Source organism: Eleutherodactylus coqui, chromosome 2 (assembly GCF_035609145.1).
Source record: "Eleutherodactylus coqui strain aEleCoq1 chromosome 2, aEleCoq1.hap1, whole genome shotgun sequence".
Lineage (NCBI taxonomy): Eukaryota > Metazoa > Chordata > Amphibia > Anura > Eleutherodactylidae > Eleutherodactylus > Eleutherodactylus coqui.
In genome coordinates, this window is record NC_089838.1 from 51,402,910 (window position 1) to 51,547,088 (window position 144,179).

The 144,179-nt window shown below is 46.5% G+C and overlaps 2 protein-coding genes across 3 annotated transcripts in view; both read right to left on the reverse strand.

Annotated features, from left to right (window-relative positions):
• Positions 1–1,785: 1,785 nt before the first annotated feature.
• On the reverse strand, positions 1,786–79,080 carry LOC136611370 (sodium- and chloride-dependent GABA transporter 2-like). The gene is made up of 15 exons (XM_066590914.1): positions 78,639–79,080; positions 71,264–71,482; positions 55,872–56,006; positions 55,595–55,735; positions 26,484–26,565; positions 26,062–26,194; positions 25,542–25,676; positions 12,040–12,143; positions 10,403–10,527; positions 7,675–7,787; positions 6,377–6,514; positions 5,920–6,022; positions 5,546–5,646; positions 5,286–5,456; positions 1,786–3,156 (listed from the first exon to the last, which is right to left on the reverse strand). Exons 2-15 carry the CDS (start codon positions 71,475–71,477, stop codon positions 3,049–3,051), a joined length of 1,803 nt encoding a protein of 600 aa, XP_066447011.1. The 5' UTR covers positions 71,478–71,482; positions 78,639–79,080; the 3' UTR covers positions 1,786–3,048.
• Positions 79,081–97,200: 18,120 nt separating this feature from the next.
• KDM5A (lysine demethylase 5A) overlaps positions 97,201–144,179 on the reverse strand; it is a 66,332-nt gene continuing 19,353 nt past the window's right edge. Inside the window, exons 7-28 of one of the 2 annotated variants that reach the window (XM_066590915.1) lie at positions 134,467–134,555; positions 134,188–134,346; positions 133,955–134,074; positions 133,714–133,872; positions 133,233–133,414; positions 130,844–131,006; positions 129,993–130,112; positions 129,360–129,554; positions 128,239–128,420; positions 127,924–128,048; positions 126,542–126,692; positions 122,954–123,071; positions 120,912–121,267; positions 120,651–120,789; positions 120,388–120,567; positions 119,516–119,668; positions 118,725–119,276; positions 118,447–118,605; positions 109,787–109,946; positions 102,599–102,819; positions 102,115–102,525; positions 97,201–97,959 (exon numbers count right to left, since the gene is read on the reverse strand). In XM_066590915.1, the coding sequence (XP_066447012.1) occupies positions 97,738–97,959; positions 102,115–102,525; positions 102,599–102,819; positions 109,787–109,946; positions 118,447–118,605; positions 118,725–119,276; positions 119,516–119,668; positions 120,388–120,567; positions 120,651–120,789; positions 120,912–121,267; positions 122,954–123,071; positions 126,542–126,692; positions 127,924–128,048; positions 128,239–128,420; positions 129,360–129,554; positions 129,993–130,112; positions 130,844–131,006; positions 133,233–133,414; positions 133,714–133,872; positions 133,955–134,074; positions 134,188–134,346; positions 134,467–134,555 (4,316 nt within the window). In that variant the 3' untranslated portion in view covers positions 97,201–97,737. The remainder of the gene's footprint in view (positions 97,960–102,114; positions 102,526–102,598; positions 102,820–109,786; positions 109,947–118,446; positions 118,606–118,724; positions 119,277–119,515; positions 119,669–120,387; positions 120,568–120,650; positions 120,790–120,911; positions 121,268–122,953; positions 123,072–126,541; positions 126,693–127,923; positions 128,049–128,238; positions 128,421–129,359; positions 129,555–129,992; positions 130,113–130,843; positions 131,007–133,232; positions 133,415–133,713; positions 133,873–133,954; positions 134,075–134,187; positions 134,347–134,466; positions 134,556–144,179) is intronic. The other variant, XM_066590916.1, reaches the window with a different exon arrangement.

Here is a 144,179-nt window from a genome sequence, read left to right on the forward strand (position 1 = left end):
GTTTTTCTGGATCTGCGTTATGGGGGCATTGAACCCCGTAGCAACCAATGAGAATGCAGCTTTTTTTTTTGCCAGAGTCTAGCTGCAAGAGGGCTCAAACTACTTGCTAAATGACATATTTTGTAATCTAATAACTATATGGCTTTGCCACTGCTGTGCATTCATCTCTCAACTTCCTCGGTCTGTATGTTCAATGACTTTTTCCCCCCAGCTTTCTGACTTTCTTTGTCAGTGTCTATACATGAAATGCACACCAATGGCATAAACAAAAAGCAGAGGAACCCTATGAATGTGTGTGGGCCCTGATAATTTGATGGGAGGTTCAGTAGTTCTAGAACACAGCTATGATTACAGCAAATCCATCACTGGTCTGCTGACCCACCAGTATTGTGAGCCTGGCATGGGAATAATTAGAATAATCCATTATATTCAGTCTAATGTTAGGTGCACAGTACCGTATTTGGGACTGTGTGCTGGCCATGTTAAAGGGGTTGTCTCGCGAAAGCAAGTGGGGTTAAGCACTTCTGTATGGCCATATTAATGCACTTTGTAATATACATCGTGCATTAAATATGAGCCATACAGAAGTTATTCACTTACCCCCTCTGTTGCTGGCGTCCCCGTCTCCATGGCTCCGTCTAATTTCAGCGTCTAATCGCCCGATTAGACGCGCTTGTGCAGAAGGGTCTTCTCCCTTCTGGTCGGTCCGGGCACGAGCGGCGTTCTGGCTACGCCCCCTTCTACGCGTCATCTCTTAGCTCCGCCCCGTCATGTGTGCCGATTCCAGCCAATCAGGAGGCTGGAATCGGCAATGGACCGCACAGAGCCCACGGTGCACCATGGGAGAAGACCCGCGGTGCATCGTGGGTGAAGATCCCGGCGGCCATCTTGGAGGAAAAGAAGGAAGAAGTTGCAGAGAGGGGATTCAGGTAAGTAAAAAATTTTTTTTAAATTTCAACACATCCTTTGGGTTTGTCCTGCGCTGAACGGGGGGCCTATGCACAAAAACCCTGTTTTGGCGCGGAACAACCCCTTTAATCCACCGACAGCACACAGCCCTATTATAGGCCTATGAGGGTATGCACATTGACATTTTTAACACTAATCATGAAAAAACTCATGGATGTCCTGTTCCTGACCATTTCAAAGACAAGAAAAAGGACGTGCCAATGCATGTCAATGTGCATCGTGTGTAGATCAAACTCTGATTTGATGCATTTTTATACTGGTTCTGGCATGGCGTCTAATTGCACTTACTCGTAACACATGTTAAATAAATTTCTATGTTGTATGTCTGTCTTTTCACAGTTGCACAACTTTTTTAACATTCTTTATTAAAGGTTATATTTTATTAGAGACCTTCTTAGTGATTTTTTTTGCTAATTTTGAGGTTTCTACTGCCTTCAGTGATTTCTTATCAATGTGCATCATCTATGTAAATCGGGCAGCACAAGGATTGTTGCACATGTGCTGTCCAATGCGAGTCACTAACGAGCCTGTCGGGTGCAACTTGCACTCATGGTTAGTGTGTCGGAGACCTAATAGACAGTAGAGAAAGAGGGATTGGACAGATTGGATTTCAACCTGTCTAATTCTATTGATTTGCACAGCATTAGTGGCACCAGCAGTGTCTGCCAGCCTTTTCATACAAATAAGATGCCTTTTCGACCAAAGAATCTACATCTATCTTGTATCTATGGTCACTAAAACCTGTTAGCACAACTTGTACCTTCAGGATTACTTTCCAGTTTTTGTATTTTACAAATTAACCACAAGTGTCACAGGTATTGCAACTACTTTATTACATTTGGCACTCTTGAGTGTTATACATTTTGTATCATTGAACATGTTTTAAGAATTGCACTTTTTCCTTAATGTACAAAAAAAAAGGTGGAGAGAAAAAAGCCTTTGTGGCATCACGTATTGGAAGGTAGCTTCACAATAAATCCATGTCCGATCTCCTAACAGGCCTTGTAACATGAATAGGATGGGAGCCAAACCAGATAAAGATAACCATGTACAGACAGCTATTTCAGGGTTCTTGCCCCTTGTCAGTTCACAGTAGGGTTCTGGTTGGTTGGATGTTGGGCATTGACTTCCAATAAGTGGAACCAGTGAGGCATTTTTCCTTCTGCCACTAGCATACCTTCTTTCCCAGAGGAGCATAGCATAGCCTATAAATTTCCTCAAGCCAACTTGGTGATCTCCACAAGAAACAGTACTTCCTTAATGTGCAAATTCATTTGTTGTGAGAGCCATGGGACGGGCAAGACAACACCCAAGAATTGGCATCTCCAAGATGATGGAAAATTCAAGCGGTTTGTGAACAATAACTGGACCATAGAGAAACCAAGAAAAATGTCTCAAGATGGGTCCACAAAAACAGATCTTGATATAGCAAGTTTACATTTAAGTAAAAGTTCGCGCCTCTCTCTTTCAGAGAAGTGGTCTTCCTAAAGAACAGGGAGAAGATAACTAAGGATATAAGGAAATTGAAAATCAATCACAGAACAACCTGGTCTAGGTCAGGGGTGGTCTTCTCAAAGAGGTGATCTTAGGTTTCATTGACATGTCAACTGGTCAATGGAGAATAATACTATTTGGGATCCATGTAATCAGATGTCCACCAATGTCTGAAGCCAGGAGATCCTGTCAACAGATACAAAAGCGGATCCTCTGTACCCAGGGCTGATAACCTTTACATATAATTTCAGTAGGGATCACAGCACATGGACACCTCATCAGTGTAGTTTTGGTGCCATATCTTCTGCCCTCATCACATCTTCTACTACTTCCACTGGTTTATAACCAGAGAAAAATTGTGGTAAGTCACAAAAAAAGAGAAAAACAGGAGATAAATGAATGGAATGACAATGTTTCACAGGTCAGATCCACACGCCACAAATATCCTTCATGTGTGAGCGTTAATACAGTCATATATGTATATGATCCCATCATGGCTTCTCAATGTATGTAGAATGGTTTTACTCCAGTTGCAGATCACCCATCAATGTAAATGACATACATCCACACACGCATAGGTCTGTCCTAACACTGCGATTCATCTACTTGAGATACAGGCGTCGGTAGCATTTGGTGGTCCCGTAAAGGTTTCTGAGGCAAATCTGGGTCTGGGCAAGTCAGTTGCCGGAACCTCTGGGATATAAAAAGGTGAAAGACAACAGCTAATGAAATGGAAGTAAGAATCAACATAAAAAAGTCAATACAGTGGAAGCTGCTGGTTTAAAAGTGCCCAGAGGGACTACAGGTAGAGTTGCCACCCAGCCAATAACAGACAAGGATGCTTATATCAACATTTTTCCTGTGCTACATCACCAGAAATAACCAACAACCCCCTGCCTGCCCTACACCATCATGAATGCTTATGTCAACCCCTTCACTGCCCTACACCACCAGGGATGCTTATATCAAGTCTCCCCATTCAATACCACCTGGGATGTTTACATCAATCCATTCCCTGCTCTACACCACCAGGGATGCTTACATAAATCCCTTCCCTGCCCCACACCTTCAGAGATGCTTACATCAACCCTTTCACTGCCCTACACCACCAGGGATACTAACAAACACCTTTATTGACCTACACCACTGGGATGTTTACATCAACTCCCTTGATTCAACACCACATGGGATTCTTACATCAACTCCTTCCCTGCTCTACACCACCAAAGATGCTTATGTCAATGCCTTCCCTGCCCTATACCACCAGGAATGTTTACATCAACACCTTTTCGGCCCTACATCACCATAGATGCTGCATATACTCCCCCCCCCCCCCCCCTCCCCTTCAACACCGCCGGGATTGCTTACATCAATCCCTTCCTTGCTATACACCACCAGGGATGCTTACATCAATTCTTTACCTTTCCTAAACCACCAGGGATGCTTACATCAATCACCCCTATTCAACATCACCAGGGATGCTACATTAACCCCGTTCCTACTCTACACCACCAGGGTGCTTACATCAACTCCCTTTCTATTCAAACCTACCAAGGGTGCTTACATCAACCCCTTTCCTACCCTAAACTAGCAGATGTAGTAGTGAAGGTCAAGAAAAAACTAGGGATAAGCTTTTTTACTACTTCTTCACCAGGATACCTAATTAGGATAAGTATCTTTCCAGCACCACTGTACTTTATTGCCACCGGAGTAGCTCCACTGCTTCTTCTATACCAGATTCACTAAACTAGCAGATATACTTACATCAAACCCTTCCCTGCTCTACACCACCAGGGATGCTTATGTAAATGCACTCCCTGCCTTAAACCACCAGGGATGCTTAAACAAACCCCTACCCTGTCCTACACCACCAGGAATACTTACATCAAGTCTTTCCATTCAACACCATGTGTGATGCTTATGTGAACCCCTTTCCTACCTTACACCACTAGGGATGCTTATGTCAACCCATTCACTGCTATACACCACCAGATATGCTTACATCAACCTCATCCCAGCTCTACATCACCATGAATGCTTACATCAACTCCCCCTATTCAACACCACCTGGGATGCTTACATCAGCTCCTCCCATTCAACACCACCTGGTCTGCCTAAATCAACCCCTTCCCTGCCCTACACCACCAAGGATACTTATGTCAACCCCTTTCCTGCCCTACACTACTATGGATATTTAAATTAACCCCCTTACTGTTCTATATCACCATGGGGTGCTTACATCAACCTCTTCCCTGCTCTAAACTACCATGGATGCTTACATCAACCTCTCCCTGCCCTACACCAATAGGGATGCTTACATCTATCCCTTTCCTGCCATATACCACCAGGGATGCTTATGTCAACCCCTTTCCTGACATACACCACCAAGGATGCTTACATCAACCCCTTTGGGTGTCCTACACCACCAGGATTAATGACATCGACCCCTTTCCCTAGAACACCAGAGATGATTACATTAACCCTTTACTGCAATAGATCATCAGGATTACTGACAATAACCCGTTCATCACCCCTGTTACCCCTTCTGTACCGTAGATTTGTGCTGCATTTTATGACTTTGGCAAGACTATGCCCTAACTAATGTGGTTTGTTGGAAGCCTGAATCTACAGATGGGATGTCTTCATTTTCTATAGCACTTCCTAATGCACTTGAAGCAATGCACAGGATAACAGCTCCCACTAAATGCCCACACAGCATACCTATAATGCAAAATAAAACACCATTTAGCTTTGGCTTAAGTAAAATATACTACCAGACACAGATTAACAATCACGGATAACGTCAGTCCCCCACAACCTACCTCTGCCATAGGTCCTTTGATTGTTGACAGCTTGTAAAATACCCAGAGTGGGGTACAAATCATAGACGAGAGGGCTAGCAGCCAGCCTACAGCGTCGCCCCACCAGGGGTAGGTGTAACGCTTGTTATACTGAAGAGGAGTGTATTTCACCAGTGAGAAGATGAAGGTGGCCTGGTAGAAGAGAGGATAACAGATGAGATTGTTATAAGCATACTGCAGCTGCTGCACTCAACCCCGAATCAATAATACCACCATCTCACCAGGCACACAGCAGGGGTAATGAACAGCCAGCAATATTTGATGATGGGCAGGGGCCTGTAGCCAATCATATGTTCTATGTTGTCGTAGAAGTTATTAGCACCTATAGAAACAAGAGCAATCGATCACTGTACAGAAATGTTTTCATTGATATCAATTGAGAATCTATCAGAGAAAACGAAAAATGAATCATTGGGCCAATCCAGGGGCTAGCTGGACATTTGTACCATATCTGTATAGCATTGAATACCCATAGAGTAGACAATTCAAAGGTCACATGTGGTGTCCTAGGTATAATACTCACCTGAACTAACAAAGCAGGGAGCAGGCACTTGTGGGCATAGTTGGGTTCCTGCACTGTTATAATACCACTTACCATATACCCAACCAATGCAGAGGGTCTCAAAGATGGCGACAAATAGCAGGCACATTCCACTGGCAGCATAATAATCAAACAGCTGGAACACGTACATACCACCCTGGTTGGAGACAACAATATAAGTGTGAGGATGGTGTGGAAGCTACCAATCCAAGAAAATGTCCTTCTTCAACTATAATGTCTTCATGACCCAAATAATGATAAAGTCATCCTACTCTATGATGTCATTCATCACTTCCATAGAAACTGCTCCACTGAATACTCTTGAGCAAAATCGAGAAGGGGGTGTTAGCTTAGGTTTACCCAAATCCCCAATCCTAAAGATGGATTATTGCTTACTTGGGCACCTCAATGGTTCCAAGCCTGTGGGTCACTTTCGCCTCTTATCTCCTATAATAAATGGAAAGTTTGGTGTGGGAAAGTGTACACTGACACCAGAATCTTTGTTCTATACCTCAGTCAACATGACAAGCCCAATGAGGAAGGAGAAGATACAGACAACCAGGATAAGTAGCTCGCGGCGGTTCTCCTTACGAAAGGTACTGGGATACATATCCACCAAAGAGGTGACCAGACTCTCCACACATACAAACTGAGGAAAAAATAGGACATGTCAGTGAAGTCCATATCAAAGCAGGTCATGGCATAAATTTGCATGCTACTTTATATACACTATCCAACAAAAACTCATTGGACACCTGAGCAAGCGTCAAAAGTAGTATTTATTTCCAGATGTTAACACTTAGTAAAGTTTCTTTAGCCATAATGACATTAGATACTCTCCAGGGCATATTCTACTAACGTCTGAAACACCTCAGCTAGTATTTCCCACCATTCATCCTGCAAATTCCTGGAAAGGCTTTTCAAAGTAGATGCATCAGACCATCTACAATGGTGCAAGGAGTGTCATCATTTGGACAATTGAGCAATGGAAGAACGTTCTACAGAGTGACTAATGACGCTACTGTATTTTAAGAACAGATGGATGTGCCTGGGTGTGGAGGAGGCCTGGGGAACACCTTTTGTCTAAGTGTGTTGTGCCAACAGTTAGTACAGCAGAGGTTCCTTTATGGTCAGGGGATGTTTTATGTGGCATGGTCTTGATTGTAATGGCAAGAACCATGAACACAGAGGTGTACTTTGACATTGTAGACAATAATGTGCTGCCGGCAATGTGGCAATACTATGGGAATGGTTGGCGTCTTGTCACACATCCAACACTGTTGGTTTGAGGATATGGATGTTTCACAATTAGACTGACTGCAGAGTCCTGACCTGATCCCTACTGAACATCTTTCGGAAGAACTGCTATGTTGGGTCAGGAAATATGAGCAGCGCCCATCGTCTCTGATAGAACTCGCCAGATGTTTTCAGGATGAATGGAGGAAAATACCACCTTAAGTGTAGCAGACATTAGTAGAAAGTATGCTACAGAGAGTATAGCATGTCATTATGGCCTAAGGAGCCCCACTAAGTGCTAACATATGGATATAAATATCACTTTTGATTCTTGCTCAGGTGTCCAATTACTTTTGGTAGTATAGTGTAGATATGATGTATGTGTTCTTATTCTGTAGTCTGATCCTGCCATCATATGCTCTTCCATCTGTCCCCTACTTTATGCTTATCTATCTGTAGGTTAACGTAATGTAAGGAACAGATGAACGAACATATGGACCGGACTACGGAGGGTGTATTTGTTGTTTGGAATTGTGTAGATACATAAAAATAATACCAATTATCCATGGGTACCTGACTGTCCAGACCAAGAAGAATGACCATGATGAAGAAGAAACAAGCCCAAAGCGGAGAGAACGGCATCATAGACACAGCTCGCGGGTATGCAATGAATGCTAAGCCTGGACCTGGGAAACAAGATGATGAAAAATAATCTTATTTAGGTTTCATAGGCAGATTGTACTGATATGGGTTGCCCTACACATTACATCCAGATTGGTCAAACCCACCTGTCCTTGAGGACAGCTTTATTGGAGTCATACCTTTCCTTCTGTAATGTCTGTATAGATAGTGCAGCAGGGTGTGTGCTATATGGCAGCTACAATGATGGTTAAATAAGTATACAGTCTTCAGGAAGTGATTGCGTATAGCCCCTTCCTCAAAGACCAAGTCCAGTGTTTCCCTGAAAATAAGACATACCCCGATAATAAGACCTACACGGATTTTCAGGGGTTTGGGGGCCTGATTTATAAGCCCTCCGCTGAAAATAAGCTCTAGCTACACTACATGAAAAACATAATTGAATGGCTGCGATTGGTTCATTGAGCGCCAGCTCTGATTGGGTGAGCCACAGTGCTCGTGATCCAATCACAGCAATCTCTTGCTGAAGGCAGGGTATTGAAGCCCTGTTACCAGGAAGAGAATGTTTGCTCAGTGCTGAGGACTACACGGAAGACTGCCGAAGCACCACAACCCAGCATGAGGGACCCGAACGCCGCCTGCTAGGTAAGTAGTAAGACGTCCCCCGGAAATTAAGACACTGTGCCTCTTTGGGGGCAAAAATTAATTTAAAACAGGGTCTTATTTTCGGGGAAACATGGTATTACTATCCTGCCTCATCTAAGCCTCCAGCAATACAACACAGCTGTCATTAAATGCACTGCCCCCTGCTGATCCTATCCCAGTCTATACAGTCAAGCTCTGAAGAGAACTGCAGGAAGTGATAAGTTATTATGTATGCTTTAATGGCATTTTTAAAAAAATCTGAATAGCTACGTAAAAAATCTGTACAAATCACCCAAAGGGAGCAAAATAAATAGCTTCAAGACACATCTACTATTGCTTAAGGCTAGCCATAAACCTAAACATGTGACAATCATGCAATGAACACTGCTTTTCTTAACAGAAAGGTTCATCTGAGAATAGGCACAAATTAAAATATATTTCTCATGATATGATTGTTGATATTGTAGGAAATAGTCATCGAGTCTAATGTCCCTATGTTTTCTCTTAGGTAATAATGAACTAAACATAATAATCCAAAAATGGGTGCCAAATGCTAGACCCTACTGTTATAGGTGCCTGATGTACTAGTGTAGGAGAAGACCCGAGAGTATCAAAAGGACGTGTGTTTCATCAACTACAGCAAGGCATTTGATTGTGTCGAACATGACAAGCTTTGGAAGTGTCTGAAGCAAATGGGCGTCCCAGAACATATTGAACAGCTTATAAGGTTGCTTTACAACAACCAAGAAGCAACAGTCAGGATAGCTTATGGAAACACGGATGGGTTTGGAATCGAGAAAGGCGTACGGCAAGGCTGCATTCTATCACTAGTCCTTTTCAATCTGTACACAGAAGCGATCATGAGGTGATACAATCTGGGCGAATTAGAAATCAGAGTCAAAATGGGTGGCAGAAATGTCAACAACCTATGCAGATGACACCATTCTGCTTGCAGAAAGTGAAAGGGACCTGGAATACCTTATCCAACAAGTGCAAAAGGAAAGCAAACGCATAGGACGCAACAGCAAGAAAACGAAAGACTGCGGTAGGCAACAGTACAGTGAACATAAAGATTAACAATGAAGAAGCTGAGACGGTCCAAAATCTCATCTTCCTTGGATCCAAAATCGATTGAAACAGGTAATCTAGACTGGAGATCAAGAGACGGTTTACACTTGGTAGGATTGCAATGCAAGGACTGGAAAAGATCTGTAAAAGCAAGGATATTAGCATTGCAACAAACACCAGACTGGTCAATGCAAATCGTCTTTCCCATAACTATGTATGGTTACGAAAGTTGGATGCTCAGGAAAACAGAGAGAAGGAAAATTGATATATTTGAACTCTGGTGGTAGAGGAGAATGCTACAGATACCTTGGACTGCCATGACAACGAACAAGGTAGTGTTAGATCGCGTCAAACTGAAAATATCATTAGAGGGCAAAATCATCAAACAGCGGCTCTCTTTTTTGGACACGTGATGCGCGCTAACTCACTGGAAACAGTACTGATGCTTGGCAGGGTCAGTGGGAAGAGAAGATCAGGACGACAAAGAACAAGATGGCTAGATACAATCAAGGCCACCACAAACATGTCAATGGCGGAACTGAAAGTAGAGGTGAAAGACAAAAACGCGTGGAGGACATTGATCCATAGAGTGACCGAGGGTCAGATGCGACTGAACGGATAATCATCATCAATGTACTAGTGTACTGTACTTATGTATCAAGTGTGGATAATGTACCTATGGAATTTTTCCCTAATTTGAAGAATTTATGGTGCAAGTTTTTATTCATTTATATACTGTATGGTATATTTATTTTTCAATAAAACGAGTTTTAAAAAAAACATAATAATCCAGCTCGACCATGTGATAATCTTGGTTTATTACAATGTCTAAAAGTTTGGGTACCTTCAGTCAAACTCCATGTTTCATTGATTTCTCATTAAAAGTAGCAGAATTCATACTAGAACCTTACAAATTATATATGCAAAAATAAAATGTTAATTAACTCACCAGATTCTGCTACTTCTGATATTGGTACTCCTTGTTCTTCTGCCATAAAACCCAAGATAGAAAAGATGGCAAATCCAGCCACAAAACTTGTGCCGCTATTCAGAAAGCACAAAGCAATACAGTCCCTGCAAGAGCGTAAGAACAAGGCAGGTCTTCACCACCTAATATACACGTTTCCCAATGAATGTAGTAGTCTCAACGGGAAGCTTTCTGCCGGGACCGCTAAGATTTATTTATCTATAATTTGATGTCTTATTTTGAAGCCTTCTCCAAGCAGTCCCACTTTCCTAAAGACCACTGGATATGAGATTATATAGTACATTTTAGAGTATTTTTAGTTAAAGGAGATGTCTCGAGGAAGCAGTTAAATTTTTTTTTTGCCCAGTCCCCCCCATTAAACATACATTACTAATTACCCCTGTAAATGACATTTCTAGCTGGTTCGTACTTACCGTTCCAGCGTTTCAGCAACTTATAAAAGTTTCCTCAAGATGGCCGCCGGCTCTTTCCCCGTCGCTCGCTGCAGCCCGACGTGCGCGCTCCCGAGACGCCGCCAGCTGTGTCTCCATGGCAACCGGACGCATCGCAGCCGCCGACCAGACGCCCCGCAGCCGCCGACCAGACGCCCACCGCCAGGCAGCAGGTAACCGGCGCTAGCCCCCGGCTCCCCAGCGCTAGACCCTCAGCCCAGGTGAAGGCCCCGGAGCCCAGCGCTAGGTTCCGGAGCCCAGCGCTAGTTCCCCCGGCCTAGCGGCAGCCCCCCCCGGCCTAGCGACAGCCCCCCCCGGCCTAGCGACAGCCCCCCCGGCCTAGCGACAGCCCCCCCATCGCAGCGGCAGCCCCCCCCGGCCTAGCGACAGCCCCCCCATCGCAGCGACAGCCCCCCCGGCCTAGCGCTAGTTCCCCCATCACAGCGGCAGCCCCCCCGGCCTAGCGACAGCCCCCCCATCGCAGCGGCAGCCCCCCCCGGCCTAGCGACAGCCCCCCCATCGCAGCGACAGCCCCCCCGGCCTAGCGCTAGTTCCCCCATCACAGCGGCAGCCCCCCCCGGCGCAGCGACAGCCCCCCCCCGGCGCAGCCCGGCGCAGCGGCAGCCCCCCCCCCGACCCATCACTTACCTGGGAGGCTTCTCGGGGCTGCTGGGCTGGGCTGGGCTTCTCCGCTGGGCAGCTCCAGTTTCTGCACCTTCCTCTAACAGAGGAAGGTACAGAATGGCCGCTGCAGCGCGCTCCCGAGCAGTGACAGCTCGTCTGCGCATGCGCAGAAGAGCTGTAGCGGGGAGCACACTGAAGCGGCTCGTGCTGAATGGAGAAGACCGGACTGCGCAAGCGCGTCTAAAAAAGCAAGCTGCCAGCGAATTTAGACGGAACCATGGAGACGAGGACGCTAGCAACGGAGCAGGTAAGTGGAATAACTTCTGTATGGCTCATATTTAATGCACAATGTACATTACAAAGTGCATTAATATGGCCATACGGAAGTGTATAACCCCACTTGGTTTCGCGAGACCACCCCTTTAATGTAAAATTTTTCTTTTTTTTTTTTTTCTTCCATTAAATAAAACTAGTTGAGAAAAAGTACATCATGTTCTCACATTTTGCAACATGAAATTAATCAGTTCCTGAGAGAAGGTTTACCTGTAGCAGTTGTTGTGATATTGATTGTAGCTTCCCAGTGCGGTCAAACATCCTAAACAAATGGCGTATGAGAAAAAGATCTGCGTCCCAGCGTCCATCCAGACCTGCCGAGGACAGTCTGGTGAATGGCAAATATAAGATCAGTTGATAAAGGGCACATCTGTTCCCCATGTCCTTAACTGACTTTATGTAGTACTACATTGCAGACTGCCATTTTTACACGTTATGACGTATAAATGCTAATTAGGTTTTTTTCCCCATGCAATCACATCAAAATCAGCAGTGAGTGGAGGTCATGTAGTACTGGAGAAGGAGGGTCCAATACTGAAACACCTGTCCTACAAAGAGTAATTTGGAATTAATACTAGTCCAGTGTCAGTCTACAAGACATCTTGTACCGAATAGCAGCGACATGGTCTGCCTCCATGACCGGAATGCCAATGGGTACCTGGTTTGCTTACAAGATGTCCAGGTTTGCACCCCTGCTAATTTTGACTTCTCCAAAAATATTAAATTCAGAGGCTCTGCACTTTTATGTCACGTGATCTTATGTACTTGTATATTATGCAATTTTTTGGCTTTAGCCTATGTTTCCATTGTTTTTTTTTTTAGGAAAATCGGATTAGCTATCCGGCCTGAAATGGGAAATTATATAGCAGTGATGCTGCTAAATTGCATTTGCCTTGTCTGGTGCCAGAACAGTGCAAATATACACTGAATGGCCCCTTTATTAGCAGCTCCTATCTATTAGTTAGTTGGGCCTCCTTGTCCTTCAAATCCGCAGCAATTCATCATGGCGTAGAATTCCTACTAGATGATGAAATCATTCGGCAGGAATATCGGCCCCTGTGGACAAGAAGCTTCTTGTATTTGCTGCCGATTAGATGATGGTGCTGACATGTTCTGACCAGCTGACAAAAAGGGGTCATCAATTCATACTACTTGCACCAAATTCTGACCTCCGATTAGCATGACGCAACAAAAATCTGGATCCATCTGACCAGGAGATGTTTTTCTGCTATTTAGTGAAACAACTTTTGTGCTCTTTTGCCCACTGGAGTCTCTTAGACACAATGGCACCATAACTGGTCGTTGAGATAGTCGGATTTTCCTATCTAATGTGGCTTAACACTATAACTTTTCTATGGAAAATTTGTCACATCAATATTTGCTGCACTCTGGGGTCAAAGGTATAATTTCCATAAAGGGACGCGCCAACTGTGAGAGGGCCAGGGGCCATTCCATCCAGTGTAGTTTTGAGCTGAACCGAGTCCTGTCTGACAGTCTGCTTGCTAGGAATACACTGCCTATACAACCAAAGTTGTCAGGTAGTAAGTCCCAAGCCACCTGACTGTCTGTAGATAGCTCCAGTGTGCAACTCATGCCACACTTGGCACTGAAGTAACTCCATAGAAAACACAAGAAGGACTGGTTGCACTTTTCTCTAGGCCTTATTAAGCAGATTTTTGCAAAAATAAAACTGGATATGAAACAAAGTACAGAGTCAAAAATTCTTAATGAAAAGAAAATCCAGGTAATATTTCGGTGCTGTTGGCCCTGGTCAGTTTTGCTTTATGATTTTACTTGGCAGGGAAAATGTTTTCAACATGTGACAGCCCCTACCGGGCTCAGATGTGTGTGAATACAAGCATTGTGATGGCACACGGTGATCAGTCTAAGCTGCCCTGTTGGGAGAGTTCAGGGGCTGCTCAACTAATTCAGTGCAGGAAAAACACCCGTTGTTTTCTCGTCTCCTTAATTATTATTATGCTGCTATTGCACCATCGCATGACTGAAATCAACTTTGAAAAATTTAATGAAACATAACAACAGCCCTGAAAATGTAGTCATCACTGGTCAGTTATTCGACTGGTCTATAGCTGGCATTGTGGTATTTGGACACTGTCCACCAGACCTCTGATGATCATGAGTGGAGCAGTTGTGTCAGAGAATCTGGCACAATGGTGTGCCATGTGTGGAGTCACTCAACAATTGATTCTCACCTCCAGTAATTGGGACCAGATGCCAAGATGAAGAGTTACGGTCATGAATAAGGGGTTTATAGGGCCCACAGTCACCAACCTGTGATGTACGGCACCCAGGGGCAGATCAAAGAGTCAACTTATTTTCAGCTCCCCAAATTTGGGCTCCACTTATGCAAGATGGGGCCCAAATTTCATCCTGCACACCCCAAACATTTTACTGCCACCAGTGACCGTTTCTGACAGCGAAACACAATTAGCACATTTTCGCATTATGGATCGCTTAAAGCGTTCAAGGATGACTAATAAAGTATAAAGCTTGAGGGGGGCGTGGCTAGCCAGCAACAGGAGCGCACGCACAGGCTGGAGCTCCTGGCTGCAGGATCATACCGGCAGGTTTCTACCGCGTTTGGAGGCTCCCACGGGGCCGAAACTGCTACCGCGGGCACCTCCGGGCCGAGACCCACAGAAAGAGACCTTCCGCGGGTCTCTAGCTAATACTACGATTTTGCGGCCTATGGAACCGCGCGCATCTTCGGCCTAGATTTACAGGCGCGGCCGACCAGAAGTGAGGGCCGGCCGCGGAAGGCCACAGCAAACACCTGCCGAGGAGCAGCAGAGGTGAAGTAGCAGCTGCTGGGACCTGTAGAAAGCCGGGGAGCGGGCAGAAGAAGCAGGAGAGAGAGCAGCAGATCCACAGGACTGTAAACTGGGTGAGTGACGCAGCGGCTGCGGCCGCTGGACCCTGCGCCCCCCCCCCCCCTACACTCCCCCACCCCTATGGGACTGTGATACCACCCCTGGGGCACTGGAAATCCCCTGCTGCGTAGCAAACACCCTAGGCCGGCAGACACATTAGGAGGCCCCCTCCACCCCTCCCCCCAGTCGGACACCACCTAGGCGGGGGGAGACAAGGGGTGCAGAGGAAAAGAATTGGAGGCAGTGTGGGAGAAGAAGTAGTGGGGGACGCTGCGAAGAACTAAGCACATAGCGAGGAGCACCGGTCACGGAGCCCCCCCCCCCCTTAGGGGAGCACTCTACTCCCGAACAGAGAGGTGCAGAGGCAACTGACTGCCCCCCCCCCCCATTCCTGTGTGTCTCGCCCCTCGATAACGTGGCACCCCAGGACTGTAACCCACTGCTCTATGCGCACCCAGAAGCTAAGCCCTGAGCTTCCGCCTAAAAGAGACGCGCTAGAGGTGCACGGATACTATTACACTATGATTGCACCCCAACAGCCATGTATTAAAGCTTAAACTGCGCATGAATCCCCCCCTGTGACATCTTATAAGTTCGAGACTACGGACATTCCCTACTACTATCCTCTAACAACATGGCTCCCAGCAAGCAAGCCAAAATAACTAGTAAACTGCAGCAATATTCTCGGCCCAGCACCTCAATGGACCCCTGATCTAACGCGCCCTCCAGCCCGCAGAGTGCGCCCCCTGAGGCAACAACACCAGTTTTGCCCTCCACATCTGGCCCGACTATCGCCGATGTACTGAAAGCGATTACAGAGTCACGCTCTGCCCTCACAGAAAAAATTGACGCATTACAGTCGGACTTTGGTCTGCTGCGAGCGGACGTCCAAACGCTGAGAGAGCGCACAACAGAAGTCGAGACGCGAGTCTCTAACTTAGAGGACACTGTCACACCACTCTCAGATCAAGTACGCACCGTCAACTCTAACCTCACGGCGCAGCGGAAAAAACTGGACGATATGGAGAACCGCCTCCGCAGATGCAACCTCAGATTCATAGGATTGCCAGAGGAAGCTGAGGGCAGAGATCCCTGCGACTTTCTGGAATCGCTCCTCAAACAGGAGTATGGCCCCGACTCTCTGTCACCCCTATTCTGCATTGAGAGAGCACACTGCATCTCATCAAGAGCCCCGCCGCCCGGAAGCCCTCCAGGCACCTTCATTGCAAAATTACTTAACTAGAAGGACAGAGACAAAATTCTGGCGCTCTACTGGGAAAAAGACCCGATAAGGGTTGACGGACAAACAATCCGTATCTTCCCGGACCTCTCCTTAGAGGTGCAGCAGAGGTGACAAAAATTTTTAGAGGCAAAGAAAATGCTGCGTTCAAAACAACTTGTCTAAGCCATGCTATATCCGGCCAGACTAAAGGTGATCAAGGATAATCGCTCCCATTTCTTCGAAAACCTGCAGGATGTCCTAAACTGGCTCAAACAAAATTGACCTATGCCGTGAGACCTTCACAAATGCGTGCTTGCCCCCCCCCCCCCCCCTCCCATCCCCTATCCCCTCTCCCTCCATTTTAGATAAGAAGGCCGGCAGCTGAAGATAATGAAACTGCAAAGGGATGTGGACTGCGACAAAATTATTCTTTTCTGTTTGGACTGTGGGAGCCCGGCTGGTTTAGAGGCCTATATACCGCTCGCAACCCGCGCTGGGTACCCATAGTCCACACTGGCACAGCCCGCACCCACATAACCCTGTCTCTGTTTCTTCACAGGGGGACTTCATTCTTATGTTCGTAACTGCTGTTACTGTTCTATATTTTTCTGCTATAGTTTGTTGGTGACTCTCTCCTGGGGGTAGGCCGCACACCCCCCTACAAAGTTGTGAGTTATGGGATCAAAACCTGTCCAAAGTTCGGGGGGATGGGTAGGGTGGGAAGGGAGGGACTGGTTTGAGGTTGGCAAATGTGAACAGATTTTGGTTTGCTTTGTAATTTTCATTTGTTGTTATTTTTGGCGCGACCCTTTTTCGGATGCTTAACAAGGAATTTGTGGGAACGATGTCCAGGCCCTTGAAAATGGCTAGTGCGTACTTAAAACTGGTCTCCTGGAACGTCAGGGGCCTAAATCCTAAAATTAAAAGAGCGTTGGTTTTTGACTTCCTTAAAACTCCCTCCCCTCACATGATACTACTCCAAGAAACACACCTTAGGGGCTCGAGGACGCTGGCGCTTAAAGGGGTTGTCCCGCGCCGAAACGGTTTTTTTTTTTTTTTTTTAACCCCCCCCCCGTTCGGCGCGAGACAACCCCGATGCAGGGGTTAAAAAAACAAACCGGAGAGTGCTTACCTGAATCCCGGCGGTCCGGCGTCTTCATACTCACCTGCTGAAGATGGCCGCCGGGGTCTGCTCCCTCCGTGAACCGCAGCTCTTCTGTGCGGTCCATTGCCGATTCCAGCCTCCTGATTGGCTGGAATCGGCACGTGACGGGGCGGAGCTACACTGAGCCGGCATTCTGCACGAGCGGCCCCATTGAAGACAGCAGAAGACCCGGACTGCGCAAGCGCGGCTAATTTGGCCATCGGAGGCCGAAAATTAGTCGGCACCATGGAGACGAGGACGCCAGCAACGGAGCAGGTAAGTATAAAACTTTTGATAACTTCTGTATGGCTCATAATTAATGCACAATGTACATTACAAAGTGCATTAATATGGCCATACAGAAGTGTATAGACCCACTTGCTGCCGCGGGACAACCCCTTTAAGCGAGCAACAATAGGCTCGGCGTACCACGCGACTTACTCAAATTATGCTCGAGGAGTCAGCATATTGGTGGCCAAATCGGCCCAGTTTGCTTTCCGTCAAATACACATAGACCCTGGGGGGCGCTATCTTATCCTACAGGGAACTTTCCACGGACGCCTCCTCACGATAGTAACTGTTTACCTACCACCACCCGCTAACATGGAAATACATCACGAGGTGATGGCGCGAGTGGTCCCCCTGGAGGCGGCCCCGATAGTCATTATGGGAGACTTCAACCTGATCTTGGACCCGGTGCGGGACCGTCTCCAGCTGCTTCCACACAGGTTCGGCTGCCTTTGTGGGCCGACTCCTACTTATTGCAGGAAATATGGCGTGCACGACATCCACATGACAGAGCCTACTCATGTCACACCCCGACCTACAATGCCTTCTCACGCATAGACCTCTGTTTTGGCTCCCCGGACTGCCTCCCCATGGTACGCGACATATCCTACTTGCCCAGAGGCATTTCAGATCACTCTCCGCTCCAATTGGTTCTTGACCTCGGAGTTGAGGGCGGTCATCCTATGTGGAGGCTGAGCCCGTTGTGGTTGGAACAGAGAGAAGTGCACGAATACGTACAACAAAAGGCTGAAATATACAGGGAGGTTAATGAGGGGACGGCTTCGCAGCTGGTGGTATGGGATGCATTTAAAGCCTTCACCAGGGGATCCTTTACCTCGGCTATTGCCGAGCATAGAAGATCCCTGGGAGCCAGCCGCTTGGACTTGGAACGTCGCCTTGACTTAGCAGAGACTAGACATATAGCAGATTCCTCCCTGGAAACTACTACAATTCTGGGTGCCCTGCGACGGGAATATAAATTACTGCTTATTGAATACACCAAGAAGAAACTTCTGTACTCCCGCCACCGGACCTTTGATCAGAGAGACAAGAATGGCCACCTACTGGCCTACTTGGCTAGAGAAGATCAGACACTGCCGCCAATTACAGCAGTGCGAGATAGCGCGGGTACTTTATTAAGCGATCCCAAATTAATTAATCAAACGTTCGCCCAATTCTACAAGGACCTGTACACCTCCAAACAAAACTACACTGAAGCGCAGCTTTTGGCATATTTAGATGACATTCCCTTCCCCACACTGAGTGGAGACAGCGCGGCCCACCTGGACAGAGACCTAAGTATAGAAGAAATAATGGAGGCCATTAAGTCACTTCCCAATAGGAAGTCACCAGGCGTAGATGGGCTCCCCGGGTAATGGTATAAAAAAATGTGTAAACCCTGGCCCCACGACTTCTCACACTATATAATTCTATTCTGCGGGATGGGGCATTACCGGACACAATGCGTAAAGCCCTTATAATAATGATCCCTAAAACTGGAAAAGATCCCACAGACTGCGGCTCTTACCGTCCCATTTCCCTCCTCAACAACGATGTAAAAATAAATGCCAAAAATACTGGCGACGCGTATAAACTCGGTACTGAGCAAGATCATACACGCTGACTAGTCTGGCTTCATGCCTGGCAAAAGCACAGAAATGAACCTGAGGAGGCTTTTTAATCATCAGTCATATAAGCATACTAACTGCGGGAAGCGTACTCTGGTATTTATAGATCAGGCAAAGGCCTTCGACTCAGTAGAGTGGAAGTACTTATGGGCGGTGATGCGGCTGTTTGGATTCGGACCAACCTTTATTAAATGGATCGAGATACTATATGACTCCCTGGTAGCCAACATTAAGACTAACATACACGTGTCTGCCCAGTTCTCCCTGAGTAGAGGCACAAGACAGGGCTGCCCTTTGTCCCCCGCCTTGTTTGCCCTCGCCATAGAGCCTCTTGCGATCCAAATCCGAACGTCACCAACAGTGAGGGGATTTACACTGAACAATTAAGAAGAGCGCATAGCACTCTATGCAGATGACACCCTTCTCTTTCTTCAAGACCCGGAGACGTCTCTAGATGCAGCGCTGACTATTTTCGGCGCATTTGGCATGCACTCTGGCATTAGGGTCAACTGGGACAAGACCCATTTACTGGCGGTGGACCCTGCGGCCGCCGAGCTCCCTCTGCCCGCCCCGCTGAGCTGGACAACCCAGACCACCTATTTGCGCGTAAAGGTCTCAGTGGAATTATCCGCCTTTTACAATTCCAATCTGGTCCCTCTCCTGGGCTGGGCTGGGGAGGTGGCGACACGCTGGGCCTCTCTCCCACTTACGCTAGTGGGCAGAATAAACCTACTAAAAATGAAACTGCTGCCAAAATGCCTATATATATTACATAATTCCCCTACGTTAGTCCCCAAAAAATTCTTTACTATGCTCCGCGGGATCGTGCTGCGCATACTGTGGAGGGGCACTACACCCAGGATCAAATTAGAGACTCTGTGCCTCCCGTTGAGTGGGGGAGGGCTGGCCCTACCACACTTCTATTATTACTACCTGGCCAGCCAGCTTGTGTACGCGGGATGGTGGCTATCCTCGTCAGATTACAACCCGGCAGTGGGCCTTGAACGTAGAATGGTGGACCCTGCCCAGAACCTACGGGGCTGCTGCTGAGTGGCCCCTCATCCTCGGTCGTTCCTCTGCCCACTCCTATGCTGGTGACACTGGAGACCTGGCAACGGGTCACGAGATTGTCCACTGCAGAGGAGACTGCGCGATCCCCACATACTCCCCTCTGGAATAACCCCAGACTGCCACATTTCCAGCGCTTCCCGGAGTCTGCCTTCTGGAGATGTTGGGGCGTCAATGCCCTCTCTGACATAGTCAGCGAGGGCACGCTTTGCACCTTTCTGCAGCTGCGGATAGCCCACGGCCTGCCCGAAAACTCCTACTTTAGATACTACCAATTGCGAGATGAAGCCAGGGCTCAGTTTGGAGGTCTATCTATCCCACTATCCATGACACGGCTGGAGAGCCTAGCGCAGATGTGCAATCTTGTCAAACCATTGTCGAGTTTCTATGCCCATATAGCGCAGCACCTGGCCCCGCTGGGCGAGAGGCCCATGCAGAGATGGGAGGGGGACATCCCTGATCTGACCTTAGGGGAGGATGAGGATATAATGGGTGGATCTGCCCCCCGGTTAGCGCTAGAGACAAGCTCATCCAAGTTAAGTTCCTGCACCGTATATACTATACCCCTTCCAGGTTGTGCACTATGGGCCTGCTCTCTACTGCAACGTGCCCGCGATGTTTGGCGGTGGATGGAACGGTCATGCACGTGTTCTGGGAGTGCTCGGTCCTACAGGACTACTGGAGAGATGTACTTGTCTTCATGGAAACGCATGTAGGGGCACCGAGGATCATGCATCCTGGGACGTGCCTCTTTGGGCTTGTGGGAGACCTGCCGGTGGCCGCAGCAACACGTATATTGTACAAGCTGTTACTTTTCTATGCAAAAAAAGTGATCCTACTCAACTGGAAACACCCTGGGAGGCCGACCAGGAGCGCATGGGTCAGGATCGTCAACGCCGAAATCCCAATGTACAAACGGACGTACATGGCCAGGGGATGCCCTGAAAAATTTGATAAGATCTGGGGTGGCTGGGTGAGTTGCCCTGCAACGGCGTTGGGAGAGCCAAGCTAGGTGGTAGTGGGGGGGGGGGGGGGGGAGGGAAGGACAAAAAGAGGGACACCTGTTCAACTTGCTCTCTACGTCAAAAACCCTTTGCTCAGAAAACCAACTTTTCTCCTCTGATTATACAATGCTGCAATGTCTGGGTTGTGTTCTTAGTACACAGGATGGGGGGAATAAATGGTTGGGGAATATAACATTTGACATCTTGTAACTTGGTACCTTCGTTAACATCACAACAAAGGGTTTCCTTGCTGGTCCCAAAAAAAGCAAGGGACATCAAATCCCCTCTGGTACAGGTGTGAATGAATATTCATGAGCTTCACTTGGCAGAAAATACACTAAGGCCTCATGTCCATGGGGAAAATCAGGCCACGGGGAAAATCATGTCCCGCCCCGCGGACATGAGCGCTGAAAAGAAGAATAAATAAGAATAAACTTACCCGCAGCAGACCGGGCAGGTCTTCTCTTCTTCACGGCCTGATCATCTTTCTTCGTCGGCAGCTGTACTCAGCACGCCGGCGGCGTACCGCGCGCATGCGCCGGGCACATCCGCCGGGCCGAAGCAAGAAGATCCGGCCGTGAAGAAGAGAAGACTTGCCCGGTCCGCTGCGGCTTCCATAGGCTTCAATAGAAGCCTGCGGGAGCCGTCCCCGCGGGAGACCCGCACGTAAATGGAGCATGTCACGTTTTTTTTCACGCTCCATTTTTTTAAATTCACTTTTATTGACCATCCGCGGGTATTTATCTACCCGTGGGTGGTCAATATCCGCATGCGGGTGATCCGCTGCGGATTTAAAATCATATTTTGTCCGTGGACATGAGGCCTTAATCATCTGTCTAGCTCAAATCAACTTTCCCCAGACCAGAAATGTAGCAGAATGGTATGGAAAGATGGGTGATGATATACCATTATTGTTACATCACAATATTGCCTCCTAAATATAAGACGCACATATAGATTGGTCTAAATGTAGAATAACCATATCTAAGCATTTACGAGACACATCAGTATTTATCAAATTTTTTTTCTTATTAACAAGACCAATTTACATCGTCATAGACATCAATAAGTGGTTGTCAAAGCCTATAACTGGTAATACCCAATAGTCAGGGTGAAGTCACACGAACGTATATCGGCTCGGTTTTCACGCCGAGCCGATATACGTTGTCCTCGTGTGCAGGGGGGGGGGGGATGGAAGAGCCAGGAGCAGGAACTGAGCTCCCGCCCCCCTCTCCGCCCCTCTGCACTATTTGCAATGGGAAGAGGCGGGGCGGGGGCAGGGCTAAGTTCCGAGAATTAGCCCCGCCCCTGTCCCACCTCTCTCCATTGCAAATAGTGCAGAGGGGCGGAGAGGAGGCAGAGAGGGGGCGGGAGCTCAGTTCCTGCTCCTGGCTCTTCCCTCCTGCACACGAGGACAACGTATATTGGCTCGGCGTGAAAACCGAGCCGATATACGTTCGTGTGACTTCACCCTCAAGCTGGCTTTAGGCATGAGGTTTTAATTAGTAGATCACACCAATATCATTAGGATCTGTTAAAATCACATGATGGAAAGATAATTAACCCCTTGAGTGGAGGGTTTCTTACCACCCTGTCGTACCCACCAGGGCAGGTTTTTTAAATGGTCTAATCATTTAATTTCAACAAATTTTGCAGTCGCGTTCCAAGAGTCATAACTTTTTCATTTTTCCATTGACACAGCCATATGAGGGCTTGTTTTTTGCGGGACAAGTTGTACTTTTTGATGGCCTCATTTTTTGGTATATATAATGTATTTCATAACTTCTGTAAATAAAATTGTAGGTAGATTGGGGGGAAAAAAAGGAAATTCTGCCATTTGTTTTTTGGATTTCATTTTTACGGCGTTCAGCGAGCAGAATAAATAATGTGATAACATTATTCTCTGAGTCAACACGATTCCGGTGATACCAAGTTTATACAGTATTTTTATGTTTTGCCATTTTTGTACATTTAAGGGCGCATTCAGACGACCGTATATCGGCTGGGTATTCACGCCGGCCGATATACAGCGTCTCTCTCTGCAGGGGGAGGAGGCTGGAAGAGCCGGGAGCAGTGCTCTGAGCTCCCCGCTCCCTCTCTGCCTTCTCCCCACCCCCCTGCACTATTTTCAACTAGAAGAGGAGGGGCAGGGCGAAGCTAATTCCTGGAACTTAGCCCCGCCCCTGTCCCGCCTCCTTTCATTGCAAATAATGCAGAGGGACAGAGATGGGGTGGAGAGGAGCCAGAGAGGGGACGGGAGCTCAGAGCACTGCTCCCGACTCTTCCAGCCTCCTCCCCCTCCCCGGCCGATATATAAAGGTTTGCTTTTGTGTCGCCATATTCCAAGAGCCATATAAATATTTTTTCTATTGCCAGAGCCCCAGAAGGCCTTGTTTTTTTGCAGGATAAACTCTAGTCTTCATTTATCTAATTTTTTGGAACATGTAAAATTTTGATCGCTTTTTATTCCATTTTTCTAGTAGCAAGATTAACAAAATCTGTAATTCTGGCATGTTTTTTATTTTTCACTGCATTCTCTGAGCAGTATAAATAATATATTAAAGTAATTCTAAAGGCTAGTACGATTATGTCCCTACCAAATTGTAATAGTTTTTTTTTCTTTCATGACTTTTTCACACTTTAAAAAAATAAAAGTGATGAAAGTTTAAATCACCCTCCTTTTACCATATCTAAAATAAAAAAAAATCTAAATCATAAAAAGAAAAATAAATATTTCATATCGCCGCGTCGGAAAAAGTCTGATCTATCAAAGTAGTGCATTATTTACTCCGCACAGTGAAAGTAGTCCGAAAAAAAAATAAAGAACGCCACAAATGCACTTTTTCAGTCTCCCTGTCTACCAGAAAAAATGCAATAAAAAGCAATCAAAAAGTCGTATGTATTTCGAATTGGTACTAACGTAAACTACTGTACATCTCACAAAAAATGAGCCCTTGCTCAAGTACGTCGACGGAAAAATAAAAAAGTTATTGTGCGCAGAAGATGCAGCAGAAAATAATTTAAAAAAATTAAATGTCTGAAAAAAAAAGTACTACAGCAAAAAAAAAACGATATAAGTTTGGTATTGTAGTAATCGTACTGACCCGTAGAATAAAGTTATCATGTCATTTTTGTTGCAGTTTGTGTGCCGTAGAAACAAAACACACTAAAAGATGGCGGAATGTCATTTTTTTTTATCTACTCCACTTAGAATTTTGTAAAAGTTTTTCAGTGCATTATATGGTACTTTAAATAGCACCAATAAAAAAATACAACTCGTCCCGCAAAAAACAAGCCCTCATGCAGCGACGACGATAACTAAAAAATGATTTATGACATATGAGTTATGATTTTTTAAACGGGGGGAGGAAAAAAAGAAATGGGGGAAAAAAGAAAAAAAGGGTCTGTCATTAAGGGGTTAAATAATGTACTAACTTCTTCTCTAGGTCATTACAACGCAGGGATACCACATGTGTAATTTTATTTTTAAATTTTTACAAAGTAAAGGGAGACAATTTTTATTTTATTTTTAATTTTTATTTTTTTAATAATTTTTTAACTTTTTTACATTTTTGTCCCTTTACATGCTGCAGTCACACTGCAGGATTTAAAGGGTTAACACATCGGAGGTTTTCTCTGATCACTGCTGTAAGAGCTGGTGCCTGGCTGTCCTCTGACAGCCAAGCACCAGCTTTTCCTGCCACAGAGACCATCGGCTGGCTTCTGACAAGCCGATGGTCTCTATGGCAACCTGTAAACAAAGCAGTGCAGGACTTTGAATTTAGAAGCGGGAGATTGCCGTCAGATCGGCAATATCTTCCTGCTTCTGTTTTTCAAAGTCCTGCACTGTTCTGTGTGGGTCTGTGGAGGCAGAGCACAATGCCACAGCTTGTGGCATTGTGCTCTGCAGCTCCTATAGTGAAACATAGCCCAGAAATCTTCTGGGCTATATTGCTATGGGCAATGGAGCTTGTCCCAGAAAATTTCCGGGTGTGCCACTCAAGGGATTAAAGGAGAACTCCACCCAAATGTTTCTTATAATTTCACTACCAGTTGTCGTTTTGCTGCAGAACCTGGCAAAACTTGTATCACTGAGCAGCGGAAAAACATCTCTTGGTCAGATGGATCCAGATTTTTGTTGCACCGTGCTGATAGGAAGGCAGATTTTGGTGCAAACAGCATGAATTGATGACCCCTTCCTGTCAGCTGGTCAGAACATGTCAGCACCTCTATCTAATCTGCGGCAACTACAAGAAGCTTCCTGTCCACAGGGGCTGATATTCCTGTAGAACAATTTCATTACTTGGCGGAATCTACACCACGATAAATTGCTGCAGTTCTGAAGGTCAAAGGAAGAAGGTGCAACACCCTACTGAATGGGGGTCTCTAAATAAAGCGGTCCTTAGGTGCATGACCAGGTTTAGTAGCTGATGCCATCCTAATCCTGAGACATCCATCTTTAATCACCTGTGGGTCCTGGAGACGGCTGAGGTCTGGGTACAGGTAGAACTGAATGCCTTGAAGAGCCCCAGGTAACGAGACCCCTCGGATGAGCAAAACAATCAGCATCAAGTAGGGAAAAGTTGCCGTAAAATATACAACCTGCCGAAACAAAAATTCTAAATCAAATCTGATACTCGCATATCTATAGCTTTTATATTTTTTGGAGGTGAGTCACATGGGATCATGTGACTCACAAGGGACAATCCATCTAAATACACCCTTATTTAACACAAATATAAATGTCGAATACACAGAAGGGCAAAAAGTCCAGTTCCTGAGCTCATGGGCTACGTCTAGTCATCTCATATCTTTCAATTTTTGACTTGGAAGCCCACGGCTGGATCTTGCTGGTACAGAAAGAGAGCCTATGATCCCCTCTGCTTCTGGGCCTTCGGACACAGCAGTTTGCCCAACTCGGCTGTTTACCCCTGGTCACTTACATATAAAGGCGTGGTAAGGGTAAATTAAAAGAAAATTCGCCCACCTTCCCTGTGGATTTGACTCCCTTCCAGATACAGAAGTAACAGATGATCCAGGCCAGCAGAAGACACAAAGCGAGCTCCCAACGTAAGCTCCCAATATGATCAATACCATCGGATATATTTAGTACTCGCTTCCTGCAAAGAAAACAGGGTATTATTCTGTTTGTGTGGAATCTATCAATATACCTCTGGGACATCTAGTGGTGTTACATTTACACCCAAAAAGCTGGATGATATCCAATAAAGAGGTAGAAATCTATACTAGGCATAAATTATGGTCCTAAATAAAGCAATGTCCAAATACTCAGAGCAAGGATATTGCTGTATGTGAATCTAATCAGGGAGAAGATGGAAGAAGATGCTTAAAAGGGCATTAACCAATAAATTAGTACTTTAGGATGGTCAGAAAGAGCCTATAGCTTACTCCCAAAACTCTATGACGCTCGACGTTCCATTTATTGTCATGTTGTGAGTGCTGTTACTCTTGTGAAAATCTATGCAGTTTTCTGAGGAAACAAAAGGGACGACATGAAAAAAGGAGATGATGTATGTACAAGAATGTAACTGCTATAATACTGCCCCCTATGTACAATAACAAAATTACTATAATACTGCCCCCTATGTACAAGAAAATAACGACTATAATACTGCGCCTATGTACAAGAATATAACTACTATAATACTGCCCCCTATGTACAAGAATATAACTACTATAATACTGCCCCCTATGTACAAGAATATAACTACTATAATACTGCCTCCTATGTACAAGAATATAACTACTATAATACTGCCCCCTATGTACAAGAATATAACTACTATAATACTGCCTCCTATGTACAAGAATATAACTACTATAATACTGCCACCCATGTACCAGAATATAACTGCTATAATACTGCCCCCTATGTACAAGAATATAACTGCTATAATACTGCCCCTATGTACAAGAATATAACTACTATAATACTGCCTCCTATGTACAAGAATATAACTACTATAATACTTCCCCCTATGTACAAGAATATAACTACTATAATACTGCCCCCTATGTACAAGAATATAACTACTATAATACTGCCACCCATGTACCAGAATATAACTGCTATAATACTGCCCCCTATGTACAAGAATATAACTACTATAATACTGCCTCCTATGTACAAGAATATAACTACTATAATACTGCCTCCTATGTACAAGAATATAACTGCTATAATACTGCCACATATGTACAAGAATACAACTACAATAACACTGCTCCCCTATGTTCAAGAATATAACTACTACCGTATAATACTGCCCCCTATGTACCAGAATATAACTACTACAATATTGCTCCTTTGTACAAAAATACAAAGACATTCAATGAAAGAGCCACAAAATGCAATACCTGATAGGCACAATCGCCGTAAGGCAGGCACAATCGCCATAATCATAGTCTGCACTGAACAAGTAGCTCCTCCTTATCATAGTTTGGCAGGCTGCATTCTACCGTATGAGGGTTTACGGCGATTGTGCCTACCTTACAGCGATTGTGCCTACCTTATGGGAATTGTGCCTGCTTAACAGCGATTGTGCCTATCGGGTATTGCATTTTTTGGCTCTTTCAGTGAATGTCTTTGGTTTTTTTTTCTCTCACCTCTGTGATTTTAATGTACTGTAGTTAATAGTGAGATAGCATAGGTACTGATGGACGCGTGGTGGCCTCAACGTGGCCAGTCAGCCTATGCATTTTGGCCAAAATGCAGAACTAACACCTGCATTTTCTGTATGCAGTGAATGTTTTTTTTTCTCTCACCTCTGTGATTTTTATGTACAAGAATATAGCGACTATAATACTGCCCCCTATGTACAAAAATATCACTACTATAATACTGCCCCCTACGTACAAGAATATAACTACTATATTACTGTCCCTTATTTACAAGAATATAGGGTCATTCCGTGTCAGTTCAACCAACGCTCCCGGTCGACCATCTCAGATGGTAGTGGGGGAGCTGGCTTGTTGCGCTTCCTTTCTGCTCATTTTTCACTTCATCTTTGCTGGTGCACAATCAGTCACTTGTAAACTATAGTTATTTATTACACAAATGCTAGCCTTAGATAATCTTAGTATCCAATATGGATAGAGTGCTAAATAAGCCCAGTGATCACTGTAATACACCACAATCATTATGCAACACTCAAGGATATTCTGACCATCTTAGGCCAAAGCTTGTGGCTCACCTGAACTTGCTATGCAATTTTTGATCACACAAGTTTCTTGAGCACAAAAAGTTGTCTCATTCCAAAAATAATTTACCTTCTCATGATTTCTAAACTAATTATACATCCATGCAAAACTTACACTTATTTTATTATTTGACCTCCGCGAGTGCATAGGACCTTCACAGACATTGATATTTTCCCGTCTAGAAGGTCTGGGAACAAAATGAAAAACATCGAATCTTGTAGAGCAAAAAATTCTCTTCCAAATGAAACAAAAATGAAAAAAAAAAAATAATGGAGTACATTCCGATTTTCGCCTTTGAAAAAGGGAAAAATTTGCATGAAACTGTTTTTTGCCATTTTTGACTCATTGTATCTTAAGAGCTATGCATCCTTTTGGGTCCATAATGTGAATAATGAGAAACATTTCTATGGAGTACACATTGATAAATTCATAGCTGAGTTGGATTGCATAGATTATGAGTTATTACTGCTTAAAATATGAGTTTTATTTTGCGCGATAGAATTTTTCAGCTACTTTGACATGCAATGGTGGCTGAATGATGATAAGAGTGGCAGTCTGAGTAGCTTTGCTGGATTCAGCACCAAAAGTTCTCCTAGTGTGTGAAGTTTCATTGCTCTAGAGTCATTGGAACTGGCTTGGCAATGGATTGAAATCACCACTTTTTTCAGGTTGCGCGCTGTAATCACATGACAACCCCCTAGATAAAGACCTGTAGCTCGTGAACCAAAGCACTTTGAAGCCTAATATTCTGGCTATCTTAGTTTAGGGTCAGGGTCTATCTTTGTGCAAAGTGTCATTGAAATCTGAGATGGTCGACCGGGAGCGTTGGGTGAACTGACACGGAATGACCCTATAACTACTATAATACTACCCCCTATGTACAAGAATATAACTACTATAATACTGCCCCCTATGTACAAGTACATAATTACAATAATACTGCCTCCTATGTACCAGAATATAACAATGCAACTACTATAATACTGCCCCCTATATACAAGAATATAACTACTATAATACTGCCCTATATACAAGAATATAGCTATTATAATACTGCCCCCTATGTACAAGAATATAACTACTATAATACTTCTCCTATGTAAGAAGATATAAATACTATAATACTGCTCCCCATGTACAAGAATATAACTACTAGAATATTGTCTCCTGTGTACAAGAATATAACTACTATAATACTGCCCTTTGTGTACAAGAATATAACTACTATAATACTGCAGTTACAATGCGGCGGTTGCGGTTCCTCCCGAGACAGCGGTGTGCTGGGTCCTGTGGTTGGGGCATGCGCACCCCCGACTTGTGGTCTGGCTGCCGAGGGCGCGGGTGCCGGACCGTCGTGCTGCTGGTGGCTTGCGGCGCGCTTGGTAGTCCTGGAGGCGACGTGCGTGCGCGCGCGAACCTGGGAGTGCGCTTGCCGTGCACGAGCTCCCTTTTGATGTGCTATGGAGAGTTGGCCGTTTCCCTCTCTCCGGCTCTGGGCGGAGGCTTCTGTTTTAAAGTCTGGCAGTGACTGCAATCACTGCCAGTTCTTGGTTTCCCTCAGGTTGCTAGCTAGTCTGCATCTGTACGTCTCCTGCATCTGTCAGCTTTTCTGCTATTTTGTTACCATCTGCCAGGTTGTTCCATCTGCCTCGGTACTATCAGTATTGTTCCGTGTAGTTTTTTTTTTTACCTGTCTGTCCTGTCGGTAGTCTACCCATTTCTTCTAGCTGTGCCAGCGCTCCTTCTCGGCCCCTAGATAGCGCAGGGACCGCCGCCCAGTTGCCCCCCTGGGGTTAGCCAGGAGTGTAGGCAAGTAGGCAGGGACAGGGGTTGCGGGTATGATCCAGAGCAACCCGGGCTGGCGTATCCAGGGTAGCCCCCTATGTACAAGAATATAACTACTATAATACTGCTCTCTATGTAAGAGAATATAGCTACTATAATACTGCCCCCTATATACAAGAAGATTACTATAATACTGCCCCCCCATGTACAAGACTATAACTACTCTAATACTGCTCCCTATGTACAAGAATATAACTACTCTAATACTGCTCCCTATGTACAAGAATATAACTACTCTAATACTGCTCCCTATGTACAAGAATATAACAACTATAATAATGTCTCCTATGTACAAGAATATAACTACTATAATACTGCTCCCATGTACAAGAATATAAATACTATAATAATACCCTATCTACAAGAATATAACTACTATAATACTGCCCCCTATGTACAAGAATATAACTACTATAATACTGCTCTCTATGTAAGAGAATATAGCTACTATAATACTGCCTCTTATGTACAAGAATATAACTACTATATTACTGCCCTCTATGTACAAGAATATAACTACTATAATAATACCCTATCTACAAGAATATAACTACTATAATACTGCTCTCTATGTAAGAGAATATAACTACTATAATACTGCCTCTTATGTACAAGAATATAACTATTATAATACTGCCCCTATATACAAGAATATAGCTACTAGAATACTGCTCCTATGTACTAAAATATAGCTACTATAATATTACCCCATCTACAAGAATATAACTACTATAATACTGTACCCTATGTACAAGAATATAACTACTATAATACTGCCCTCTACGTACAAGAATATAACTACTATAATACTGCCCTCTACGTACAAGAATATAACTACTATAATACTGCCTCCTCCTATGTATAAAAATATAACTATTATAATTGTCCCCTATATACAAGAATATAGCTACTATAATACTGCCCCTTATGTACAAGAATATAACTACTATAATACTGCCCCTTATGTACAAGAATATAACTACTATAATACTGCCCTCTATGTACAAGAATATAACTACCTTACTACTACTCTAACAACTATAATACTGCCCTCTATGTACAAGAATATAACTACCTTACTACTACCCTATCTACAAGAATATAACTACTATAATACTGCCCTCTATGTACAAGACTATAACTACCTTACTACTACCCTATCTACAAAAAGTTTAACTACTATAATACTGCTCCCATGTATAAGAATATCACTACTATAATACTGCCTCCTATGTATAACATAATAATAATAATAATAATCTTTATTTGTATAGCGCCAACTTATTCCGCAGCGCTTTCAGGCATGGATAAATGCAAAACAATACAACAATTGCAACAATTACAATGTGAGATACATTGGGTTAGACACAAATGGGTTGGGGGTGGTACAGGAGGTGCAGGGGGTGGGGAAACAGGCAGTAGGAAATTTTATGTACAGATCATTTATCAGAAGGCAGACAGGGTGGAGCACCATAGGGAGGGGCGAGGGACTAGGTCAGGAGATTTGGTATGCTTCCCTGAAGAGGTGCGTTTTTAAGGCACGTCTGAAATTTCGTGCATCGGGAATTGTCCAGATGCCTTGGGGTAGAGCGTTCCAGAGGATGGGTGCTGCTCTAGTGAAGTCCTGTAGGCGAGCATGAGAGGTTCCTATTACAGGGGTGTTTAGTCTGAGGGTGTTATCTGATCGGAGTGAGCGCGCTGGGTGGTATACTGACAGTAGGGAGGCGATGTATGGTGGCGCAGCGCCATGCAGAGCTTTGTGAGTGAGGTATAGCAGTTTAAATTTAGTTCTGCAGTGGATGGGCAGCCAATGCAGCGACTGGCATAGTGTAGAGGCGTCTGAATAACGACTGGATAGAAAAATGAGTCTAGCTGCTGCATTTAGTATGGATTGGAGTGGAGCGAGTCTAGTGCGGGGGAGGCCAATGAGTAGCGAGTTGCAGTAGTCAAGCCGGGAGTGGATGAGCGCAACCACGAGTGTCTTTAGCGTGTCCGTGGTTAGGAACGGACGTATTTTAGCAATATTTCTGAGGTGCATGTGGCATGTTTGGGCCAGAGATTGGATATGGGGGGAAAAGGAGAGGTCAGAGTCCAGTGTGACCCCAAGGCATCGGGCATGCTGTCTGGGGGTTATAATGGTAATGGTATAATAGTAACATAGTTCGTAAGGCTGAATGAAGACAATGTCCATCTAGTTCAGCCTGTCTAGCCTCCTGTTTTGTTGATCCAGAGGAAGGCAAAAAACCCCAAGAGCAGAAGCCAATAGCCCTTTTGGGGAAAAAATTCCTTCCCGACTCCCTAATGGCAATCAGACTGTTCCCTGGATCAACCCCTAATAGTTCCTACCTGCCTGCATACCCGGATTAACAAATAATCTTAGATTTATAGCTTATAATATCCTTCCTCTCTAGAAAGACATCAAGTCCCCTTTTAAACTCCTCTAAGGATTTTGCCATCACTACGTACTCAGGTAGAGAGTTCCACAGTCTAACTGCTCTAACAGTAAAGAACCCCTTTCTATGTTGGTGATGAAACCTGGTTTGCTCCAAACGTAGCGGATGCCCTCTTGTTACCGTTGCAGTCCTGGGTATAAACAGATCCTGGGAGAGATCCTTGTATTGTCCCCTCATGTACTTATACATGGTTATTTGGTCACCTCTTAACCTTCTTTTTTCTAGAGTAAATAGTCCCAATTTGGATAGCCTCTCTGGGTATGCCAGTCCCGTCATTCCATGTATTAGTTTAGTTGCCCTTCTTTGAACCCCCTCCAATACCGTAACATCTTTCCTGAGCACCGGTGACCAGAACTGTACGCAGTATTCCATGTGAGGCCTGACAAGTGCCTTATATAATGGAAGAATAATGTTCTCGTCCTTCGCCCCTATACCTCTTTTAATGCATCCCAAAACTTTATTTGCCTTTGCAGCAGCTGACTGGCATTGGTTACTCCAGTTTAGTCTACAATCCACTAGTACCCCCAGGTCTTTTTCCATATCACTTTTCCCTAGCGGTACCCCATTAAGTGAATATTGGTGACATCCATTCTTGCTGCCCATGTGCATAACCTTACATTTATCAACATTGAACTTCATTTGCCATTTTTCTGCCCAAGCCCCCAGCTTATTTAGGTCCGTTTGTAGCCGCACATTGTCCTCCATTGCATTAATTATTTTGTATAATTTTGTGTCATCTGCAAATACTGATATTTTACTGTGCAGCCCCTCTATCAGGCTGTTGATAAATATATTGAACAGAATGGGGCCCAATACTGAACCTTGTGGCACCCCACTAGCAACCGTGGCCCAATCCGAGTATGAGCCATTTATTACCACCCTCTGCTTTCTATCATTGAGCCAATTTTGAACCCAATTACACACGTTTTCACCAAATCCAAGCTGTCTCATTTTGTATATTAGCCTATTATGTGGCACAGTGTCAAATGCTTTAGAGAAGTCCAGATATACAAGATCAATAGACTCTCCCAGGTCCAGCTTAGAGCTTACTTCATCGTAGAAACTGATCAGATTTGTCTGACATGAGCGACCCTTCATGAATCCATGCTGGTGAGGAGTTATTCCCTTGTTCTCCTTGAGGTGCTCATCGATGGCGTCTCTCAGAATCCCCTCAAAAAATTTTCCCGTTACTGAAGTGAGACTTACCGGCCTGTAGTTGCCAGGCTCACTTTGGGTCCCCTTTTTATAAATTGGAACCACGTTGGCAATGCGCCAATCCAATGGTACAACACCGGTCTTGATAGTGTCTAGAAATATTAGGTATAGCGGCCTAGCTAACTCATCACTTAGTTCCCTTAGTATCCTTGGGTGTATTCCATCTGGGCCTGGCGATTTATCGATTTTAATCTTCTTTAACCTTTTCCGCACTTCCTCCTGTGTTAGGTATGACATATTTTGCGAGGGGTTTATTTTATTCCCCTGTATCTTGTGTGGCATTTCCTTTTCGTTTGTGAATACACTTGAAAAGAAACTATTTAATAGATTTGCCTTCCCTCCATCATCTTCAATGATTTCCCCTGCATTATTTGTTAAAGGGCCAGTGCTCTCCCTGCAAATCCTTTTGCTGTTAATATAGTTGAAAAATAGTTTTGGGTTGTTTTTGCTCTCTTTGGCGATCAGTCTTTCCGCCTCCTCCCTGGCAATTTTGATCGTATCTTTGCATATTTTGTTTTTTTCCCTGTACGATTTTAGCGCTTCTTCACTGCCTTGTTGCTTTAGTAGTTTGAACGCTTTCTTTTTTTCGTTTATTGCCCTTCTTACCGTCTTGTCGAGCCACATTGGTTTCCTTTTGGTTGAGATTCTTTTATTTTTAAAGGGAATGAACTGCTCACATGAGGTGATTAGGATCCTTTTGAACTTTTCCCATTTGTCCTCTGTACTGGTATTTTTGAGGATGTTCTCCCATTTAATATTACCGATAGTAGTTCTGAGCTGATCAAATTTTGCTTTACTAAAGTTTAGTTTGTTTGTCGCTCCCTGATAAGGATTCTTATTTAGAGATGAGCGAGCACCAAAATGCTCGGGTGCTCGTTACTCAGGACGAAAATTTGGCGATGCTCGAGGGTTCGTTTCGAATAACGAACCCCATTGAAGTCAATGGGCGACCCGAGCATTTTTGTATATCGCCGATGCTCGCTAAGGTTTCCATTTGTGAAAATCTGGGCAATTCAAGAAAGTGATGGGAACTACACAGCAATGGATAGGGCAGGCGAGGGGCTACATGTTGGTCTGCATCTCAAGTTCCCAGGTCCCACTATTAAGCCACAAGAGTGGGCCCCCCCCTCCCAACAATTTTTACTTCTGAAAAGCCCTCATTAGCAATGCATACCTTAGCTAAGCACCACACTACCTCCAACAAAGCACAATCACTGCCTGCATGACACTCCGCTGCCACTTCTCCTGGGTTACATGCTGCCCAACCCCCCCCCCCCCCACGCACGACCCAGTGTCCACAGCACACACCAAAGTGTCCCTGCGCAGCCTTCAGCTGCCCTCATGCCACGCCACACTCATGTCTATTTATAAGTGCGTCTGCCATGACGAGGAACCGCAGGCACACACTGCAGAGGGTTGGCACGGCTAGGCAGCGACCCTCTTTAAAAGGGGCAGGACGATAGCCCACAATGCTGTACAGAAGCAGTGAGAAATTTAATCCTGTGCCACCGCCATCAGGAGCTGCACACATGGGCATAGCAATGGGGAACCTATGTGCCACACACTATTCATTCTGTCAAGGTGTTTGCATGCCCCAGTCAGACCGCGGTTTTTTATAAATAGTCACAGGCAGGTACAACTCCGCAATGGGAATTCCGTGTGCACCCACAGCATGGGTGGCTCCCTGGAACCCACCGGCTGTACATAAATGTATCCCATTGCAGTGCCCTGGACAGCAGAGCTAACGGCAGATTAAATGCAGGTGGGCTTCGGCCCACACTGCATGCCCCAACCTGACCGGGGTTTTTAATTCATAGACACAGACAGGTACAACTCCCTATTGTGAAGTCCCTGTGGACCGACAGCATGGGTGGGTGCCAGGAAGCCACCGGTGGCACATAAATATATCCCATTGCATTGCCCATCACAGCTGAGGTAATGTCATGTTTAATGCAGGTGGGCTTCGGCCCACACTGCATGCCCCAGTCAGACTGGGGTTCTTTAGAAGTGGACACATGCAGTTACAACTCCGTGTGGACCGACAGCATGGGTGGCTCCCTGGAACCCACCGGCGGTACATAAATATATCCCATTGCAGTGCCCAGCACAGCTGAGGTAACGTCAGCTTTAATGCAGGTGGGCAAAAAATTAATTGGATTACACTGTAGGCGAGGGCCCCAAAAAATTGGTGTACCAACAGTACTAATGTACCTCAGAAAAATTGCCCATGCCCAACCAAGAGGGCAGGTGAAACCCATTAATCGCTTTGGTTAATGTGGCTTAATTTGTAACTAGGCCTGGAGGCAGCCCAGTTAAAATAAAAATTGGTTCAGGTGCAAGTTTCAACGCTTTAATGAGCATTGAAACGTATAAAAATTGTTTACAAAAATTATATGACAGGCTTGTGGGCCTAAGAAAAATTGCCCGTTCGGCGTGATTACGTGAGGTTTCAGGAGGAGGAGCAGGAGGAGGAGGATGAATATTATACACAGATTGAGGAAGCAAAAATGTCCCCGTTTTTGATGGTGATAGAGAACGATGCTTCCATCCGCGGGTGCAGCCTACATATTGTTTAGGTATCGCTGCTGTCCACTGGTGGAGAAGAGAAGTCTGGGGAAATCCAGGCTTTGTTCATCTTGATGAGTGTAAGCCTGTGGGCACTGTCGGTTGACAGGCAGGTACGCTTATCTGTGATGATTCCCCCAGCCGCACTAAACACCCTCTCTGACAAGACGCTAGCCGCAGGACAAGCAAGCACCTCCAGGGCATACAGCGCGAGTTCAGGCCACATGTCCAGCTTCGACACCCAGTAGTTGTAGGGGGCAGAGGCGTCACAGAGGACGGTCGTGCGATCGGCTACGTATTCCCTCACCATCCTTTTACAGTGCTCCCGCCGACTCAGCCTTGACTGGGGAGCGGTGACACAGTCTTGCTGGGGAGCCAGAATGCTGTCAAAGGCCTTAGAGAGTGTTCCCCTGCCTGTGCTGTACATGCTGCCTGATCTCCGCGCCTCCCCTGCTACCTGGCCCTCGGAACTGCGCCTTCTGCCACTAGCGCTGTTGGATGGGAATTTTACCATCAGCTTGTCCACCAGGGTCCTGTGGTATAGCATCACTCTCGAACCCCTTTCCTCTTCGGGTATCAGAGTGGAAAGGTTCTCCTTATACCGTGGGTCGAGCAGTGTGTACACCCAGTAATCCGTAGTGGCCAGAATGTGTGTAACGCGAGGGTCACGAGAAAGGCATCCTAACATGAAGTCCGCCATGTGTGCCAGGGTACCTGTACGCAACACATGGCTGTCCTCACTAGGAAGATCACTTTCAGGATCCTCCTCCTCCTCCTCCTCCTCAGGCCATACACGCTGAAAGGATGACAGGCAAGCAGCATGGGTACCCTCAGCAGTGGGCCAAGCTGTCTCTTCCCCCTCCTCCTCATCCTCCTCATGCTCCTCCTCCTCCTCCTCAACGTGCTGAGATATAGACAGGAGGGTGCTCTGACTATCCAGCGACATACTGTCTTCCCCTGGCTCTGTTTCCGAGCGCAAAGCGTCTGCCTTTATGCTTTGCAGGGAAGTTCTCAAGAGGCATAGCAGAGGAATGGTGACGCTAATGATTGCAGCATCCCCGCTCACCATCTGGGTAGACTCCTCAAAGTTTCCAAGGACCTGGCAGATGTCTGCCAACCAGGCCTACTCTTCTGTAAAGAATTGAGGAGGCTGACTCCCACTGCGCCGCCCATGTTAGAGTTGGTATTCCACTATAGCTCTACGCTGCTCATAGAGCCTGGCCAACATGTGGAGCGTAGAGTTCCACCGTGTAGGCACGTCACACAGCAGTCGGTGCACTGGCAGATTAAACCGATGTTGCAGGGTGCGCAGGGTGGCAGCATTCGTGTGGGACTTGCGGAAATGTGCGCAGAGCCGGCGCACCTTTCCGAGCAGGTCTGACAAGCATGGGAAGCTTTTGAGAAAGCACTGAACCACCAAATTAAAGAAATGGGCCAGGCATGGCACGTGCGTGAGGCTGCCGAGCTGCAGAGCCGGCACCAGGTTACGGCCGTTGTCACACACGACCATGCCCGGTTGGAGGCTCAGCGGCGCAAGCCAGCGGTCGGTCTGCTCTGTCAGACCCTGCAGCAGTTCGTGGGCCGTGTGCCTCTTATCTCCTAAGCTGAGTAGTTTCAGCACGGCCTGCTGACGCTTGCCCACCGCTGTGCTGCCACGCCGCGCGACACCGACTGCTGCCGACGTGCTGCTGCTGACACATCTTGATTGCGAGACAGAGGTTGCGGAGGAGGAGGAGGAGGGTGGTTTAGTGGAGGAAGCATACACCGCCGCAGATACCACCACCGAGCTGGGGCCCGCAATTCTGGGGGTGGGTAGGACGTGAGCGGTCCCAGGCTCTGACTCTGTCCTAGCCTCCACTAAATTCACCCAATGTGCCGTCAGGGAGATATAGTGGCCCTGCCCGCCTGTGCTTGTCCACGTGTCCGTTGTTAAGTGGACCTTGGCAGCAACCGCGTTGGTGAGGGCGCGTACAATGTTGCGGGAGACGTGGTCGTGCAGGGCTGGGACGGCACATCGGGAAAAGTAGTGGCGACTGGGAACTGAGTAGCGCGGGGCCGCCGCCATCATACCTTTGAAAGCCTCCGTTTCCACAACCCTATACAGCAGCATCTCCAGGCTGATAAATTTGGCTATGTGCACGTTTAACACTTGAGCATGCGGGTGCGTGGCGGCGTACTTGCGCTTGTGCTCCAACACTTGCGCTAGCGACGTCTGGATGCTGCGCTGACAGACATTGGTGGATGGGGCCGAGGACAGCGGAGGTGAGGGTGTGGGTGCAGGCCAGGAGACGGTAGTGCCTGTGTCCTGAGAGGGGGGTTGGATCTCAGTGGCAGGTTGGGGCACAGGGGGAGAGGCAGCGGTGCAAACCGGAGGCGGTGAACGGCCTTCGTCCCACCTTGTAGGGTGCTTGGCCATCATATGTCTGCGCATGCTGGTGGTGGTGAGGCTGGTGGTGGTGGCTCCCCAGCTGATCTTGGCGCGACACAGGTTGCACACCACTGTTGGTCGGTCGTCTGCACTCTGTGAAAAACTGCCAGACCTTTGAGCACCTCGGCCTCTGCAGCGTGGCATGGCGCGAGGGGATGCTTTGGGAAACAGTTGGTGGATTATTCGGTCTGGCCCTGCCTCTACCCCTGACCACCGCACTGCCTCTTCCAACCTGCCCTGCTGCTGCCCTTGCCTCCCCCTCTGAAGACCTGTCCTCAGTAGGCGTAGCAAACCAGGTGGGGTCAGTCACCTCATCGTCCTGCTGCTCTTCCTCCGAATCCTCTGTGCGCTCCTCCCTCGGACTTACTGCCCTTACTACTCACTGATAGACAACTGTGTCTCATCGTCATCATCCTCCTCACCCACTGAAAGCTCTTGAGACAGTTGCCGGAAGTCCCCAGCCTCATCCCCCGGCCCCCGGGAACTTTCCAAAGGTTGGGCATCGGTCACGACAAACTCCTCCAGTGGGAGAGGATTCGGAACCATTGCTGCCCATTCTGGGCAGGGGCCCGAGAACAGTTCCTGGGAGTCTGCCTGCTCCTCAGAATGTGTCATTGTAATGGAGTGAGGAGGCTGGGAGGAAGGAGGAGCAGCAGCCAGAGGATTCAGAGTTGCAGCAGTGGACGGCGCAGAAGTTTGGGTGGTCGATAGATTGCTGGATGCACTTTCTGCCATCCACGACAGGACCTGCTCACACTGCTCATTTTCCAATAAAGGTCTACCGCGTGGACCCATTAATTGTGAGATGAATGTGGGGACGCCAGAAACTTGCCTCTCTCCTAATCCCGCAGCAGTCGGCTGCAATACACCTGGATCAGGAGCTCGGCCTGTGCCCACACCCTGACTTGGGCCTCCGCGTCCTCCGCCGCGTCCACGTCCTCTAGGCCTACCCCTACCCCTCAGCATGGTGTATTACCAGTAGTGCAGAAACAGAACGCTGTAATTAAATGTGCCGCTTATTGGCCTGTGGTTGGAGGCTGACTTCGCTTACGGAACGCACAGCAGAGCCAGGAAAGAATTTTGCGCAAGCCTGCTGTAACACGTAGCTGGCTGCGTATGAATTAGGACAACTACCCCCAGCAGAGACCCAGTACACTGAGGACGGTCACAGGCAGCCCAAATAGATTTTTTTTCCCAAATGTTTTTGGAAAGGCCCACTGCCTATATACACTAAATATGTCTTCTGTCCCTGCCTCACCACTACTGGCCCTGGACAATGTAAAATTACTGCAGGACGCAATGCTCTGCATGGCCGATATACAAAAAAAAAAAAAAGTGCAACACTGCAAAAAGCAGCCTCCACACTACTGCACACGGTTAGATGTGGCCCTAAGAAGGACCGTTGGGGTTCTTGAAGCCTAAAATAACTCCTAACACTCTCCCTATAGCAACTCCACCAAGACAGCACTTTCCCTGAACTATGTCAGAATGCATGTGTGGCGAGCCGCGGGAGGGGCCGATTTATATACTCGGGTGACACCTGATCTCGCCAGCCACTCACTGCAGGGGGGTGGTATAGGGCTTGAACGTCGCAGGGGGAAGTTGTAATGCCTTCCCTGTCTTTCTATTGGCCAGAAAAGAGCGCTAACGTCTCAGAGATGAAAGTGAAAGTAACTCAAACATCGCGTGGTGCTCGTTTCGAATAACGAGCATCTCGAACGCGCTAATACTCGAATGAGCATCAAGCTCGGACGAGTACGTTCGCTCATCTCTATTCTTATTGAATTACAGCTGGAAGTTGATTATATTGTGGTCACTGTTCCCCAAGTGCCCCCCAACCTGCACCCCCTTTATTCGGTCCGGTTTGTTAGTTAGTACTAGGTCCAGAATGGCCCTCCCTCTTGTTGGTTCCTGCACCAGTTGGTTCAGATAATTATCTTTAATTACTCTCAAGAATTTTTCACCCCTGTAAGATTTGCAGGTCTCATTTTTCCATATTATATCTGGATAATTAAAGTCCCCCATTATAATTACTTCATTGCAGTTTGACACTTCTTCTATCTGCCTTAATAGTAAGTTTTCAGTTTCTTCTGTTGCTTTTGGTGGTCTATAGAAAACCCCTATCAGGATTTTGTTATTTTTTCTTCCCTGTATTTCTACCCACAGAGATTCCACCTGTTCTTCTCCTATCCCTATGTCCTCCCGTAGTCTCGGATTTAAGTTCGATTTCACGTACAGACATACCCCTCCCCCTTTCTGGTTCCTTCAGTCTCTTCTGAAGAGATTGTACCCCTGTAAATTCGCCGCCCAATCACATTTATCATCAAGCCATGTTTCCGTTATTCCAACTATATCATAACTCTCATCAGTCATTCTTGCTTCAAGCTCACCCACTTTACCAATCAGACTTCGTGCATTTGTGGTCATACAATTGATATAGTTATTTTTGTTTTTTAAATTCGTTTTGTTGCTATTCGTACTAATGGCTGACCTCACATTTCTAACTGTACTAACCCCCCCCCCCCCCCCCCCCCCGCTCGACCCCCATTCCCATTTCTTTGACCCAGGTCGCTATCTACACTGGCTACCCCACTATTTCTCATTTTGCCCTCCCCCCCAGTCCCTAGTTTAAACACTCCTCCAGCCTTCTAGCCATCTTCTCCCCCAGCACAGCTGCACCCTCCCCATTAAGATGCAGCCCATCCCTACGGTAGAGCCTGTAGCCGACAGCAAAGTCAGCCCAGAATATAACTACTATAATACTGCCTCCTATGTATAAGAATATAACTACTATAATACTGCTCCCATGTACAATAATATAACTACTATAATACTGCCTCCTATGTACAAGAATATAACTACTATAATACTGCTTCCTAGCAGTCAGCTTGTGCGTTGGTAGCTCTCCTCGTGTCTGGAGATAGCTCAGGTAGGAGCCAGCTTGGGCTGGGAAGCTTCCTATGTAAAGCCTAGGCTTCCAGGCCTCCACTGGGTGACAATTCCTAAGCTGCTTCCAGTATGGATGCAAATACTAAAGAGAAGTTTGAGCAAAAGAAAACATTGAATGGCAGTACTACAAGTACAAAGAAAGAAGAAAATAATTGTAAGTAAGTAATGTAAAAATAGCAACAACTAGTATGGCTAAGAGTGATATGAAGTGGCCAACAAGCCCCAGTATGCAAAAGCCTGTGCACATACAGTAAGTGAGTTGAGATGATTTTTCAGTTGTAAACACAAAAGGTACAAAGCAGAACCAGCAAGGTGAGGCTGTGTAAAAAAACAAAAAAAAGGAATATATCACCTAAAAGGGGCGCTGTCCGGCTACGGCGCACGTCTCTTGCATCCGGGAAGCTTTGACTCTGATTAGCTGGGTAAAGAGACAGCATGTGCAACTGAGTTGCAACTGGCATAGGAGATTCCAGCTCTGGTAAAGAAAATGGAGGAGCTAAAGTGTAAGAAACAAATGCTGCAGGTGGAGATATGCTGCATCTATAAGCTAAAAACAGCAAATCCAGCAGGTGAGACCCTCTGTGTACTGTACAGAAGCTTCATGCACTCGGCCTGGAACTCGCCTAAAACAAGGTTTTAGCTCTTCCTGCACAGATGGCTATCATGAAAGTCTAAGCTCATACTCAAGATACAACTCCTGAGGCTCTAGGGAACTGGAGAGCAGACGCAGCAGCCAAAACATCAGCTTGACTCCCCTTAAATGACATAACAGCTGTTAACCTGGTTGCACCCAAAGCGGGTATGGATATCTCTCTGTTGCTTAAATTGCAGGAACAGACCTCAAAGCGAGAAAAGGAGTGGCAAAAGAAAGGAGAACAGAGCGCTGACAGGATCTGGAGGAAGGCTAAGCTCCTGTGCCTATCCTGCACGCTCTACTCCATTATGTCACACTTGGGCCAACCCATCAATTCGAGGAGGTCAAGTGTGGTAAAGTGCATTCTGCTTGGTTTGCTCCAGAGTTCAACACTGATGCGACCTGGTTTGTACAGGGCTGCATGGTATGCTCCCATCACATCCCAGGCCAATTGGTCAAGGTACCCTCTCTCTGTAAGCTGCAGCCAGACTATCTGTTTTAGCGACTGCAGATTAACTACATACATCTTCCAAAAGTAGGTGTTTTGGAGTTTGTGTTTGTTTGCATAGACCTCTTCTCACGTTAAATAGAGGTATGGCTTGTAAAATAAAATAAATAAAAATGCAGATGCCAAGAATTCGGCTAAGAAATTGTGGAGCAAAGCAATTTGCACAGAAGTGTACCAGAAGTCATAGAAGATAATAAAGGTACATATTTTATTAGTCCCTCTCCTCAGTCAGAACCATACCTAGTCGTAACACTAAGTTGAGTCCCTATAAAGTTTTGTTTGGTAGTGCACCTGTAACAGACCTATACTTTCTCCAGGCCTAGCATAGGGACCTTACCTCCCACGTGAGTACCTTATATCAGGAGTTAACTGTCACTCATAAATATGTATTTTCCTTGATTCCAGATCTAGACTCAAAAGAGGGCTCACATAGTTTGCTTTCAGGTGACTGGGTTGTCCTAAAAAGACATAGAAAAAGTTTGGAGCCAAGAGTTGATGGACCATACCAATTGTTTCTGATGACCTCCACCTCTGTAAAGCTCAAAGGCAAACAGAATTGGATCCACATCAGCAATTGTATAAAGATCTACACCCTAGAGTAAGAATAATTTCAGCAGCATTGAGCTATAACCTTTCTTGATATTGTGTTTTGGCCCAAACATATGGGCCATGAATGATGTCCTCAAGGAGGACTGGGATAACAAGTTTATAAAACATCACAAGGTCCCAGTGGGTAGTTTCTAGGAGAAACAGGACTCGTGGTGGAATGACGTGCTCTTTTTTTTCTAATCCAGCTAACTGGTTCAATTCTATTGGAGGGTGGTTCATAGGAATAATTCAGGCTATTTTCCAAATACTACTGTTATGCCTCGCTGTATATGTTATTTTTAGATATGTTCTGTTATGTACCCTACCTATGCAAAGTAGGTTAAAAAAAAGTGCTGAGAACCTCACTTTAATCAGCTGCCTTACAATGACTACAAGGCTAGTCATTGGTTGTGTTCTGTTTCCAGCTGTTATATGTAACAAAATTGTGTTTGCCATTTTGACTTCCCCAGTTTAGGAAGAATACAAGTACAAGAAGTAGAGCTGCTCTTATCGGGGTATTTGCTCCGCGTTAGGTAGGTATCTCTCCCACATATAGTTGATAGGTTCACATTCTGGATATAAAGGAGGGTTTGATTGCAATTAGTTATTAACCTCATCGACTGAGGTGACAGTATGGACATAGTCACAAAAGGGAGAATATTAGGGAAATGACAAATAAAATATTATCAATTTTGTCTTAAGCTACATTATTATTATTATTTATGCCTTAAAGAAGTTTATTTCAGATACATTGAAACCCTTGTAGGAGAAACAGTTGGAACAGCTCTGCAGAAAATATATACATCAAACACGAGACAAAGGCTTGTTACTATGGCCTCATGTCCACTAGCTAAATGGAATTGCGGATTCCGCAGCGGATTTTGCCCATACGGAATCATTGGCCATCCGCGGTCCATTAAATTGATTTTTGCACCCGCGGATGGTATTTTAAAAGAATTGCGTTTTTCGCGCGCGGGAGAAAAAACGCGGCATGCTCCATTCTGCCACGGATTCCGCGCGGATCGGCAACATTGCTATCACATTGAAAGCAATGTGTGCAGATATCTGCATGCAAAAAAAATACCATTTAAAGCCAATCCGCACGGAATCCGCCGCGGAAACAAGCGGCAGATTCTGCGCGGATTGTATTTTTCTAGTGGACATGAGGCCTAAGAATGCAGGTTTGTCTTTGTTCCTTATCTAACGAGTGCAGAAAGAAGTTTTAAAACTAGAACTACCAGATCTCGGACAAAGGTTTTATCTATAGAAGTATCTTCAGCATGTGATCTTTCTGTTCTACAGAAGAAAAATCAGATCAAACGAGCTGATGATGTAAAACACTTTTAACATAAACAGTCATAAACCATAAACAAATGTCAGATAACATGAAAGGCTTGACTTGAAATATTTGCTGGGAACAAACAAAATCACATGTGCTTCGGTTATGTTGATTAGTTATATACCACGGTATTAGGTTAAATGCTAATAGATTGATAGAAATAAAAGTTACAACAGGTATTATGTTATCACGAGGCTTGCTATTCTTATGACTTGCCATCTCTTGGGGGGTTGTTTTCTCCTCAAAATAATATTTAAACTGTTGAACGAATAATAAAAGACAGCGTATCACAGAAGGGAAAATATAAAATCAAACAATCACTGAAAACAGCCAGATACTTACTGATACAAGAGGGCAGATAGCTGGATCCCCTCAACATGCAGGCGGCTAAACTGCCAAATGAGGGAGCCAATTACACCTGTGCTGTACACCGAGGAGACAGCCACTCATACAGCCTCTTAATGTAGAGGGGGGGGGGGCTGCTTGGTGTATACTCCTGCACAAAGTGGATACAAAGTGTCAGACCTTCTGATACATGTAGTCCACCATGCAGACTAGCAACCTATTAATGACGCCATAATAGTTTGGCGGGCTGCTCTGCACCACTAAAAGTGAACCCCATTGGTACTGCCACCCTGTTTTCCCCCGGCGTTTAAAAGCCGTACTGCATGTGAATAATACGTAATATTTGCAAGGTATTAGTTGGATTTTGGCCAAAAACCTAAGCTCACAAAGCCACATGCTCTATTCACATGCAGTGCGGCTTTTAAATGCTAGGGAAGCCCAGGGTGGCAGTACCAATGTGGTTCACTTTTTGTGGTGCAGAGCAGTCCGCCGAACTATTATGGCATCATTAATAGGTTGCTAGTCTGCATGGTGGACTACATGTATCAGAAGGTCTGCCACTTTGTACCAACTCTGTGCAGGAGTATACACCAAGCAGCTACCCCCTTCTATATTAAGAGGCTGTGTGAGTGGCTGTTTTGTCGGTGCGCAGCACAGGTGTAATTGGCTCCCTTATTTGGCATTTAGCTGCCTGCATGTTGAGGGGATGCAGCTATCTGCCCTCTTGTATCAGTAAGTATATGGTCGGTTTCAGTGATTGAATAAAAAAAGACAGAGTCAACTTTTGGAACATCTTTCATGACATGTTCTGTGTGTTGATTTCTCGTAGGTTGTACCAACCACACCTAATATGGCACTCACAGCAAATGTAACAGCATAATTGCACTAACACGCTAATTATACAGGTTAGGCGTTCAAGGGGAAGAATGTGTTGAGGTTTAAACAAAGACATGCCAAAGAAGAACTTCCAAACAGGATGTTTATGATCCGTGAACTCCTGTGCCACTAGATGGTGTTCGTGTCAGCAGACATCTTGGCAGTAATAAATCTACCAGACAGGCAGAGCTATGATATTAGCTTTTAACCCCTTAGTGACGGCGCTATCGTAAAACTACGTCCTGCTGTTGCAGGACGTGTATGGAGGGAGGTAGCGCCGCTATCTCCCTCCATACAGCGTGGGCGTCAGCTGTTTATTACAGCTGACACCCGCGGGCAATAGCCGCGCTCGGCCGTTCGCGGCTATTAACCCTTTAAATGCCGCTGTCAATCCTGACAGCGGCATTTAAATCCCCCGAACTCTGTTCGGGGGTCCCGCACGCCCCCCCACCCCCCCGAGATGAGATCGGGGGAGCTGTGCAGGTGTCATGGCAGCCGGGGCCCTTAGAAAGGTCCCAGGGCTGCCTTAGCAGACTGCCTATCAAGCCATCCCCGTGGGGTGGCTTGATAGACTGCCTGTAAAAAAGCAGTATGACGTAATGCTATAGCAGGAGCGATCAAAGCATCGCATGTTAAAGTCCCCCAGGGGGACCTCAAAGTAAACTAAAAAAAAAAATAAAAAAAAATAAATAAAGTTTTTTTAATTGTAAAAAAAAAAAAAAAAAAAGTTATAAAACTTTAAATCACCCCCCTTTTGCCATATCTATTATTAAAAATCTAAATCATAAAATAAAAATATGTGTTTGGTATCGCCGCGTCCGTAAAAGTCTGATCTATCAAAGTAGCACATTATTTTTCCTGCATGGTGAACGTCATCCGAAAAAAAAAAATAAAGAACGCCAGAAATACACTTTTTTAGTTACCCTGTCTCCCAGAAAAAATGCAATAAAAAGCGATCAAAAAGTCGTATGTATTCCAAATTGATACTATCGGAAACTACAGGACAGCCCGCAAAAAATGAGCCCTTGCTCAACTACGTCGACAAAATAATAAAAAAAGTATTGCGCGCACAAAATGACCGCAGAAAATAATTGAAAAACATTAAATATCTTAAAAAAAAATACAAGTACTACAGCAAAAAAAATACTATATAAGTTTGGTATCGTAGTAATCGTACTGACCCATAGAATAAAAATATCAGGTCGTTTTTGTTGCAGTTTGTGCACCATAGAAACAGGACGCACCGAAAGATGGTGGAATGTCGTTTTCTTTTTCATTTCTCTCCGCTTAGAATTTTTAAAAAGTTTTTCAGTAAATTATATGGTACAATAAATAGTGCCATTGAAAAATACAACTCATCCCACAAAAAACAAGCCCTCATACAGCGACATCGATGGATAAATAAAGGAGCTACGATTTTTTAAAAGGGAGTAGGAAATAACAAAAATGGAAAAAAGCAAAAAAGCTGCGTCACTAAGGGGTTAAACTCATGTCCAACCTGGATAGATGCATAGTCAACTACCCCAATTACAGGGGCACAAACGGCTGGAATAAGTTTATCTTCACTCAGATATTGTCATTGTTAATGTCATCTTCTGGAATTAATCTGTTCTGCTCCCTCCGCATCCCAGGACATTGAGGTGTGAGCTTTCGAACCTCTCAGGATCCTTCCTCAGGCATAATGAAACAGAACTGTACAAATGTACACATATGAAAAGGCACAGACATAGTGTACTGTTTACTTCCCTGCTCATCTTGCCTAGTATTGTTTTAAGTGCAAATTAGTCTCTTTATTTCTGTGCCTTTTCATATGTGTAAATTTGTACAGATCTGTTTCATTATGCCTGAGGAAGAATCCTGAGAGGTTCGAAAGCTCGCAGTAACATCATGTATTTTTGTTAGCCATTAAAAGGTATGATATCTACAAGATTACTTAGTTTCTCTTACTGAGAACAATCACATTTTGCTGTTTATAATTAATGGCACGTTATTCAGTTTTTTTCAATCAGAGACTGGATGACTGAACAATTCTCGTTCAGTCGCTGCATGCGTTTACACGGGACGATTTTTGTTCAAATTCCTGTGGGAGCGTAGAGTGTTAAGGCAGCAGAAATGCAGTCCTAAGCTCTTGCTCATGACCTGAAGGTTGTAAATTCAATACCCGCACAGCTCAGGTAGCCGGTTCAAAGTTTACTCAGCCTTCCATCCTTTTGAGGTCAGTAAAATGAGTACCCAGCTTAATGGGGGTAATAAATAAGGCACTGCAGAATAAGTTGGCGCTATACAAATAAGTAGATTTATTTTTATTATTTATTTATATGGCAGGTGGGGATGAGCAACAAAAGATCAACCAACTGAAATGTAAGATAAGGCAGTATTGGTGCAACCAGTATACATCCCTGATTTTTAAATGGGATCATGGGTCCTTAGGGCCACCTGACCCCTTTGAGAACTACCAGGAGTGCGTGGCAAACAAGTTGGTTACAGGTCTCACTGACGCCCAGGGCGTTTTGCAGAAATCTCGGGAGGGTATCCTGGGTGTGGTGAGATCTTACTATGCTGACTCATTTCAGAAGATGATTTTGGATAAAGAAGAGCTGACTCAATTCTTGGAGGCAACTCCAATCCCTGATACTAATTATCTAGACTTTTTTCCTTTGTCAGCAGAATTAACAGTGGAGGAGGTTAAAGCCTAGTTTAGACACAACGATTATTCCTCAAAAAATCTTTTGAGCGATTTTTGAGCGAAAATCGTTGTGTGCTTTTTTACAGCGCAAGGTGATTGCTCAAACGTTGAGCGATCACCTTGCGCTCCGAGCTGGGGATGCAGAAGACAAGCAGGGCCGCTTGTCTTCTGCATCCAGCTGTTCCCCGCTCAGAGCACCTGTTATACAGCCGAGCGCTCCGAGCGGGGGATGAAGAACACAGCTGGACAGCTGTGTTCCTCATACCCCACCTGTCTTCAGGTAGCGGGATACAGCTGGAACAATATTATGAGCTGTATCCCGCTGCGAATTCCTGATAACTGATCGCGGATCTGTCAGTATGCTGAAAGATCAGGGATCAGCGATGGCTTAACGGAAACTGCACGATGTCAGTGCAGTTAGACACAACTATTATCGCTCAAAGGACAGCTTTGAGTGATTTTTGAGCAAAAATCGTTGTGTCTAAAAGGGCCTTTAGAAGGCTATTGATAAGGTACATTTGAAGAAGGCGCCAGGTCCTGATGGTATAATATCAGAATTTTACAAGAAGTTTAGAGACCTCTTGGCTCCAATCCTCATGGATGTGTACAAAACCTGTCTAGAAAATCACCGGATGCCTCCATCCATGATTCTGCTGTCTAAAGGTAAGGAGCCTAGTGACATAAAGAACTGAAGGCTTATCGCCCTCTTGAATGTTGACAGAAAGATTGTGGCAAAGTGTAGGTTTTGAAGATTAGTCTATTTGTCCATGGCACTGTTGGCAGTCCGTTAGTTTGACACAGTAAAAGGGTGGAACATCTCTGGAGCAGTTGTATACCTAAGTGCAACTTCACACTGGCGATTAAATTGCACGATTTCCCAGCGCTGCGAGGCATCAAAATTATGACGCCAATGGCTCCATTCACATAGGCGCAGCATGTCCATTGTTTTTGCAACCTCGCCCATTGTTTCCAGGGGGCCGGCAGCAGAAGCGCCGGTCCCATTGAAATCAATGGGAGATGATTGCGATCCTCTGCCACTGCTGTGACAGCACTGGCAGGGGACTCCCGTGGTGAGGATTTTCAGGGGTGGGGGTTAAAATATAAGCCCTACGCCAAAAATAGTCCATAACTGTAGGAAAAAAAAAATAATAATACATCACCTTAGAAGCGCTGTCATCTCCGGTGCGCCTTCTAACAGGTCCCCAGGACTCTTCTTCTGCTTATCCTCTGGCCGAGGATTGTAAAATCCCTGCCTCCTGAAAGCGCTGCCTCCGATTGGCTGAGCGCTCTCTGATTTGTCACAGCGCTCAGCCAATCAGAGGCAACGCTTTCAGGAGGCAGGGATTTTTCAATCCCTGGCTAGAAGAGAAGCTGAAGAAGAGTGCCTGGGACCTGCTAGAAGACGTGCCGTAGAGGACAGCGCTTCTAAGGTGATATATTTTTTTTTTTTCTACAGTTATGGACTATTTTCGGGGTAGAGCTTATATTTCAAGCCACTGGCCCCAGTGAAAGTCACAGCATTAGATTTCTTCAGCCCTGCTGGGATGGGAGGCTGTTTTCCATGAGGAAACACCTGGTATCCAGGGATTCAGAAGGATTGCGAGAGCGATATCGGGGCGTCAATCACATACTGATATCGCTCTTGCTAATGTGCAGGAGCCCTAAGTGAAAGGTTTGAGAGATGCTAAAGCCTTTGACAGAGTAGAACATGAGCATCTATGGGCCACTTGGTCGAAGTATGGTATTCTGGGACAATTTGTTGATTGGCTGAAAATTTTAAACTGTAAGGCGGAGAACTTTTCTCTGATCAACGGTTGGCAGGGTGACACTTTTAGGGTTGAGGCGGAGGTGAGGCAGAGTTGCCCTTTGAGTCCCCTGCTGTATGTTCTCGCCATTGACCCGTTTCTAAAGTCACAACAGGGGTGTGATTTTCAGGGGGGGGGCAGTCCCCCACTGTCTGCCTCTGAGAGTTGTTTCTTACGCGGATGATGTGACGGTGGCGATTACTGATTCTCATGTTATCAGCTGCCATCAGATATTACTCAAAGGCCTCAGGGTCTCTGGTCAAGTTTAAAAAGAGAGTCAAGCTTTCCGAATATCGAATACTGATTCTGACTTTTTTTTGGATCAAAGGGTTTTTAGTAAACATTTTCCAGTATACATGGTATCAATCAGCAAGAGGGAAAGGGATTAAGTGGGGGTGGGGGTGGGGGGGGGGCAGTGTGGTATAGTAATCCACATGTAGTTAACATGAAGGTGGTGGTGATGGCAGGGGGTGGGCTGATCCTGACTTTGATCAGCCACAATTTGTGAAAGCCTCTAACTATATTAAAATATTAGGGGTTAAATTTGTTAGGCAAGATAATACCAAACTAAATTGGGAGAAAAAGTTGAAAGACGGAAATGCAAAGGCTCAGTGATGGAAGAACTGGAGACTGACCAATAGAGCAAGGGTTAAAATGTTAAAGACTTACCTGGTCCGTCTTCTTGTATGTTTCTGTCATTTTTCCTTGCCAGAATCCTTCTTGGCTCTTTAGCCTGTTTTTTCAGCTCCTTTGGAGGGACAGATTGAACCCAATAAAAAAGGGATTACTTACCTATGGCCAAGAGAAGGTGGGCTGGATATGTTAAATCCAAGGGTGTTCTTTGATTCCATGTTTATAAAAGTTAATTTTTGAGGCTTGGACTCAAAGCTCCTCGTGGGTAAATAATATCAGGAATTAGATATTGCGTTTTGCAGAACCTTTAATGCGAGGCGGCAGTCTCAAGAGGGGGAGATTGACTCCTGCCTATCTTTCCCAGTATGTGGATTATGGACTTAGCTGTTTGAAGAAATGTGGAATAGACAAGTCCTACATTACAAGTAAGACCGGAAAAGACCTATTCTTTGAGTATGGAGTACTTTTTTCTACTTACAGCTCATACTGAAATATTGTACGACTGCCACCTTACAGGATAGTATGGTATTTCTCAACGGAGTGAGGCTTCCTGCCAAGTTTTTTGACACTGCTTGGTTATCATTACATGAGAAGCTTTATATTAGAGGGAACTTAAAATGTCTGAGTGTGTCAAATCGAAAATATCCTTTGGGTTGCCAGCAGGAAGAGACAATGAAACGTTTTATATCAGAGTGCTGGGGGGCGGAAAGAATATGGCAGGAAATATCTTGTAAGTTTAGAATCCCCAGGCTGCAATCGCTAAAGTAACCAGAAATCATATACAACATACCATCTAATGTAAATGGCATTAACCAACAGACCATGATTATTTTAATTACAATAAGCAAATACTACCACTGGCATACAAGAACAGGAGTGTCCATCCATAATGAGCCATTTGACAATATGTCAGCACGGAACATCATCATGACAAAGCTAACATAGGTTAAATATTTAAAAGTGAGCGAATATACCAAAAATATGAAATTATGAAGAAATATACCTATAGATTATTGCAGGAACAGATGTATGTATGATACATTGTGTTTTTCAAAATTACATGTTTTTTTTCCTTTTCATTAACAGCAATAAATTCTGATTAAGTCAGTGAATGACATCACTGAATGGCTGTGATTCGCTCATCGATTGCCTGCTTTGCAGAAGCTTTAAGACAAGGAGGACGAAGTTTACTGCAGCGCCGCCACTGGAGATCATTGGGAGCCATTGGGACGCAGTGAACCAGGTGAGTATAAGGCGTCCAGGCGAAAATAAGACACCATTCCCTTTTTGGGGCAAAAATCTATATAGGACAGTGTCTTATTTTTGGGGAAACACGGTATGTACAAGAATATAACTACCATAATACTGCCTACGATATACAAGAATATAACTACTACAATACTGCGCCCTATGTACAAGACTATAACTGCAATAATACTGCCTCCTATGTACAAGAATACAACTACTATAATACTGCCCCTCTGTACAAGAATATAACTACTATAACACTGCCCCCTATGTGAAAGAATATAACTACTATTATACTGCCCTTTATGTAGTAGAATATTACTACTATAATACTGCCCCCTATGTAAAAGAAAATAACTACTATAATACTGCTCCAATGTACAAGGATATAACTACTATAATACTGCTACTATATAAAAGAATATAACTACTATAATACTGACCCCTATGTAAAAGAAAATAACTACTATAATACTGCTCCTATGTACAAGGATATAACTACTATAATACTGCTACTATATAAAAGAATATAACTACTATAATACTGCCCTGTATGTACATGAATATGACTACTATAATACTGCTCCCCATGTAAAAGAATATAACTACTATAATACTGCCCCTATGTACAAGAATATAACTACTATAATACCGCCCCTATGTACAAAAATATAACTTCTATAGTTCTGTTTCTATGTACAATAACATAACTACTACAATACTGCACCCTATGTACAAGAATATAACTACTATAATACTGCCTCCAATGTACAAGAATATAACTACTATAATACTGCCTCCTATGTACAAGAATATAACTACTATAATACTGCCCCCATGTACAAGAATATAACTGCTATAATACTGCCCCCTATGTACAAGAGTATACCTACTATAACACTGCCTCCTATGTACAAGAATATAACTACTATAATACGGCCCTCATGTACAAGAATATAACTACTATAATACTGCCCCCTATGTACAAGAATATAACTACTATAATACTGCCCACTATGTACACGGATATAACTACTATAATACTGCCTCCTATGTACAAGAATATAACTACTATAATACTGCCCCCATGTGCAAGAATATAACTGCTATAATACCGCCCCTTATATGCAAGAATACAACTACTATAATACTGGCCCCTATGTACCAGAATATAACTGCTATAATACTGTCTCTATTTCCCAATATATAACTACCATAATACTGCTCCTATGTACAATAATATAACTACTACAACACTGCTCCTATATACAAGAATATAACTACTCTAATACTGCCCCCTATGTACAAGAATATAACTACTCCAATACTGCCCGCTATATACAAGAATATATCTACTGTAAGGCCTCGGTCACACAGGCGATTTTCCGTGCGATCTGCGCATGCGCATGCGATGTGCGATTTTATAAAACCATTGCTTTGCAATGGTATCGGACACATGAGCGCTTTTTATGCGCTCGTCCGATAAATTATAGAACAGAAATCGCAGATCGCACCTATCTGCGATCTGCGATTCCCGTTCTCTTCTCTATATGCGCTCAATGGGGTCGGCGGCAGCAGTGCCGATGCCATTGAGAACATATACTAGACAAATCATTCTCCTCTGCCACAGCTGTAACAGCTGTGGCAGAGAAGAATGATGTTTGCCCATTGAATTCAATGGAACCGGCAATACAGCCGGCTCCATTGAAAGCAATAGGCTGCCGGCGATCGCAGCTCATTCAGCAGCCGGGGATTTTAAATCCCCGGCTGCTGAATACTACTCTGAGCAGTTCAGGAGAACTGCCAGCCGGCCGCGGCTGAACTCCGTCTGCCGGGACAAGGTGAGTATATATTTTTTTTAATTTTTACACATTTCTGGATGAATTTCAGGGAAGGGCTTATATTTTTAAGCCCTTCCCGAAAATTCATCCTGAGATCGCCCGTAGCCCCCTGCTTTCAATGGAGCCGGCTGTATTACCGGCTCCATTGAATTCAATGCGCTGGACAGCGCTGCACTGCTCCGGCCCGTTTCTAATGAAACGCGGCTAGGAGCAGATTTTTCGGGCGATTTTTCAGCCCCGGTCACGCGATTTGCGGATGCGCATCCGTCATGCGATCCGCAAATCGCGGGAAAAAACGCCCATGTGACCGAGGCCTAATACTGCCCCCATTTACAAGAATATATCTACCATAATACTGCCCCCTATCTACAAGAATATAACTACTATAATAATGCCCCCTATGTACAAGAATGTATCTACTATAATACTGCCCCCTATCTACAAGAATATAACTACTATAATACTGCCCCCTATGTACAAGAATATAACTACTATAATACTGCCCCCTATGTACAAGAATATAACCACTATAATACTGCCCCTATGTACAAGAATATAACTACTATAATACTGCCTCCTATGTACAAGAATATAACTACTATAATACTGCCTCCTATGTACAAGAATATAACTACTCTAATACTGCCCCCTATCTACAAGAATATAACTACTATAATACTGCCTCCTATGTACAAGAATATAACCACTATAATACTGCCCCTCATGTACAAGAATATAACTACTATAATACTGCCTCCTATGTACAAGAATATAACTGCTATAATACTGTCCCCTGTGTACAAGAGTATAACTACTATAATACTGCCCCCTATGTACAAGAATATAACTACTCTAATACTGCCCCCTATGTACAAGAATATATTTACTCTAATACTGCCCCCTATGTACAAGAATATAACTGCTATAATACTGCCCCTATGTACAAGAATAGAACTACTATAATACTGCCCTCTATGTACAAGAATAGAACTACTATAATACTGCCCTCTATGTACAAGAATAGAACTACTATAATACTGCCCTCTATGTACAAGAATATAACTACTATAATACTGCCCTCTATGTACAAGAATATAACTACTATAATACTGCCCTCTATGTACAAGAATATAACTATTATAATACTGCCCTCTATGTACAAGAATATAACTACTATAATACTTCCCCCTAAGTACAAAAATTTAAGTACTATAATACTTCCCCCTATGTACAAGAATATAACTACTACAATACGGCCTCCTATATACTATAATATAACTGTTGTAATATTGCCCCCATGGATAAGAATATAACTGCTGTGTTACTACTGGCACCATATACCTGTGTTCCACGACTGGTTGCAGGACGCCCAGGGCAGATCAGATGTGAAGGAATTAAAGAGATAAAAGAAGGCCCAGGCCAGGACTATGATGTAGTAGAAGTTGAGTAGGATGACAATGACTTGAGATGAATAACCGATGCCTGGAGATAGAGAAAAGGTTCTGCTTCAGACCCAGGGACACAATTCCTGAATCCCTTTTCTATAATCCAGCCCTGGTAGTTGATCACACAGGCAGGAAGACTAGAGAGTGACACTAGAAGAGTTGTCAAAACTAACCTTCAAAGATGGGGCAGATCCTCCGCCATGCTGTGACCCCTCCCTGGCTGCTGTACTGGCCCAGCGCCGTCTCCAGAAAGAAGACTGGAATCCCGCAGGTGAAGAGGAAGATGAGATACGGAATGAAGAAGGCTCCTGCATAGTAAGAAGCATCAGTAAGTTGATGAGACATAATATGTATTACTAGCTGATATACCCGGCTTCGCCCGAGTTAATTTGGTGCTTCTGTTTATCTGGTGTTCACACAGAAAATCTTATGAAGTCGAGGTTACTTTAGAGATACCGAAGAAAAAAATATGTTCACCATTTTGCATGGTTCTTTGCGTTACCCAGGAAACACCACGTGGAGGTAACATGCGACGTTTCCTTTATATAAAATGACATCAGGAAGTGAGAGAATTAGATTCCGTACGTAAAATCTGGACGCTAATTCTTTTGCGCTTAGAATTGAATAATTGAGTTGGGACCCATTAACTTTTCCTATTTATGACATAATCAATGCTTGTGCCAAATTTCAAGTTTCTATGACATCAGGGAGTGAGAGATTTAGATTCCGTACGTAAAATTTGGACGCTAATTCTTTTGCACTTAAAATTGAATAATCGAGTTGGGACCCATTCGCTTTTCCTATATTGGACATAATCAATACTTGTGCCAAATTTGATGTTTCTACGACATCGGTAAGTGAGAGAATTAGTGGCGAGTCAGTCAGTGAGTGAGTAAGTGAGGGCTTTCGTCTTTATATATATATAGATGTAGAGGATGTGATGCTTTATCCTGCCTTCCTTATAACCCTTAGAAAAGTCCATCAGCATAATGCTGAGAGTAATAATCCACCTCTCAGCATTTTTTTTAAAGTATTTGTATCGAGGAAGATGACGCAATTCGCTGTAATTCAAATTAGCAATCAACCGGCATTCAAGGAGTTATAAAAGGAAATCTTCCTGTAGCGTCTAACGAGGCTTCCTTCATAAGCAGAGAATTTATGGGATTCTAAACCTACGTTACATTGTACACTGAGCATCAGGCTGCGTATTGTGTCTTATTGAAAAGAAGCCTGATGTCACATTGCTGACAAGCGCCTAAGACCAACGCAAAGAAAAGCAGCTGCCACTGTGTGTGCCACACAGCAACCAATCAGATAACAGCTTTCATTTTGCAAATTGCATTAACAAAACATACACAGTAAGGCCTCGGTCACACGGGCGATTTTCCGTGCGATCTGCGCATGCGATGTGCGATTTTATAAAACCATTGCCTTGCAATGGTATCGGACACATGAGCGCTTTTTATACGTTTGTCCGATAAATTATAGAACAGAAATCGCAGATCGCACCTATCTGCGATCTGCGATTCCTGTTCTCTTCTCTATATGCGCTCAATGGGGCCAGCGGCAGCAGCGCCGACCCCATTGAGAACATATACTAGACAAATCATTCTCCTCTGCCACAGCTGTAACAGCTGTGGCAGAGAAGAATGATGTTTGCCCATTGAATTCAATGGAGCCGGCAATACAGCCGGCTCCATTGAAAGCAATGGGCTGCCGGCGATCGCACGATGAATTTTCGGGAAGGGCTTAAAAATATAAGCCCTTCCCTGAAATTCATCCAGAAATGTGTAAAAAGTAAAAAAAAAATATATACTCACCTTGTCTCGGCAGACGGAGTTCAGCCGCGGCCGGCCGGCAGTTCTCCTGAACTGCTATGAGTAGTATTCAGCAGCCGGGGATTTAAAATCCCCGCCTGCTGAATGAGCTGCCCCTGATTGGTCACAGCCCTCACCAATCAGAGGCAGCTCTCAGCTGAATGACAGCTAAGAGCTGCCCCTGATTGGTCCCTGCGCTGAGCCAATCAGAGGCAGCACTCACTCACCCATTCATGAATTCATGAATGGGTGAGTGAGAGCTGCCTCTGATTGGTGAGGGCTGTGACCAATCAGAGGCAGCTCATTCAGCAGCCAGGGATTTTAAATCCCCGGCTGCTGAATACTACTCAGAGCAGTTCAGGAGAACGGGCGGCCGGCCGCGGCTGAACTCCGTCTGCCGGGACAAGGTGAGTATATATTTTTTTTTTACTTTTTACACATTTCTGGATGAATTTCAGGGAAGGGCTTATATTTTTAAGCCCTTCCCGAAAATTCATCGCAAGATCGCCCGCAGCCCATTGCTTTCAATGGAGCCGGCTGTATTGCCGACTCCATTGAATTCAATGCGCTGGACAGCGCTGCACTGCTCTGGCCCGTTTCTAATGAAACGCGGCTAGGAGCAGATTTTTCGGGCAATTTTTCAGCCCCGGTCACGCGATTTGCGGATGCGCATCCGTCATGCGATCCGCAAATCACGGGAAAAAACGCCCGTGTGACCGAGGCCTTATAATGCCCCCTTTTCTGCTCCCATCAGTATTAATGCCTCCTTTCTGCTTCCATCAGTAGCAATGCCCCGTTTTCTAACCGCATCAGCAACAGTGTTTCCTTTGTTGCCCCCATTAGCAATGCCCATTTTGCTGTGCCCATCAGCTGCATTGCTCTCTTTGTTGCCCCATCAGCAACATTTTCCCTTTTTCTGCCCCCAACAGAAGCAATGTCTCTTTTTGTTGCCCCATGAGCAGCAATGCCCACTTTCCTGCCCCATTAGTAACATTCCTCACTTTGTTGCTCTCATCAGTAGCAATGTCCTGTTTGTTGCCCCCCTTAACTGCAATGGGACCTTTGTTGGTTGCCCCCATCAGCTGAATTGTTCCCTTTGTTGCCCCCAATCAGCAGTAGCAATGCTTCTTCTGTTGCCTCATCAGTAACATTTCTCATTTGTTGCTCTCATCAGCAGCAATACTCCTTTTTTACCCCCATCAGCAGCAATGCTCCCCTTTTGCATCCATCAGCATCAATGTCCCCATTGTTGCTCCCATCAGCAGCAATGGCACCTTTGTTGCCCCCATCAGCAGCAATGCTTTCTTTTTTGCTCCATCAGTAGTAATGCCCTCTTTCCTGCCCCCATCAGTAGCTTTGTCCCCTTTGTTGCCCCCATCAGCACCAATGGGCCCTTTGTTGGTTGACCTCATCAGCAGCAATGCCCCCTTTGTTTCCCCATTATCAGCAATGTTCCCTTTTCTGCACCTATGAGCAGCAATGCCCCTTTGTTGCTCTCATCAATAGCAATGCTCCTTTTGTGGACCCCATCAGCAGCGTGGACCCCATCAGCTATAATGGACCCTTTGCTGCCCCCATCACCTGCAATGGCCCCTTTGCTGCTCCCATAAGCAGCACTGTTCTCTTTGTTGCCTCCATTAGCAGCAATGCTCCCTTTGTTGCCTCCATCAATAGCAATGCCCCCTTTCCTGCCCTGATCAACAGCAATTTCCCCTCTGTTGCCCCCATCAGCAGCAATGCCTCCTTTGTTTTCCTCATCAGTAGCAATGCCCCCTTGGCTGTCCCCATCAGCAGCAATGCACCCTTTGTCACCACCATCAGTAGCAATGCACCCTTTGTCGCCACCATCAGTAGCAATGCCCCCTTTGTGGTCCCCATCAGCAGCATTGCCCCCATCAGCTTCAATACCCCCTTTGTTGCCCCCATCAGCAGCAATTCTATCTTTGTTTTTCTCATCAGTAGCAATGCTCCCTTTGTTGCCACCATCAGCAGCACTGCCCCCATCAGCAGCAATGCCCCCTTTATCACCCCCATCCGTTGCATTGCTCTCTTTGTTGCCCCATCAGCCACAAAGTCCTCTTTGTTGCCCTCATCAGCAGCAATTTCCCCTTTGTGGCCCCCATCAGCAGCAATTATCTCTTTGTTCTCCTTATCAGCTGCGATACCCCTTTCTCGCCTCTATCAGTTGCATTGCCCCTTTTGTTGCCCCCATCTCCAGCAATGCTCCCTTGGTTGGTTCCATCACTAGCAGTGCCTCGTTATATGCTGTGAAATAAAAAAAAAAAAAAGACAAGTTACCTCTCTTGCTCCCTTGCCGCTCCGCTCCTTCCAGTCTTTTGGGTATGGTGATCATGGCATGTGATCACTCCAACGAATCCCTGGCTTCAGCATCTGAGGCGAGGGGTTGGCTGCAGGAGTCACATGACATCTAGCGTGTGATAGGCAGATATAGACATTTGATTATGATAGCCAGAAGAGAGGAAGGAACAGCGATGAGCGGCGGGGAAGCCAAGATGTGTTTTATAAAAAGGACAGGGCTGCTTCAAAATAGACAAGGTGCAGAATTTGACTGCTTTTTGCTTGCGAAAAATGCTACAGAAATTGCCACGGAAATTTCTGCTGAGCACATTCTGCAACATTTCCGCCATGTATAAACATACCCCAGCGGCAATAGGGACCCCCAAGGCGGCCCCAGCAGTGACAGTGAGCCCCCACAGCGGCCCTATGTTTAATAGTGACCCTCCACAGTGGCTCCAGCGGTAATAGTGACCTCCTACAGCAGCCCCAGCAGTAATAGTGACATCGCAGAGCAGCCCCAGTGGTAATAGTGACATCCCACAGTGGCCGCCAGTAATAATAGTGACATCCTACAGCAACACCCAGTAGTAATAGTGACATCCCACAGCGGCCCCCAGTAGTAATAGTGACATTCCACAGTGGCTCTCAGTAGCAATAGTGACATCCCACAGCGGCCTCCAGTTGTAATAGTGACATCTCACAGCGGCCTCCAGTTGTAATAGTGACATCCCACAACGGTCCCCAGTAGTAATAGTGACATCCCACAACGGTCCCCAGTAGTAATAGTGACATACCACAACGGTCCCCAGTAGTAATAGTGACATCCTGCAGCGGCCCCCAGTAGTAATAGGGACATCCCACAGCAGCCCCAGTAGTAATAGGGACATCCCACAGCAGCCCCAGTAGTAATAGTGACATCCCACAGCGGTCCCAGTAGTAATAGTGACATCCCACAGTGGTCCCAGTAGTAATAGTGACATCCCACAGTGGTCCCAGTAGTAATAGTGACATCCCACAGTGGTCCCAGTAGTAATAGTGACATCCCGCAGCGGCCCCCAGTAGTAATAGTGACATCCCACAGCAGCCCCAGTAGTAATAGTGACATCCCACAGCAGCCCCAGTAGTAATAGTGACATCCCACAGCAGCCCCAGTAGTAATAGTGACATCCCACAGCAGCCCCAGTAGTAATAGTGACATCCCACAGCAGCCCCAGTAGTAATAGTGACATCCCACAGCAGCCCCAGTAGTAATAGTGACATCCCACAGCAGCCCCAGTAGTAATAGTGACATCCCACAGCAGCCCCAGTAGTAATAGTGACATCCCACAGCAGCCCCAGTAGTAATAGTGACATCCCACAGCAGCCCCAGTAGTAATAGTGACATCCCACAGCAGCCCCAGTAGTAATAGTGACATCCCACAGCAGCCCCAGTAGTAATAGTGACATCCCACAGCAGCCCCAGTAGTAATAGTGACATCCCACAGCAGCCCCAGTAGTAATAGTGACATCCCACAGCAGCCCCAGTAGTAATAGTGACATCCCACAGCAGCCCCAGTAGTAATAGTGACATCCCACAGCAGCCCCAGTAGTAATAGTGACATCCCACAGCAGCCCCAGTAGTAATAGTGACATCCCACAGCAGCCCCAGTAGTAATAGTGACATCCCACAGCAGCCCCAGTAGTAATAGTGACATCCCACAGCAGCCCCAGTAGTAATAGTGACATCCCACAGCAGCCCCAGTAGTAATAGTGACATCCCTCAACGGCCCCAGTAGTAATAGTGACATCCCACAATGGCCCCAGTAGTAATAGTGACATCCCACAGCGGCCCCAGTAGTAAACGTTACATCCCACAGCGGCCCCAGTAGTAAACGTTACATCCCACAGCGGCCCCAGTAGTAAACGTTACATCCCACAGCGGCCCCAGTAGTAATAGTGACATCCCAAGGTGGTCCCCAGTAGTAATAATGACTTCCCACAGTGGCCCCAGTAGTAATAGTGACATCCCACAGCGGCCCTCAGTAGTAATAGTGACATCCCACAGCGGCCCTCAGTAGTAATAATGTCATCCCACAGCAGCCCCCAGTAGTAATAATGGCATCCCACAGCGGCCCCCACTAGTATTAGTAACATCCCACAGTGGCCTCCAGTAGTAATAGTGACATCCCACAGTGGCCTTCAGTAGTAATAGTGACATCCCACAGCGGCCTCCAGTAGTAATAGTGACATCCCACAGCGGCCTCCAGTAGTAATAGTGACATCCCACAGCGGCCTCCAGTTGTAATAGTGACATCCCACAGCGGCCTCCAGTTGTAATAGTGACATCCCACAGCGGCCTCCAGTTGTAATAGTGACATCCCACAGCGGCCCCCAGTCGTAATAGTGACATCCCAGAGTGGCCCCAGTAGTGATAGTAACATCCCAAGGTGGTCCCCAGTAGTAATAGTGACTTCCCACAGTAGCCCTAGTAGTAATAGTGACATCCCACAGTGACATCCAGTAGTAATAGTGACATCACACAGTGACATCCAGTAGTAATAGTGACATCCCACAGCAGTTCCCTGTAGTAATAGTGACATCCCACAGCGGTTCTTAGTAGTAATAGTGACATCCCACAGTGGCCCCAGTATTAATAGTGACATCCCACAGCGGCCTCAGAAGTAATAGTGACATCCCACAGCGGTTCTTAGTAGTAATAGTGACATCCCACAGCGGCCCCAGAAGTAATAGGGACATCCCAAGGTGGTCCCCAGTAGTAATAGTGACATCCCAAGGTGGTCCCCAGTAGTAATAGTGACATCCCAAGGTGGTCCCCAGTAGTAATAGTGACATCCTGCAGCAGCCCCCAGTAGTAATAGGGACATCCCACAGCAGCCCCAGTAGTAATAGGGACATCCCACAGCAGCCCCAGTAGTAATAGTGACATCCCACAGCGGTCCCAGTAGTAATAGTGACATCCCACAGTGGTCCCAGTAGTAATAGTGACATCCCACAGTGGTCCCAGTAGTAATAGTGACATCCCACAGTGGTCCCAGTAGTAATAGTGACATCCCACAGCGGTCCCAGTAGTAATAGTGACATCCCACAGCAGCCCCAGTAGTAATAGTGACATCCCGCAGCGGCCCCCAGTAGTAATAGTGACATCCCACAGCAGCCCCAGTAGTAATAGTGACATCCCACAGCAGCCCCAGTAGTAATAGTGACATCCCACAGCAGCCCCAGTAGTAATAGTGACATCCCACAGCAGCCCCAGTAGTAATAGTGACATCCCACAGCAGCCCCAGTAGTAATAGTGACATCCCAGAGCAGCCCCAGTAGTAATAGTGACATCCCAGAGCAGCCCCAGTAGTAATAGTGACATCCCACAGCAGCCCCAGTAGTAATAGTGACATCCCTCAACGGCCCCAGTAGTAATAGTGACATCCCACAATGGCCCCAGTAGTAATAGTGACATCCCACAGCGGCCCCAGTAGTAAAAGTTACATCCCACAGCGGCCCCAGTAGTAAACGTTACATCCCACAGCGGCCCCAGTAGTAAACGTTACATCCCACAGCGGCCCCAGTAGTAATAGTGACATCCCAAGGTGATCCCCAGTAGTAATAATGACTTCCCACAGTGGCCCCAGTAGTAATAGTGACATCCCACAGCGGCCCTCAGTAGTAATAGTGACATCCCACAGCGGCCCTCAGTAGTAATAATGTCATCCCACAGCAGCCCCCAGTAGTAATAATGGCATCCCACAGCGGCCCCCACTAGTATTAGTAACATCCCACAGTGGCCTCCAGTAGTAATAGTGACATCCCACAGTGGCCTTCAGTAGTAATAGTGACATCCCACAGCGGCCTCCAGTAGTAATAGTGACATCCCACAGCGGCCTCCAGTAGTAATAGTGACATCCCACAGCGGCCTCCAGTAGTAATAGTGACATCCCACAGCGGCCTCCAGTTGTAATAGTGACATCCCACAGCGGCCTCCAGTTGTAATAGTGACATCCCACAGCGGCCTCCAGTTGTAATAGTGACATCCCACAGCGGCCTCCAGTTGTAATAGTGACATCCCACAGCGGCCCCCAGTCGTAATAGTGACATCCCAGAGTGGCCCCAGTAGTGATAGTAACATCCCAAGGTGGGCCCCAGTAGTAATAGTGACTTCCCACAGTAGCCCTAGTAGTAATAGTGACATCCCACAGTGACATCCAGTAGTAATAGTGACATCCCACAGTGACATCCAGTAGTAATAGTGACATCCCACAGTGACATCCAGTAGTAATAGTGACATCCCACAGCAGTTCCCTGTAGTAATAGTGACATCCCACAGCGGTTCTTAGTAGTAATAGTGACATCCCACAGTGGCCCCAGTATTAATAGTGACATCCCACAGCGGCCTCAGAAGTAATAGTGACATCCCACAGCGGTTCTTAGTAGTAATAGTGACATCCCACAGCGGCCCCAGAAGTAATAGGGACATCCCAAGGTGGTCCCCAGTAGTAATAGTGACATCCCAAGGTGGTCCCCAGTAGTAATAGTGACATCCCACAGCGGTTCTTAGTAGTAATAGTGACATCCCACAGCGGCCCCAGAAGTAATAGTGACATCCCAAGGTGGTCCCCAGTAGTAATAGTGACATCCCAAGGTGGTCCCCAGTAGTAATAGTGACATCCCACAGCGGCCCCAGAAGTAATAGTGACATCCCAAGGTGGTCCCCAATAGTAATAGTGACATCCCAAGGTGGTCCCCAGTAGTAATAGTGACATCCCACAGTGGCCCCAGTAGTAATCGTGACATCCCACAGCGGCCTCCAGTTGTAATAGGGACATCCCACAACGGTCCCAGTAGTAATAGTGAGATCCCATAGCGGCCTCCAGTTGTAATAGGGACATCCCACAATGGTCCCAGTAGTAATAGTGACAGCCCACAGCGGTCCCCAGTAGTAGTAGGGACATCCCATAGCAGTCTCCTATAGTAATAGTGACATCCCACAGCGGCCCCAGTAGTAATAGTGACATCCCACAGTGGCCCCAGTAGTAATAGTGACATCCCACAGCGGCCCCAGTAGTAATAGTGACATCCCAAGGTGGTCCCAAGTAGTAATAGTGACATCCCACTGTGGCCCCAGTAGTAATAGTGACATCCCATGGTGGTCAGAGTAGTAATAGTGACATCCCACAGTGGCCCCAGTAGTAATAATGACATCCCACAGTGGCCACAGCAGTAAAAGTGACATCCTACAGTGGCCCCAGCAGTAATAGTGACATCCCACAGTGGGCCCAGTAGTCATAGTGACACCCCCACAATGTCCCCAGTACTAATAGTGCCCCCGAGACCCATATACTTACCCCCTCCTCCTTGTGCAAGCGTTGCAGCTCCTCTGCTCGGCGCTGATCCCAGGTGCACACTGTAACGTTAGTGTGTACTGTCGGACACCTCTTCCCCCTGCTCTCGCGGAACCTAAGAGGAGACATCAGGGGAGGGGGAGGAGGATCCCACCTGCACACTGACGTCACAGTGTGCGCCGGGATCAGCGCAGCTGAGTGAATACCAGCAGGGAAACCATGGCCCCTACTGGTATTCCCCAACGTGGTGAGCGGTCGCGTGCCATAGGTTCGCCACCACTGTTAAAGAGAGTCTGTAGTGACCATGCAATGCTCCCTGGGAAAAAAGCTATATAAATAAGTGATGGAATAATACTCCACAGCATCAGCTATTGGAATAGTAGTTACCCTATGAGTCAATATCTGACCTTGTAACAGACCCCACAATTTAACTAGTGAGGAATCATTCCTAGTTATATTCCAAGGCCTGTAAAAGATCGGATGTTGACTCATAAGGCAGCTACTATTCCAGTAGGTGGCACTGTGGAGGATTATTCAATCAGTCATTCGCATCAATTGTTACAGATTCAATATGAATACCCTCATTCATGGAAATTAAGCCTTGTTGGCCCACTCCAGCCTCATTCATTTCGACTTTTGTGTTGATCACCTTGTTCTTAGACTTTGGACCTGTCAGAAGCAGTTGTGGTTAAACTACTTTCATCCTTACGCAGCCACCCCAAATCTGGAATGAATTTGCAAAAATGTGACCAACAGCAAAGGGGAAGAAGTCAGGTAGCGGCAGAGTGTCCTAAATCTGCTCTTGAAATAGAAGTAACCATTACAAGGAGCTGGAAAGCCTTACTTACTACATGTGTAAGAGAATGTGCGAACACTAGGGGGCATAATGTATGGAAGTTGTTGCTGCTACCATGTGGGTTCATGTTTTATCTGTGATTGTTCTCAAGTAATCCTGTAGATATGATAGATTTTAAAGACTAACAAAAATACATGATGTTATTGCAAGCTTTCAGATCCTTTAGGGGTCCTTCTAAGGTTGCCACATGGCCGGTATATTTCTGTCAGGCCGGTGTCGGTATTTTTTTTTCACCGGCCCTATTACAGGCCGGTATTTTCAGAGCCTGCACTGCTCCCTAGCGCCGGTTAACTCTCATCTGGCAGGGGAAACACAGACCTGCAGAGGCGATGCATAGGTCTATATTTCACAACACTTCTGCTCGATTCACAACCTGATTGGTTGTTTGGGTTGGCTAATTCACAATTCCAGCAACCTGATTGGTTGTTTGGGTTGGCTGGTTCACAGTGATTGCTTGTTTGGGTTGGCTGATTTACAGTGATTGGTTATTTGGGTTGAATCAAGCAGAAGTGTTGTGGAATATAAATATATGAAGAGCTGACAGTTTCCTGGGCCTCCGATGATGTCATGTCATGTGATACCCTGTGTGGGAGGAGTCAGGGATCATATGACCATGGGGGCTAAGTAAATGTAGGACTCTGCAGCGGTGGTAGGACTCTGCAGCTGTGTGTGTGTGTGTTAGGATGAATGTAGTGGAGCTGTGTGTGTGGAGGTCAAAATTGATGTAGTGGAGCTGTGTGTGTGATGTGTGTAAGAGACAGGATAGATGTAGTGGAGCTATGTGTGTGGGGATCAGGATGGATATAGCGGAGCTGTGTGTATGATGTGTGTGGAGGTCAGGATTGATGTAGTGGAGCTCTGTGTGTGAGGGTCAGGATGGATGTAGTGGAACTGTGTGTGTGATGTGTGTGGGGGTCAAGATTGATGTATTGGAGCTGTGTGTGTGATGTGTGTAGGGCTCAGGATGGATGTAGTGGAGCTGTGTGTGTGATGTGTGTGGGGGTCAGGATGGATGTAGTGGAGCTGTGTGTGAGATGTCTGGGGATCAGGAAGGATGTAGCGGAGCTATATGTGTGATGTCTGGGGATCAGGATGGATTTAGCAGAGCTGTGTGTTTTGTCTGGGGATCGGGATGGATGTAGCTGAGCTGTGTGTGTGATGTGTGTGGGGGCAGGATGGATGTAGTGGAGCTGTGTGTGAGATGTCTGGGGATCAGGAAGGATGTAGCGGAGCAGTGTGTGTGATGTCTGGGGATCAGGATGGATGTAGCAGAGCTGTATGTGTGATGTCTGGGGATCAGGATCTATGTAGCGGAGCTGTGTGTGTGATGTGTGTGGGAGTCAGGATGGATGTAGCATAGTTGTGTGTGTGATGTGTGTGGGAGTCAGGATGGATGTAGCATAGTTGTGTGTGATGTGTGGAGATCGGGATGGATGTAGTGGAGTTGTGTGTGTGCGATGTGTGGGGGGCAGGATGGATGTCTGGCCGGCGCTGCAGTGACAGTGTCGGGACATGAGGACGACAGCGGAGGAGCAGTACATGCGGTACGAGGTATGTACCATGTACTGCATGTAATCTTGTATGTTTAGGTACACGTTATACCAGCTGTACATATAATTGCATACAGGACATATCTACCTTACGTCAGCATTACTATATACAGGGGAGGTATATCTCCAGTATATAGTTATATGGTCCATGCTGGGGTAAACTGGTTCCGCACATGCGCACAGCCGCTGGACGGGATGGAGGAGATAAAGGAAGAAAAAAATGCCGCGATTAGCCCCCCCCCCCCCCCGACACGCCCCTTTTTTTACCATGGCAGGTATTTTTTCGTGACAAAGATGGCAACCCTAGATACTTCCTCAGGCATAATGAAACAGATTTGGATGGGACATATATAATATATACAAATGTGCACACATGAAAAGCCACAGAAATCAGAGACTAATTTGCACGTAAAACAATACCAGATAAGATGAGTAAATACTTAATCAGTCAACTGGCAAGGAATATGACAATTTTATGATCTCTAAATTGGTGTTAGGAAGTGACAGGCCTGTGTGTTATCTTTCCTTCAGACCTGCACATAAGGAAGATCAAACAATACTTCTGCAGCACCACCTATTGGACTTCTGTGCCTCTTCATGTGTGAACATTTGTATTTATATATGTCCCATCGAAATCTGTTTCATTATGCCTGAGGAAGGATCCTTAGAGGTTCTGAAAGCTCGCTATAACATCATACATTTTTGTTAGCCATTAAAAGCTATCATATCTACAAGATCATTTGGTTTCTCCTGCTCAGAACAATCACAATTTGCTCTACTAACACGGTACCAAACCTTTTTTTTTCTTTTATCTGTGACATGGAGGCTCTACCACTAACTTAAATATATTGTCTATACATGGGGACGTGTTGAGAAATTAGACAACCACATTAATAGGGGAGGAGTCTAGCAATCGGGACCCCTGACCCCCCATTTGTCAGAGCCAAATACCATAAGAGAATAGTAGAGCACAAGCCGATAGCTTTGTCCGTGCTCGATTTCTACTTGTTCCGCGATGATAAAGTATAGGGTTGGCACTCCTTAAATTTGTGTTACCAATTTATCAAGACAGCAGTCATGGGAGCTTAAGGCCGCCTGCACACGGGCGGGTCGGATCCGGCAGCGAGAATTCTCGCCGCGGGACCCGACCCGAGAGCCTGCAGGGACGAGCGCGTCCTCTCCCGCGCCTGGCGGCCCCAGCTCTTTCATGTGCCCCACACAAAAATAGGACGTCGCGGTTTGTTTGCCGTGCGAGATTTCACGCGGCCGTCTGCATAGGAGTGCGTATTGTAATGCATTCCTATGCAAACTTTCAGTGGCGGAAATCCCGCGGGAAATCCCGCCGCGGGATTTCCGCCCGTGTGCAGGCGGCCTTAATGTAAGGAGAAGAGATTACACTGTCAATAGTCCAAGGTGACGTAATGACCCCAGGGCAACAGCGACAGCACACAGGTCACTGACATCAGACAATACAGACAGGGTGCAATAGCCTGAGGTCAGCTAACTACTATCATGGAGACCAGCTGGGGAGCATCGAATTACTCTGTGGGCACATGAAGCGCATTATTATTTTGTGGTAGGCAACGTGTGGGAAGTGTTACTGTGTAGTGGGCACTGGAGGTAGCAGCAGAATGGGGCGAGTTTGTACAGAAAAGTCATGGCTGAAAGAAGTTTTCATGGTGGTCTGGACCTAGATAGAGAAGAAAAGAAAAAGATTCTGGGGGTGCAGCATATTTCTGGGGGTACAGCAATTTTCTGGTGACACAGCATGTGTTACTATGATTTTCAGAGAAGCCAAATACATCTTGGCTGCAAACTCCACAGAAGCAAAAATTAGCTGGAGAAGTCATGAAAGTCTGGAGCAGATGAATAAGAAAAAGATAGAGTCCAGAGGACGTCACCTGTGAATTCACTCAATGTCATTATGTATTCCATCTCCAATGGAGTCACATCAGTATTGTGATTACACATAAGGCTGGCAGCATCCTAGTTTGTGAAATTACAACTCTCAGCATATCCTTACCATTGGTCATACTTGGAGCAGTAGTTTCACATGGTAAAAACTTCCATAGCACACGATGGATCGCCTATAATGCTTTTAATATAGTAAATACTGTATAGCAAACATTACCGGCAACCAAAGCGAACAACATGACTTGAACGCACGGTCTTTCATTTTCTCTCTTCTGCCATAGGTCAGGGATGCGTAAGCCACACCCTAAGTCATGCCCTCAAAGGGCCACACCCAGTTTTTCCGTGACCACAAGCTCAAGTATCATTCTGTTAAATTATTTCCCAGGTTGATGTCTCTGCCTATACCGTAGGGACAGATGATCATGCCAGTGCGGTGTGGGACATAATGGTGTCTTTAATGTCCATTTATGTTAGGTCACAAAAAGAGGAAGGGGGAGAGAGAGAAGAAGAGAGAATGGGGGGAGGGGAGGAAGAGAGGGGGCAGGGAGTGAGAGAGAAAGAGGAGAGTGGGACAAAGGAGGGGGGGAAATGTGAGGGAGAGGAGAAAGAAGGGTCAGGGAGTGAGTGAGGAGAGGGAGAGAGTGGGAGGGAGAGAGAGAGAGAGATAGAGATAGAGAGAGAGAGAGAGAGAGAGAGAGAGAGAGAGGAGAGGGGAACAGAGGAGGGGGAAGAGGGTGGGGGAGAGGAAGAAGAGAGGGGGCAGGGAGTGAGAGGGGGGGAGTGAGTGGGAGGAAGAGAGGGAGAGAGGAGGGGGGAGTGAGTAGGAGGAAGAGAGAGAGGAGAGGGTGACTGAGGAGGGGGAGTGGGAGGAGAGGAGGAAGAGATGAATAGGGAGTGAGAGGAGACAGGGAGTGAGAGAGGAGACCTGGACAAAGGAGGGGGAAGAGAAGAAAGAGAATAGGGGAGAGGAGGAAGAGAGGGGTCAGGGAACGAAATAGAAGAGGGAGAGAGTGGGAGGAAAGAGGGGAGAGGGGGACAGAGGAGGGGGGAGTGAGAGGAGAGGAGGAAGAGAGGGGGTAGGGAGTGAGAGAGAGGAGAGGGACAAAAAGGAGGGACAGTGAGAGGAGGGTGAGGTAGAGAACAAGAAGAGGGAGCAAAAGAGAGAAGGGGAGAAGGAGAAAGGAGAGGGAGGAGATGGATAGATAAGTGGAAGGAAAAATATAGAGAGGGATGAGGGAGGAGAGAGAGGCAAGAAGGGAGAGAAACGAGAAACCGAGGGGAAGAAAGTGAAGGGAGGAGAGATGGAGAGAGATGAGACAAGAAGGGAGATGGGGGAGAGGAAGAATTCCAGACATTCTTTTCTGCACTGTGTTGTAGTATCACCTTTCCTCCTGCAGGTGTCAGTCACAACCATTATATATAGCTACAGTACAGCAAATAAAGGTACTTTCTGAGAAGTGGAGGCAGATTGAGAGTCTGAAAGGGGGTAAAAGTCCCCGGACCATTACTGATGCTCAGAATAAAGGAGTCGCATGCCTCCTTACTGGTGATTTCATGATTTTTGGTAGAGGGCTCTTTAATTTCCCGTACTTTGTGCTCTGCTAATACCGTTATCGCTCTTTCTCTGGGAATGTGCTGGATAATCAATGCAAATCCACTGTAATAACCGCACAATCCTCCAGGAAATCAGCTAGAAGCATTCCAGGCAGATTATCAGGTTAGGTCGTCTAGTGCCGGACCCCCATGATGGTAGATTGTAAGCTCTTGGGGCTACTGGCACTGTATGGTTACACGTACCTCCTCCATTCTTGTAGCAGAGATAAGGGAACCTCCAGACATTGCCCAGTCCAATGATCTCTCCAGCTACTGACAGCACAAACTCCACCTTGTTGTTCCACTGCCCCCTGTCTGTCATGTCCGTCCTTCCTTCATCTTCAGGCTCCTTCTCCATTAGAGGCTGAGAGGGAAAAGATTCTCCATTCCCGACTGCGCCAGGCACCTTGTTATCCATGACTCCTGCAACAGAGAAAAGAGGGTCACTGCTCAGGGGTCTCTCTAGTGTAAAGACTGTCTACTCTCTGCTTCCTCTGCAGTCTAACACCACTGCTCTCTACTACTTCTGCTTTCTAACCCTGCTGCTCTCTACTATCTCTGCAGTCTGACACCGCTGCTCCCTACTACCTCGTCTGTCTAAAACCACCACTCTCTACTACCTCTGCTTTCTACTACATCTGTTGTCTGACATCACTGCTCTCTAGTACCTCTGCTATCTGACCCCACTGTTCTCTACTACCTCTACTGCCTGATCCCACTGCTTTCTACTACCTCTGCTGTCTGACCGTGCTGCTCACTACTACCTCTGCAGTCTGACCGCGCCCCTCTCTACTACCTCTGCAGTCTGACACTGCTGCTCTCTACTACCTCTTCTGTCAAAAACCACTACTATATAATACCTCTGCTTTTTGAAACCTCTGCTCTCTACTACATCTGTTGTCTTGACACCACTGCTCTCTACTACCTCTGCTATCTGACCCCACTGCTCTCTAATACCTCGGCTTTCTGACCCCTCACTGTTTTCTACTACCTCTGCTGTCTGACACCACTGATCTCTACTACCTGTGATGTCGGAAACTCTGCTGTCTGATCCCACTGCTCTCTACTACCTCTGCTGTCTGATCCCACTGCTCTCTATTACCTCTGCAGTCTGACACTGCTGCTCTCTACTACCTCTTCTGTCAAAAAACACTACTCTCTGCTACCTCTGCTTTTTGACACCTGTACTCTCTACTACATTGGTTGTATTGACACCACTGCTCTCTACTACCTCTGCTATCTGACCCTACTGCTCTCTAATACCTCGGCTTTCTGACCCTACTGCTCTCTAATACCTCTGCTGTCTGATTCCACAGCTCTCTACTACCTCTGCTGTCTGACCCTCCTGCTCTCTAAAACCCCTGCAATCTGATGCTGCTGTTCTCTACAACCTCTGCTGTCTAAAACTTCAGCTCTCTACTCCCTCTGCTCTCTGACACCACTGCCCTACTACCTCTGCCGTCTGACCCCACTGCTCTCTACTACTTCTGCTATCTGATACTACTGCTCGCCCTTCGTCTGCTGTCTCACACCACTGATAATTACTACTTCAGCTGTCTAAAACCACTGCTCTTCAACAACTGTGCTATCTGACTCCACTGATCTCTACTGACTCTGCTGTGTGACCCCACTGCTCTCTACTACCTCTGCTGTGTGACCCCACTGCCCTCTACTACCTCTGGTATCTGACACCATTGCTCTCTACTAGCTCTGCTGTCTGACACTGCTGTTCTCTACCACGTGTGGTCTAAAACTACTGCTGTCTATTACCACTGCTTTCTGACCCCACTGCTCTCTACTACCTGTGCTCTCTGACACTACTGCTCTCTACTACCTCTGCTGTCTGACACCACTGATCTGTACTATGTCTACTGTGTGTTCCCACTACTTTCTACTACCTCTGCTGTCTGACACTACTGTTCTGTACTAGCTCTGCTGTCTGACACCATTGCTATTTATTACCTCTACTGTGTGATCTCACTGCTCTCTACTACCTGCGTTGTCTGACACCGCTGCTCTCTACTACCTGCGTTGTCTGACACCGCTGCTCTCTACTACCTGCGTTGTCTGACACCGCTGCTCTCTCTACCTCTGTAGTCTGACATTGCTGTTGTCTATTACCTCCGCTTTCTGACACCACTGCTCTCTGCTACCTCTGCAGTCTGACACTGCTGTTCTCTACCACGTGTGCTGTCTAAAACTACTGCTGTCTATTACCACTGCTTTCTGACCCCACTGCTCTCTACTACCTGTGCTCTCTGACACTACTGCTCTCTACTACCTCTGCTGTCTGACACCACTGATCTGTACTACGTCTACTGTGTGTTCCCACTACTTTCTACTACCTCTGCTGTCTGACACTCTTGTTCTGTACTAGCTCTGCTGTCTGACACCATTGCTCTTTACTACCTCTACTGTGTGATCTCACTGCTCTCTACCACTGCTTTCTGACCCCACTGCTCTCTACTACCTCTGCTGTCTGACACTACTGCTCTTCTACTGTGTGTTCCCACTACTTTCTACTACCTCTGCTGTCTGACACTACTGTTCTGTACTAGCTCTGCTGTCTGACACCACTGCTCTCTACTGCCTCTACTGTGTTATCCCACTACTTTTTACTACCTCTGCAGTCTGACACTGCTGCTCTATATTACTTCTGCTGTCTAAAACCATTGCTCTTTAACACCTGTACTGTATGACGCTACTCTCTACTGCCTCTGCTTTTTGACACCTCTGCTCTCTACTACCTGTGTTGTCTGACACTGCTGTTCTCTACTACCTCTGCTGTCTGATACCACTGCTCTCTGCTACGTTTGCAGTCTGACACTGCTGTTCTCTACCATGTGTGCTGCCTACAACTACAGCTCTCTACTACCACTGCTGTCTGACCCCACTGTTCTATACTACCTCCGCTGTCTGACCCCACTGTTCTATACTACCTCCACTGTCTGACCCCACTGCTCTCTACTACCTCTGCTAATGCTACTGCTCTCTACTTCTTCTGCTGTCTGACGCTACTGCTCTCTACTTCCTCTGCTGTCTGACCCCACTGTTCTCTACTACCTCTGCTGTCGGACACTCTCTACTGTGTGATCCCTGACACTCTCTACTGTGTGATCCCACTACATTCTACTATCTCTGCAGTCTGACATCACCGCTCGCTAACCCCTGTGCTGTCTGACACCACTATTCTCTACCACCTCAAAACATTGCTGTATGCTGTGGACCTAATAAAGGATATACCTTTTATAATGTGAGGATTCCATATGCCTTTGAATGCCCCTATCTGCTGCTCGATCCTTTGCTATTTCTTTTATATTTATTTTTGGGGGAAGTCTTATTATACTTACCTAGAATGCTCGGTCCCGGTCCATCCCGCTGCTCTCTGGAGCTCCGATGTGCTTCTTGCAATCTTTGGCTGCCCACAGAAGATCACTTCCTGGTTACGGGATTGATAAATCCCGACTCCAGGAGGCGATGGCTCTGATTGGCTGAGCAGCGCTTGAGAACCAATCAATGTAGCACACAATGAACCAATAACACGTGTTGTGGAGGTGGGATTTATGAATTGGCTGAGCATTGCTCGAGAAGGAATCAGAGCCATCGTTTCCTGGAGGTGGGATTTATCAATCCTGTAACCAGGAAGTGATCTTCTGTATGTGGACGAGGACTGCAAGAAGCACATTAGAGCTCCAAAGAGCAGCGGGAGGGACCTGGGCCACTGGCGTAACTATATGCGGCTGCTCCCGGGCCCAGGAGCCTGTACTACCACTACTGTCTGACCCCACTGCTCTGTACTACCACTACTGTCTGACCCCACTGCTCTCTACTACCTCTACTGCCTGACCCCATTGCTCCCTACTACCTCTACTGCCTGACCCCACTGCTCCCTACTACCTCTACTGTCTGACACTGCTGCTCCCTACCTCTGCTGTCTGACCCCCACTGCTCTCCACTACATCTGCTGTCTGACCCCCACTGCTCTCTACCACCTCTGCTGTCCATGAGCCTTTAGCCCCTGACCTGGACTGAGCCTGCTAGTTAATGTATTGCTTTTTTAATGTAAAAGGGTTGGACATATTTTCAGGGAAACAGCGTATCTGCCTCTACTGTCCTCTACCTCTGTTGTCAGACAGTAGAGTAGTAGGAAGCAACTATGTCAGACCGCACTGCTCTCTACTACTTCTGCTGTCTGACCCCACTGCTCTCTACTACCTCTGCTGTCTGACCCCACGGCTCTCTACTCCCTCTGCTGTCTGACGCCACGGCTCCCTACTCCCTCTGCTGTCTGACGCCACGGCTCCCTACTCCCTCTGCTGTCTGACGCCACGGCTCCCTACTACGTCTGCTGTCTGACCCCACTGCTCCCTACTACCTCTGCTGTCTGACCCCACGGCTCTCTACTACCTCTGCTGTCTGACGCCACGGCTCCCTACTCCCTCTGCTGTCTGACGCCACGGCTCCCTACTCCCTCTGCTGTCTGACGCCACGGCTCCCTACTCCCTCTGCTGTCTGACGCCACGGCTCCCTACTCCCTCTGCTGTCTGACGCCACGGCTCCCTACTCCCTCTGCTGTCTGACGCCACGGCTCCCTACTCCCTCTGCTGTCTGACGCCACGGCTCCCTACTACGTCTGCTGTCTGACGCCACGGCTCCCTACTACGTCTGCTGTCTGACCTCACTGCTCTCCACTCCCTCTGCTGTCTGACCCCACTGCTCTCCACTCCCTCTGCTGTCTGACGCCACTGCTCTCCACTCCCTCTGCTGTCTGACGCCACTGCTCTCCACTCCCTCTGCTGTCTGACGCCACTGCTCTCCACTCCCTCTGCTGTCTGACGCCACTGCTCTCCACTCCCTCTGCTGTCTGACGCCACTGCTCTCCACTCCCTCTGCTGTCTGACGCCACTGCTCTCCACTCCCTCTGCTGTCTGACGCCACTGCTCTCCACTCCCTCTGCTGTCTGACGCCACTGCTCTCCACTCCCTCTGCTGTCTGACGCCACTGCTCTCCACTCCCTCTGCTGTCTGACGCCACTGCTCTCCACTCCCTCTGCTGTCTGACGCCACTGCTCTCCACTACCACTGCTGTCTGACGCCACTGCTCTCTACTACCACTGCTGTCTGACGCCACCGCTCTATGTCTTCTGCTGTTTGACACCACCGCTCCCTACTACCCCTGCTGTCTGACCCCACTGCTCTCCACTATCTCTGCTGCTTGACCCCACTGCTGTCTACCACCTCTGCTGCCTGACCCCACCGCTCCCTACTACGCCTGCTGTCTGATAGCGCTGCTCTTTTTAATCTGAGCTATCTGACCCCACTGCTCTCTACCACCTCTGCTGTAGGACCCCGCTGCTCTCTACCACCTCTGCTGTAGGACCCCGCTGCTCTCTACCACCTCTGCTGTCAGACCCCGCTGCTCTCTACCACCTCTGCTCTCCACCACCTCTGCTGTCGGACCCCGCTGCTCTCTACCACCTCTGCTCTCCACCACCTCTGCTGTCCGACCCCGCTGCTCTCCACCACCTCTGCTGTCCGACCCCGCTGCTCTCCACCACCTCTGCTGTCCGACCCCGCTGCTCTCCACCACCTCTGCTGTCCGACCCCGCTGCTCTCCACCACCTCTGCTGTCCGACCCCGCTGCTCTCCACCACCTCTGCTGTCCGACCCCGCTGCTCTCCACCACCTCTGCTGTCCGACCCCGCTGCTCTCCACCACCTCTGCTGTCCGACCCCGCTGCTCTCCACCACCTCTGCTGTCCGACCCCGCTGCTCTCCACCACCTCTGCTGTCCGACCCCGCTGCTCTCCACCACCTCTGCTGTCCGACCCCGCTGCTCTCCACCACCTCTGCTGTCCGACCCCGCTGCTCTCCACCACCTCTGCTGTCCGACCCCGCTGCTCTCCACCACCTCTGCTGTCCGACCCCGCTGCTCTCCACCACCTCTGCTGTCCGACCCCGCTGCTCTCCACCACCTCTGCTGTCCGACCCCGCTGCTCTCCACCACCTCTGCTGTCCGACCCCGCTGCTCTCCACCACCTCTGCTGTCCGACCCCGCTGCTCTCCACCACCTCTGCTGTCCGACCCCACTGCTCTCCACCACCTCTGCTGTCCGACCCCACTGCTCTTTACCTCTGCTGTCTGACCCCGCTGCTCTCTACCACCTCTGCTGTCTGACACTGCTGTTCTCTACCACCTCTGTCTGACCCCACTGCTCTCTACCACCTCTGCTGTCTGACCCCACTGCTCCCTACCACCTCTGCTGTCTGACCCCACTGCTCTCTACCACCTCTGCTGTCTGACCCCACTGCTCTCTACCACCTCTGCTGTCTGACCCCACTGCTCCCTACCACCTCTGCTGTCTGACCCCACTGCTCCCTACCACCTCTGCTGTCTGACCCCACTGCTCCCTACCACCTCTGCTGTCTGACCCCACTGCTCCCTACCACCTCTGCTGTCTGACCCCACTGCTCTCTACCACCTCTGTCTGACCCCACTGCTCCCTACCACCTCTGCTGTCTGACCCCACTGCTCCCTACCACCTCTGCTGTCTGACCCCACTGCTCCCTACCACCTCTGCTGTCTGACCCCACTGCTCCCTACCACCTCTGCTGTCTGACCCCACTGCTCCCTACCACCTCTGCTGTCTGACCCCACTGCTCCCTACCACCTCTGCTGTCTGACCCCACTGCTCCCTACCACCTCTGCTGTCTGACCCCACTGCTCCCTACCACCTCTGCTGTCTGACCCCACTGCTCCCTGCCACCTCTGCTGTCTGACCCCACTGCTCTCTGCCACCTCTGCTGTCTGACCCCACTGCTCTCTGCCACCTCTGCTGTCTGACCCCACTGCTCTCTGCCACCTCTGCTGTCTGACCCCACTGCTCTCTACCACCTCTGCTGTCTGACCCCACTGCTCTCTACCACCTCTGCTGTCTGACCCCACTGCTCTCTACCACCTCTGCTGTCTGACCCCACTGCTCTCTACCACCTCTGCTGTCTGACCCCACTGCTCTCTACCACCTCTGCTGTCTGACCCCACTGCTCTCTACCACCTCTGCTGTCTGACCCCACTGCTCTCTACCACCTCTGCTGTCTGACCCCACTGCTCCCTACCACCTCTGCTGTCTGACCCCACTGCTCCCTACCACCTCTGCTGTCTGACCCCACTGCTCTCTACCACCTCTGCTGTCTGACCCCACTGCTCTCTACCACCTCTGCTGTCTGACCCCACTGCTCTCTACCACCTCTGCTGTCTGACCCCACTGCTCTCTACCACCTCTGCTGTCTGACCCCACTGCTCTCTACCACCTCTGCTGTCTGACCCCACTGCTGTTCTCTCTAATCTGAGCTGTCTGACCCCACTGCTCTCTACTACATCTGCTGTCTGACTTCACTTTTTACTAATTCCTCTGCTGTCTGACAGTACTATTCACAAGGATGACTCAGGACTGCTATTTACATGGAACTACTCTCACAGGGAGATGCTCTTCTATAAAATGTTTCTGCTTCTCACTCGTCATTTCTTTTCTCTGGAGTCAAATTAAGTAGTAAAACACATCTGGGCTGGCAGTATAAATACCTCGTTGATGAAGACTGTAGGTTCAGAGACGTCAAGAAGTCCTCTTGTATCCAAGAATAAATCCAGTCCAGAGAGGAGACTTTAGCGGGTCAGGAGGAATTCACCATGATAGCAAGTAGTGAGCCTGGGGGTCAATGCTGCAAGACCAGATCCTGGGGGGAGTAGTGATAGACCAGAGCTAGGGGGTCAATGTAGGGTGACCATAGTCTGGGGGTCCATGCATAGAGTCCTAAGCCTGGGGGTCAGTGCAGGAAGTCCAGAGCATTGGATCAGTGCCCTACAGCTTGCCTAGAGCCTGGGGGTCAATGCTGAAAGACCAAGTGTCAGTGCATGGAGGCCAGAGCCAGGGGGTAAGTGTAGGGTGGCAGAGGGTTTGCACTCTTCAGTCTTCTCTTCCCAAACCCCAGTGTACAAATCTCCAGAGCTGCTGGAATATTTAAAGGATGAAGGAAGTAATTCCAAACGTCCCCGCCCTCAAATTCCTGGGTCCAGCAGAGCAGGAGGGCACCGGGTTCAGCGGGCAGCCAGGGGCACCAGACGCCCCCCACAGCACCAACACAACTAGCAAAAGACAAGCAAAAGTCACTTATAGCCCCTTTTTCCTGCATCACCACATTACACAAGGTGCAGTTATCAGCCATCCAGTTGCTGGGAAAATTTGGTGACAACTCCTCTGGTAGCATTCTGGAGGTTTAGGGGGGCTATAATGGTTGTCAGCCAGATATAAACAAATGGGATATAATTCAGTTGTTATCCTGTCTTGGGTTACACTGCCCCCTCAGGTTGTCCCCCAGATTACCACAAACTTTACATTACTTTTCTGCTCTGTGTCAGTCTTCACTGCAGTTCTGGAATTCTGTTACTGAACAAGCAAGGAACTAGAGGAAGCAGGAGGACTAGAGCTGGAGGTGCAGGCGGTGTAATCAGGGGGGCACAAGGGAAGAAAAGTGGAATTAAATCCTGCGGGGTGGGGAATGGGCATGGGGGGAGGGGGTCACAATCAGGACTACAAACAATTGTTATCTACATACAAAGGTCAGAAGTGACCACAACACATCATCATCATCATCATCATCAGGAGTGGTATGATGGGATTGTAGACAAAGTGTATCACATGTAGCAGGCTTAGATACCTCAGCAGACATACAGAAGAAAATGTAACCAAACGCTGTAACAAAAAATGCTGAACAGGCAAGAAAACGTTTTGTGCCGCAGCTAATTTACCCGTTGAGTGCCAAGGTAAACTTTGCTACATCTGTACAATATCTATCAGGCTTGGATACCCAGCTCAGCAAGGAGTACCTCCCAATAGGCTTAGATACAGTTGCATGTGGTGGGAGCAGACACAGCAGCTCGGCAGACAGAATCATACATGATAGGCTTTGGCCCATTTAAACGTAATGATTGTCGCGCGAAATTTGTTCAAATGAACGAAAATGAGAGCTTCGTGTAACGATTATCAATCGTGCGCTGTTCATTTGCTTCTTATCTGAAAGTAATGTGAAGCGCAAGAAGTGAGCGAATCTCCGCAAAGATCTGTCTAAACATTCCGCATTAGCGCAAAGAACTAGCGGTGACGTCACCCGCTCGTTTAAACAAGCGTCGTCCCGTGTAAATGGTCTCTTAGGTACACAGCTAAGCAGATAGAATCACACAATTGGCCTAGATATGCTAACTCAACAGACCGTATCACATATCATAGAATTATATACACCAGCTCAACAGACCGTATAACATTGGCTTACATACACTCTCTCAGCAGTATCACATATGATAGGCTTAGATACATGGCTTAGCAGACTATATCATGCGTTCTAAGCTTAGATTCATATGTGCTCCTGTCTCCTGATCTAATGTATCCAAGTTTAGAATATGTGATACTGCCTGCTTAGCTGTGTATCTAAGCCTATCACATGAGAGTGAGTGTATGTAAACCAATCACATGTGATACTTACTGTCTGCCGAGCTGATGAATAGAATTCTATTATGTGCGAAACTGTCCGCTGAGCTAATGTCAGGCTTAGATTCGCCAACTCAGCAGACAGTATCACACGTGGTTGGCTTAGTTACACTCACTCAGCAGTATCACATGATCAGCGGCGAACTGGGCCTTGGAAAAACATTACAAAGTGGCCCCATGTTGTAGGTGGCCAAAACTGTCAGCAAGTGAGGTGAATACAAGTAAGTAGGGGTCAGCAAATCGCCGCAGCCACGAAGGTGGTTGGAGGGGAGGAGCCTTTGCGTTATGCATAGCTCGCTGCAGCATATTTTCTATGACTATGCTTTAACCCATTAAGCCCCCATGATGTAGATGAACCTCACATACTGGCTTGTCTTTACCTCTCTGACGGACAGTTGATCATTCACTGCAACAGCCAGGATCAGAGGAAACTACAATCCCGGCCATTTAACTCCCTAGATGCTGTGGTCAATAATGAACACGGCATCTAAGTGGCTAGACAAAAGCACCAACACACCAACACACACACACCAACACACACACCAACACACACACCAACACACACACACACCAACACACACACACACCAACACACACACCAACACACACACACACCAACACACACACCAACACACACACACCAACACACCAACACACACACACACACACCAACACACACACACCAACACACACACACCAACACACACACACACCAACACACACACACACCAACACACACACCAACACACACACACACCAACACACACACACACACACACACACACACACACACACGATGCTAAAAGGTGACCATATCAGCCAGAGGCCTGAGAAAGATCTCCAGGTATGCCACAGCTGTATGACTATTACGGCTCATTCACACGGGTGTAAGCGCATAAAGCGTGCATTTGCACAGCGTTTTTTGTGCACTTGGCATTGCATGTTTACGTGCATATTTGCCTGTGTATGTGTGCGTGTAAAAAAAATTAAAAAACAAGCTAGCTTCCATTGATTTCAATTGGTAATTAAGTTTAATATAGGCTATTTTCATGTGTAGTGTGTGTAAAAATAGATTGCTTTGCATTTTTAGATAGACGGTGCAATAATTTAGACAGTAACAGTAATAATCTATTGAGTAACCGAGTAATAATATAAAAGTGATCGAATAACCAGATAAGGTAAGCTGGAACCCTGACTATGAATAATGAACACAATTTTTGGAGTAAGGCCTCATGTCCACGGGGAAAATCAGGCCCGCTAAGGATTCTACATGTAGAATCTGCAGCGGGTCCCTCCTGCCCCGCGGACATGAGCGCTTAAAATAGGAATTTAAAAGAATTAACTCACCCACAGCAGACCCTGAAGGTCTTCTCTTCTTCACGGCCGGATCTTCTTTTTCGGCCGGCGGATGAACTCGTCACGCCGGCGGCACGTCGCCGGCGTGACGCGCGCATGCGCCGGGCACATCCGCCGAGCCGAAGCAAGAAAGATCCGGCCGTGAGGAAGAGAAGACCTTCCCGGTCCGCTGCGGGCGAGTTCTTTTAAATTCCTATTTTAGGTCTCCCGCGGATCTGGACGGCTTTCATAGGCTTCAATAGAAGCCTGCGGGAGCCGTCCCCGCAGGAGACCCGCACGAAAATGGAGCATGGTCCAGATTTTTTCATGCTCCATTTAAAAAAAAATCCCTTTTATTGACCATCCGCGGGTATTTATCTACCCGCGGGTGGTCAATGCATCCCTATGGGGTGCGGATCCGCGTGCGGGAGAAGAGTTAAAATCCGCTGCGGATTTTAATTCTTCTTTTGCCCGTGGACATGAGGCCTAATGGTTCATTTTAAAACGGACAAGGGTCGACTAATAGATTGCAGATTTAGTCTAAAAAAGACTAGCAGTGCAATATATATATTACACAAAAATATTCCGAAAAGGATGTTACAATGGAGATAAGGTTTACAGGCCTGATTTGTGCACAGGCCTGATTTGTGCAGAGTCACAGGAAGGAATGGGATAGTGCATAAGCTGTGGCGCACGTCTGAAGGTCTGACAGTCCCTGTGACCCCCTGGTTCTTGAAGGTTTCCCCAGAACACACCTCCTCCCGCTCTCTCTGATGTCATTCAGGGAGGGGTGGGGTGGAGACACAGGTACCTGCAGAAAAACCATAATTCCCTATTTTGGCCAAATCTCTGCAGGAGATAGTCCGATCTGAAACATGCCTGGCATATTTCCAGTCATAATTTTATCTACTCAGCGATACCAAGCATGGCCTGGAAATTATACACAGTTACAGGGATATGCCATTTGGAGGTGTTATGGGGCCCGCACCTCAATGTGTGTAGATGCGTTTTAATCAAGTGGCCAACTCGATGCCAAAAATATAATTCATATTGGGCTAGGACCTTCGTGCAACAAATAATCCTTTTTAAGAGATTTTCTTTTTATTTGAATCTTGGAGCCAAGATGTCTGTGGGAAATACCAGAGGTATCAGGGGGGCAATTAACATCCCCTTATCATTGGCTAACTTTATTGCCATCGTGGTCAAAGACTTCCTTAACCAAATGCATTTCAGAGACCTCTCAGATATGAGAGAAGGGGAAATTAAACATATTAAGGAGTTCAGCTTTCCCAGTATACCGAAGACGGCACGTTGATATGGACAATTGGGTGACACTCAATATCATTATACCACAAACATTACCAATAATAAAACTATATGAGGGCCAAATAGTATCCCCACACCATGACCACACATTATTACCACAACATAGTGTTTATTACCAACATTCGGTCACTGAATAAAGGCCATACAAAGACCAAGATTACCAATAATAATACTATATGAGGGCCGAATAATCCCACCACACCATGATCTCATAATACCACCACATAGTGATTAATACCAACATACTACCACTGAATAAAGACCACTAGAAAGATCAATACTACAAAATAATAATATTATATCAGGAAATATCCCTATGTTATTGCCCCAAACCCCCCCACTATACATTACCGCGTACAGTGACCATATAGCACTATATACCAGCTCTACATAGGCGCTCTGCAGACCATATAGGTGATATGTACGGTCATATCCAGTGATCACAGGTAACATCATCTCTTACTTGAGCAGTTCACTTTCTCTTCCATCCGGCACACGTACAATGATGTCTTCTCACAGTCACAACTTGTTTGAAGAATTTGAAATGGAAATCTTTGACTCATCAATTTTCCAGCCTGGCTTTGTTTTCCCAGTCTCTACATAATCTTCTTCATTCATGATGCCCCACTCAGTAATAATGCCCTAACTTCATTAAGTAAAAATGCCCCTTATGAACTAAATTAAAGGGGTATTCCCATCTCGACTTTTCATGACTCTGTTTCAACCCTCTCTCAGAAAGAGCCGAGTGCTTAGTGCAGTGCTCGTTCCGTAGCTCTCATTTACTGTCCCTCATGGTCTAAATGGCGGGATAATGTACTTTATACAGTAAAACAAAAAACATATATTCACCTGACCTGTGCTGCTCCTCCCACTCCTGGCCTTTGCAGTCCACACTGCGCACACTGCTCACCTGAGGACTTCATGGTAGAGTGGAGCAACACATGATCACTACAGTCATTCCCGACGTCACCAAACTGATGCCAAGATTGGTCAGAGTGATAATGTGATTTCCAGGAAATTTTTGGGCAAGCAGTGTGCACTGCAGAGGCCAGGAGTGGGAGGAGTAGCACAGGGGAGGTGAGTATATCTGTAGGTATGTCCCTGCATTGGCCTTGGGGCTGTCCGACCTACCGGGATTGTTCCTAGTGGGCTCAATGGCCAATCCCCCTCTGCATCTGATAGGTTTAGATACATGGCTTAGCAGACAGTATCACACATGACAGGATTAGATACATGGCTCAGTAGTGAGTACCACACATCATAGGATTAGATACACTAGTTCAGCAGAGTTTTACACACAATTGGCTTATATAAACTCAACATGGTATCACTTGATAGGATTAGACATAGCAGCTCATCAGACAGTATCCCACATTCTGCTTACATAGCTGGGTAGCACAGGGTACCTGGAGATTATTCTAGTACATGGAGGACTTCTTGTCCTGTACACATTTGCATAACCTGCACAGGGTCGCCATTACAGCTGAGCTTCTCCTGCTAACGCTGCACATTTGGCAGTTGCCTAAGGGTGAACTCTTCTCACTGTGTCTCCGCCCTGCTGGTCACTGACCCTATCTGAACATCTGAAAAACCAGCTGCTTTCTCAAGAGGAAGCCTTGGGGACTGACGGAAACTACAACCCTATAAATTCCATCATCCACAGGAGCCACATTAACTCCTCAGTGCTAGAAGCGCAAACCGTACATCATTACCAAGCTCATCACCCTGCTTTCCCACAGCCCTGAATTCTTAATATCCCATGGTCCAACAGCAGATACATCATGCAGGTGCCTTGGAAAGTTGGGTGTCAACCCCGCTGGATATAATAGTGACCATACTAGTTGTCACCCAGCTCTCCCAGAAGATGGCCCAGAAGTGTCGTCACCCGACTAATATGTAGTGGGCTGTGTACATTATAGGAGGCCTCGCTCTTTAAGCCTTTCCTCCTGTTCTGCAGCTGACGGTAAAGAATTCACCTCAGAATAGAACACAAACTATCAGATGTTGATATATGCGCTTGCACCGCGTGGAGCCGCGTCCGCTCCTTGTTCTCCAGCAGGTGGGGGTCAGGCAGCTGTGACCTGTCCCTGTGTTCTACCAAACAACATCCTAACGGGACGGCAGATTTGTTACCATCAAACCTGACAGGAGTCACATGACCTGGGGCAAACACAGAAAAGTGCGGAGGAATAAAGTGACAAGCCGGATATAGACGGAGATTAGAAGGCCAAAGTCTCCACCATCTACATCACCGTCAGCCTCAGTGGACCTGGATGGCATCTGCCAGAGACCGGCAGCGCCAATTAGATTTCTCATTCATTTATATAAGTAAATCCAAAAGGTTATAATGAGAAATCTCAGGGAAAAAAAAAACCTTCTAATGAGACAAAGCACTGTACAAATACACTGCTCCAAATCCCCAGTTTACCTTCACACTGCCATATTTACATGAGAAACTGCCAGCACTAGCTCACTGTATACACATTTACACAGCTGCCGCTAAAAGGGAGCTCGCTACATGCAGCTTTATATATCCACCAATAGGGGGAGCTCCCTACATGCAGCTTTATACAGCCACCGCTAGGGCGAGCACACAGCATACACATTTATACAGCCATCGCATGGGGGAGCACACCACATACACATTTATATGATGCCCATGGATCCCGTACGGTCCCCCAGGATGAGAATACAGGAAGCCGTGCAGGTGTCATGGCAGCCAGGGGCCTTCTGAAATGCCCCAGGGCTTTCTTAGCAGAATGCCAAGCCATCCCCATGAGGTAATAAAAGTTAAAAAAAAAACATTTTGCTATATTTAGAATAAAATAATCTAAATTATACAACAAAAATACATATTTCGTATCGCTATGTCTGTAGAAGTCCGATCTTTTAAAGTAACACACTATTTACTCCACACAATGAAGGTCATCAGAAAAAAAAACAATAAAGAACGCCAGAAATGCGCTTTTGTGGCCTGCCCGATTGCAGTATGATGTTATGCTGTGGCACCGCAAGTTATTGTCCCATCTGGGGACTAGAAAAATAAAAAAAGAAGAAAAGGATTAAGTTTTACTAAGTAATAAAAAAAAGTTTAAGAAAAAACCCTTTGCCACATTTAGAATAAAAGATTCTGAATAATAAATCAAAAATACCTATTTCGTATCGCTGCTTCCAGAACAATCAGATCTGATTTACTAAATCATCCCAGAAAATCTTATTGGCACTATACAAATAATAAGATTTTCTGGGATGATTTAGTAAATCCTGCATTGAGCAGGGGGTTGGACCCGATGACCCTGGAGGTCCCTTCCAACTCTACCATTCTAGGATTCTATGATTTATCAAAACACACGCATTATTTACCCCGCACGATTAACGTCAGATTAAAAAAATAAAGAACGCCAGAAATGTGCTTTTTGCAATAAAAAGCGATCTAACAATCGTATGTATTCCAAAATGGTACCAACGCAAACTACAGGACGTCCCACAAAAAATAAGTCCTCCCACAACTATGTCGACAGAAAAATTAAAAGTTATTACAATCAAAAGATCGCGGCAGAAAATAATTTTAAGTAGTACAGCAAAAAAAAACAAAAAAAAAAACACTTACGTATTTTTTGTATGGTAGTAATCGTACGGATCCATAGAATAAACTCATGTCATTTCTGTTGTAGTTTGTGCGCCGTAGAAAAAAGATGCACCGAGAGATGGCGGAATTTCTCCTTTTCATTTTACTCCACTTGGAATTTTTAACTTTTTTCAGTACATTATGTGGTACATTTAACCCCTTCATTGGCACACCTGGAAATTTTCCAGGAGGAGCTCAACTGCCCATAGTGATGTAGCCCGGAAGATTTCTGGGCTATGTTTCACTATGGGACTTGTAGAGCACAATGCCATAAGCTGCCTGCACAGACGCACAGAGAACACTGCAGGACTTTAAAAAAAGAAGCAGGAAGTTATTACCGATCTCCCGATAACTTCCCGCTTCTTTTTTTAAACTCCAGCTCTGTTTACAGGTTGCCACGGAGGCCATCGGCTTGTCAGAAGCCGGCCCATGGTCCCCGTGGCAGGGAGAGCTGGTGATTGGCTGTGAGAGGATAGCCGGGCACCAGCTCCTACAGCAGAGAATGGAGAAAACCTCTGATCTCTGCTGTTTAACCCTTTACATGCCACGGTCTATGCAACCGCAGCTTGTCAAGGGCTGTCACCATCGGATCCCCGCAATGTGATCAGGGGGTCCTGATAGGTCTCTGTGGAAGTCCCCTAAAGGACCAAAATTGTAAAAAAACATATAAACACGCCAAAACACCACCTTTCTCCCTTTACTTTGTAAAAAAATAAAATCAAAAACCAAATTACACATGTGGTATCTCTGCGTTCGTGATGACCCAGAGAAGGAAGTTAGTAGATTCCACCCCTTAACCCCTTCATGCCCCATGACGTAAGGGTACATCACGGGAGCGGGATACTTCCCGCAAAATGACGTACCCTTACATCATAGGGATAGCACGAGATCATAGCAGATCTCGTGCTATCCCGTAGCAGGAGCTGGCTGTCACTAGTAGCCGGCCATCCGCTACAACAGCGGGGGTGCATTGGAGATGCTCTCCCCCCCCCTGCTGTTAACACCTTCCCTGCCACAATCTACTTAGAAAAGGGTTCACAGACGGAGCGCGCTCCCTCTGTGACTTCAGCCAGCTCTCACGATACTATCACAGAGAACCCGGCTGTTTGCTATAGCAACAGGACGCCAGATACCGGTGTCCTGTATTGCCATTGCCTAAGATCGCTATAATAAGCGATAAGGCATGGCAGGAGAGAAGTCCTGGCATGCCTTATCGTAGCGATCATCAGTGCTGCAGTGAAAGTCACTCAGAGGGACACAAATGGTGTAGAAAATAAAAAAAGTATGTGCAAAAAATAAAAATGTAAAAAGAAAATTAAAAACACCCTTTTTAAATGCTTTTTCTCATATTAGCATTAAAAAAAAATCCCACATATTTGGTATCGTCGTGTCCGTAAAGACACGTACAATAAATCAAACACGCTTTTTAACCTGCACGGCAAAAAGCGTTTAAAAAAAAACCCAAAAAACTGAGGCAAAATGCTAATTTTTAGCATTTTGCCTCCCAAAAACCGCAATAAAAGTGATTTAAAAAAAAAAAAAACATATGTACCCCAAAATGGTACCAATAAAAACTACAGCTTGTCTTGAAAAAAATAAGCCACCTCAGAGCTCCAACCATGGAAAAATAAAAAAAAATTATAGGACTTTGAATGCAGTGATTTTAGGAAAAAAAAAAATCATTTCCAAAAAAAGGGTTTTTATTGTGGAAAAACCTAAAAAAAAAAAGAATTTTGGTATCATTGTAATCGTACTGGCCTACAGAAAAATATGTAGTGTGTCATTTATGCTGTATAATTAACGCTTTTAAAAAAAAATCTATGGCAGAATTGATGCGTTTTCTCTCCCTACAATAATAAAACAAAAAAAGTTTTACAATATAGTCTATGTACCCAAAAATGGTACCAATAAAAATTACAGTTCGCCGCGCAAAAAACAAGCCCTTATACGGCCGTATCAACGGAAAAATAAAAAAGTTGGAGATGAAAAAAAAATACCAAAAATTGTTTGGTCCTCAACACCAAAATAGGCCATGTCCTTAAGGGGTTAATGACGCGGCCCCTTTTTTTCCTCCCCCTTTTAAAAAAAATCGTAACTCCTTTATTTATCCAGTGACATCGCTGTATAAGGGCTTGTTTTTTGCAAAACAAGTTGTATTTTTTTAATGGTGCTATTTAAAGTACCATATAATGTAATGAAAAACTTTTACAAAACTCTAAGTGGGGTAAAATAATAAAAATTTTTAAAAAACACAACATTTCACCATCTTTCAGTGCGTTTTGTTTCAACAGCGCACAAACTGCAACAAAACTGACATGATAATTTTATTCTATGGGTCAGTACGATTACTATGATACCAAACTTGGATAGTGTTTTTTTTTTTTTTGCTGTAGTACTTAATTTTTTAAAAGTTTTCTGCTGCATCTTCTGCACGCAATAACTTTATTTTTCCGTCCATGTACTTAAGCAACGGCTCATTTTTTTGTGGAATGTCCTGTAGTTTATGTTAGTACCAATTCGGAATACATGCGACTTTTTGATCGCTTTTTACTGCGTTTTTTCTGGGAGACAGGGTAACCGAAAAAGTGCATTTCTGGTGTTTTTTTTTTTTTTCCGGATTACGTTCACCGTGTGGGATAAATAATGCACTACTTTGATAGATCTGACTTTTACGGATGCAGCAATACCAAATATATGGATTTTTGGTATAACTTACCGTAAAATCGCTTTCTCGTCACGTTCATTGGGGGACATAGCCAGACCTTGGGTATAGCTACTGCCACTAGGAGGCGACACTAAGCAGAAAGTGTTAACTCCTTCCACTAGCTATACCTCTCCTGCAGGCATTACGCTAATCAGTTTTGTATCCAAGCAGTAAGAGCAGCCAGTAGGAGCACAACATAACTATATTTACAGTATGCAACCTGCATAAATACAGATATAACGCCATATGCGACCACAGAGAACAAAAAGGTTCCAACATAAAGCTACCTCATAAAGGGTGGGTGCTGTGTCCCCCAATGAACGTGACGAGAAAGATTTTACGGTAAGTTATACCAAAAATCCATATTTCTCGTCCGTATCATAGGGGGAAACAGCCAGACCTTGGGACGTTCCAGAGCAGTCCCAGAACTAAAAGGGGTGGATTACTTACAAGTCCCGTGCAGTCAGGGAACGGCCACGTGTAGGATTTTCCAACCTAGGGAGGCGTCCGCTGATGCGAAGGTATGAACCCTTGCATACTTGAAGAGCTGAAGCTTCATGGTGAACCGCCCAGGAAGCCCCCACCGCCCGCATCGAGTGAGCAGTCACGTGAAATGGAGGAGACCGTCCCTTGGCGCGGTAGGCCTCTACCACCACTATACGGATCCACCTGGAGATGATCACTTTGGAGGCCGCAGATCCCCTACGCGGCCCTTCCGGAATTAGAAACAAGGACTCTGTCAGACGGAAGTCTTTGGTCCGGGCGACATATCTGTAAGGCCCGTACAAGTTCTAACCGGTGCAAAGTCCATTTCTTTGGATGTACCGGAGAAGGGCAAAAGGAAGGAAGAACAATATTCTCATTAAGGTGGAAAGAGGACACCACCTTTGGTAGGAACGGCGGTACCGGACGTAAAACCACCTTGTCCTGATGGAACACCAGAAAGGAGGACTGGACTGACAAAGCAGCCAGCTCAGACACTCGGTGTATTGAAGTGATCGCCACGAGGAAAACCACCTTCCAGCACAGAAGACGGAATTGTACTTCCCTTAATGGCTCAAAAGGATGAGACTGTAGTACATCCAAGACTAGATTAAGATCCTACGCGGGCGTGGGTGACCGTAACGGAGGAGCAGCATGGGAAACCCCTTGAAGGAACATGCGGATTGCCAACTTGGTGGCTAACAGCCTCTAAAAGAGAATCGAGAGAGACGAGACTTGGCCCTTCAGGGAGCTCAACTTTAGTCCCATGTCCAGCCCTGCTTGTAGGAAGGACAGGGCATGAGCCAGAGAGAACCGCATTGGATGAAGGTGACGTTCTTCGCACCAAACAAAAAAAAACGCTTGCAGACTCGATGGTAAATCTTTGACAATGATTGTTTCTTTGCGCTAATCATGGTCCAAATGACCAACTCTTTGAAACCACGCTTCCTCAGAATTGCGGCCTCAACATCCAAGCCGTTAAATGGAGAAACCCTAAATTCGGGTGGAAGAGCGGACCCTGCAAAAGTAGATCCTCTGGCTCCGGTAGATGCCATGGTGTGTTGGCGAGTAGCTCTATGAGGTTCGCATACCGTGCTCGCCTTGGCCAATCCGGCGCTATTAGAATTACTGGGCGCCCCTCCGCCCCAATCTTCTTGAGTACCCCCCCCCCCCCCCCCCCCACATCCTTACCCTTGTAGTCCTCCGTTCCTTCCCCCACGGCAGACTGACCTCCAGCAGTGTGTCCCGCACAAAGGCATGATCGTGCCACCTTTTCCTCTTTGGGTCAGGCGCCAGCAGCATGGCGGAGACACCATACTACTCACCCCTCTCTGTGAGGCCAGGGAAAAGCCCTTGACTCCCCGGATTCCAGCAAACGAAGTCTTCCTGACGACCTATCTAACACGTCTGCCTCCTGCAGACACTGAGCTAAAAACGGATTAGCGCAATGCCTGCAGGAGGGGTATAGCTAGTGGAAGGAGTTAACACTTTCTGCTTAGTGTCGCCTCCGAGTGGCAGTAGCTATACCCAAGGTCTGGCTGTGTCCCCCAAATGATACGGACGAGAAATGTATCTTTCTTTTTATGATTTAGATTTTCTTATTATAGATATGGCAAAAAAAGGAGTGAACAAACTGAAATTCCTTTTTTTTCTTTTTAACAATAAATAAAACTTTATTGATCTTATTTTTACTTTTTTTTTTTTTTTTTAAGTTGCCCTGGGGGACCACAACTAGCGATGTTTTGATCGCTCCTGCAATAGGACGTAATGCTGTACGATTGCTGTTCTTGCCCGAGGGTGTCAGCTGTAATAAACAGCTGACGCTCGCGGTGTATGAAGGGAGGTTGCGCCGCGATCTCTCTTCATACATACCCAGATGCTGCAGGACATAAATGTATGTCCTGGAGCAAGAAGAGGTTAATCTGCAGGGTGCACAGCATGGAAAAAATAATTTTAAACGTGGCAAAAATAGCTAATTAAGCCTATATCACCATACAAAAAAACTGAATAGAAATTGATCAAAATTCTGCACAGATCAATAAATGGTACTAATAAAAAGTTCAACTCATCCCGCAAAATAAAAACCCTAACACAGCTCAGTTGATAAAAAAAAAAAATCAAAATGCTAGGGGGTCTTTGAATACAGGGATTTAAAAAAAAAAAAAAATATTTATATATATATATATATATATATATATATATATATATATATATATATATATATAATATTTTTTTTTTACTGAAAAAGTTGCGAAAAAGAAAAACTATTACAATTTGATATTGACATGATCGTACTGGCCTGTAGAATTACTTTAATATATTATTTATACTGCTCAGAGAATGCAGTGAAAAAAAAAAACATGGCAGAATTACAGATTTTGTTAATCTTGCCACTAGAAAAAAATGGAATAAAAAGCGATCAAAATTTTACATGTTCCTAAAAATTAGATAAACAAAAACTAGAGTTCATCCCGCAAAAACAAGGCCTTCTAGGGCTCTGGCAATGGAAAAATAAAATTATTACGGCTCTTGGAATGTGGCGACAAAAAAGCAAACCTTGAAGAAAATTTTTAAATGTACAAAAAAATTGCAAAAAACACCTGTATAAACTTGGTATAGCCGGAATCGTGCTGACTCAGGGAATAATGTTATTTATTCTGCACGCTTAACGCCATAAAAATGTAATCCAAAAAACAAAATGGCAGAAAATTTTTTTTTCCCCAATCTCCCTACAAATTTTTTTTACAAAAGTTATTCAATACATTAGATATACCCAAAAATGATGCCATAAAAAAAAATACAACTTGTCCCGCAAAAAACAAGCCCTTATATGGCTGCGTCGACGGAAAAATGAAAGAGTTATGGCTCTTGGAACGCGACCGGAAAATTAGTTGAAATTAAATGAATGGCCCATTTAAAAAAACTGCCCTAGTGGGTCTGACAGGGTGATAAGAAACCCGCCACTCAAGGGGTTAATAAGTACCATCGAAAAATGCAACTCATCCTGCAAAAAACAAGCCCTCATACAGCTACGTTGATGGCTAAATAAAGCAGTTATGATTTTTTAAAGGGCTGTTAACCGAAAATTGAAAAAAATAAAAAGGGCCATGTCTTTAAGGGGTTAAAGGGACTGCTCGCCTTTCTGTTGTCGGAGCTCCACTGCATCTATAATAAAACAGGAAGCAACACTGAAAGTAGTCTTGATTAAAGATCTACGGTTAGGCCTTTGTGTTTCCATGGTTACAGACTACATACCTTTGTAGTCTGATACTCATGTTGTCTTCATTCTGTTAATTACTTCTTGCTGAGCTTCTGCTTGTTCATAACCATGAATCAGGGGTCAGAGGGGAGACCATACGGGTCGATTCACACCCCGTGTAACGTGTACACATGCCACGTTTTGTATGACTTGCTGAACAGAGCCAGAGAGTTCATTAATCAAAAGGCGACCAGCAAGATGTCTTTGGTCTGTTTGATGAATGAAATTCTTAAGGAAGCAGACAGAGCCCAGGACGTAGACTTAAAGGGGTAATCGAATCCCAATCCGATGCCGCCCTCTTCTACTGGCTAATTTGGAGTACTCTTCCTCCCGTTGTCTGTGACGTCATTGTAGGGTGTTAACTGGGTCAATTCAATAGCCAAGCCCATCTCTTTCTCAGTCTCTGCTGCTTAGTTATTGAAATGAGCTGAACAGCCAGCCCGCCCCAGGTCATTAGCACATCACATGCTGAACACAACTGGATGGGGTAAGTACTAGAGGGAGAGACGTCCTATCATTCACATGTACTGAGTGCGCATACATTTACATTGGAACATATGCAATGCATCCGAATGAAAGTAACCTCCCCCCCCCCAACTGACACCGTTGCCTACCTACTGATTTCCAAGCCGCAAGGGCTTATAAGGCTCTGCAACTGGGACATCAGCAGAGCCTGCTTGCAATTCGCAGTGAGATCAGGTGACCATAATGTTGATTGGGAAAATGGGGCCATTTGCTACTATAAATTCGCTAATTTGCTCAGTGTAGGGTCAAATTTTGAATAAATGGTGATTTGGGGTCTATGCCATCCCCTTCAAAAAAGTGTGCACCACTGTATTGGCATGTTCCTACTTTTACAGTTTCCTTATGACAACACTTCCGGCCCTGGCCTCCAGTACCTCACTGCCATCACAGGGACACTGTGTAGATCCTAATCAACATCTAAAAACTTGAAGCCCAACCTTTTGAGACGGACACAAATGTTGGTTTTCAAAGTTTGGGGTCTCCATGTTTTTAGCTCTTTAAGGCTGCTTTCACTGCTGCGTTACCGTCAGTTCAGGATTTCCATCTCTCTGCTCAGTTTTTGGAGGAAACTGAAATAAAACTGATCCTTTGATTGCAACGGAGTTTCGAAAAGAAAAAAAAAAGGGGGCAAGCAAGCGGAAAGGCTTTTGTTTGCTTCCATAATGTCATTTTTCTGTCCAAAAAAAAAAAAAGTAAAAAAAAAAAAAAGAACACCCAACATTGCAGCCTGCGCTATATAACGTCCCCAAAAAAAGAAACCTGACAGAATGGAAGCAAACCGGAAGCATTTTTAATTTTTTTTTTTAAACTGTATTGATATCAATGGGGGAACCATTGCCCATTGTTTTCAATAAGGCCGGCGGCAGCATTGCACCATGTGCTAGGTGCATGTGAAGTCTCTGCATAGAAGACAATGGGAGCCACTCCGCAATCCACTATCAGCCACGGTGGAGGATCGCTACTTCCCCGAAGTGATGCAAGGCGGCTTTGATATAAAAAAGTGTCGGATCCACGGGGAAATCGCATGATGGTGGGCTAGATATCGCACTCGCCTGTGTAACTAAGCCTTAATCAGATTTTACTATGGTTACTGACATACAATTATAAGCCTTTCATAAGTTTTTAAACTTTTGACAAATACTCCATATTCACAGTGTCGACCCTTATTTTCCAGCCTTCTGCACTTGCCCCGACATGCTGGATATCAGCTCCTGGGCCAAATCCTGACTAATAACGACCCATTCTTCCTAATCAGTGCTGGGAGTTCATCACAATTTTGTTTGTTTTTGTCTGTCCACTTTTTGAGGATTGACCGCAGGTTCTCAGTGGGATGAGATCTGGGTAATTTCCTGGCCACTGACCCAAAATGTCATTGTTTTGTTCACCGAGCCACTTCGTTATCACTTTTGCCTTATGACATGATGTTCCATCATGCTGGGAAAGCAGTGTTCATCAGCAGATTGCTCTTGGATGGTTTGGAGAAGTTGGTCTTGGAGGATTGTTTGACCCTATTCTTTGTTCATGGCCATGTTCTTAGGCTGTGAGTGAGCCCACTGCCTTGGATGAAGCACTCACCTTCTCTTCTCCAAGCAATCATTCTTCTAGATGTCCCAAACGGTCTGAAGAGGCTTCATCGTAAAAAATACCATACAGGGATTGGACTGCAGACGATCAAGGTGAAGTTATTTTCTCTCATGACGCCCCTTCAGATTGTTTGGGACATCTGGAAGAATGATTGTTCAGAGAAGAGAAGGTGAGTGCTACCATGGGTCCTGTGTCATGCCAAAAGTAAGGCATCCTGAGACCCTTTATGTGTGGGGGTCACTTTTCATTCTAGGTGGCTGGCTCACTCACAGCCGAAGAGCACCAGTACGAATACATAATGGGATATAAAACACTGCCCAGGGGCAAACGCCTCCCAACCGCCCACGGGCAATCTGGTGATGAACACCGCTTTTCCAGCATGATGGAGCGCCATGTCACATGGCAAAAGTGATAACTAAGTGGCTCGGTGAACAAAACACTGATATTTTGAGTCGGTGACCAGGAGACTCCCCAGATCTCATCCCACTGAGAACCTGTGGTCAATCCTCAAAAAGTGGGTGGATAAACACACAGAAATTGTGACAATCTCAAACCACCGATTAGGAAGAATATGTTGTCATCAGTCAGGACTTGGCCCATAGGCCAGGATCCAGCATGCCAGGGTGAATTATGCAAGTCTTATAAAAATATGGGTCAACACCGTAAATACGGAGTCTTTGCCTAAACTTGATGTATTTGTCAATAAAAGTGTAAAAGACATGTGAAATGTTTCTAATTGTACAGATAGTTCGTATCTAGCGAAATTCGTAAGTCGAATGTTCGCAAGTCGGGGACTATCTGTACAGCACAGTATGATGTAATGCTATGGCATTACATCATACTGTGCAGGGACCGGACAGGCTTCTATCAAGCCTGTCCGGTCACATCGCGGTTGCTAGGCAGCCGGGGGCCTTCTGAAAGGCCCTAGGGCTGTCTATGCAGAGCGCCTTTCAGGAGTCCCCGGCTGCCTAGCAACCACACAGCGTCCCGCGATCTCATCATGGGACGCTGCACGGGCCCCCTGAACGTCGGGTGCAGGCTGTTTCTTACAGCGGGCTCCCGGCGGCAGCAGTTCCGACGAGCCGCGCCGCTCGTCAGAACTGTTAACACTTTAAATACCGCTGTCAGAGCGGTATTTAAAGTGTTAACCGTTCCGACAAGCGCCACGGCTCGTCGGAACTGCTGCCGCCGGGTGCCCGCTATAAGAACAGCCGGCACCCGACATTGTATGGAGCAGGATCCACAAGCGATCCCCTCCATACAACCATTTGTTCGACTTGCGAACAAAACGGACTTGCGAACGGGCTCCCGGAACGGAACCTGTTCGCAAGTCGGGGACTAACTGTACTTCAGTGTCCATAGAAACATCTGACTAACAAATCTAAAAACACTGTAGCAACAAACTGTGAAAACCAAAATTTATGTCAGTCTCAAAACCTTTGGCAACGACCAACATTAGCGCTCACATCCCGAGTGTTTATATTCATGCCTCACATACAATCCCACCCTCTTCTGCTACATTGCCGTTTCTGGGACAGCTGAGAGACCACCGGCAAGTCCACCAATCCAGCTCCTAGCTTTGCTGGTCTCCGAAACAGTAACTAGTCGTGCATCAATATGCGCCCCCGTCATCCAGGAGTCTTGGGACGAGGGAAGCTGTAATGGCGAAGCTATGACTCCCCCAACTTTGGAAGAAGAGGACAAATCAGCAGCGCCAAATTTGCAGATTTTTGGCACAGAGACGAAAAGACGAGAGACTAGGAGAGAAAACTATTTATACAACAGTCAGTAGTCACAGAAAGAAGGAGGGAAGACGACTTCCATCTTCCCAGGAGTTTCTAAAAACCAAATCCCCACAGACGATCCAATCACAGAGCAGCCACCCATCACCCACAGCAGGAGTGTTCAAGTCCAGCGTCAAGTCATGGGTCCATTGCCAAAGGGATCACCAGAGGAAGGGCATCCACAAAACTGTACTCCACCTAAAACCTGAGAGGACGACCGCTGCTGCCCCCCTCTGGCCACGTGTGGCATCCTGCAGTGTTCCGGCTGCCATTATAAAAAGTCACTTATGCGAAATCCATGAATCTGCAGGAATATGGAAGGACAATACAGTTACCTTCCCTACGGAGTCCTACTTAGCGATGAGTCCGGAGTGTCTGCAGTCCAATGACAAGGGACTGTGCGAGGCAAAGGGCGCTACCTAACAGACGGCTCTGCCCTAAGAAGCTGGCAGAGGGCAGTAAGGAGGAAGTGATAACCAGGGAAGGGGCAAACCAAAAACAGTCCGTGCTGCTAGCTGACCTCCTGCTTCACCTCAATGGTGGGCAAAGGGAATCCGGGAGTGAAAGTCAAAGTCGGGGGGCAGGGAGGGCAAGGCGGACATGGCCCCGGGATTCGCTTTCTTGTACAGTTCGTGCAGATGTAATCCTCATTCTCAGCCATCTCAGAGGAGACCCCGACGCAGACCTGGTGAAACCACTCGTCGCATCCACCATCGCACTGCACCCAGTCCACCTGCGGAAAGAAGAGAACACCACATGGTAGTGAGAACGCCAGGAATGCGCAAGTCAGGGAGGCTACTATGTACTGCAGCTGCTGTGGGACTACAAATCCCAACATAGCAGACTAATATTGACTAGCAGGCTTTGGAATGTGTTGGATTAGCCCTTTCTAGTCAAAGCGGGAATTTCAGTACATGGGAAGCTGTTCTATTGTTTCGGCTAAAAGAGGATTATTTGCACCGTGAAAATCCAGTAAAGTCGAATAAAATGCAGATTTTCTTTCCACGAGACCAAAAACATAAGGAGCTTGTTACAGAAGAGGAGTGACTGCCCCTATAAGGAGTGACTGACTATAGGGGACTGTGGGGGATGAAATGGTCTGCACACCGCTTCCTGCAATGAGTGAACTGCAGCATATAACATTGCAGGGGTTATAGAGACTACCCCTCCGCTCCCTGCAGGATGGCGATACCTGTAGGATCTGTGGGGGTTTGACCACTGGGACTCCTGAGAATGGAGGTCTTGACAGTCGCTGCGTGAATGGCGGGACTTGCATGCACACCACTGCTTCATTCATCTTAATGACCACACTGGAGATTACTGAGCGCTCGTACTCTGCAATTTCCGGCATGGTCATTTAAATGAATGAAGTAGCGGTGCACATGCGTGTCCCCGATTCCATTCACACAGCGACAGTCAGGATCTCCCTTTTTTTTTTTTTTTTAAGCATCAGCGGCTGTCCCAGCAGTCGGACCCCTACTGATGATCAAGTTATATTCTATCCAGTGGATTGGTGATGACTCTACATCTTGGTGCAACCACATTAATTCGATAGTGAATGCTCCCATCATGTAAAGCTCTTAAAGGAATTTTCCAGTTCTACGTGATCAAAGCCTAAAATAAGCCCTAGCTGCATTACATAAAGAGAGCCAAAAGGAATACATTACCCAGTACACTCGGTCCAGGCACATCCCGCTGCTCCCCAGAGCTCAGGCATGTTTCCTGCTGTCCTCGATCGCCTCCACAGGATCACTTCCTGGTTACGGGATGCATAATTCCCGCCTCCACAAAGAGATGGCTGTGATTGTTTTTTCGAGATGTCGCTTAGTCAATTCATAAATCCCGACCCCACAAAGTGATGGCTATGATTGACTGAGCAGTGCTCAAATGACCAATCACAGCCATCACTTCATAGAGGCGGGAATTATGAATCCCGTAACCAGGAAGTGATCCTGTGTCAATAGCAGAGGACTGCGGGTACCGCGCCGGAGTTCTGGAGTGCAGCGGGAGTGACCGGGACTGAGCCTGCTAGGTAAATAAAATAAAATAAGCCGTTCCCCAAAAATAAGACCTAGTGCCTATTTTGGGGCCAAACATAATAAAAGACCCGATGGGGCCCACATCAATCTTGAGATCAGGGGTCTTGTATCTCGCCATCCCATGAACACTGTAGGGTATAAGTGTAAATTGTGTTTCAACTCCTTTAGTCATGACATAATTGTAAATTCTGCAGGTTTCTAACAAATTTACCATGACTGGTGTTTCATACGTCATCTTAACCCCCTTCCCGCTGCAGGGCGTAAGTTTACGTCCTGGCAGCCTGGTACTTCCCGCAACAGGACGTAAACTTACGTCCTGGAGATAGTGCGGGATCACATATGAGCCTGCACTATCCCGCAGCGGGGGGGCATCGGAGAGGACTCCCTCTGTGTCTCCGGTCAGAACTCGCGATGTCATCGCGCGAGCCCGGCCTGTCACCATGGCAACAGGACGCCAGACACTGGCGTCCTGTATTGCCTGTGCCTATAATCGCTGTGTAAGCGATAAGGCATGGCAGAGCAGTAGCTCTGCCATGCCTTATGACAGCGATCATCAGGGCAGTGGTTAAAGTCCCTCAGAGGGACACAAACAGTGTAAAAACAACAAAGATTTAAAAAAAAGAATTAAAAAAAATGTAAAAAAACCCCCATTTTTTATGCTTTTTCTCAGATTAGCATAAAAAAAAAGGTAAAAAAAAAATAAAACCCCACATATTTGGTATTGTCGCGTCTGTAACGACGCGTACAATAAGTTGCACATGCTTTTGACTGTGCACAGAAAAAAAAGCTAAAAAAACTGAGGCAAAATGCTAATTTTGAGCATTTTGCCTCACTAAAAACGCAATAAAAGTGATCAAAAAAGCCGTATGTACCCCAAAATGGTACCAGTAAAAACTACAGCTCGTTTCGCAAAAAATAAGCCCTCATAGAGCGCCGTACATTGAAAAATAAAAAAGTTACAGGACTTTGAATGCAGCAATTTAGAATAGAAAAAAGATTTCCAAAAAAAAAGGGTTTTTATTGCAGAAAATTGGGAAAACCTAAAAAAAGTAAGAATTTTGGTATCGTTGTAACCGTACTGGTCCGCAGATAAAATGGAATGTCTCATTTATGCTGCATGATTAACGCTGTAAAAAATAAAAAAATCTATGGCAGAATTGATGCGTTTTCTCTCCCTGCTATCATAAAAAAAAAAAAAAAAAAAGTTTTACAATATAGTCTAGGTACCCAAAAGTGGCACCAATAAAAACTACAGTTCGCCACGCAAAAAACAAGCCCTCATACGGCCGCGTCGACGGAAAAATAAAAAAGTTGTGACTTTTGATAAACGGAGAAGAAAATCCACCAAAAATTGTTGTGTCCTTAAGCCCAAAATAGGCCATGTCATGAAGGGGTTAATCTAAGGTAGCTTGAGTACAAAGCGCCAGATTTACTAAGAGGCACCCCACTTGTAATACACTAGAAGCATCCGCCTGTGCAATGGAAAAGTAAGTCTTTGCGAGCTATTGGCAGAGGTGTGCCATCAGTTACGCCAGTTTCTGGTACAACACTGTATTTACACAGGCAAGTTTCACATGAGTTCTGCACTGCGAAGTGGACAGAACTCACATGTGAATAGAACCAATTAATTCTCAATGGGCTAATTTACAGGAGCAATTTAAAAAAAAAAATTTTTTTGCTCACACTGGTAGTGCAAGATCGAAAAAGAAAAGAAAAAAAAAAAAAAATTACATCGCAGCGTGTTGCATTTTGGAGCAAGAATCATCCATGAATTCCTATTTAATGGTGATGTATTTTTTCCCCATTTTTACTAGTGGAACCACTTGCAATTTTTCCATATTTTATTGTGCATTTTTCACATAAAATGCATCATACATGCTTGAAAATCGCAGGTAACTGTGCGCAATATAGCTCCAATTTTCTCAGACATTGCACTCGCCCATGTAAATACAGCCTAAACTGTGGTAAATCAGCCCGCAGAGGCCTCCGCTTCCTCCAGTTAAACCCTGCCTACTTTTCAGAAATCACGAGGAAAGCATAGAACGAAAAGTCAGTGTTGCGCTAATGTGGCAAGTGTGAAAACTTGCAACTTTTGATATGACTAATAAATTCCTCTTTGTTTTCAAGATGTCCAGAGTCTGAAAATCTGTTTTGACTTAACACAGCTGAGAGTTTGTTACAGTTGCATCCATTCGAAACAATCCTCTGCGAGCTAGAGTCTCAACTCTAGACTGATACACTGTAACAAAGCTGATGTGTTCTGAGAATCGTGTACACTGTATACAATCATATCCACCTCTAAGCTGTGTGCAAAGCTAGATCCCGTCCCCATTCACTGACAGCAATTAGAGATGAAAGCAGCGCTTCAATTTTGGGACAAAATTGTGTGCCTGGATGTTAGGGGGGGAGGAGTTTAATACCTGTAGTTGCTGTTCTTTGTTGCCCCCTGATCCACCAGTTCCAGGCCATTTAAGATGGCTGCAACAATTTTCTGACTACCTAATGCACACTGCTCTCCAATTGGCCATTGTGGAACACATAGGCAAACTCTGGCCAATCACAAAGCAGGTATAGTGTATTGGAATTCTAACACTACTGATGCATAGTGGACAATTAGGTAGTCTAAAGATTGTGTCAGCCATCTTAGATGGCCAAAAATGGGACCTGGAACCAGTGGCTTGGAGGTATGGCACAGAACAACTGCAGGCAAATTCTCCCCCATCCTCCTCCCCTTCTTCAATGACAGAATTTTATCCTGAAACCAGAGGGTTGCTTGAAGAGAAGCAAGTAGTGCATAAGACAGTTGCAGAAAGTCCAGGACATAATAGATGTCCACACTGTACCCTCACCTTGTCTTTGCAGGGGCGCTGGCAGTTCTGGGCTGCACATATGGCATTCTCATCGTCGGAGTCTTCCGCTCCAGACCAGTCATACTTGGATGGGATATCTAGCACCTTCTTCTCTCGCTTCTTTTCGATGAGCTCTTTGCCGAGATCCACCTTGGCGGCGGCAGCCTTCTCCTTCTTCCTCTTGCGCTCCTCCTCCTTAGCCAGCCTCTTGGCGAGCTTGCTGAGCTCCTTGGCCTTGTCGTGCCCTAGCTTGAGCTTCTTCTTTTTGGTCTTGTCCAGTTTCTTCAGATCCTTGGACCTTTGCTTTCCCTCGGCTAAGAGCTGTTCCGCTCGCTCCAATTTCCGCTTGCGTTTCTTTTCGGAAGAATCCCTACTTTTAAATTTAAGTGGCTTCTCATCCAGGCTGTCATCCTGTGGAAACAAACACAAGATTTTTCGAAGGAAGGTCAATAATGCAAATTCCACCAACGGCAAGGATCCTTACCTCCATGACATGCAGGAAGCGCTCCTCTGATGGTGGATGAGTTGCCTGCAATATCCGCCAGATGTGTTGGGTCTCATCCAGAGAGACCTCCAGCAGATCCCCCAACATCATCAACTCCTCCAGCTGACACTTGGCGCCAGGTGACAACTCCAGGACAGGCGGCTCCAGGCTGCGAGGCACCAGAGGAGTCTTCCGGGGCTGCTTTCGAGGAGTTCCTGAAGCTTTAAGAAATGAAAGGAGCAAAATCAGTGATAGTCAATGGAAAGTTCACTGAAGTCTCCTCACGTTTTATGCACAAGGATTGTCCAGTATTAGAGATACATGGCCAGAAGGAGTACCATTTGTGTCCATGGATTGCAACATGGTTCCACAGAAGTGAAAGAATCTGAGCTGCAAAACCTGACACAATCTGCAGACAGGTGTGGTGCTATTTCTAGATGAAAGCAACCATGTTTTTTTTAATCCAATACAACCCCTTTAATCTTCAGTCTGATTGCTAGAGATCTAAACTCTGAGACCGCAGACTGAAAGAAGACCCTAAGTCTTGCATTGTTACGCAGGCAGGCAAGCTATTACAAGCTTAAAGGGGTTGCCTTGCCTTTATTTAACTGATGATCTATCCTCTGGATAGGTCATCAGTAGTCGATGGATAGGGGTCGGCTGCTCTTGATCCCCATCCATCAGTTGATCGTTCCTCCGGCCTGCTTTCAGTGCAGCGGGCTGGACGTTGTCATCAGCTGTCAGCACAAGAAGTGCAAGCATTGGCTTCACCTCATTAAAATCAATGAGTATGCCAGGCTGTTTATTACACTTCCTGGTTAGGAGGTCACATCCAGTCTTTCAAAATATGTTTATTGGTTTTAAGTCAACAAAACAAACTTAGGCCTCCTTCCCACGAACGGATTTCCGCCGCGTAATTCGCGGCGAAAATCCGCTGCGTTGCCCGCAGCTATTAGATTCCATTGAACCTAATAGCTCAGGGCACACGGTGCGGAATTCCACCGCGGAATTCCGCACTGTGAAATCTCCCGTCCTCACCCGCGGCATGCTCTATTTGCCGCGGGTGTACGTGCTGACGGCTTCCATTGCAGTCAATGGAAGCCGTCCGTTCACGCTATCTCCCGCTGTAACACAGCGGAAGATAGCGTCTAAACGCTTTCCCGCCTACCACCGCCGCGTCATATGACGCGGCGGGCGCGTCACGTGACGCGGTGGGCGTGTCATGTGATGCGGTGGGCGTGTCATGTGACGCGGCGGCGGTGGGCGGGGAAGAGTCATGCGGGAGCGAAGAAGCCGGATCCGCTGGTAAGTACAGTTAGGGCCAGAAATATTTGGACAGTAACACAATTTTCGCGAGTTGGGCTCTGCATGCCACCGCATTGGATTTGAAATGAAGCCTCTACAACAGAATTCAAGTGCAGATTGTAACGTTTAATTTAAAGGGTTGAACAAAAATATCTGATAGAAAATGTAGGAATTGTACACATTTCTTTACAAACACTCCACATTTTAGGAGCTCAAAAGTAATTGGACAAATAAACATAACCCAAACAAAATATTTTTTCTTCAATATTTTGTTGCGAATCCTTTGGAGGCAATCACTGCCTTAAGTCTGGAACCCATGGACATCACCAAACGCTGGGTTTCCTCCTTCTTAATGCTTTGCCAGGCCTTTACAGCCGCAGCCTTCAGGTCTTGCTTGTTTGTGGGTCTTTCCGTCTGAAGTCTGGATTTGAGCAAGTGAAATGCATGCTCAATTGGGTTAAGATCTGGTGATTGACTTGGCCATTGCAGAATGTTCCACTTTTTTGCACTCATGAACTCCTGGGTAGCTTTGGCTGTATGCTTGGGGTCATTGTCCATCTGTACTGTGAAGCGCCGTCCGATCAACTTTGCAGCATTTGGCTGAATCTGGGCTGAAAGTATATCCCGGTACACTTCAGAATTCATCCGGCTACTCTTGTCTGCTGTTATGTCATCAATAAACACAAGTGACCCAGTGCCATTGAAAGCCATGCATGCCCATGCCATCACGTTGCCTCCACCATGTTTTACAGAGGATGTGGTGTGCCTTGGATCATGTGCCATTCCCTTTCTTCTCCAAACTTTTTTCTTCCCATCATTCTGGTACAGGTTGATCTTTGTCTCATCTGTCCATAGAATACTTTTCCAGAACTGGGCTGGCTTCTTGAGGTGTTTTTCGTCAAATTTAACTCTGGCCTGTCTATTTTTGGAATTGATGAATGGTTTGCATCTAGATGTGAACCCTTTGTATTTACTTTCATGGAGTCTTCTCTTTACTGTTGACTTAGAGACAGATACACCTACTTCCCTGAGAGTGTTCTGGACTTCAGTTGATGTTGTGAATGGGTTCTTCTTCACCAAAGAAAGTATGCGGCGATCATCCACCACCGTTGTCTTCCGTGGACGCCCAGGCCTTTTTGAGTTCCCAAGCTCACCAGTGAATTCCTTTTTTCTCAGAATGTACCCGACTGTTGATTTTGCTACTCCAAGCATGTCTGCTATCTCTCTGATGGATTTTTTCTTTTTTTTCAGCCTCAGGATGTTCTGCTTCACCTCAATTGAGAGTTCCTTTGACCGCATGTTGTCTGGTCACAGCAACAGTTTCCAAATCCAAAACCACACACCTGGAATCAACCCCAGACCTTTTAACTACTTAATTGATTACAGGTTAACGAGGGAGACGCCTTCTGAGTTAATTGCCGCCCTTAGAGTCCATTGTCCAATTACTTTTGGTCCCTTGAAAAAGAGGAGGCTATGCATTACAGAGCTATGATTCCTAAACCCTTTCTCCGATTTGGATGTGGAAACTCTCATATTGCAGCTGGGAGTGTGCACTTTCAGCCCATCTTATATAATTGTATTTCTGAACATGTTTTTGTAAACAGCTAAAATAACAAAACTTGTGTCACTGTCCAAATATTTCTGGCCCTAACTGTATGGGGTCTCTGGGGGGCGCCGCGACGGGCTTCGCCACGGAATATTCCGCGGCGGAGCCCGTCACGCTCGTGTGCAGCCGGCCTTAGAATGAATACAATCGAGAAACTTGCGTAAAATGGAGAAGAGATGTTAAATAGTATGGCAAACTGACCCGAAGGTCTTATATTCTTTTCTTTACATTACATCGTGGCAAGTATGAACTTAACTTGTGTCTAAACAGAACGGAACAGGAATTAATGGATGCGGGGACTTATCTAATGGGTCTCTAGTCCCCGGAAGAACCGCCAGCAGGCCAGATGGAAGCTAGGGAAAGGGATGGGATCCAGAAGCTTTAGCCCGACAGCGGTCTCCAGGAGGCAGAGCAACCCCCCACACCACACCGTGTCGTAGACACGAAGTCCACCGATTCACTGTCGATATTGTTAACAAAGAGTGGCATAAGAGCCGAGAACACAACACAGAAAAGAAGAGAAATAGAAAGAGACAATAGGGGAAGGAAGACTCATGAGAGAAAGGGGGGGGGGGGGGGGGGGAGATTGGCAGTCTCACCACTTCCTTTTAAGTGTTTATGCACCTGGGAAAACAAGTAAATAGGCAATCTAGCGCCAGGCATCAACAACAGGGGCGTGGGAGGAGCATCAAAATGTCACCTACACCAACCAGTCAGCAAGCCATTTGGGGAACGACTGGGATCCCTTAAAATCTGTCCAGACCGCTCAAGTGGTGTAGGTGCCGATTGGCTCAGGCCAGTGTCGAGGTCAGAGCTTTTAAGATCCGAGGAGGTCACATTCAGTCTTGACCAGGAACAAAGCAGGAAGTGGGGGAGCAGTGCAGCTCGCTCACCTCCTATGCTGACTGCTGATGACAACGTTCAGCCCGTTGCACTGACAGCAGGCCGGACGATCGGCTGATGGATGGCGTCCCCGAACTCCAGAGAAAAGGGCACCAAACCCTTTTAAAAAGGTGTATAGTATCTCAAAAAGTTATGGCAGATCAGCATGACCCTGAGAATGAAGGGGCTTCCTGCACAGTGGCACTCTGACCATGCAGCAAAAACTGCAGCCACCACAATCACTTGATCGGATCTGTGTTGCAGTCCTCTGCACAGCGGGTGGCCGGGCCGCTGCTGCACTGGAGCAGACAGTAAAAGAAGTGCAGCCTCCTTATTACTAGGACTGCTGAGGGTCCTAGAAGTCAGATCCCCACTGATTATAAACGGATGTGATCTGCCATCACTTTATGAGAGGTTTGCATACCAAAAAGTGAAAAATGTGTTGAACAAGCAGAGACACGAATCTGGGGGTCCTGGGCTCCACATTACGAAACCGTTTTGCTACGTTCAAACTACTATTAGTTTCATTGTTCAAGCTTCATCCTAGGAGCTGAACACTACAAAAATCGGAAAGCGCCGAGCCCGGCGACGAGAGGACCCCACTGACTTTAATGAAGTCTGTTAGTCTCCCAGAACGCAGATAGAACTTTTCTCAGATGAAATAATGCAGCTGTCAACCTCACCTTACATACATAGTAACATAGTATGTAAGGCAGAATGAAGACAATGTCCCATCTAGTCCAGCCTGTCTATCCTCCTGTGTTGTTGATCCAGAGGAAGGCAAAAAAAACCAAGAGCAGAAGCCAATTAGCCTTTTTGGGGAAAAAATTCCATCCAGACTCCCTAATAGCAATCAGACTAATCCCTGGATCAACCCCTAATAGTTCCTACCTGCCTGTATACCCCTATTAACAATTAACCTAAAGATTTATATCCTGTAATATACTTCCGCTCCAGAAAGACATCAAGTCCTCTTTTAAACTACTCTATGGATTTTGCCATCACCACATCCTCAGGCAGAGAGTTCCAGTCTCACTGCTCTTACAGTAAAGAACCCTTTTCTGTGTTGGCGATGAAACCTGCTTTCTTCTAGACGTAGCGGATGCCCTCTCGTTACCGTGGCAGTCCATGTATTTATACATAGTTATTTGATCACCCCTTAGTCGTCTTTTTTTCCAGGGTAAATAATCCCAATTTGGATAGCCTCTCTGGGTATTCCAGTCCCTTCATTCCATCTATTAGTTTAGTTGTCCTTCTTTGAGCCCCCTCAAGCACTGTAACATCTTTCCTGAGCACCGGTGACCAGAACTGTACACAGTATTCCATGTGAGGCTTGACAAGTGCCTTATATAGTGGGAGAATAATGTTCTCGTCCTTCCCCCCTATACCTCTTTTAATGCACCCCAAGACTCTATTAGCTTTTGCAGCAGCTGACTGGCACTGATTGCTCCAGTTAAGTCTACAGTCCACGAGTACCCCCAGGTCTTTTTCCATATCACTTTTCCCTAGCAGTACCCCATTTAGTGTATATTGGTGACATCCGTTTCTCCTGCCCATGTGCATAACCTTACATTTTTCAACATTGAACTTCATTTGCCATTTTTCTGCCCAAGCCCCCAGCTTATCTAGGTCAGTTTGTAGCCGCACATTGTCCTCCATTGCATTGATTATATTCTATAATTTTGTGTCATCTGCAAATATTGATATTTTGCTGTGCAGCCCCTCTATCAGGTCGTTGATAAATATATTGAACTGAATGGGGCCCAATACTGAACCCTGTGGCACCCCACTAGCGACGGTGGCCCAATCAGAGTATGAACCATTTATTACCACGCTCTGCTTTCCATCATTGAGCCAATTCTTGACCCAGATACACACGTTTTCACCCAATCTGAGCTGCCTCATTTTATATATTATGCGGCACGGTGTCAAATGCTTTAGAGAAGTCCAGATATACGAGATCAATAGACTCTCCCAGGTCCAGCCTAGAACTTACTTCATCGTAGAAGCTGATCAGATTGGTCTGACATGATCCACCCTTCATGAACCCATGCTGGTGAGAAGTTATTCCGTTGTTCTCCTTGAGGTATTCTTCGATGGCGTCTCTCAGAAACCCCCCTCGAATATTTTTCCAGTTACTGAAGTGAGACTTACCGGCCTGTAGTTACCAGGCTCACTTTTGGACCCCTTTGTGTAAATTGGAACCACGTTGGCAATGCGCCAATCCAATGGTACAACGCCGGTCTTGATAGTATCCACAAATATAAGATATACTGGCCTAGCTATCTCATCACTTAGTTCCCTTAGTACCCTTGTGTGTATTCCATCTGGGCCTGGTGATTTATCGATTTTAATCTTCTTTAACCTGTTCCGCACTTCCTCCTGCGTTAGGTATGAGATACATGGATACACTAAAACAACCCCTCAGCTATGAGTGCAGGAAATGTACACTCTTCGGGATGTAAACAAAGTGGAGACATAGGGTCCTTTTTACACGGGATGACTGTCAGACGCTTAAGCACCAGATAGTTGTCCAAGCGATTATAGTTCTTGTGCTTTCACACAGAAGAAATGATCGCTCGCCTAATGGAGGCGGAGTCATCCAGCTCGCCCACTTCCACTAAGAGTAAACAGGAAGTAGTTCATAGATTAATGACTGCCTGTTTACAAGGGCCAACAGTCGCTTGGTTTTTAGGCAAACTGAAAATCAAGCGACTAACAAGTAAGCGTTTCTTGGTCACTTGCCCTGTTGGGTTCTTTGCTTATACGGGAAGACATTTGCCCGTAATTGCTCCTTTGGCCAATGAAAAAGTACTCTTACTGAGCTTAATGTGCCACAACTCATCCAATTCGCACCAAAAACAGCGTCCATGCCGCACAACACATTTATTATATTACAGAAACTTTCTGCATGTCGCTCGACAACTGGGTGTGACTTATAAAGAAAGGGGGCAAGGTTTGAACACAACCATGCGTGCCAGCATTTTGGCACAAAGTAAGGCAACCTATAGGGGGTGTCAAGTCAGACAAGAGTGTGTAATATGTGCAAAATATATCAACCAACATAAGACTGGTAAATTTGGTGCAATTTTAGTCTGCGGACAACAAGTTTACGAGGTTTAATTAGACCGTATTTTACCCCGATGACCCAGTTTACTAACAGATTGAAGAGTTCTTGAAAATTGGGCAGATTTGATTGGTTATTAATTACATATCTGGGGGTGTGAGGAGGATTTGGGCACCTTTGTTTATTAATTACAGATCTTGGGGTGTGGGGAGGATTTGGACACCTTGGTTTAGAATTACAGACCTTGGGGTGTGAGGAGGATTTGGGCACCTTTGATTTAATGGCACATATTGCAGGTAAATCAAAGCATCGACTCGCTCCTACTTACTCTGCATGCAGCTCTTGGAGGCGGAGGAGTACGCATGTTCAGCGCAGAAGGAAGGGGTGGTCCACATGTGACTAACCACTTCTTCTGACTTGATTGGTATCTCCTCGTCACAGAACAGATTGGGTTCTAGGCTGCTAGAGGACTTGACGCTGCCGGTATCCTGAAAAATGGAAGAGGGGTTTGTTATTCCAATTTCTAAACATGAAACAGACCCCATATTCGTGAAACCCCCCAATATCCTGACACCCCACATAAATGACATACACAATTCTAAATGTGTACGAACATGGGACTTCAACCACTTCAAGACCAGAGATGGATCACTTTTTGATTTTAGTTTTTTCGTCCTCACCTTCCAAGAGCCATAACGTTTTACTTTTTCCATTGACAGCCATATGGAGAGCTTGTTTTTTTTACGGGGACAATTTGTAATGGTACCATTTAATGTCTTGTATCATGTACGGAAAAACTTTTTACAAGAATTTCTAAGTAAGGAGATATAAAAATAAATAAACGCAACAATTTTGGAGGGTTTTAGTCTTTATGGTATTCACAGCGCAGTAAAAATGACATATGAACTTTGTTCTGTGGGTCGGTACAATTACAAGGATACCAAATTTATAGTTTAAAATTTTTTTTTAAAGTAAATAAAATTTTTGCTTAGACAAAAATTGCTTTTCGTCACCGTATTCTGAGACTTGCAACGTCTCTGAGACTCTTGAGATTTTAAGACTCAACTTTTTCGGCGATGAGGTTGTGTGAGGGCTGTTTTTTTTGTGGAGTAAGCTGTCATTTTTATTAGTACCTTTTTGGGGTGCATACATGTTTTTTACTTTTAATATATTTTTTTAAACTGTTAAAAACTTTATTACATTTTAATTTTCTTTCACACTTTAGTCCCCACAGGGGACTTGAACTTGATCATTTGATATCTTGTACTGTATACTGCAATACTTTGGTATTGAAGTATATAGCAATTGTTGATGTTGCATTCAAGCCCTGCCACAATTAGGACTTAAGAGGCATCTTTGCATGGCAGCCCTGGGAGCCTTCAGTAGGCTCCAGACTGCCATGCTAGACCATTGGCACTCGCTGATCATGCCCCCCCACTTTCCCGCTGTTTAGATATGCAATCAGCTTTGCCCTTGGCATCTAAACATTTAACTGCCGCAGTCAGCGCCAAGTCTTATTGTGGTAGTTACTGGTGGCTGTCCACTATCAGAAACCGATAATAGTCACTGGGTATGGAGCAGACTTACCTCCCAAGCCTGCTTTATACACACTTCAGGACGCTTATAGTTGTTTAGCGGTTTTGAAGTGGTTAAAGGCAATAGACACCTTTGGGGGCCATTTTTTTCCCCTTAAATGCATTTTTTTTGGTCTGGGAATACGTCTGTAATGGGCTTTAAATTAAAAAGTTTACACAGTTTGTCTTCTGCAGCTTTTGCATATCACTGGATATAGACACTACACACTGAGTCTGCAATAGGAGATTGTTTGCTGGCTGAGCGGTTTGTTTGTATAAGCATAAAAATGCTTACTGCTCATTTCCCTGTGTAAACTGTGACACAAGCAGCTGATCAATGACAGCTATATGGTGATAAACTATTGTGCTAACAAACTAATCATCCCCATAAAGCCAATAATCTGCCTGTGTACACAGAGGGAACGAGCTCTAACAGACATGCTCATTGTCGCTCAGTGGTGGATCGCAGACAGATCTGTGAAAGGACCATTAGTTTCCCTCTGCTCTCTCCTCTCCTGCACCTTATCAGCTAATTTATGATCACAACAAAGTTTATCTTCCCTGTGGTCACAAACAGGGTGATAAGATGGTTCAGGAGACGAGAAAGAAGGGCTGAAAACTAAAAAGTGCCCAAAACACAAAACAGATATTTTTGGTATAACTTACCGTAAAATCTCTTTCTCGTCACGTTCATTGGGGGCCAACAGCCTAAACCATTGGATATAGCCACTGCCCTAGGAGGCGTCACTAAGCAAAAAAGTGTTAGCTCCTCCCCCCTGGCTATATTTCCCCTGCAGGCATTCAGCTAATCAGTCTGTCTGCAAGCAGTAGGAACGCCAGTGGGAGTACGATTATGCATATTATATTTTATACATACCAAATTACAATGTTTTGGCCTAATTTTCTGCCAAACAATGACCGAAGACAGAAAATTCCAGGAACCGCCTTAATAAACAAGGGGTGGGTGCTGTGGCCCCCAATGAACGTGACGAGAAAGAGATTTTACGGTAAGTTATACCAAAAATATCTGTTTCTCGTCTGTATCATTGGGGGCCACAGCCTAAACCATGGGACGTCCACAAGCAGTCCCGAACAAACTATACATTGGGTAGGCTATTTACAGGTTTGACCGTGAAGTCAATGGGCCGCCACCTGCAAACTCTTCCGGCCGAGAGCAGCGTCCGCCAATATGAGGCCTTTATAGAATTTTGACAGCATAAGAAGGTCCAGGTGGCCGCTTTACATACCTAAAGCGCTGAAGCTCCGTGACGGACCGCCCAGGAGGCTCCTACTGCTCGTGTGGAGTGGGCCGTAACCTGAAATGGTGGCGCGTGTCCTGAGGTACGATACGCCTCTGTTATCCAGGACCTTATCCACTTAGATATGGTGACCTTCGTGTGTACTAGCGTTAGACAGAAGGAAGGCAGGAAAACATCTACATTGATGTGGAAATCCGAAACTACTTTCGGTAGAAATTCTGGTGATGGTCTCAGTACCACTTTATCTTGGTGGAAAGCCCTATAGGGGGTCTGTATATACAAGGCCGCCAGTTCTGAGACCCTACGAATAGAGGTACTAGCGACCAGGAATACTACCTTCCAGGTCAGTAGCCGCATAGGAATCTCTTTCAGCGGTTCAACGGTTGGTCTGTCATAGCCTCCAATACGAGATTAAGATCCCACGCTTGAACCGGTGGTTTCAACGGGGGTGTCGTATGGGCGACTCCCTGCAGGAGTGTTCACACAGCCATTCAGTTTGCGATTGGTCTCTGAAACAGCACCGTCAGTGCCGATACCTGCCCTCTTAGAGAGTCTACCCTTAATCCTATTTTCGAGACCCGATTATAGGAATGCCAGTATTCTGGCCACCAAACATTGCATCGGCTGCACTCGCCGGTCCTCGTACCAGGTGAAGAAATGCTTCCAGACTCTGTAATAAATAGCCGACGAGGCCGGTTCCCTGCCCGTATCATTGTTTTAATCACCTTCTTTGAGTAACTTTTTCTTCTTAATACCTCGGTTTCAACGGCCAGGCCGTCAAATGTAGAGACCTGGAATCCGAGTGTAGCAAAGGCCCTTGGGATAGCAAATCTCTTCGATCCGGTAGGTGCCATGGTGCGTCGGTCAACATTTCTATGATGCTTGCGTACCAGCTTCTTCTTGGACAATCTGGCGCTATTAGTATCGCTGGTCGCCCTTCCTGTTTGATTTTCCCTAAGATTCTTGGTATGAGAGGGATTGGTGGAAATACGTACAGGAGTTTGTATCCCCCCCACGGGATGGTCAGTGCATCTGTTGCTGCCGCTTGCAGATCCCGTGCTCGGGCCACAAATGGAAGAATTTTGTAATTCAGTCCGGACGCCATGAGGTCCACGTCTGGTGTCCCCATTTCTGACATATCGCCTGGAATACCTCTGGGTGTAACCCCCATTCGCCGGGATCCATAGTTTCCCGACTTAGGTAATCTGCCACCCAGTTGTCTACTCCGGGAATGTAGGCTGCTGATATTGAGTTCAGATGATTCTCCGTCCACGTCAGTATGCGAGTTATCTCGTTCATTACCGACGTGTTCCGCGTGTCCCCTTGATGGTTGACGTAGGCCACCGCTGTGGTGTTGTCCGTCTAGATGCGCACCTCCTTCTTCTTGAGACTGGACCCGAAGTGCCGAAGAGTCAGGTAAATGGCCCGTAATTTTAGAATGTTGACGTGTAACATTTGTTTCTCTCTGAGGCTAAACTCCCTGAACAGACTGGCCCTCCAGTGTTCCGCCCCAGCCTGAGCGGCTGGCGTCTGTCGTCATTACTACCCATCGTTCTGGGCCCAAAGACCGTCCCACCTGAAGCCTCCCAGGTTTCAACCACCACTTCAACGCCCTGGCCTTGAGGGGTTATCCGGATTCGTTACTCCAGGGTCAGTGTGGACCTGTTCCAGTGGGACAATATCAGATGTTGAAGCATCCTTGACCGGAACTGGGCAAAGGGGACCGCCTCGAAGGCTGCTACCATCTGGCCCAGAATACTCATACAGTGCCTGATGGTCAACGTTCTCTTCTGCATTAGAGCCCGAACACCGTGTAGAAGCTTGTCTACTTTTGTTTGAGGTAGTAGCACGCGGTGCTGGCTGGTGTCGAATATCATGCCTAAGAACTCAAGACGTTGTGCTAGTATTAGGCACGATTTGTCGCGGTTTATTATCCAGCCAACTTCTTCTAAAGTTTTCATCGTGACGCGTAAACTCCTGATGTTGCCGTCCCGTGACTGTGCTTTAACTAGCACATCGTCCAGGTATGGTATGGCCGCTATACCCTTTGCATGGAGTAGTGCCATCACTGCTGGTAGTACTTTCGTAAATACCCTTGGGGAAGTTGAAAGGCCAAATGGCAGAGTCGTGAATTGCAAATGCCTTCCCTGCGTCTCGAAACTCAGGAATTTTTGGTGTGCTTCCCGAATCGGAATATGGCGGTATGCGTCCTTGATGTCTATTGAGGACAAAAATTCCCCCGGAAGCATGGAAGCTATCACGGATCTGATCGGCTCCATCCGGAAATGCTTTGCTTTGATGAATTGATTTAGTCTCCCTACTCCAGTAGTGGCCTGACCCTGCCGTCTTTTTTGGGCACTAGAGAAAGTTTTGAGTAGAACCGTTGCTTCTCTTGCGCCCCTGGCACTGGTTTTACAACCCCTTGTGCCAGAAGATTTTCCACTGCCAATTGTAGATTGGCTACTCCTTCCGGGGTGGCAGGTGCTCTGGACCTGCAAAACGAATTCTGCGGTAGAGTCGCGAATTCGATCGCGTATCCGGAGGCCACAATCTCCTGCACCCACTTGTCGTTCACGCGACTCCACCATGTCTCCCGAAATTGGGAGAGTCTGCCCCCCACCCCGGTGACACTGGGTGGGGGCGGAGACTCATGCCGCGTTCTTTGATCCCGCCGCCTTAGATGTTCCTGGTCGGGATCGCCATGCTGGTCTCGTCTTGAAGGTCTGTCGGGGCCCTCCTAGATTGGGACCCCTGCCCTGTCCCAGGGCGGGACGAGAAACGCCGCAATAACCTAAAACACGGTTTCCTCTTCAATGGAACCTTTTCCTTTCTTGTTAGTATTTGTGGCAATGACGTCCTTTTGCCGCCTGTGGCGTCCTTTATTAGGTCATCTAACTTGGGCCCAAAGAGCCTATTTTCCTCAAAGGGTAATTTTGTTAGGACCATTTTGGACTCTGAATTGGCTGACCAGCTCTTTTGCCAGAGGGTTCGCCTTGCGGCGATAGAGCGGCGGATGCTCGAGCCACGAACTTCGCTGCATCTCTCTGCTGCGCATACGAAGTTGTTCGCTTGTATGATAATGTTTGTTGCTTCAAGTAGTTCACTAGGTGGAGTACCTGCCAGAATGCCTTTCCGCAGCTGTTTGGCCCAGGCTATCGAGGCTTTACTGACCCATGCGGTCGCGAAGATCGGCTGCAGGGCGGTGCCCGTAGCCTGAAAACACTGATTTCGTCAATGTATCCAGTTTTCTGTCTTGAGGATTAGCCAGAGTTGCCACTTCGGCTGTTGGCAACGCTGTGCCTCTGGATAGCCGTGCCACCGGCGGATCGACCACCGGGGGTACCGCCCAACCCTTTTTCAGATTCCCTGGGAATGGGTATGTAACCAACCTCCCAAGTTTTCCCGGGTTGCCTAAATTTTTTGTCAGGATTCTGCCATTCGTCTGCAAAGTCCTGATGGTCTGGAAAGACCTCTCGCGGTCTCCTCTGACGTCTAAACGACACCATGGATGGAATTGCCTCTGCTGGTTCCTCCGTTACTTGGAGAGTTAATCTTACAGCTATTACTAGACTGTCCAGTAGGCTCGCCAATCGCGAAACCTGTTCGTCGTCCAGATCAGGAGCAGACGAGCCCGCAGAGCGTTCGTCTTCCGATTCACTACTCTCGCCCGTTGTTTGGGCGTGTCCTGCGAAGCCCGGGAGCATGATGCCCGGGGGGAGTCATGGCGGGCTCGGGCCGGTCTTGCAGAGAACCGGGACAGTGAAGAATGCCTAGATCTGTGATAAGTCCGGACGAACTCCCTGGACCCATGGAAGCCATGAGAGTCCCTGGACCGCCTGGACTTGGAGGATCTAGGCGACGCTTCTAGTATGGCGAGACTTACGGGAGGTGGCCCGCTACTGCGGGACCTCCTTTCGCGTGCCCTCCCGCGCGCATATTCCGAAGAGGAAACTTCCGAGCTGGATTCTAACCGGCGCAAAACTGCCACAGATGTGGTCAGGCAGGAAGCGGCAGAGGCCAAGGACCTAGCCCATTGGGATTCGGCCCCTGGCTCCACAGGGGCGGCGGGGGGCACCGGGGTCCCTGGAACTGCACGTGCCGTGGTGCACTTAGCGTAGCGGGGGTCGGTTTGACCGCAGGCAAACTTAACGCTGCAAGATGTGCAAGCGTAATGCTTCACCCTCCCCTTGGCCAGCTGGAACCCACTGATCCGGGGTCAGACATGGCAAAAGAAAACCTCAGGTGAGGGGGAATGCTACGTACTGCACGAGTACCTGCAGGGGGAACAGGGGAGGGGGAGGGGAGAGACCGCGAAGTGCTGCCTTGGCAGGCTTACCCGGTCTAGCAGCTGTTTAAGCGGTTTCCCTGATCCAGCTGGAGCCTCTGGTCCTGAAGCTTGAAGACCGTCAGGTGTCGACGTGGGTCCACCATACGGAAATAGTAGCGTTTGTGACCTGGCAGGTGTTTGGCAGGTACTGCTGCGGGTGCTGGTACAGCTGCTGATGCCCGTTACAGAAGGTGCTGCTGCTGTCCGGGTGCTCACTCTGTGGTAATAAGTCTGCAGGCCGTGTCAGCGCTGGATGCTGCATGTTGAGAACTGCGCACAGTGCTGGGCTCAGTAGTACTAGACAGAGGGACTGTCTTGCTGCTGGGAGCGGCCATTCTTCTGCCTGGCTGCTTCTTCCAAGTTTGCTGCGGCCGGAGGGGGCGTGGCTTGCCCGGGAAGTCCGCCCGCGACCCGGAAGTGACGTTTTCCGGCTCTGCGTCGGCGCCCCGCCCCCCGGAAGTGACCTGTCCAGCCAGCGCTCCGGCGTCCTGCTGGTATGCCGTGCCCGTACACCTGTTGCTGGGAGAGCCGCTGCTGCCTGCTGCCATCGTACTTGCTTCACTGTTTAGGATGCCAGCTCCTAAGGTACCTTGCGTCCGTCAGGGGAGCCACAGCCTGGCCACACGTCGACCTGTCTCCAGCAGTGCTTCCCCCTATGCGTCACTGGTCATAAAGTACGCCACTCCAGGGAGGGGGAGCCCTATGCGCATTGCAGGGTCGGGCCCCTTTTTCTTCTCTGGGTGAGAAGCCGCAGAAGTGGTGGAGACACCCCCTGCCTGCGTCTCCCCCGGGAGGCCAGTAGAGCCAGGGAAAAGCCCCGACTCCCCGGATTCCTGTGAATAGCCACGTCTGCCTCCTAGCAGACACTAAGCTAAAGACTGATTAGCTGAATGCCTGCAGGGGGGGTATAGCCAGGGGGGGAGGAGCTAACACTTTTTTGCTTCGTGTCGCCTCCTAGGGCAGTGGCTATATCCCATGGTTTAGGCTGTGGCCCCCAATGATACGGACGAGAAATGATGAAAATGAACAATTTCAATTTAAAACAATCATTCATCGGGTGACATTTAACAATGACCGATCATTTTAGTTGACTGATGACTGAAATTTATGATCGTTGTACAAAAGATCTTGCATTACGAGAAAGCATCTCCTCCTTGCACAGAAGATTTTTTGTTGCAAAAATCCTCCCAGAAAGTTCGTCCATTCATCACCCAGTGTCACCCAACAACGCCAACATGGATCAGAAGGTCTATGGTTGCAAATGCGTAATGAACATTCAACAGGTGTTTGGCTGTTCAGTTAGCAACCTACTTCTAGCAAATGTGTATGGCCAACATAAGCTATCAGGCCAGCCTCACTGACAGATCTCCTATTGAGGCTCACTCTGCAGCCCCCATATACAGTAATATGTAGAAGCTGCAAAAGACAAAACACTGTAACATCTATTTTGAGTTGTAGCCTCCACGGCTCGGCTGCATTAGGGACTTACAGAAACAACTGAGTGAGCTTCGATACACTGTTTCCATAACTCCCAGAGAAGTCAATGAGAGGTATGCCAATAGCGGAGAGCCATGTTATTATTGCTGTAACGTGGGAGCTGCGGAAGCGGTGTAGCTTGCTGTGCTATACTGTCTACATATTGCTCATTGACTTCTATTTGAGTTAGGAAAACAGCATAGCCCAGTTGCATTACTCAGCCATCTCCACAGAAAGTGAATGAAGTGCTGGTCACGCATGTCAATATTTGGGCCAGGGCACAAAGGTGCAGAATATTAATGGAAGACAGCCATAGATGTTACAATGGAGATGTTTTCTTTAAAGTCATTACCAGTCTGCTTACTACCTTTACATCGTAACCATAGGTCTCTCTGATATCCTCGTCAGAGTCTGTCTCCTCATCGTCGTAGTCTAAAGGTGGCTGTGGAGAAGAGGCCACGCTGGACATTCCCCGACTGAAGGATCCTTGCTGGAATATGGGCAGGTGACCCTACAAGATAGAAGTGGCGGGCGAAAGAGAATTTTAGAAAAACAGACAACTCGATCGAGAGACACAGAAGCCCATTATGAATCCAGTGAGGAGCTTAGACTGGAATTACTGGTGCTCACCTGCAGATCGGGGTTGGCTGCAGCTTTCTGAAGTTCTGCGCTGATGATCTTTTCAGTCTTCTCCCTTGCAGCCTGCTCCACCATCCGTTGACTCAGAACAGAAAGCTTGGCCAGGGCACAAGACAGTTCTTCTGTGGCCAATGCTTGCCGTGCCCGGTCCTGCCAGCTCATGGCACGTTCTGTTAGACACTGTAGTGCTTCGCCCTCAGGCAGCCGCACTGGCAGTTTCTGTAGTGACACCAGCAGTGAGAGTATAGTCTCCAACCGTGGCCGTCGGGAGCGCATGCACTGTGTGCACAGGAACTTGACATCCTTCGATTGCCAACTGGTGCCTTTTTTCTGTGAGCTGGTCTTGGGCAGGGGCACGCACGTGCTGTGAAACCAGTCCTTGCACAGCTCACACTGTAGCATAAATCCACTGGCAGCTTTGCGGCATATGCAGAACCGAACCTCCTCGATACGATCCACCATTGCCATCTTGGCCAGATTAGCCGCCCGCAATGAACGCATAGAATCCACCTCTTTGTGCTCCAAGTCCTTAAATAATGCAACCTGCACGGGAAGACAAGAATGACAATGAAGGCTTCTCCATGCACAAGTAACGGATTGCCCAAAGATGGTAATTGAGTGCAAAAAAAAAAACTCTACTGCTAACAAAGACGACTCTTACGTCTAACTTGTTGCGAGAATGCTGGGGGCAATAGACTAGAGTATTTGTATATGTCAGATATAAAACCAATGAATGCGCTGATTACATTTGCAGCAGCCATTACGTTTCTAGTCCCCATTACCACAGAGGCAGTGTCTCGTGACTCTTCCTGTGACTCCTCGAGATCGCTCATAGAATCGAGATCCAAGTCTTTCTCCTCCATCAGCTCCTTCACTTTCTTCCTCTTATTGCGCCCGCTTCCATAAACGCCAATATCACTACGGGGGCTGAGAACCTACATAGGTCAAGAAAGGGGAATTCAGTCAGTGTTAATGTGTAACGCAATGTGTAGGTTTACATTTTAACCTCTTGGCGCTGACGTACATCTATGACAATGTGCGCAGTATTTGTATTAAGCGTGCTCGGGAGCAGAGTCTGCTCCAGACACAGTGGGTGCTAGCTGTAAAACACAGCAGGCACCTCGCGCAGTGACTTGGATCTGAGTTAACTCCAATCCCAGTCACTTAACCACTTAGATGCTGCTGTTGGTGCTGACTGCAGCATTTAAATGGTTTGTCAGAGAGAAAGTGCTCCCTGTCCCCTGAGCGCTGCCAACGCCACTCCACACCCATTCATTTGCCATGCAAGCCTGGGGCCTAGTGACTAGACCAGGTCATAGGGGTCAATGATAATGATAATGATAATTAAGTAAACAATAACCCACACTGTTGCGTTTCTGTAGCTTGCCATGCTATTTGCGCAACTCTGATTTATTTCTATGGAAGTTACGAAAACAACATGGCCTGACGCTCAGCTGTTTGTCTCTCACACCTCTATAAGATACAAGCCTGTGGGTGCTCCTAAGAACGAACACATGTGATTAGTATGGAGTTCCCTCTGGGCTGACTGACTAAGAAGCATTACATGGCCACATCCACCATGACATACCTTCTTAACACTTTACCCAGCAATTGCAGCAAACCAGGTACAAGCCAATAAGGAAAACTCTCTCACCTGTAGTAATGTGTAGCTTGAGTTCTTCTTCAAGAAAGTCCTGGCAGTGCGCTCCCTCCAAGCACGAGCTGCTGCAACTTGAGACTCCAGCTGCGGGAGGGCATCTAGACGCACAGGAATGGGCCGACCCTTGCTCAGTAAACACTCCAGGTGCTCCAGGTATGCATAGTGACTGCCATTCTGCAACAGAGGAAACAGATACATCAAGACTGTGAATTAAGGTATAAGCAGATGTGCTAACAGTTATTTTGACAAGAAGCTACCTGAATGGCTTCAACTTTTGAGGTCCAGTCCTTAGCTCTCTGCAAAGCTTCCTTTAATGCCAAGACGTTGGGCAGATAAGCCTGGATGTTCTTCGCCTCTGCTAGTATACTTTCAAGACTGGATACACTGTGCTGTGGCCTAAAAAAAAACATATGAAATGTTACCTGCACTTTCCTAACAAGCAGTATTAAATGAGTAGTCCTGTAAATACGCTGCATCTATCCCTGCTTAATGCAATGCTGGACCACGTGTCTCCTTACCTAGCTTGCAGGCAGGTTTTGGCTTTCTCCTCCCACCTCTCGGACACTGTAAGCAGTTCCTGAAGTTCGGCCATTGCTTTCTCTACAGCATGATGTGGTGCTAGACCCACCCCTGAATCTATCAACTTTTTCATCACATCCAAAGTGACCTTATGGGGGTCTGAAAGAGTCTGGCGCACCTCGTCCAGCCACCGCGCCTGCAGCAGCTCTTGCTTTAATCGCGGTAGCTCTGGGAGCTCCACATACAGGTTGGATCCCATGTCAATGAGAGCTTGTAGCTTGCTGGAGTCTGGAATTTCATCAGACATTGCCTCTTGTGCACGTTCATGAAACTCTTCCACATCGTCCAGCAGATTCTGGGGAGATAGCACAAAGATCAACAGTTACAGAAAGCGTTCCGGGCTGACGTCAGGGCAAGCAGACAGAGAGCGACAGCAGGGAGGAAGTAAGTATATGGGTTGGGGGGGCTGCTTACTACTAGGAAGGGGGGGGCTACCTATTACAGGGGGCTGCCTATTACTGGGGGTGGGGTGGGGGCTACCTATTACAGGGGAAGGGGCTGCCTATTACTAGGGGGACTGCCTATTACTGGGGGGGGGGGGGGGGGGACCTGCTTATTACTGGGGGGGGGGGCGCTACTTATTACAGGGTAAGGGGCTGCTTATTACTGGGGGGGCTACTTATTACAGGGGAAGGGGCTGCCTATTACTGGGGGGTGGGGCTACTTACTACTGGGGGGGCTGCTTACTGTGGGGGGCTACTTATTACAGGGGAAGGGGCTGCTTTTTGTCTGGGGGGGCTGCCTATTACTGGGGGGGGGGCCTGCCTATTACTGGGGAGGGGCCTGCCTATTACGGGGGGGTGGACCTGCTTATTACAGGGGGGTGGACCTGCTTATTACAGGGGGGTGGACCTGCTTATTACAGGGGGGTGGACCTGCTTATTACAGGGGGGTGGACCTGCTTATTACAGGGGGGTGGACCTGCTTATTACAGGGGGGGCAGACCTGCTTATTACAGGGGGGGCGGACCTGCTTATTACAGGGGGGGCGGACCTGCTTATTACAGGGGGGGCGGACCTGCTTATTACAGGGGGGGCACCTGCTTATTACAGGGGGGGGGGCACCTGCTTATTACAGGGGGGGGGGGCACCTGCTTATTACTGGGGGGGATGGTTATTACTGGGGGGGGGGCTGCTTATTACTGGGGGGAGCTACTTATTACTGGGGGAGGGGCTGCTAATTACTGAGAGGTGGGGGCCGTTTATTACTGAGGGGTGGGGGCTGTCTATTACTGGGGGGGGGGGGGGTGATAAATTATATGCTGCCCTATGTGTGTGCTTGGGGGGGGGGGGGATAGATTATATACTGCCCTATGTGTGTACTGCCAGGACATTCTAAATGTCATAATTAAGTAAGAATAGACTAAACTCCAACTCCCTTCATAACCCTGCCCTATATAACCAAAGCCCCGCCCATGTCCCGCCCAACCCTGCCGGGCCTTGTAAAAATGGTCTTGCTGGAAGCCGGTCCCTGGTGCCAAAAAGGTTGGGGACCACTGCCCTAGCCTACTCTTTTAATGGGTTTTCCAGGACTAAATTAAATGACGACCTATCCTGAGGATAGGTTAATAAACACGGATTGGTAGGGGTCTGCCACTCAGATCTGTGTTGCTCAGCTGACTAAAGAAGCCACAGTGCTCAGCATTCTGGTCTCTTCTCAGGCCTGTGAAGTTAAGTTAATCAGTCATCTGGCCTAAGAATAGCTCCGTTCCATTCAAGTGAATGGGACTGAGCTGCTACACCAGGCATAGCTGCTATACAATGCATGGCTCTGTGCCTGGTATGAACTGAAGTAGCCCTGGCACTCACCCAAGCGCCACTATCAATTCAAATCAGTTGATTGGCAGGAATCCAAAGTGATCGACCCTCACTGATCAATTATTGATGACCCATCCTGAGGACAGGTCATTAATAGTTTAGTCCCGGAAAATCTGTTTAAGTCAATTAGACAGCCATCACTCTTGCCCCCTAGAACAACTTACCTTAACTTGTCGGGCCTGGGTGATGATGCACGGCAGGCTGAATAGCTGATGGACGAAGGCTTTCAGCTCCTCCATAGTGAGTTTAGTACGAGTCTTCCCAGAGTCCTGGCTCAACTTGCTGCAGAAACAAGTTGAAATTTAAAGTAATACAGCAAAAATACTATCCAATCCACTAATAATCATTTACAGCTGCGATCTGCAACCTGTGGCTCTCCAGCTGTTGCAAAACTAGAACTTAGCGCAAGTGCATGCTGGGAGTTATAGTTTGCAACTTGTGGCTCTCCAGCTGTTGTAAAAGTATTTAAGAGCAAGGCTCAAGAGCTGTCCAGGTATACTGACAAAGTCTTACAGGATCTATCCCATCAGGGCAACCCCTTTCCATGTGCCCTACTAAGACTTGGCACAACTATGTACTACAGTAGCTTATGTGATAATACAAGTTTCCTTTCCATAACTGACCACCAGAAGGTATATCAACAAGACCCACCCGCTGGGAGGAGATGATTTGATTTAAAAGGAGAGGTCCTGATGGCACAAATCCTTAAAGGGGTTGTCCCGCGAAAGCAAGTGGGGTTATACACTTCTGTATGGCCATATTAATGCACTTTGTAATATACATTGTGCATTAAAGGGGTTCTGACATCAAAAAAAAAAAAAAAAAATTGTACTCACCTTGCCTGGCCCGATCGCCAGGCATGTCCCCTCCAGCCGGCATCTTCTTCTGTGCCTTTAAAGCAGAGCAGGAGCGGTCAAAAAGACCGCTTCCTGCTCTGTTCCGTCCGTCAGGCACTTCCGAGGTCAACGGACGGACCGCCACAGCAAGCACGTCACAAGCAGTGCTTGCTGTGGGCGGCCCGTCCGTCCGGCTGAACTCCGGAGTGCTGCGCATGCGCAGTGGAGACGCAGCCCGTCCTGACTCCTGTCAGAGGGCACCTCTCCACTGCGCATGCGCGCGATCCCGGAGCGGCGCGGCTCGTGCAGACAGAAGAGGAGGAGCAGCGCCTGCCGGGAGATGATCCCCCGATGTCAACAACAACAGAAGAACAGGTAAGCGTTATCTTTTTATGCTTTAGCAACCATTAAACCATTGGTTCCCTGGGTCCATTAAGCAGACCAGGGAACAATGGCTGCTAAAGCATAAAAACATTATTCATGTCAGAACCCCTTTAAATATGAGCCATACAGAAGTTATATACTCACCTTCCCTGCACTGGCGTCCCCGTCTCCATGGTGCCGTCTAATTTCAGCGTCTAATCGCCCGATTAGACGCACTTGCGCAGAAGGGTCTTCTCCCTTCTGGTCGGTCCGGGCACGAGCGTCGTTCTGGCTCCGCCCCCCTTCTACGCGTCATCGCGTAGCTCCGCCCCGTCACGTGTGCCGATTCCAGCCAATCAGGAGGCTGCAATCGGCAATGGACCGCACAGAGCCCACGGTGCACCATGGGAGAAGACCCGCGGTGCATTGTGGGTGAAGATCCCGGCAGCCATCTTGGAGGAAAAGAAGGAAGAAGTTGCAGACAGGGGATTCGGGTAAGTAAAATTTTTTTTTTAAATTTCAACACATCCCTTGGGTTTGTCCTGCGCTGAACGGGAAGGGGGGCTATGCAAAAAAAAAATAAATGTTTCGGCGCGGGACAACCCCTTTAAAGCAACTCTCCGGGCCTGGACAAACATAATGGCCAAATTGCTTCTTTGACTTTGTGCACTAGTATGCATTGGTAGTCTAAGACACTGCTCCTACTAGCCAGTGCTGCTCACATAAGCAGCACTGGTCAATCGAAGTTGGTGTAATGTCTTAGACTAATGATGCATGCTAATGCACATTGTGCATCAGGTAGTCAGGGAAGCTGGTGCGGCCATCTTTGTTCAGGCCAGAAGGGTTGATTTAAAGGGGTTGTCCCGCGGCAGCAAGTGGGTCTATACACTTCTGTATGGCCATATTAATGCACTTTGTAATGTACATTGTGCATTAATTATGAGCCATACAGAAGTTATCAGAAGTTTTTCACTTACCTGCTCCGTTGCTAGCGTCCTCGTTCCCATGGAGCCGACTAATTTTGGCCGTCTAATGGCCAAATTAGCCGCGCTTGCGCAGTCCGGGTCTTCTTCTTTCCTCAATGGGGCCGCTCGTGCAGGATTCCGGCTCCGTGTAGCTCCGCCCCGTCACGTGCCGATTCCAGCCAATCAGGAGGCTGGAATCGGCAATGGACCGCACAGAAGCCCTGCGGTCCACCGAGAGAGAAGATCCCGGCGGCCATCTTCAGCAGGTAAGTATAGAAGTCACCGGAGCGCGGGATTCAGGTAAGCGCTGTGCGTTTTTTTTTTTAAGTCCCTGCATCGGGGTTGTCTCGCGCCGAACGGGGGGGGGGGGGGGGGGGTGTTTGAAAAAAAAACAAAACCCGTTTCGGCGCTAAATCGCCCGACAGCCATCCCAGCGATGAGTGAAAGATCATTCTTGTCAGAAATCATTCCAGCCCACCTGCCTCCATTCACAGAAAATAAGCAGTTGTTCATAGATGCCCGTTAATACAGGCCAATGCAGCGGTAGACCAGTGGTGATCTTATAGTCTGCATGAAAGATCCGATCGGCTATTTATCACGGATTGTTCTTTCACTGCACCTGTTTACGCCTAACAATAAATCGTTGAAACTGCTTGATCTAACTAGTCATCTGCACAAAGCCAGAAATGGATCCAGTAGGAAGGAGAAACATAAGGCCATGAAAGAATCTGTGTTGATTCCACCACAAAATCCATGGCAGAAATCGGTAGCCGAGTCTTGGATTTCTGTTGCGAATTTGCACTACAAATCGCCACAAATATGCATGTGGATTTAGTGCTCATCAATAGGCAAATCCAAGTGTGGATTTCCCAATGCAGAATCTGCATCAAGAAGTTACAGGTCACTTCTTTTCTTCACACATGTATTTTCAATTTGTGCTATAAAGACTACAGAGTGGATTTCCATTAGAAGCAAAAGGACACTTTAGGACATACAGAATCGGCGTGGATTCCATGTCAAATACTCTGCAAAAAAAAAAAAAGCTGCATGAACATACCCCAAGTCGCCCTTCCTTTAGATTTCTCATTCCTTTAGAATCCACTTGTGGTTTTTGCTCAAAAAAAACACAACAAAAACTACCACATAAAACCTGTGTGTGATTCCCTAAAGGAATGTTCTCACGACTGACTTCTCACCTATCCATAGGCTAGGTAATAAAAGTCCTATTAGTAGGGCTCTCATCACTGAGACCGCCCATCAATCCCGAGAACAGGAGTCCCGTGTCCAACTCTTCTTATCACTGCAAGCTCACTGCATCCCCCCCAGAGTGAACAGGCAAATGCATGGAGTGACTGTCAGCATGCACAGGGTTGCTCCATTCATTCTCAGTGCGACTGATGGAGATAGGGGAGTACTTTGTACTCCGCTACTTGGGAGCCCTATTGAAATGAATGGAGCAGCAGAGTTTATGCACAACTGTCACTCCATTCAATCTGACATCACTGCAAGTACATGCCATGAGCCCAGTGATGAGAGAAGCTCCCCAGCATCTCTTTCTGTGACTGTCCATAGAAATTAGCAATCTCACCTGTGTTTCTGCTTTTTGGTTAGAAGCAGCTGAGCAACGGATGCACAGGTCTCAGCCTCTTTGACAGCATCTCGAAGTCTTCGGTAGAGCTCGTTCTCTGGAAACTTTCTGTCCTCTGCATCCTCCAGCATTACCTTCAGCTCAATGATGTCTGCAAAGTAAATCAGAACTTTTCATGAATTCACAACAGAATGCAAGAAAAGAAAACATATCAGAGCAGATAAATATAAGAAGCCAATCAGGAAAAACTAATTTACTATGAAACATAGCGCTCCAAGGAGGAGATATTTGCATTTGAGTCTTCAAAACGTCCTATGTAAACAGAGTGAAAATACTGTGTGTGTTGTGTACGTTTGACGTATAAGACAGGTACGCTCCAAGCATAGACAAACATTTATAGGACCTAACTCACCCAATGCAGGTCAAAAGTGTGCCTATTAGGATACTATTAGATCAGTATAGATCATTACCTTTATTTGCTCTATAGAATACCACAGACGACTATACTGTCTGTACAGAGGAATCTAGTTATTAAAAAAAAAAACCAAAAAAAAAAACACAGCAACATATACCAAAATATATATGAACCCATGGGCGACATGCGACACTCTAAGCCTATACAGTGGCATATGTCCAGGACATCCTCCTGCATCCTAAGGAGACGTGTGACCTTACAGTCCACTTCCTACTCATCCTCCAAACAGCAAATGAGAAATACACAATGCTAAAGGTGTCCATGCACAAAGAAAAGTCATCCAAAAGGCACAGATTTTGGCAGGACAGGTCAACTGCATAATGGGCATGGCAGAGTCCAAACAATAGAGGAGGTGAAAAAGGATGGAGCATGCTGGATTTCAGCATGCCCATACCAGGAGCTTGTCAGGTAACTGCTTCTTCCCCTCTACCTACTGAGAAATCATGCACACTTAGTCCAGCAGACCGTGCATGTATATGGGATGGAGGAAGAGCTGTTGACTGAACGAAAGCAACCGAAAATTGTTCAGCTAACAGCAGTTTTCCCAGCTCCCCCATACACAGGAATTTTCAGCTTAGCATTTGTGTGTTTAGGGAGGTAAGCCTTAGCTGGAAAACTCTGGCAGCGGCATATCTTTTGGGAGGAAGAAAAAAAAAAGGGATCAACCATTGAAACTCATCGTCATTAATTCCTCTTTTCCCCGGCATTTTACCGTAGGGTAAAAGTTCAGAGGCTCCCATACACATTGGAGAGTCATCCATTACCACCTCTATTGGCCGATTTGGACGGCTAAACGTGAATGTGTATGGGGGCCTTAAGGTAAACAGTTACCTTTAAGTCACGGAGGCCACAGACAACAGGGCAATGGGCCAACTAGCCATCACTGGACTGTATATGTTCACGTTACCTTTTTTGTGATTCAAGCTGGCAGTCAGAGCTTCTGTCACCCGGCTGACCCACGTATCGTATGACTGGGCACGTAATTTTACACCATACAGCAGAGTCGGAAAATCTTCAAGTGAATATCGGTACCTGGGGTTTATAAAATGTGAAAGAAAATGTAAAAAAAATTGCTGTTGTTGCTCCCTAGTGAGGCCTTAACCTCTGTATGTCTCAGAGATGTAATATAACAGAATACATGAGGCCTTAACCTCTGTATAACAGAATATATCACTAAGGACTAAACTTTATTAAGCATCGGAGTCACAAGTTTCCTCCTCACCTGAGACACTTGTTCTGTATGGGGCATGCACACAGGTCCTCTAAGTGATGCAGGCAGACAAGGCGATCTGAGCTACAACTGCAGGTCAGTGCAGAGAGAAAGCAGGTGGTTCGGCAGGCAGCACATTGTCTCTCGTCATCTGGAACTAACTCAAAGACTTCTTCTTCCAACTGCTCAATTCCCTGAAAGACAGAGAGAGAACCCTCAGATCTGGCAAACACAAGAGCAGCATAAAGGGGTTGTCCACTTATAAACTATTGGTGGCCTATCCTTAGGCTAGGCTACCCAAAGTACCATGTTTCCCTGAAAATAAGATCCTGTGTTATATTAATTTTTGCCTCAAAAGAGACACTAGGTCTTATTTTACTAACTAGTCAGCATGGTCCACTGGTCTCCGAGGTTTCGTAGCTCCACTACGCACCCTGCACTCCTCGGACGCCGATCAATGCAGTGGCTGTGACTAGCTGAGAGCAGCGCTTGCTAAATCAATCAGAGCCATCGCTTCCTGGAGGCAGGATTTATGAATCCTGCGACCAGCAAGTGATGTTCTGTTGGCGGCCGAATGCGGGGTGGAGCTATGGAACCTCGGAGACCAGAGGGAGGGAACTGGACCTTGGCTGCTAGGTAATGTATCTTTTTTTTTTTTTTATGTAGTCTATGTAGGTCTTAGTTTTGGCTTATATTTCAAGCCTCCTCGAAAATAGCCAAAAATCAGGGTGTGTCTTATTTACGGAGGAAAACACTGTAAATTTGCAGAGCTCTGCCGTCCAGAACCACCACTGATCAGCCTTTTACCAGGCAGATGTGTTCATGCACTAATCTGATATCTACAAGAAGCATACAGCTGCGTTTTCAATGCAGTGGCCAAGCTTGGTAATACATGCAAAATCCCATTCACTTTAATGAAAACTTTGCCTGTAACACCAAGCCTCACCATTGCAGTGGAAACAGAGCTGTCTGCTTCCTGCAGAAATAGACTAAGTGCACAAGTGCATTAACTGGATGAACAGCGGGGATCCCAGGTAGCAGACCCCTGCACATTTACTATTGATGACCTATGCATAGCTCATCAGTAGTTTTCAACTGGACAATTCCTGTAAAGGAAAGAAATCAGCCCTTACTGTCTGTATGGCATTGTCCCGTAACCTGCTCTCCTCCTCAATCATTACAGTCATCTCTTTGCACACTGCAGCTGCCAAGCCGACATCCAAGCACTCTGGGTCTGCAGCCATTTTGAAGATCAGCTCTTCGTGAGAAAATACACAGTGTCGTCTCAGTCTCCGGTAATGGTTAACACACTGACGTCCAATGGGGAGCTGGCAGAAAGAAAGTATACTTATAATTCTGATGACCTATGTTTAAGGCAGATCATGAACAGATCGGTGTTGGGGAGTGCAACCCCCTGGCACCTCCACGATCAGATGTTTAAAAGAGTCGCAGCTCCCATGCGAACACAGCTGTATACCAGGCACAGAGGTGTACATTTGTATTACAGCTTAATCCCATTCACTTGAATAGGACCAAGATGCACAGAGGCCATGTGACCTATTAAGGTGACATCACTGGCTGATTAAGAGGGTGCGGAACTCACCCGAGTGCTGCAGCCTCTTCAAAACAGCTAATCAGTGGAATTGTCAAAAATTGGCCCCCACTGATCTGATATTGATGCGCTATCCTGAGGATAGGTCATATTTTATAGTTGCAGAAAACCCCTTTAAGGATCTGAGTAGAGACGTACATGCAGCCATACATACCCAGTCAGCAGTGCAGAAATTAACAGCCTCTGCAAAGTTGTATCCTTGGTTGAAGCCGGAGTGATATGCCCGGGGAAAAGTCACCACAAACTCTCCTGCACATTGGTTTGTCCGGTAAACCTGAGAATATAAGTGCAAATGATAGTAAGTCTTATGGTTGAATATATGGCATCTTTGCGCTGCCCCTTATGTGTCATATCAGAAGCACTGATCAGGGAGTCCACTCGGTTTTTAAAGCCCCCGCTCGGAGTGGTGTACAGGCTTGAAAAGGGGGTTTCCGAACAAGTATTATTGATAAATCTTCAGGATGGACAGCTGATCAGCTGGGGTCCACTGTTCGGGACGTCGGACGATAAGCTGATCGGGTGCCCACTATCAGCACTACAAAACACATGTGGGGGGGGGGGGGCGGGATAGAAACCGTTGGCTCTGACCCCTGTGCAGTTGCCGGTACTGGTGATTGCAGAGCAAACAGCTTCTGCTCCTTACCCAGTGAACTGTGGCACTGATCATCCGGAGTTCTGAGTAGCAGACCCCATCCAGTCAACTGATAAAGACTTATCCTAAGGACAGGTCATCAATACTATTAACCTGGGAAATCCCTTCAATAGAAAGTCTATTCTAAGTCTGTATCCCGCTCGCCGATCATAGCTCAAGGGGTACAGTGCAGATGAACTCATCACCTGACGCCCACTGATAAAAAGTTCAGACATGTCTCTATAACAAGTCAGAAGTTTTCTAAAAGTCTAGTTACCCTTTAACAATACACAAACCAGCCAATGTTCACCATATCCTAAAGACACGCTCGCTTCGATTTCACCGATAGCTACGTTATATTATACCGCACCCACCGGCACTCCGTGCTCCATCAGGATGTTTGGGTTCATGATGGTCACCAGCTGGTGTAAAAGGTCAGGTTGGGTCTCAAACAGTTCTGGAGCCAGTTCTCTCATTACATCCTCCAGCTGCTCAGCAGCGTGAGAAGGAACCCCATACCACGTCTTGGGTTCTCCCCTGAGGAGAGAAAAGGGGAGTTTTATCCAGTCACACAATATTTCAGAAGACACAGCTACCTAAATTCTGTGGATGAAGCTGCACTTTACAATGTCCTGAATAACATAGTAACACAGTTTGTAAGGCCGAATGAAGACAATGTCCATCTAGTCCAGCCTGTTATCCTCCTGTGTTGTTGATCCAGAGGAAGGCAAAAAACCCCAAGAGGCAGGAGCCAATTAGCCCTTTTGGGAGAAAAATTCCTTTCCGACTCCCTAATGGCAATCAGACTAATCCCTGGATCAACCCCTAACAGTTCCTACCTGCTTGTATACCCGGATTAACAATTAACCTAAGATTTATATCCTGTAATATCCTTCCGCTCCAGAAAGACATCAAGTCCCCTTTTAAACTCCTCTATGGATTTTGCCATCACCACATCCTCAGGCAGAGTTCCACAGTCTAACTGCTCTTACAGTAAAGAACCCCTTTCTGTGTTAATGATGAAACCTGCTTTCCTCTAAACGTAGCGGATGCCCTCTCGTTACCATGGCAGTCCTGGGTATAAACAGATCATGGGAGAGATCCTTGTATTGTCCCCTAATGTATTTATACATAGTTATTTGATCGCCACTTAGCCGTCTTTTTTCTAGAGTAAATAATCCCAATTTGGATAGCCTCTCTGGGTATTCCAGTCCCTGCATTCCATCTATTAGTTTAGTTGCCCTTCCTTGAACCCCCTCAAGCACTGTAACATCTTTCCTGAGCACCGGTGACCAGAACTGTACACAGTATTCCATGTGAGGCCTAACAAGTGCCTTATATAGTGGGAGAATAATGTTCTCGTCCTTCCCCCCTATCCCTCTTTTAATGCACCCCAAGACTCTATTAGCTTTTGCAGCAGCTGACTGGCACTGATTGCTCCAGTGAAGTCTACAGTCCACTAGTACCCCCAGGTCTTTTTCCATATCACTTTTCCCTAGCAGTACCCCATTTAGTGTATATTGGTGACATCCGTTTCTCCTGCCCATGTGCATAACCTTACATTTATCAACATTGAACTTTGCCATTTTTCTGCCCAAGCCCCCAGCTTATCTAGGTCTGTTTGTAGCCAAATACACACGTTTTCACCCAATCCGAGCGGTCTCGTTTTATATATCAGCCTCTTATGCGGCACGGTGTCAAATGCCTTAGAGAAGTCCTGATACACAGGATCAATAGACTCTCCTAGGTCCAGCCTAGAACTTACTTCATCGTAGAAGCTGATCAAATTGGTCTGACATGATCGGCCCTTCATGAACCCATGCTGGTGAGGGGTTATTTCGTTGTTCACCTTGAGGTACTCTTTGATCGCGTCTCTCAGAAACCCCTCGAATATTTTTCCCGTTACTGAGGTGAGACTTACCGGTCTGTAGTTACCAGGCTCACTTTTGGTCCCTTTTTTGTAAATTGGAACCAGATTGGCAATGCGCCAATCCAATGGTACAACCCACAAATGTTAGATATAGCGGCCTAGCTATCACATCACTTAGTTCCTTTAGTATCCTTGGGTGTATTCCATCTGGGCCTGGCGATTTATCGATTTTAATCTTCTTGAACCGGTTCCGCACTTCCTCCTGCGTTAGGTATGAGACATTTTGTGAGGGGTTCATTTTATTCCCCTGCATCTCGTGTGGCATTTCCTTTTCGTTTGTGAATACGCTTGAAAAGAAACCATTTAATAGATTTGCCTTCCCTCCATCATCATCTATGATTTCTCCTGCATTATTCGTTAAAGGGCCAGTGCTCTCGGTGCAGATCCTTTTGCTGTTAATATAGTTTAAAAATAGTTTCGGGTTGCTTTTGTTCTCTTTGGCGATCAGTCTTTCTGCCTCTTCCTTAGCAATTTTAATCTTATCTTTGCATATTTTGTTTTTTCCCTGTACGATTTTAGTGCTTCTTCCCTGCCTTCTTGCCTTAGTAGTTTGAACGCTTTTTTTTTCATTTATTGCCCCCCTTGCCGTCTTGTTGAGCCACATTGGTTTCCTTTTACTCGATGTTCTTTTATTTTTAAAGGAAGTGAACTGCTCGCATGAGGTGATTAGGATCCTTTTAAACTTTTCCCATTTCTCCTCTGTACTGGTATTTTTGAGGAGGTTGTCCCAATTAATGTTACCGATATTTCTAAGCTGATCAAATTTTGCTTTACTAAATGTGCCAATAGTTCTCTAAAAGTGAGCAAAACAAGACAAGAAACTCAAAACGCACCAGTGCAGGTAGTTAATGGAGTAACTCCAATGGTCCTCAATGTGCCAACAGAACGAGGAGAAGCACATGCCCACGTATAGCCAGGGCACCTTCATGCCAGAGATGTCCACATTGATGTGAGTAAGAACAGACTGCTCTAGAATGGGCATATTGTTCAGATTCCAACCACATTGGGCGTAATCCTGTAAAGTGGAGAGAGGCATTAGTAAAAGCTCTACACAACTTGTAACTAATGTACGTAAAAAGTGACTCCACCAGCAGAATAGTGAGTTCAGCTCTGGAGTATAATACAGGATGTAACTCAGGAGCAGTACATGAAAAGTAATGTATGTACACAGTGTCTCCGGTAGCAGAATAGTGAGTGCAGCTCTGGGGTATAATACAAAGTTAGTAATGTCATGCACCAACAATTTTTATAAAATGTGTAAATGGGCCTGAGAGTTGGACATGCACTTGTTATTATCACAGCCCTTCATCGCACCTCTTCATCAGGTGTCAGTTTCCTCCGACCATCGAGTGTTGGGAAGCCGCTTCCAAAGTCTCTAGAAGAAATATCTGCCCCGTATTCCACAATCACATCCTCTTCGATGGAGCTCACCAGGCGCCAGAACTCCTTCTCCACCAGCTCTGTGGGCACCATCTGTGGATGACGTATTAATGAGGATCAGTTCCTACTCACAGAATCATCTGCAGCTACAAAGTAGACAACTGTATGAACTCACATGCACCGGCATATTGAAGTAGTCAGATTTGAAGCTATCGGCCATCTCGCCAAAGGTTTGTAGAGTATATTCCCTCACAGCTTGCTCAAATCCAAAGGCTTCTCGTGGTTTGCTGCATTCCTGTCAGGAGCAGGAAATGGGGGCCTTATTAAAGAACTCTAACTTAATAAGAGTCCCAGACAAGGACCCTCATCCATTAGCAGAAATGACAGAAAAGCTGAATGAAGAATTACCTCAGCAATACACTTAGGGCAGCGCCAGTCACCTTTGGGGACCTCTGGTAACGGAGGGATAAGACAGAAAGTGTGATAACTGTCATCACAACCGTCACACAGCAGTAATTTCTCCTCACAGTCGCCTCGACCGCAGAACAGGCAAATGTACAGGTCGACCTGAAGGGACCAGAAAGCAATAACGGGGTTTATCAGATCAGGACAATTTGTTTTCAACAAATGTATGTAGAAATGCTTTTCAAACCACGCAATCAAAGGGTTAAATGTAATGGCACTTACGAAATTTACCGACAGGGCTCCTTTCCGCTGCCTCATCTGCATTCCAAAAGCATCCAGCTTAGAATTTTTCCTTTTCTTCAACAGTTCATCTGAAATAGCGAGAGACACATAGATTAAACCACTAAAAAATGCCTTTGGGGGGGGTGGGGGGGTGGCCAGCGACCAATATGGAGAGTCGCATGTGAGGAGAGCTCCCCAGGGGAAAGTCTAGAATCCGTATCAAATCCTGGCCTTACCTGACTCCTGATGCCGATAACACCCCTAAAGGACTTCTAGATCCTGAGGAAAGAATCGAACCGCAGCTGGGACCAATAACAGCCTCCTGACATCCACAGCAGGACCGCGGGCCGAGGCAGAGGAAAAGCGGCGCCAACGCCCTGCTTCCCTCCCGCTCCCCATTTGGCGCCAACTCGTTTGACCCACCTGCTGGCAGGCTGAACCGAGGTCTGCGTGCCCCGTCCTCCTTCACCCGGCAAAAAGTCCCCCCTTCGGGACCTGTGGCTTGCTGGTCCGCCTCTTCTGCCGGGCGGCGACCCGTTCTCGGTTGTGGCCCGAACGGAGAGGGACCCTCCAGATCCTCGCCACTGGAGCCGCGCCGCCGTTGCAGGACCTGAGCGGGGGTTGAGGTCCGCCTGCCGCTCCGGTCGCCTCAAGACCTCCGGCCGCCGCTTGCCTGCGACACCCCACATTCTGCCACCTCAAAACCTTCGGCCGCCGCTTCCCTGCGGCGCTCCGCGGCAGCCGACCCGGACCTGACCCCGAGAACCGTGAGCCTCCGGCACCCATCTCCGCAAGAACTACCTCCTGCAGGGTCCCGACCGGAGCCGCGATCTGCTAACCCTCCTGCTCACCTGGGAACCGTCCCCTGCAGCCAAACATCCGATCCTTCACCGGTCGGGGGACGCGGTCCGCCTTCAGGCTTCTGAAGCCGACGGTCTGCTGGGGAAACCAGCGGGATACTGTACCGCTCGCCCGCCCCGCCACTGCATAACATCCCGCTCGCCGACGGCACCGGACACCCTGCGAAGCGCTGATCGCGGCTTGAAAGAGGGGGAGAGCAGGAGAACCCTCTCTGAGACAGGGGGATCGGAGCCACGGCTGGCCCGGCCGCCTTGCCTGCGGCCCGCATTCGGGCTGATTTGCTGGAGCCGGACGGACGGAGACACTCGGCGTCCCCCTGGAGCGCTGGAGGTGGAAAATTCCCCCTCTCGGTCCCGGCCCTGCGGAGCCGACAACGAACTGTGAGTAACAAGTGGGGGCAGGGGGACAACACATTTGCCCCGCGAAGTCAGTTCATGGAAATATAAATCTGGGCAAACAGCCCATAGTAAAATCCTCCTTACCACCCCTGAAAAGCACCCCTCGCTGCCCACACCGCTAGATAGCGGCGCCCAGGAGAGAGAACGGGAGACTGCCCCGAGATATAACTCCCACGCGGGCAGTGATCTATCTGCCAGACAGGCTCTTAATCCCACAGGAAACATTAAATTCTTCGCACACTCCAAATTACGACGCTGAAGCTTCAAAGACAGAAATCTATAGCCATTAGCAGGCACTATCGTCACGCGAGGCTACTGTCACCTCCCACTCTTGCCACCGCGACCAGCTTAAGATCTGGACAATTCCTGTATAATTGTGACCCAATCTGTTGGACCCTTACCCTCTAACAACTATTCTAACTGCATAATTACAAAGACTTTACAGTCTACAGCATCTAAATCCTGTGAGAGTGGCATCAAATCTTTAGAACTGCCATCCAACATCTTCCGCAAGTAACAGTGCCTGAAGCTGCTTACACTAGGCTGCTGCAGGGGGGAAAGACGAAGGAAAACCCCTTCTCTCTATTAAGTACCATACTAATTTAACGCCATCTATCATGAGTACACGTGTCAAAAGCGGCTCTGCAGCAGAGAAACTAAAAGAATTCGCCCGCACCGAAAACTCTGATCATACCCCGCGAACGCCGCGACCTATCCAGACGAGAGAGCTAGAAGACGACATTGGGCAACCCCCGGAACCAACCATGCGACAGCTTCTAGAAGCAATTAACACCTGTAAATCCTCTCTCACCAACAAAATAGAAGAGATAAAGACGGACGTCTCCTTGCTAAGACAAGACCTACAGAACATGCGAGGCAGAATGCAGGAGATGGAAGACCGCATCTCCAACGCAGAAGACTCCCTACGCCCACTTTCTGCGGCAGTAAAGAAAGCCATAAGAACAACAGAAATTTGTCAATCCAAAACAGATGATCTCGAAAATCGGTCACGCTGTAATAATCTGTGCATAATAGGCCTGCCGGAAAGATCGGAAGGCTCCCGCCCAGAAATATTTGCCGAGACCTGGCTGAAATCTCTATTGGGCAACGATACCTTCTCCGCTCACTTTACAGTGGAAAGGGCTCACCGGGTCCCGGAAAAACCGCCACAACCGGGAGCCCCCCCCCAAGGATCTTGAACTGCAGGGACCGAGAAGCCGCATTACGTCAAGCCAGACTAAAGGGCCCACTCAAATATAACACCACAACAATTTCCATATTCCCTGACTTTTCTGCCGAATTACAAAAACAAAGAGCCACCTTCGTGGAAGTCAAGAGGAAGTTTAAAGAAAGAAATATCCTCTACTCAATGGCATACCCGGCCCGTTTGCGCATCATGGCACAAGGAAATGCGGTCTTTCTGCAGTCTCCCGCTGAGGCCCTCGAGTGGCTTGATATGCATCCAGAGTCACCGAGAGACGTTTGATCCTGTCACAGCTACGACGGGACTCTAAACCCAGTCATAATTTGCATTGCCAATAGCCCTCTGACTTATAGATGGCGAACTGAACGGCTGCGGCACTCAAATCACAGTCAAGGCCTAGCGGTCGGACTGAGCCCTCTATAGGCCACCGGGATATCCCCTCCTAACAACATCTGCTACTTCTAGATAGAGTGTAGCTAAATTGTTTTGTATTTTTTCTTTTTTCATCTATTTCTCTCTTTCTACTCCGTTTTTGATTGACACCTACGCGAAAAGTTAAGCAAGATGTCAAAGGTCAATTGTTTAAGATGTTTTAATCTGTTCCTCATCAATATTCTTAACAAGTCTGCGCTGACACAACCCATTTTCCAATACCCGTCAATACTTTCCCCTTTCCTATACTCGATAGATATAGATAAAAAGGGTAAATTCCATGCCTACGTAAATACCAATGTCTCTAACATGCCTTAGTTGGAATGTGCGGGGCTTGGGCACCGCTCTCAAGCGAAGGGCAGTCTTCTCATATATTAAGCAAATTAATCCACACATTATAAGTTTGCAGGAGACCCACCTAATTAAAGACAAGGTCGATACCCTGAGAAAACCATGGGTCCAATGGATGGCCCACTCCTTCCACACCTCCTCCTCTAGAGGCGTCTCTTTGCTTATCCACAAGTCTTTGAGATGGAACCCCATTAACATCCGCAGAGACCCCGAAGGAAGATTCGTATTCATACACGGGAAAATTGATTCCAAACCCTATGTCATTCTTTCTATCTATAACCCACCCCACAACAACCTCTATCTTCTACAAACGGCCATAGCATTTGCGCACCAATACCCTTCGGCGGCGGTGATTTGCCTAGGGGATTTTAACTTAGTAATGGATCCAACCAAGGACAGATTCCATACATCCCCTAACACTACCTCCACTTCTAACTCCCCCTTAAGGCAATTGATCGAAGGTGTCGGCTGGGTTGATCTCTGGCGATTATATCACCCCGAAACTTTAGAATTCACCTGTCACTCCCCAGGACATAATGCCTTGGCGAGAATAGATTATATATTCAGTTCCACGGAGCTGGCGATCTTCCTCTCCAATATAACTCACTGTCCGCGAGGCATATCCGACCATAGCCCCATACTGTTAACCTTAAAGTTCCCTCGGCACGAGATAATACCTGTATGGAAACTGCACCCATTCTGGCTCAAGCTTATGGGGACAGATGACCAAACTCCCTTCCATATATCCCTATTCCTAGACGCTCATAACACCACCCACCCCGCCCTAAAGTGGGACACCCTCAAGGCCTACATTAGAGGATTCCTCAAATCCGCTATTACACATATTAAAAAGTCAACATCCCAGGCCGATAAAGAACTAGAAACCCAAACTATGGAAGCCGAAAAACTATACATATCTAATCCCACAGATGCTAACAAAATAGCCTGGCTTAGCCTCTCCCGACTCTATAAACACCAAATTCATGCTAAGGCCAAACGCAAATTATTCTTCACCAAGCAATATTATTTTGAACTGGGAAATCAATCCAGCCACCTATTCGCCAATTTGATTAGACGGGAAAATCAAGCCAATACAGTCCTTAAGATTAAAAACCAATGTGAAGCGGAGCTGACTGATGCTCCAGCTATTACAAACTGCTTCAAGGAATTCTACACTAAATTGTACAGTTCCTCCTCCCAAAAAACTGTGGCAGACACTCTAAACTATCTAAATGACTTGACCTTCCCAACTCTTTCTGCAGAACAGGTCAAGCTCCTGGAAGCTCCAATCACTCTGGAAGAGATCCAGCAAACAATTCAAGACATGGCTCTTAACAAATCTCCTGGCCCGGACGGCCTCCCAATAGAGGCATATCGTGAATATAGCGAACAACTGGCGCCGCAACTACTAGAGACACTGTGCCAGGCCCAAATAGATAAAGCACTCCCACCCTCATTTTACAAAGCCTCCATAGTAGTAATATTGAAACCTGGGAAAAACCCTATAGAATGCGACTTATATCGCCCCATTTCACTTCTGAACGCAGACTATAAGATTTTAACTAAAATCCTGGCCACCAGATTAAATCAGGTAATCTTATCCATAATACATCCCGACCAGACAGGTTTTATGCCAGGGAAATCCACAACAATAAATATTCGTAGAGTCCAAACAGCCATTCAACTGGGAAAACAATACAACATGCCCTGGGCCCTGGTCTCGCTAGACATGACAAAAGCTTTCGACTCCTTGGAGTGGGTCTTTTTAGAGACCTGTCTGATCCGTTTCGGATTTGGTCCTCAATTTCGGCAATGGGTTAAAACATATAAATCCCCGAACGCAAACGTGATCGTAAATGGCATCCCATCAGCGGAGTTCCAACTGGCAAGGGGCACCCGACAAGGATGCCCTTCATCTCCAGCCCTATTCGCCATCGCTATTGAAGCACTGGCAATCCGTCTGAGAAACACCCCTAACGTAACCGGAATCAGATGGGCAGACCTTGAGAGTAAATTAGGATTATACGCAGATGACACAATTCTTTTCTTATCAGACCCATTCAACTCCTTCTCCCAAGCTATGATCCATATAGACAGATTTTCTCAATTCTCAGGACTGCACGTTAATTGGTCCAAATCCACAATCCTATACACAGACCTCCACCCAAAAAATGATCCATGTGTCGCTAGATATGGACTAAAAGCGGTTTCAACATTTAAATACTTAGGGATGATTATGTCCTGCGACCATGGCAGAGCAATAGCGGATAATGTCAGCCCATTACTGGAGGATATAAAACATAAGCTCAAGAGGTGGTCCAAGCTGCCGCTCTCTGTGGCAGGGCGGATAAATCTTGTTAAAATGGTCATCCAACCAAGATGCTTATACATATTACAACACATGCCAGTAAGCGTGCCTAAGCGCTTTTTTCAGTCCCTAAACTCCCTCATAACTTCATTTATATGGAACTCTTCCCGCTCTAAACTAAGCTTATCAATACTACAAAGACCTAAAGAGCAAGCCGGAATGGCCCTCCCGGACCTCCGGCTTTATTACTTAGCAGGGCAACTGAGAAATATTCGAGCCTGGGTCCTGGACAAAGATGCCCATAGCAGACAAACAGCTTGCGAAACAAGTAAAAGGAAATAATTTACTAAATTACCTAGAGTTTCCAGAATGCACAAACTCCTCCGACGTAATCCCGCTTCACAAACTAGCCCTTGGTGTGTGGAGGGAAGTTAAAACCCTTCAAAGATACCAAAACGTAATACCTGATCTTCCCCTATGGAACAATCCTGGTTTCGCTGCACTACAATCGGTCCCAGACCCACAGTATTGGATGTCTCTGGGGATAAATACACTGGACGATATATATACGGACGAGATACTCCCTACATTCACTCAACTACGCGACAGGCTACAATCCCCACATCTCCAATTATTCAGATTTTTCCAGCTGAGACATGCACTGAATTCCCAATTTCCACCCACTTCAACCCGAATATCCAGATTTCCTACAATTGGCATCCTTAAATCACAAGGACCCAAAGGGCTAATCTCGGTTCTCTACACACATCTTCTCTCGGCCAAAATAGATCACAACCCACTTTCGGGATATGACAGGTGGAAACCAACCATTCCATCTCTCACACCTGAAGACTGGCAAGATATCTCCAAATCCCACCTATTGGTCTCCCCTGCCATAAATAACAAACTGATTCAGCTATACATAATACATCAAGCATATCTCACCCCCAGCCATCTTCACAAAATGGGTAACATACCCTCAAACTCCTGCCATAGATGCCGCCAGCCAGAGGCCAACTTCTGGCACCTGATGTGGGAATGCCCCCCTGTCAATGAATACTGGACCAAAACTATTGACCTCATAAATTCACTACTACCTCCCCCATTCACTGTTAACCTGGACCCCAAGATGGTGTTGTTTGGCTTACTGGAGGAGGAGGAGGAGTGGCCATACTACACTCGTACATTTCTCGAGAAGGTACTATTTTTAGCACGTAAGGTGATAGCCATGAAATGGATGGCTACAGAACCCCCCTCAACTCTACACTGGATTCAAATAGTAAATACCGTAGTCTCCTATGAAAAAATTATTTTTCAGAACAGAGGCTGCCCGTGCAAATTTCAAAAACTATGGGGTGCCTGGTTGGACTCTCACTCTACCTTGTCTACGGAATAAACCCTGAGCCCCAATTCCATTCCCCCCTCACTTCCCTCCCCCTCCTTTTACCAACAAGCGCTCCAAGACTTGTAATATTTCTCTTTCTTTCTCAGTACTAGACAGAACAGAACGGTTTTATTTATTTTTTGTTTTGTTTTTGTAAAAAGAGTTAAAAAGTTGAAAGCTTACAGTAATAAATGCTCAAACAACCTATTCAAGGGGTACGGTAGCAACTACTGTATTCAATCAAACACAGTTTAATAACCATGTATCTATTGACATGTACCTAACAAAGTTGTTTTTTGACTCTGTACTGTGCAAATCTTTCAATAAACAAAACGAATTTTAAAAAAATGCCTTTAGACGTGGCAGAGAGAAAAAAAAAAAGCCACAGGCAAAATCAGCTGCAAAATCTGCCTGCCCTGAAAGTGGATTTAGTTGCCGATTGATTTGCATGGAACTGCTATGATTGTACAAAGGGTGAAATCTGCAGCAAAATATGCATGTAAGACTTGTGGGTTTTGCATCAGATTTGTCCACCACATGTGAAGGGCTGCTAAGGCTTCCAGAAATACAACCCAGACATCTCAAGTTGTGCTAAAGTGAAGAAAATGGTGCCCTCTGCTGGCCTCCATGTCTCACTACACTATGTGTCAAGCTACGTTTTACTTTAAAGGGCCACTCCAATGATTTTTTTAAAAATTCATTCATTATGTAGCTATTCTCCCAGTATAGATAAGTGGGCTAGTTTTACCTTGGTTAGTTATTTCTGTCTGAAACTCCTGGCTTTTCTCCTTAGATGGTCATGTGATCTCAATTCTGACCAGCTCAGATATACTTGGGCTTATGATCTCTGAAACTAGTCAGTTTCTCAGTATGTTTAATGCTGTTGAATGAATCCTACTACAGAAACTGCTTACAGGGGGTTAAAGGCACTCCTGTCACAGTTACTGATGATTACGCAAATCCTCTCACACAGGTATAATAGAGGAGATCACAGCTCATCATCCTGACTGTATACCTATGGGCTGTAGTTTATATAGGTGAATACAGAAGGTAATGATAATTAAACTGTCCGCCCTGCAGGCATAAATTGTTATGCTCTTTTTATTCATCATGAAATATCATGTGAAAGTACAAAAAAAAATCTCAGCATCAAGATGGTGGCTGATAAGCATCAGACAGGCAGCTGTGCTGCATGGAAGTGGATGCATTACACAGAGGAGACCTTCAGAGTGTGAGAGGCAAATCAGGTGAGGGGAACTAGCATGGAAAAATAGGTTTTCGCCGGAATCGCCCTTTAAAAAGGTAACCACTTACTAGAAAATATATTTTAAAACAGCCGGCAGTTTAATGAGTTTAATGGAGCACAACAGTCCACACACGCTTGCACCCCCCCCCCCCCCCCAAAAAAAAAAAAAAAAAAGCTATTTAGTAGTTACTAGAAATCTTATTTTCTATTTTGAGATTCCAGTATGTAAATGTGCCACCTTGAATCAGCCTTCAGTTGAAGGCCGGCCTCTTCTTCTAGCCACCACCACCCTTCTAGCACTAAAGTCTTGTGTACATGCTGTGCGCTCCTCCTGTCAAGTCTTCCCCAGATATGCAGCGAGGTGTATATACTGCCCATGTGCCATAAGACGTGGAAGAAGAGGTGCATGACAAGTGCATAAGACTTCAGCACTAGTAGCGCTGACTTCTTCATACAGGGGGTGACTTGGAGAGGAAGAGAAAGCCAGGAGTCATCTGTGGCATGCTAACTCAGAGGGTCGATGGTGCCGCCTCTGACTGGAGGCGACACATTTACATACTGGGAACACAGGAATTATACAGAAAGACTTACAGGTACTGCTTATGTAAAGCACCATTACATGGTCTACAGTTTTAAAACGTATTTCCACAGGACAGGTGATGAGTGTTTGATCCCTGGTGATCCGACTGCTGGGACTCCAAAGTAGCGCACCCCAAGTTCTCCAGGAAAATGGAGTGGTGGAGCATGTGCATGACCACCGCTTCACCCTCTATCTATATAGAGAGCCAAACAATGAGCTCAGCTAGCTCAGTCAGTCCCATAGAAGTGAGCTGTGGTCATGCATGTGTACCACTGCTCCGCACTCCCTCGGTACTGTGCACGGTTTCTGAGATCGCTGGGGTACCGATTGTGAAAACACACCGATCAGACATTTATCACCTACCCTGTGGCGAGGTGCTCAATGTGTTTGATGGGATGACCCCAACTGCATTTTCAATTTCCCTCATCTGTCCCTTCATTGATTTCAGTGCAAAAAAAAAAAAAACCCACAAAAAAATAAATAAATAAAAAATAAAATGTAATAAATTAAGATCGAACAAAACGTCTATGCATGCAGCAACGTTAATGGGACATATGAGGCTGGGTTCACACAGGGCGGATTTGCCGCGGTTCTGCCGCAGCAGATCCGCCCGCGGCAAAACCGCCCGCGGCCGCTAATCTCGGGATTAGCCAGCCATGTGGACGAGGTTTCTCAGAAACCTTGTCCACACGGGACGGCTAATCCGCTGCGGTAAAAGCAGCAGCATGTTTATTTACTTTCGTTTTTTCGTTTGTTTATGTCACGGCCGCGCTCTCCTCTATGGGAGCGCCGGCCGCAACGGAAAAGCAAGCGGCCGGGCCGCTTCAAAGCCGCGGCGGTTTAGCCGCGGCGGTTCTCCCGGCGGAAATCTCGCGGTTTTTGCTGCGGCCAAACCGCGAGATTTCCGGCGGGAATACGCCAAGTGTGAACCCAGCCTGAGAACTTCTTG

Excerpts from the sequence above, each read along its gene's own strand:
- LOC136611370 (XM_066590914.1), bottom strand. The coding sequence starts at position 71,477 with ATGGATAACAAGGTGCCTGGCGCAGTCGGGAATGGAGAATCTTTTCCC. Across the intron at positions 25,677-26,061 it reads GAGTCAAATCCACAGGGAAG|GTTGTATATTTTACGGCAAC; the intron begins GTGGGCGAATTT and ends TTGTTTCGGCAG. Across the intron at positions 3,157-5,285 it reads TCAAAGGACCTATGGCAGAG|AGGTTCCGGCAACTGACTTG; the intron begins GTAGGTTGTGGG and ends TTTATATCCCAG.